This window comes from Pinus tabuliformis, chromosome 2_2, assembly GCF_031772625.1.
Source record: "Pinus tabuliformis cultivar Carrire ecotype Pingquan chromosome 2_2, CPIR1, whole genome shotgun sequence".
In the NCBI taxonomy this organism is placed as follows: Eukaryota; Viridiplantae; Streptophyta; class Pinopsida; order Pinales; family Pinaceae; genus Pinus; species Pinus tabuliformis.
In genome coordinates this window covers 210610835-210755013 of record NC_142300.1, presented here as the reverse complement: position 1 = coordinate 210755013, position 144179 = coordinate 210610835, and the positions used below count along the sequence as shown (strand labels likewise).

General features: G+C 36.2%; 1 pseudogene; it reads left to right on the top strand.

The window, feature by feature from the left end:
• The first annotated feature begins 34528 nt into the window (after positions 1 to 34528).
• LOC149192077 (chaperone protein dnaJ 6-like) lies at positions 34529 to 135801 on the top strand (annotated as a pseudogene).
• Positions 135802 to 144179: the final 8378 nt, after the last annotated feature.

The window sequence follows — 144179 nt, the reverse complement described above, 5'->3', positions numbered from 1 at the left end:
AATAAATCTCTAGTCTTCACGGAGTTACTTTGTGATCTCCCATCACCATCGAACGATTTTACATCTAAAGCATCAATCATGGATGAAACTCTATTTCTGATATCATCAAGAAACCCATGGTATGGAGATATACTAATCTATCTCCAAACCAAAACCTTTAGGCCTGACAACTCTCACTCAAAATAGCGACATATTTGATACCAAGCAAAAGACTACATGATCGTCGGTGATACACTTTACAGTCGTGGTGTCGATACAGTTCTGCGAAGGTGCCTCATGCATGAGGAGGCCAAAAAAGTCCTGAATGACTATCATTCAGGTGAACGTGGGGGACATCTATCTGGTTATGTTACTGCATAAAAGATCTTACTAACTGGTTACTTCTGGCCTACTATCTTCAAAGATTGCATAATTGCAGTAAGAAGTTGCCATGCTTGTCAGATTTTTGATCACAAAACCAAATTACCACCTGTACCACTACATCCAGTAGTTGCTATTGGGCCATTCGCTAAATGGGGCATAGATTTCATGACATGTAACCCCACCTCACCTAGGGGGCATGGGTATATCATATTCGTTGTTGAATATTTTATAAAATAGGCCGAGGCAATGCCTACATTAAACAATAGCGTTGAAATGGTTTCTCATTTCTTTTTCAATCATGTAGTCTCTAGGTTCAGTGTTCCACATGCTATAGTCACAGATCATGGATCGCATTTTCGTAATCACATCATGGTTGAATTGACTGCCAAATTAGGACTATCCCATGATAGTTCCACTCCATATTATCCGCAGGCTAATGGACAGGTTGAAGCGATAAAAAAAGTCCTTAAGCGTAAGCTGCAGAGAATGATTGGAGTCCACAAACGGAATTGGCATTTGATCTTGTACTCACCTCTGTGGGCATATAGGACTTTGGTGAGAAATGTGACTAGATTTAGACCTTTTCAGTCGGTGTATGGTCTAGAAGTTGTCTTGCCAATTTAGTGTGAAATTTCGTCTCTCAAGCTCGCAATCGATCTACTTCCTAAAAATTCAGAAGAAGAGGCTCGTTTCTTGGAACTAATCCACTTGGATGAAACTTGTCATGATGCCGCGCTAGCTAACAAAGCACATAAGAAATGTGTCAAAGAACAATTTGACAAAAATGTCAAGCCTCGTATCTTCTCGGAAGGTGACTTGGTCTTGCTCTACGATCAAGACTTTGATAAATTGGGAGGAGGTAAGTTCGAACCATTATGGATGGGCTCTACATTGTTAAGTGAGTATTAGCTAAAGGAGCCTACGAGCTGGTAGATTATGATGGATTCCACTGTCGCAACCCTGAAACGGGTTGTATCTTAAGCGTTACTATGCTTGATCAATTGTAGTAACCTCTTTATAGATATGCTTTTGTTACAATTTTGTTTCCATCAAGAGTTGTCATTTTGGTTAGGTAATCCACTTTGAATTTGTTGCAGATGTCAAACCTTTTGGAATCATTTGTTGGGTACGCTGACAGAGCTATTCGTAGTACACGAAGCCTATCTTCTGCAGCCTGGGTCATTTTTGCTCGAAGCAGCGAGTTGGTGAGGTTCAGGGGGATATGTATTGGTTGATCAACAAACAACATCTCTGAGTATAGCGCATTGATTGAGCTTCTTTCTACTGCCATTTCACATGGCATACGCTGACTTGTTGTCAAGCTAGATTTGCAGCTCATCATTCTACATCTTATGAGCATCTATTCCATTCAGAACCCAGCGATCTATCATATGTTCCTAAGGGTCAGGATTTTGGAAATTCAGTTTGATTCTATTCAATATCAACGTATTTCTAGAAACTTAGACACATTAATTGATTCATTAGCAAATTATGTGTAAGATAGATATTTATAGCATTTGTAAAGAAAAGCATTTCACATTAACATTTGCATTTGGATCACATAACTTAACCAAACTAAAATTCCGAAAATCAAAAATATATAACTGTTTATAGTTTTTTCAAAATGTTTTGTGTACAAGGCAAAATCGGTCATACGACCAAGAAACTCAAAAATGAATGCAGGGAAGCATCCTAGGCTAATGATGCTGGTGATAACATGTCACCGCCTGTGTGATCATATGCAACAGCCTAGTCCATCGACTGAGCACGCTAGTAGTATGGCGCTATCGGTCCTCACATCCTGAATACCAAGAGTGAGACCCTTTATTTGATCCTGCAGCACTGCTAGGGTCTCTGCTATGTATAGATCGTGAAGGACAACCCTCCCTACAGCCTCTCCTGCTGGAACGTCAACTACCACCCTTGGGCGTGCTGATGGTCTCACTAGCCCAATATCTGCACACATATATGGGCTCAATTAGTCTTGATGACATTTAAAAACATAGAAACATTATGAAACTAATAAACGAAGATATGGCCAAATCATTTTTTACCTATCACACCCCACTGCTTGCTAGCCGGTAATGCTAAATCCGGTTTGCCTCGAAAATCCATCCCGACATATGGATACTCCACAAAGACCATCTCCTGATGGGCAAACCACTCAAAGAAGGCATTAGAAATAAATCTGTGACTGACCAACATGTCTGGCCATGAGATCAACCCACCTCTACATCCGTGGTTCCGTCAGTGCTGGAAATCCTAGTGAAATGTACTTAGGCTGCATCAGTGGAATCCTCTCCAAGGCAAAAGCAATAAAAATGGAACCGTAGCCAAAGTTCTTGGATCTTCCCTTCTTTACCTTAGAGAGTTTCTCTTTTATCACCAGAAGTACCACCTCGCACCAGTTGAATACCTTTGGTTCCAGGCATTCCAGGGCATACTGCACATAAGATCTGTTTTCCAAATGAAGAGCCGCGCTACGAGCAAATCTAGCAAAGGTGAATAAAATGGTCCTTAGGGACTGATCAGTGACATCCCAGATATTGATCTTGCTGCCCCTACTAGGCTGAGATCCATCTCTGCAAAACTAACAGATATAATCTCTCACAGATTCACCCCCACGGGTGGATCCCGACAGTGAAAGAGGGGCACCATGCCTCGATAACCCCGTAAAAAAGTAGATATCCTCGACTGTCAGTAGAATAGATTTGCCTCTAATCTAGAATACCTCGTTGATCAAATCCCGAGCATCAAGAAAATACTACAACGAACCAATTTGTTGCCTCATGCTAGATATACGGAAGAATTTGAGAAAAGCACAGTTTCAAAATGCAGTAACAGTACCTTGATCATGTAGGGCAATCATGTCCTCTTCTTCATGTTCGCATTCACACCATGTAATTACCATATTAATCCAACAAATATCTGAGTCACAAAGAAAAGATGAATTAGGATCCAAATTTGAGCAAAAACAGGCAAAAATTTCATGAAAAATTACTGTGTAATTTTCCCTTCTGCGCCCATCGCAACCTGCCTTTGAAGTAGGTGAGATGCATATTGACTAGCTAGTGTACAGCTCAGTATGCATCACATCTTTTGATATAGGGAAGGTGCGATGATGGAATAACGAATTCTCCAAACCCAGGGGCTCAGAAGGAAGGAAAAACTTTCTCAAAATCAGAAAAATATGGAATGAAAATGAAGAGCTCAAGGTTAGCTCCTACTTGGTCCTAATGGCGCAGAGAATAATCCACCGGATCTCCCGAAATCAGCTGATGAAATTTGAGGGGGAAAACCACTCCAAAGCTCCAAAGTCCCAAATTTGAAATGAAATGGTAAAAATGAGAGGTAAAACTACTTTTTATGTTACTATTCACGTACTTCAAGTAAAATGTTAGTTTTTAATTCATTTTTCGGGAATGTATATGTATTTCTAATCAATTTTATGAAGCAATTGAGCAGGTTGAATGACTGAAGAAAGAATCTAACGTGTTAAATGGTAAATTTAACTTCTTAGACCAATATTATGAGCAATGTTTCCGCAAGGTTCAAGCTCATTAAAAAATAAACCCACCTATGAGCAATGTTTCCGCAAGGTTCAAGCTCGTTAAAAAATAAACCCGCCTCAGAGCAATGTTTCCGCAAGGTTCAAGCTCATTAAAAAATAAACTTGCCTATGAGCATAGTTCCTCCCGGCTCAAGCTCATTAAAAAATGAATCCACCTTCAGGAAATAACCTTTGTGATTTCCCTGTTATCATCCTTTTGAACCTTGGCTGTGTTCCTAACGTCACCTCCATTCTTTTGGCCGAGCATATGGTTCCACTTGATTGTTTACCCCTTTGAGGAACAGCTATGACGAGTGGTCCTGTTAGCCACCCTCTTCACACTGCCATGTTTTGAGAAGTTCCAAACTTACCTGGAACTAGTTGCTACTCGAAAACACCACTCATTCCTCAAAAACGAGTCTCTTTTAAACTTTTGTTAGACTCGTTAAATATAAAATGATTGTCGAGCTATTGGCCTTTCCAACTCATTAAGTAAAGGGAAGTGTCATCCCTCCTATACATTTTAATCGTTTTGCACTTGAGGGATTATTAAAAAAAAAGATCGAGCGATTGTCTTTTTTGGCTTGCTAAAGCGATCGAAAAGTCATCCCTTTCGTATTATTTTATGCTTTTTCAAACATAAGGGATTATGCTACGAAAGAGGACTGGTAGAGTTTCCTTTTCATCCCTTTTCAAACTCTCTAAACATGAAAAGGACTGAGTTATCTTTGTTGTTAAACTAATTAAAATAATAGTGTCAAACTTGTCATCCAGATGAGTTTCACTGTCGCTAGGCTCGCTAAAATATAGCGACAGGTTTGCCTGAAGGACAAATTATAGAACACACATATGTTATCCTCCTCAAGCTTGACAAAAATAAAGAGGTACTAGTCAACAATGACTAGGAAAAAAGGGAAGAAAACTTGAATAATTTGGGTAGTAGGTCACTCTTGAACATGACACTTTCACTCCATCACCATGATTGAGCTGGGTTGGGTTATTCCATTCATCGGTCATATCACCATTGGTCTTCCGTACCATTCATCTTTTGGGGTTAACACTACCAATCCATCTCAGTGTCACCGACATGTTCAAGAGAAGTCATTCAGAGAATTTACCATCCAGAAAACACCTCATCCGCTGTAATACGTTCACCCTTCATTTTTCATAACCGCCACTCCTGAACCTTGTATCATCATATCATTTTCACCTCCAAGAAAAATCATTTGCTTTGTTTCGTGTCAGAGATGTGGGATACATCAAGGCCCTCCTACGATGGGTCACTTCTTGTTGACATCAGCTCATTATCGAATAAGTTGACTTAGAAACAACCCTTTCAGTACTTGGAAGCTTGCATCCCTCAATGACATGTTTCTCACTTCCAGTGACAGGTTTACATCAATGGCCTTCGACCAAAAGATTTTGCATGTGTTTGACAATGGCTCATATATTCACACCACGTGAATTGTACTATATTACCTTGAGGGTCATTATCATTATTGATGACTCCTCTCACGCCTATTAACAACTTACATTATTGGCTGGTAATCAGGCGATGTCTTTCCATGTTTGACTTCAGAACATCTTTTCACATGGATCGACTTTTACATTGAGGGAAGACTGAACAAGTTTGAAGACCCCGGATCTAGTTTCATCCATTCGGGTTGTGATATATTCAGGAACATAAAGACATCAAATGTATGCAGAAGCTACACAGATAGTCATCTAAACCAAGGAAGATCACTCTTCATGTGAAGAATCACCAACCTACAATGGCGGATGATTGTCTGTCCTATGTACATCAAAATGAATTTATAAAGTTGAGCATGGGAATGCCCACCTCAGCTGGATCATGAAAATAATATGATGATGATGTATTGTATTGTATCTTATATAGGTCACCTTCCAGTTCGAATACCTCGGATCCTCATGATAAAGCATTTCACTCGACCTCAAAAGATTTACGACCTCATGCTTTAGGGGGCAACTTTTATAGACATATTTGGGCACTGCAACCCAAAACTCATATGTCCATAAGCCAAGGTATCTTTAACCCGTAAAGGTGTTGTTTGATACCCTAAAGGATCATGGTCAACTGATTACATCATTTCCCAGAAGTTTGACCTAAAAACTACTCAGAACTGACCAGAACTAGACCATAATGACTGGCCCATGGTCAAGGTGTGATGCATACTGGCTGCTACACTAGCCAGGTGCAATGCATACTGAGAAGGCCTTCTATAGGGTGTGATGATCAAGAATGGACAAATGGGAGAGACAGTTTGCTATGTGGAAACTCATGGAATCTTCGAGAAACTTCTCCCATGACACTTGCCTCTCTAAATTCACCTAGGGATGAGTAAGAGATCAATGAAATCTCCAAGTGGAACCAAGAACTATCAGTGGAATGGCACTAATTGGAAACCCAGAGCTGACTCACACCCTTGCAAGACATCTATAAATGGATCTCTCATCTGAGAGATCTAGAGGCTGGAATTTTGTATTTTGTAAGGAAGTGTTGTTGGTTTATCTGTGAGAAGAGACATTGTATTGTTGGGTGATATTGCTTTTCATGAGGTGAAGAGGGATTTGATGCTGGGAGGATGATACTGGATCGGACAGCTGGGCTGTAATCCTCTCTTCTACTATTAATAAAGTTCTTTGAGTTTTCCTCCATATAATCGTGTATTTGTGAATTTTGTTGTTTATGAATGCAATTGTATGGTCAATGTATTTCTGATTCTGCATTGTTTATTATATTATAGATCAAGATGCTTTGATGGTGTTTTGTTAGTTTGACTCTACAAGTATTCTCTGAAGCGGGACAAGTAGGAAAAGAGTGGCGAGCTCTACCAAAGGAGAGAGAAATCAAGCAAGGAATCAAGAGGAAGATCCAGGTTGGTCCTCTTTGCTTCTCTCTTATCTATCCTACATAAAGGAAATCACAAATTTCTTTGATTGTTTGTTTCTAAGATAGCTACCCATCTTAGTGGGACTAACAGATTGAATAGACACTAGTTTTCCCAGAAACAGGAACTTGAACTTGAGGTATGTGAAATGAGTTCTTATCATTTCTATATATTCTTTAGTGATATAGAAATTTGATTTATGATGTTACATTCTATTTTCCTAATTTTGTGATATGATTCGCTTGATTTCAATATTTTTTTTCCTTCTAAAAAGTGGCAATTTGTATTATACTTTTGAGTTCAATATTTGATATTAATTTCACATTTTTGAATTTTGTCATCATGGATAGTTTGCTAGCTTTGGTCCTCAGAGGACCTTCACCGGGACATGCCTGAAGGATCATTCTTGGATTTGATTGATTGTTTCTTATTTTAGGCATTGCCCCTCACTCTCTTTGGGTCACTGTGGAGGAAAAGGACTGAGTTTACTGTTTTACATTCACTCCTTACCATTCCCCTCCTCTATCATCACATATGTTCACCATGTTGATCGAACAAAAAATCTTGTCTATTAGTACTTTGCCTTGGCTCGACGTATCTACCACTCCTCATTGTAGAACGATAATTCTTATCTATTAGTGATTGACTTACATTCTTGTTTGATTCAAGCTTTAAGATACACAGTTATTGATTGATCCTATGTAATGACTTGCTTTATCTATCATCCTTTGATTAGGGAAAAGTACATTGGACAGATAACCACTAAAATGCAAAACCCCTTAAATTTCTACCTCGCATTCGAGCCACCATTCTCACAGGATTCCTTAGTTTTGGAAAGATCACAATCATAGGATCCATAGTAGGCTTCATATGCATTATAAAAAATTACATAGCATTTTAGTTCCATTTCTATTCTGCATATAGCAGTGGGGAATGAAAACTTTACCACCTACAACACAATGAGAAGGGATCAGAGAAGTAGCTGGAGTTCCTTTTCAGTACCGTTTGTGTTTTGCATGTAGAATTTTAATTAGAGAATGTAAACTTTACCATCTACAACATAGTGGGAAGGTACCAGAGAAGTTATTCATGGATTTCCACTTTTTGTTAGCTTTGGCTCTATATTTTCAACTTTTTTCTTTGGCTCTCTCGCTTTATTTTCAGCTCCATTTATTGTTCTCTTGAAGAATCACTCATATATTACCCTTCAATTTGTGCTACTTGTTCATCTTTTATACAATGTTGTTGCAAATGAAAATAATAATCACCACAAGCAATTGGTGACACAAAATATTAATAGTTTGAAACACTCAGTGGTTCATTGCTCTTGGTTATTGGCCCTTGACACTAGGTATCTACTCAGTAGGCTCCTACTCTACCTCTCAGATTTGGCTCTTGGCTTTCCACTCTGGCTTTATATTCTTAGCTCTAGCTCTTGTCATTTGACTTTGAACTCCAACCCTTGTTAATATAAGAATGATTAAGTCTTCTATCTATACATGCCTCATAAATACACCTCAATAACAACTATGTGGATAGCTAAATCCTTTCACTAGAAACATTCCTCCAAAAATTTACATGGATTAGCACGATATGGTCATTAGTCATCTCATTGAATTGTAATATTTAGAATTTCCAATAACAGTTTAGCTGAATGGGTTAGCCAACATTAAGTTAAGAAAGTTGTTCCCTTTGAGGGGAAATTGACTAACATGTAGGCAAATATAAAGGTCTATAGGCTTCACTAAAGGGAGATATAATAGGATCGATTATCATGTGTGGAAATGGCATAAACCCAAATACCATATGGGCTGACCAAAATAGAAGTACGATGTCTTATTAGTGTAAAGAAGAAAAATAAAATTAAAAAACCACCTTTTGAGGTTTGCAAGGGGGGTGATACAATTGTTTTGTGTAAGTTATGTGTTAGAGACTATTTCTATCTTAGAATGGTTACAAACAATTCTTATTTCCATATTATTTTAGTGAACTGGGATTGCCAAAGTTTCTTTTAAGGAAATGTGTTATAGATTATTTCTGTTAGTGGTATATGGAATTTTACAAAATTGGTTTTGGGATGGGGACTGAGATTGACAAGACTTTTTTAGTCTGGATAATGAATTATGTATTACAAATCATTACTGTAAATTAAAATAAGTTGTTATCTTTACGTTTATGATCATGGAGTCTAACGTCTAACAAATAGTTTATGTGAAGCTTACAATGAATAGTTGGGGAAACAAATAAAAGGAGAATGTTGAAGCAGGAGCATTAGCTTGGGAAAATACCTTGTATTTTTATGTAAACCTAGGGGTCTCATGTTTTTGAGAAATTGTTAATTTTATGTAAATATTTATGAGATTTTGTGAGGATTTGTAATGTTTCCAAATAATTGGACAACAAGAGATAAATTAGCCTTGAAATATTTCAGAATTAATTATAAGCCTAAGTTAGATTTAGTTTCAAGAGTTTTAGGGATGAGAATCTATCCTTTAGGGATGTTGAGAGATTTAGGGGTTTGTTGAGGAAGTGAAGGGATTGAGCATTTAATTAAATGAATTTTTTTAAATTGTATAAATAGGAGGAGTTTTTTGAGGAAAAATACATTAGAGAGGAGCGTGAGGAGTGAGTGTGAGAAGTTCTCCTTGGGAGCCTTCGGGCAGTTTGTAAAAGGCCATCAGTATCGAATATCTGGCCAAAGATAAGTTTGTAAGTAGTCTCCTTTTGTTTTATGTAAACAATGTTTCAGATATATATATATATATTATTGATTGAATGAGAAAGGCGTGAAATTGGTACTGACTGGATTGTTCTTGAGTTCACTGGTTTTATGTATCGATAGAGGTTTAGTTAAATCCTGAAATGAATGGTTCTTATTCAAGGCGCAACTGATGTGTGTTCATAATGGAATCTGTTTGCCTTCGTATGGTGGTATCTGTTTTGAGTTTAGACCGGCGTTCTGTTTTCATTTCGTTACAAACAGATTAAATTCCTCTGTATTGCGCAAATATAATGGTAATTCTATTTAAAGAAAAATCTATGCACTGAGTTTAGCCCTTCCGCAGTCTCCACAGGGCGCATTTGATTTTCCTTGGATATATGTTTAAATCTGTGGGCGGACAGCACTTAGATGTTAATTCTTTGATTAAATGGCGGATATCGGTTTTCTGCAACACGCAAATACTGTTAACCATTAACTGTTAACTGTTGATGCTGCCGCATGTAATTATATATGCAATGCGAATTACGTATATGCGCAGACAAAAATAGTGTGCTGAGACAGAGGTGTATATGCGCTTTACCTCTGCATATTATCATATATAAAGCTCCTCTGGATATATTGCTGTTAACAGCGGAGGATCCCGATAACCATAAGGGCGGCATCAGGGTGGAGAACTTATTAATTGAACCGAGAAGCGTAAAAACTGAGGAGGAACGCAAGCACAGTAGGACTGGCGAGTGATATGTCAAAGACCTTGTAGCGGTTAATCTGTGATAACTCCCCTTTAACGAGAGCAGTGTTTATATATATATAAACAATCCTTGTCTATAGCTGTGAGCGGTGCGATCTACACATATATGCGTCTTTGCTAAGAATGAAGAGCAGCCTGTAACCAGCGCCAGTCCCAAAGAAGAATTGCTGTCAGCGTAACAAGAAATCGAAGGATAAGTTTCTGCATGATAGTAGAGGATTGCCTATGGTTGAAAATGTCTTAAAATGGAAGAGTGGCCATATTACACTTGAATTCTGGTCGAATGAGAATAGTAGGGCGCATTCTTAAATTGCGGGCAAATCCACATATTAATATGTTTTTTGGAGAATTGCATGAAGAGTGCCGAGAGCAGAGAGGTGCGTAAGTAATTGTGCGCAAGCTCATTTTTGTTTATATGTTTGTTCTAAAAGTTTCATGACGAATGTTGTGAGTTAACAAGCATGGTTATAAAACAAGCTTTCATAAGCTTGGTTGTCAGAGATCCTGTTAATTGCGGCCTAGAAGTGGATTGGGCTTCATCATTTTTTTGGTATCAGAGCTTGGCTCTGTTGAAACTGAATAAGTTTGTTTTCTGAATGAAGTTTAGTACGAGATTGCAGCTGTGAGGAAATCCATTCAAAGCAGAGGTGACAACATCAGAAAGAGTAGCAGACTCTGTGAAAGACCGATTTCATAAATCGATTTTGATCAGTGAATCTCCATACAAGAAAAGAGGCTAATCTGCGCTGAGGAATAGAGTTCATTTCTGGTCAAAAACGCAGATATAAAGGTATGAAAACTGGATTCATTATGTGGTCCTGAACCTGGAGTAAGACGCTTATATAGATGGAAATTTTAAGTCCAAAGAATGTTGTTAAATTGCAATGAAATTGTAAACATGGAAAAATTGTAATGCGTTGGGTTAATTGAGTTCCATTATGATAATGATGAAGACTGTGGCAAATTGAAGGGCGCAATTTAGTTGGTTGACTTCCAAATTGGGATTTGAATAACTTTGTTAAGTTGTTAAGATAACTCAAGGGCGCATTTAACTGAATCCAACACATGAGAAAGAATTTGTGATGATATGTTGGTGATGAAATGAATGAGGGACTTAAGGCATAGTTCTGGTGTTATGAAGCATCTAAAATCTGATTGATAAATAATTTGATGTTTGAGAAATGATTTGTATGTGAATGGAAGGACAAGATCAGACGAGATCTTGGAGGTAAAATGATATGTTTTTGAAGAATAGAATATTGTAGTCTTTGCATTGAAATATTATTGCAACTAACAGATAAAGAAAGCTGGTGAAAGTTTCTAGGTGAAACATAGAGGTGGCAGAAACTTGAGGAAATCCAATAGAGATTGGATAAGGAGGACAATTGTGTTCTTAGAACAGGCAGATGAGTTGAAGCCTAGGAAGAGCAAAGAGAAGTGCTCAAAGGAGGTTCTGGAGATAGAGAACCAATTGATTGCCAAAAGACTGAGTGAGGAGAGCTTGGTGAGCTAAGTGGCGGCAAGATAAGACTTGCTGCTGAAGAGGCTTTAGTACAACTCATGGTAAAGTGAGTGGGGACTCATAGAAATGGAAAGTGACAGTCGTAACAAAGGTTCTGACAAAAGGAGAAGGGCGCCAAAGCAGTTGGCATACAAAGACAGCTAAGTGAAGAGGAATATGAAAGGGAGAAGGCTGAGATAGCAGTTCAGCTTGAGGTGTTAATGGAGATGTTGCAAAGAAATGAGGAAAACCAGAAGCATGGTTATGTCATAAGAAATAAGCTGAGGTGGCAGAGACTACAAGAGAAGTGGAATCATAAGGTAAATTTGCAGTTGATAAAGGAAATAAGGGAACTTGAACAGGTTATAGATGCGAGACAGAAGAGAGAGAAGCTCGAAACAGTTGAGCTACAGCAAAATGAAGATGCTGAAGAAGATGTTGAAGTTTCGATATGTTACCCAGAGAGTGGACCATTACTTTTTGAAAGTGATGAAGAGCTGGAGGAGTTGAATCATATGAATGATTCAAAGCAGCCCGAAGATTTGATGACTGAAGCATCAAACAAGACCGTAAGGTCTTGTGATTTTAAAACTAATGGTTTGTGTGTGATTGCAGGTTTGGAAGAAGTTGCAGGTGATGAGCAAAGGAATGTTGCAGAGGGAAAGGAAGATTGGGAGGCCGAAACATTCATAGTGACAGCTAGAGCAACATGTGATGCAACATTTATAGTAGCAGCAGCAGAAAAGGTGATCAAAACAAGTGAGGAGCAAGCAAGAACGAGAATTCAGCAATCAAGAGATGGAAACAATCAGCAGACAGAGGACATACTGGACAGAGAAATTGAGTTGATAAGGAGGTTGATGATAAAGACATCCGAGAGAAAGACAGCTGAAAGAAAGAAAAGGAGCGACAACAAGAAAATGACAGCTAAAGATTGCAAGAGCAGAGCAAGTGGAGCACTACAACACAAAATATGGAAACCTTAAAGACAACAACAGATGACAACAACAGTGAAGCAATCAACAAGCACGGAAGGATTACAAAATAAAATGTGGGATCCAGGTGGACAGAGATTTAAAAAGCATGATCTGGAGATCATGGTCATTTTCAACCTTGGGAGTATGATGCAGGAGCATTAGCTTGGGAAAATACCTTGTATTTTTATGTAAACCTAGGGGTCTCAGGTTTTTGAGAAATTGTTAATTTTATGTAAATATTTATGAGATTTTGTGAGGATTTGTAATGTTTCCAAATAAGTGAACAACAAGAGAGAAATTAGCCTTGAAATATTTCAGAATTAATTATAATCCTAAGTTAGATTTAGTTTCAAGAGTTTTAGGGATGAGAATCTATCCTTTAGGGATGTTGAGAGATTTAGGGGTTTGTTGAGGAAGTGAAGGGATTGAGCATTTAATTAAATGAATTTTTTTAAATTGTATAAATAGGAGGGCTTTTTTGAGGAAAAATACATTAGAGAAGAGAGTGAGGGAGTGAGTGTGAGAAGTTCTCCTTGGGAGCCTTCGGGCAGTTTGTAAAAGGCCATCAGTATCGAATATCTGGCCAAAGATAAGTGATACTATCTGGCCAAAGATAAGTTTGTAAGTAGTCTCCTTTTGTTTTTATGTAAACAATGTTTCAAAGATATATATATATATATATATATATATATATATTATTGATTGAATGAGAAAGGCGTGAAATTGGTACTGACTGGATTGTTCCTTGAGTTCACTGGTTTTATGTATGGATAGAGGTTCAGTTAAATCCTGAAATGAATGGTTCTTATTCAAGGCGCAACTGATGTGTGTTCACAATGGAATCCGCGTGCCTTCGTATGGTGGTATCTGCTTTGAGTTTAGACCGGCGTTCTGATTTCATTACAAACAGATTTAATTCCTCTGTATTACGCAAATATAATGGTAATGCTATTTAAAGAAAAATCTATGTACTGAGTTTAGCCCTTGCGCAGTCTCCACAGGGCGCATTTGATTTTCCTTGAATATATGTTTAAATCGGTGGGCGTTTAGATGTTAATTCTTTGATTAAATGGCGGATATCGGGCTTTTCCAACACGCAAATACTGTTAACCATTAACTGTTAACTGTTGATGCTGCCGCATGTAATTATATATGCAATGCTAATTACTTATATGCGCAGACAGAAATAGTGTGCTGAGACAGAGGTGTATATGCGCTTTACCTCTGCATATTATCATATATAAAGCTCCTCTGGATATATTGCTGTTAACAGCGGAGGATCCCGATAACCATAAGTGCGGCATCAGGGTGGAGAACTTATTAATTGAACCGAGAAGCGTAAAAACTGAGGAGGAACGCAAGCACAGTAGCACTGGCGAGTGATATGTCAAAGACCTTGTAGCGGTTAATCTGTGATAACTCCGCCTTTAAGCAGTGTTTATATGTATATAAACAATCCTTGTCTATAGCTGTGAGCGGTGCGATCTACACATATATGCGTCTTTGCTAAGAATGAAGAGCAGCCTGTAACCAGCGCCAGTCCCAAAGAAGAATTGCTGTCAGCGTAACAAGGATAAGTTTCTGCATGATAGTAGAGGATTGCCTATGGTTGAAAATGTCTTAAAATGGAAGAGTGGCCATATTACACTTGAATTCTGGTCGAATGAGAACAGTAGGGCGCATTCTTAAATTGCGCGCAAATCCACATATTAATATGTTCTTTGGAGAATTGCATGAAGAGTGCCGAGAGCAGAGAGGTGCGTAAGTAATTGTGCGCAAGCTCATTTTTTTTTATATGTTTGTTCTAAAAGTTTCATGACGAATGCTGTGAGTTAACAAGCATGGTTATAAAACAAGCTTTCATAAGCTTGGTTGTCAGAGATCCTGGTAATTGCGGCCTGGAAGTGGATTGGGCTTCATCAAATGTAATGAAATTTTTAGTGTTATTCTGCAACAACCGGAGCATAGCATTCAAAAACAAACATTTCTGAGTGAAAATTGTATTGTTGTTTAATGGACACCCAAGAAAAAAAATTGGTGTAAAATAAGTTGTTTGAGCTCACCACATTCTTCCATGAAAGCATAAACAAGCACACTACTATTTGAACATTTCAAATCGATCTTGCTTGAGTCATATTTGATGGTATTAATTAATTTACTATTTGATGATTAGGTTTTAGTTTGCAGGCTGTCAACCCATGCTAGTAACTATTGCCGCAACTCTTGTACTAAGAGTTCAACACCATTAGTCATGTTTAAGAAAGCTGATGAAATAGTATTAGATAAGGGTTTCAGTAAGTAAATTCTATTAAGAAATGCAACACCATTAGTCATGTTTAAGAGAGATGGTGAAATAGAATTAGGTAAGAATTCAAGTAAGGAAATTTTATTAAGAAATGTAGAACCATCCGTCATGTTTAAGAAAGCTGGTGAAATAGTATTAGGTAAGAGTTTCAATAAGTAAATTCTATTAAGAAATGTAGCACCATTAGTCATGTTTAAGAAAGCTTCTAAAATATTACTAGATAAGAGTATAAGCTAGTAAATTCTATTAAGAAATTCAACACCATTAATCATGTTTAAGGAAGTTGGTAAAATAGTATTAGATAAGAGTTTCAACAAGTAAATTCTATTAAGAAATGCAACACCATTAATCATGTTCAAGAAATCTAGTGAAATAGTATTAGATAGGAGATTCAGTAAGTAAATTTCTTATGGAATTCCATTGATTAATAAGAGAATGACACAGTTGCTGAACAAGAAGTCACACAATATTTTTGTGAAGAAAACCATACAAAACCATATTGTACAATAGATGACTGCAAACATAAACTATTCATAGTTGATTGCACCAGTTGCCCTAGTCTTCCCAGCTTAATCCTGCTACACAAAATTTAAAATTCTCTATACATTGTTTTTGGTCATAAAGCAACATAAAATTCAAATCTTCAGAGATCCAAAAATCATTACATTCACAATTACTTTTGTCATGTACACTGTCATGATCATAATCAAGCAAACTCAGCGTCTGTCTGGGTGGCATAATATTATTATTTTTGAGCCCCCTGTTGAGGTCAATTGGATGCACGTACTTGCAATTGGGGCAGGAAGGAAAAGCCTAATAAAACATGACAAAAATGTGGAACTGTGCACAGGCTACTGCAATCATCTCTGCACTATTTTCATCAAAGCGATTAGGCACGTTCCTTCTTCCTGCAACTTCTTCCTTCTGCTGCTTCTTCCATGTATGACTGTTTTCTGGAAGATTCATTTACAAGTCCAACTGAATGGACTGAGAGCTAGGAACTTCAGTTGTTTATCTTGGATCATGCGAATTGTAATAATATATTTTCCCTGTATGCAATCATTGATTAATTCAACCACAACAATAACAACAAAAAAAAATCCATCAATGACATGAGCCACAAGTTGTATTCTAGGAAAAACAAAAAAAAAACCATTGATGACATCGAATCACAATTTGTATTCAGGGAAAAACTAAAAGATGAAAACAAACCTGAAGGTATAAACATTGCTCCCATTCTAGAGGCAGGGGAGACTCAACGTGAAGCTCAATACCATTACCCGAGGGTTTCAGTTTCTATCCACTTACAAGAATCTCATCACCATGTTTAGAATTGCCTGAATTCCAACACCATTTTCTCTTCATGGTCACCTCATTTTTAAGATCCTACCTTTAACTGAATCTAGAAAAGCTACAGAGTTACAATGGATCAAGGGTTACAAAAATGATGGCCAACAATTCTAAGATAAATATTCATAGTTATAAGAAGAATTTCTGCGTAAATCACATATAGAAATACCTTTGTAGAAGGTTGAACCAACTAGTGTGGTGAAGAAACAGATCCAGCATGTTAAATTGGCTACAAAAATTAACGGCTAAAATTTTCATTTATTAATTTAATATTATTATTATTATTTATTATTTTATTTATGGAACCAAGTTAAATTAGGTAAAAATAAATAAGATAAATTAATGGTTAGCTTTTTTAAAAAATTCATTTATTTCTTTAAATTATTAATTTTATATATATATATATATATATATATATATATTAATTAACCATCATAAGTACGGTATTTATTTTTATTAATCATAATTTTCTCTTAACAACCTAATATTATTATTTTAATTAAAATATATATAAATATGTATATAAATAATTAATAATTTAAATAAATAAATGAATTATTTTTAAAAAACTAACCATTAATTTATTTTATTTATTTGTACCTAATTTAACTTAGTTCCATAAATAAAATAATAATAATAATAATAAATAATAAATAATAAATAATAAATAATAATTAATGACTAATTTAATAAACAAATAAATTAACTTTTTATACTAACCCATTATTTATTTATATAATTTTATTAATCCTAACTTTTTCTTATCAACTGTATATTATTATTTTAATATATATATAAAAGTAATAATTTAAAGAAATAGATGAATTTTTAAAAAAACTAACTATTAATTTATTTTATTTATTTTTACCTAATTTAACTTGGTTTCATAAATAAAATAATAAATAATAATAATAATATTAAATTAATAAATGAAAATTTGACCTGGGTCCTAGAGTCAAAAATTAGTTGTTAATCTTTTGTAGTCGTTACTGCTTAGACTATTTAACATGCTAGACTCGATCTGTTTCTTCAACTTGTCGCGTCATAAACCACACTAGTTGGTTCGAAATGCGTCGACAAAGGTCTTTCTATATGTGATTTACGCTGAAATTCTTCTTATAACTATGATGGATCACAGAAGCCTCAATTCTACAATAAATATTCATGGGAATTCTGAAAAATAATGCTAGATGTTGAGTTATATATTAAATCTAGAAGGAGACATCTCGACTAAACCACATCAAACATTGCATAGTCTCTCATAAATTTAGGAGTGTAAATTTAAAGTCTTGGAAGTTTCACTGCAGACGAATTTGGATATACAGTTAACTCATTATGTTGCATAGGTTCCAAGTGGAGGAGACAAAATTCAATCTCTTTGTGTACAAATGTATGGTATTTTTCTCTTGAATAATAACTCATATATTACCCTTTAATTTGTGATACTTGTTCATCTTGTATATAATGTTGTTGTGAATGAAAATAATAATCATGACAAGAAATTGATGACACAAAATATTAATAATTTGAAAGACTCAGTGATTCATTGCTTTTGATTGTTCGCCCTTCACCCTAGGTCTCTACTAGGAAGGCTCCTACTCTACCTCTCAAATCTGGCTCTTAGCTTTCCACTCTGGCTTTATATTCTTAGCTCTAGCTCTTGTCATTTGAATTTGAACTCCAACCCTTCTTAATATAAGAATTATGAAGTCTTCTAGATATACATGCCTCACAAATACACCTCAATCACAACTATGTGGATAGCTAAACCCTTTCACTAGAAGCATTCCTCCAAAGACTTGCATGGATTAGCACCATATGGTCATCAGTCATGTCATTGCATTGTAATACTTATAATTTCCAATAACAGTTTAGCTGAAGGGGTTAGAGAACATTAAGGTAAGAAGGTTGTTCCCTTTGAGGGGAAATTGACTAACATGTAGGAAAATATAAATGTCTATAGGCTTTACTAAATGGAGATATAATAGGATTGACTATCATGCGTGGAAATGACCTAAAACCAAATACCATATGGTGTGGCTGAATAGAATTATGATGTCTTATTAGTGTAAATAAGAAAAAAAAAAAAAAAAACCACCTTCTGAGATTTTGGGTGGGGGGTGTTACAAGTGTTTGGTGTGAGTTTCTGTCTTAGAATTGTTACAAAGAATTCTTATTTCCATATTATGTTAGTGAACTAGGATTGGCAAGGTTTTGTTTAAGGTAATGTGTTATAGATTATTTCTACTAGTGGTCTATGGAATTTTACTAAACTGGGTTTGGGAGAGGGACTCGGATTGACAATACTATTTTACTATGGGTAATGAATTATGTATTATAAACAATTACATAGCATTTTAGTTCCATTTTTGTTCTGCATATAGCAGTAGGGGATGAAAACTTTACCACCTACAACACAATGAGAAGGGGTCAGAGAAGTAGTTGGAGTTCCTTTTTCATTCCATTTATGTTCTATATATAACATTTCAATTAGAGAATGTAAACTTTACCATGTACAACATAGTGGGAAGGGATTGGAGATGTAGCTGGAAGTCTTATTAGGAATTGCCAAAGAAATTGCATTTCAGTATTTTCAATAGGCAAATGGTTTGATTAGTTTTTATGGGAGAGGTAGGGAAGCATTCCCCAGTTTGATGCTTGTCAATTATTCTAGGACTAAGGAAGTATACCCTTGGATTTACAACAACTCATACTAGTGAGTTGGTGACGAATATGTTTGATGTTGCATTGTTCTGGAATTAGCAACTACAATAATTAAGGTTTTTCTTATGATTGTTATATGTCTAGAATCTAGATTTTCTTTTGTACTATTGGGAGATGAACTTTTCAACTTTGTACTCCCAAATGGTGCACCCAACCTTGCTCCCACAGTGGTAAATAGATATCCACTTTAGCTTATCTCAAGGATTTCCTCAAGATCTAGACCTAGTCAAGATTTCCACTTATGAACAAATTTGCAGTTGTTCAATGACATTCATTAAAATTCTAATGCAAATTGCAAATGGAATTACAAATGCTCACATAGAATTCCCATTTAACACCTGAAAATTTCATTTATTCACCCACTTCTTAGCATGATAGATGGCTACTCAAATGTAAAACATCAAGGGAATTCTACAACAAATCCATGTGACATTTACTCATTTAACAATGGCTTTCATGCTAGATCATGCCTACATTCTAGATCATGAGGATTAATATTCTATTTTCTGCATGAAATTCAAAGAGTCACTAATTTTTCTAATAGAATTTGTCCAAAAAACTAACTGCATGGAATGGGAATGATTCAATGCCCATCCATAGATATCTAGCATGGATATTGACCCAAGCCAAACTAGTAAACCAAAAGGACTAAGACAGACTTGCAAGGATGATGTTGTTTCAACGTTATACAAATGAATTATGATATTTTATGTCTTAAAAGTTAATAGTTTCCCATTATCATTGTTAAATATTTTTTGTGAAATTCCATGTTGCGTCAAAATTCAATTTCTGGTATATGTTCTTTCAATGTTGACTCAACAATTCTTTTGCAAAGTACAATTCTATTTTCTATGAAAAAGTGAATTTATATGAAGCATATCTCAACTCTTGGAAACTGTTGATGCAGGTTTTCAGATCGATTTCAAATTTTACTTGTGGAATATTTAGTGAGATGTCAAAAGATAATCGTGAGAAGAAACCATCAAGGAAAATGGATATATTATCATACTTTCAAAAGGGCTACATCCAAAAATACACATTCTCTTCATGATTCAAGATCCTTTGAACAATCTATTACTGAGAGAGTGGTTAACTCTTGTGGAAATGCTTTTGATATCCATACGATGGATAAAATAATATGCTCCTCAAGTTATTAGGGTGAGATAAATGCAGTTTCAATAGAAATTGGTGATGAAAATGTTAAAGATTTTCCTTCAAAGGTGACACAATCCATTCGCGGAAAAGGAAAAAAGGCTAGTGGACCATAGGGAGACGATTCCAAGAAAATTTGGTTTCAAGTTTTCCATTTATTGGAGAAATACCTCCTACAAATGAGAATGAGGTTTTCCGACAAGTTAGATGTAATGTGTGTAGTTGGAAAACTCGAAAGGCAGTGAAATTTTAGATGAAGCTAGATACAATACAAAAGCATGCAGGAAAGGTGTGTGAAAAGAAAATTGTAAATGGTAAAGAGAAATCTATCATTAGATGGAAATCTTTTGAGGAATTTTGACATATTGAATATGCAGAACAATATAAAAATATTTAATAAGTAAGAGGAAACTTGAGGCAAGTAGAGGAACCATCATATATCTATTGGAAAAGACGATGGAAAGAAGTTTGTTATCCAAGACGGTACAATTGAATACTATATTTCACATTTTATCTAAAGGTCATCCTATGACAGATTATCCAAATCACATGAAATTTCTATCTTTTCTTCAAGTGTCAAACTTTCCATCTTCTCATTGGTCTGTAGCTAGTGGTTGGGAATGGGAAAGATATCTAGCTCAAGTAGAAAAGGACGATTTGAAATAGAAGATTGCAAATGCTAGGTTTTCGACATTTTCTTTGGATGAGGTTACAGCTATAGATATTACTTCATGGACTTGCATGAAAGTTTATATGGTTAATTACCATATTAGGCATTCCTATCTACTTGGGATTAAAAATATGAGAGAGACTTCTACAGCTGAAAATATTTATGAACTTGTTCTTAATGGTTTGAAGGAAAGTGGTATGGATCATTTAATGATTGCAAAAAATTTGATATGTGTTGGAGAAGATGGAGCATCGGTAATGCAAGGAAAAATGAATGGCCTTTGTGTTAGGCTACAACTATCAACTTCATCATATATGCTTAATATTCATTGTATGGCTCATAGGATGAATCTTTCATTTAAAATAGTAAGCAAGTTTCCATCAGTTTCAAAAGTTGAAGATCTTGCAGGTGAGACTCATGCATACGTTTCTCATAGTCCCAAACGATATTTAGAGTTTCAACAATTTGTAGAAGGTGTTACAGATTGAAAAAAACTAGTAAAAGATGTTGATACAAGATGGATCTCATTAAATGAACCAGCTCAAAGACTATTTAGTGAGTTCATTTCTTTGGTAGGGTTGATGTATGAAAATCGTTACAATGTAGACAAAGCTCAAGATCTTCTTTCTTGACTAACTAATATAGAGACATTATTGACATTGGCTGGAATTTTTCCTATGCTACATGAAATGAATGTCATCGTGAAAATGTCTCAGAATCGCACAATTTATATTGCAAAATACACAAATACAAGAAAGTTAGCATGTCCTGCATTGGATAATTTGTATATGATGCCAAAACTCTTTTATAGGTCCAGAGTTTAAAAGTTGGACTAAGATCGTCAATATAGAAAATAATGAAAATATTTTGACTTTTGATGAAAAAGGGATACTATGTATCGCAGTGCATGGGTATATGGTTCCCTTTCATTATATTAGTAAGCCATATTTTTTAGTCCCTTGACTCATTTCTTGCATGGATCCATAGATCTAGTTTTATTTTTATAATTATTATTGTTTTCTTTATATATTTGGTGGTTTGAGGAAATATATTTGATTTCCTTTCACTTTGTGGCATGATTTCAGCATCTTCACCTTTTAGAATATAGTAAAATATTATTCTTATTTTATATTTTCTTGGAAAAGAATTATTTATATTTGGAAAGGGAAATAAGCCCTGGGTAGCTAAGCGAAGAGAAAAATGGTCTATGTACTAGGTTCCTGTGCATTCATCGTATGAGACCTATTCGCATGAGACCGACATTCCTTTTATGCAAATACACTTTTGATGCCAAGGTGGAGCTGAGTTCGCTGACCTGTGAAGAGAAGTGACAGCTGATCATAATGCTAAGGAGATAAAGAAGGATTGTGAAAATTGTTTGAACTAGTTCTTATTTTGGTCATATTTACTACTAAATGTATATTTTGGTGATTTTTTACATTGTAATGATGTTGTGTAGAGCTGGTTTGAAGAGCTCGATGTTAAAGCAAGAAGACTCTCTACAAACCACAAGGACTACATTGAATCAGATGACCAATGCTTGGAGGGCACTTCATGTTCTAGGCGTTGTCGAGACTCTTCACTCGAAGTGTCAATGGATACAATGGTATGGCCATAACATCACTTAATTTGATCCTCTTTACTAATCTCCTAACATCATTTCAATACATCAAATTTTTTTGTTTTCATGGAATTTGGGTTACAATTTGGTGTCTATTGGTAGTGAAAAACACCTATTTCTAGTTGATTTGAGGCCCTTGGTAAGGATCCTTTGTTCATATGATGGAGTACACAACCTACCTGTATATTGATTTCTATTGGATTTAGATGGTTGAATGTAACATGGTATATATTAATGGGCTTGGACATGGCATTGATGGTGCAAGAGTAGAGGACATTTTGGATGTTGCTTCTATCACACTAAACAAGAATTTTGTACTAAGTTACATGAATTGTTTCTTTGTATATTTAGATGTAAGGGATTCATTGATTTTCCTTTCTCCATGGGATGATATAACTTACTTTCATACCTTACATTTTTAGGTGATAAAAATGTTATGTTTCCTAGTGCTATACGTATAGGGACTCCTGCATTAACCACCCATGGCCTTCTTGAGGATGACTTTATTAAGGTTGCATATTTTATCTGCAAGGGGTTGCAGATAGCCATTAAGGCTAAGGGCTCTGTGAAAAGTACAAAATTAAAATATTTTATAGAATCTATTACGTTAGACAATTTCCAACTCTGGTTGTTGGTCTCAAACAGTAGGTTGAATAATTTGCTAGCCAATTTCCATTGTCTAGTGTTGGCACTGAAAATCTTAGTTAGAGATATGACATGATCACAAGATCAGAAGTGTCCTTTATTAACTTTTAGGTTGGGCTTCAGTGACGATAACTAGGTTGGAAAGATTTGGTTCCATGTGTATATTATAGTTATGAATAATGTTTTAAAATGAATTTTGTTTGAATTTATGTGCTTTCCAAGCATTGGCATGAACAGATTCTATTAGGATGTGTTGGATGTTGAGTTTGTCGTTTCATTTATTGGAAATTATGTGCAACTCTCTTTTTATTCATCACAAGAGTTTTGGGTTGAAAAATATTGATAAATTGTATGGAAGCTATTATATCACTTATTTATGTGGTGTGACTATGGATATTTTATATAGCCTGGAAATCAATCTTCCATATTTCTAAAGGGCCTAGGTATTGGGCCAATTACATAGTTTCATAAAGTGTGTTCACAAATATGCTTCTACACATGCATAGATTCCATGTATACATGACAAATTTTCAATCAATTAGGCTTCTAATATTTTATTGTTACATTCATCATCTCACACATGCTGATTTTATTGTTACATTCATCCCTAATTTTCTGCTTTGCAAGGTTAAATTCATTTGCAATCACCCATTTTCTAGTTTTTTGGTTTGGGAGGTTCGATTTTGTGCCAATCGCCCTAATTTCTTGGTTTCCAAATGGAGGGCAAGGGTGATTTAGTGAAAGACTCCTTAATTTCTTGGTTTTCAAATCGATGGCCGCCTATATAAATTTGATATTTCTAGATTCCTCAGTTTGTGAATCCTCCATTTCTAGTTTTTGAATTGGTGACTCATTGCAAGAAGTGCTAGGGTATACATTTTGTAACCAGATGGGAACTAACCTTACCATCTATGGGCTTCGTTCACTAAAACGAGACTCCATTTACTTAGGAAATTGATAGGTTATGGCTGATAATCACCTAAGACTATTGAACTGAAGGAATTGAATAGGTTATGATAGCGAGTGGATTCATCATAGGCATGATAGGTAGAAACAAAAATAAAGGTGGAGGTAGTAGTGTAACCGTGTCAATATTAAGTTCCAAATGATATAGAGGCAAAGGATGCACCTCACCAAGTGTACCTTCCATATCGAAACCCTAAAGTGGGGAGGGTAGCATGGCTAACCACAGTAATTCTATCTTGATGGTCCTATGATAATTGAGCTAAAATTTGGCCACCTATCTGGAAAAGCATTTTCTGTGGATTTCTTGCAATCTATCAAAGTTTCAGTGAAGTAGAGCTTGAATCAGGTTCAGCAAGCTGTAGCCAAAATGAAAAACATGATGGATGGACTAAATGATGAAAGATGATGGATTGCTATTGGTAAATGCTGGCCTTCTAAAATTTATCAGTATGGGCCTCAGTTCTTGGTGCCAGAATTGGTGAAGGATTTTTTCTATAATTGTTCTACAAGTGAAAATAGGGTTGATTGTATGGGGAAGGTTGTAGATTCAGACAACATCCTGGTTGGCCTACTGACATATTTAGGATCTCGCCTGAAGAACCTGAGAAAATGGTGTGTCACTTGTAGGAAGGAACTTCCACCACTCTCTCGGTTGTGGTATTGCGATGTAGAATTATGGTATTCCCTCTCTAAGTCACATTTTTCTTTCAAATTTTCCTGCTATAGATTTCATTGTTATTTATAGATTCTAATTATTTTCAAAGAAAAAACATCTCTATTTTTCTTTTTTTAAATATGATATTCACTAATTAGGTTTTGAACATGTGATCTTCATTAAGTAGATTTTTATTTTGAGTTGACAAAACTCAAGCCTCGAACTTAACTGTATCCTTATTAGGTGCCAACATTCTCATTATGTTTTGGGAGTTCCATACTATCCACTTAATTTCTTTTATCATCATGGTCTACCCATTTAGGATGTAGCTCATAGTGGTCCGAACGAGCTTAGTCATTCTCCAAATCATTCTTTCCAAAATAATTTGATAATGTAACTCAGATGGGTATCTGAACATTAACAGACCATTAATCTGCCTCTACATGCCTGGAAGAAAGGGTTGAATCTACTCATAGCAATGTAAGTAGGCAACAAAGTATGGTAGATAAGGTGCACTAGTTGTACTATATTACAGTAATAAAACATAACTTATCTGTTCTTTTACTCCTACAAGGAAATTTAACAATTTATACATATTTGAGAAGCTCGCGAGTGATGACAAAAAATAAGCATGTGAACGACTTGGGGGAGATCATCATCGTGAGGGTTCAGACTTTGATCTAATATTTGATATAAACCTAGAAACTTGAGTGAAAACACACACAAAATTTCAGTGGAGTTTTGACATTTCTTCTGTGTTTTTTTCAATCTAACTATGTTGCAACACTTATCTACCATTAACATCGCTACAACTAACTCATTCTGGCCAAAAGAAAATTATAGGCGAGAAGCTTTGTTATATACTGCTAAATAGTGACCATAATTTCTGTTAATGTTAGATGAAAATAGAAATGGCAGCATAAGTAAATGTATCCATGCCACACAAAAAAAATTGAAATGGAGGAAATTGTTTGAGTTAAAAATAACTCCAGAGTTATATATTACATGGGAGGAGAATGAAGCAAAGTTTCAATTACAAAGGATAAGGAGGTACAAGACGTCTTGCACCCTACCGTGTCATCAATTGTTCCATCTCCTATCCTACATGTTGGCTATGATATAAGGCTTCTCTCTTTCACAGATTCCCCTATCTCTACCACTCATCTTCCCACCATCTATTCCATCCTGTCTCTTGTCTCCTTAAAAGGCCCTAGAGGTATTTAAGTTAGGGCTATCAATCTAACTCAACGTGGCCTATTCTTAACTTCTTTCTAACCCAATGCTTTAATCACTACACCTACTCACTTTGCAGGGTTTTGGCCCCCAAAAGTCAATAATTTGAGGATCATGGTTATTGTTAAGTCTTAGTCTCTGGCTATGCTAAATATGTTCCTGAGATAATTGTCTGGTGCTTAAGAAACGATGGAACACCAATCTTCTTTAAAATCTGGATGTTCATATCTTGCACTTTGCCATCAATTCGCTCGAGTCCGTACAGAGCCTAAGAATGCATGTGCCCTAGCTACGGTTATTCAGGAGCTTGGTGTTCCAACATTATTGATCTCCATTTTTTTTGTGGATATAAACTCAAAATCTCAAGCAATAACACTAATAGTTCAACTGAGTTTTGACATTTCCTTTGTGTTTTCATGATCTAACAATGTTGCAACACCTCTTTGCCATTAAAATCACTACAACTAACAAAGTATGAGCAAAGAAAAATATTTTAGGTGGAAATCTCTGCATTATAAGGGTAAATTTTGTGCATACTATCTATTAATGTCAGAGAGAAATAGTAACAATAGCATAAGTAAAGACTTACACACTACAATGACTATGCAAAGTTCGAATTGGAGAAAAAAGTTTTCCAAGTAAAAAAAAAATTGACACTTATATATTACTTGGGAGTGTAATGAAACAAAATTTAAGTTACAAAGTAGAAAGAGGTACTTAATTTCTTGCACCTATACATGGCAGCAAGTGTTCAATATCCTGATTTGTGACTTGGATGATGATGGCTTTCTTCCTTCGACTACTTCCCCCAGCTCTGTCACTTCCACACCTTTTCCTTGGATTTTGTCTACTTAAAAAGTCCGAGAGGTAGTTATGTTAGGGGTATGTGCCTTACGCAACATGGCATCTTTCGAGCTTGTTTCCGACCTGATTCATTATGGATCATTCTTACTTCTGGTTCAAGATAATTATTCTATGTTAACAGTATGATATCTTCAATGGTTTGATATTGGAAACATTAATAGTAAGCTAAAAAATTAAAGCATAGAAACATATAGATATTAAATACTCGAGTATTTCAATAGCCTAGTATTTATGTGATCATTACTAAAATAAAAATCCTTATTTGACATTGTTGTGGCAGATTAGTTTAGTACTTATTTTCTTGATTCCTAAAGCTTGGGACTAATTTTGTGCTCTTGATTATCATAATCATCCTGTATTGGTTTGAAGAGTTGGGTATTGGAGTATTAGTACTGCAAGAACTATAGAATCTAGAGTTGATTCAGTTTGAGCTAAACCCTATTGTAGATGCAACAACAAGCCACTGTGATGTTTTTGAACCATATCCAGCCTTTTTGCTAAGAATGTGGGAAATTAGGAAGTACTCTGGATTTTTCAGCGACTATACATCTAGTGGAAGCATAGGAAGTCTAGAAGAAAGAAATTCAATGGACGTTAGAACCCCACAGGGAATTGACAATGCAGGGAAGGGGCACATGGATAATAAAAATTTGCAAGTCTTTCACTCCTTAATACAATCATTTCCCTCAGTTGAAGAGATGAAAAAAGGTACCGGTGATCTTGAATTAATGTTAAATCTTGGTGTGTCCTAGCTTAATTCCAATGGGAATAAGTTCTCTGAAGAAGATTATGCTGAAAATATATGTCTTTCGTACAATGTCCTTAGATATGTGTTCTTTACAAACAGGTTGTCAATGAATATCCTTAAGGGAAAAATCAGGTTGAATATGTCGAGTTCTCTCCACCAGTTTGTAGTTTTTAAAACTTCGAGAGGGAGTAGTAATTTGATCATCAGAGGGGAATAAAAGGTCTATCCTTTCATTCCATGGAAGTCATTCATGTAACTAGTACTATATCAAAATTTAATTTACTTCTGCTATTATTTTCTATTTTTTTCATATATTCTATGAGATCTTGTTTCACAAATGAATAACTGAGGAAATAATTTTTTATGTTTTCTTTATGTGATTTTTATGGTTTTTAAACAGAAGAGAAAATTGAAATACTTAAGAAAGAAAAATGCTCCCCACACTTGAAAATATATAAATTGTATAGACAAGAGATGCCTTTACCATGATGAAAATTGGGATTAAATATCCTAAGAGATTGCTATCACCCTTTCAGGGTTATAAAACTTCAAAATAACATTTTTAACAACTTCGTTTTAAGAATGATATTTAAAACTAATTAATAGAGATGGCCTTTAATGAAGCACTCATTAAGTGACTTGACGCCTAGTAATGATATTTAAGGACAATTTAAGAGTATTTAGGACTTTTTAAATGGTATACATACTTTAAGTCCACTGAAATTCATTTTACTTTTTTGTTTTTCGAAGGAAACTTCCCTATGGATTGGCAGGGAGTTTCTATGTCTGCATGCCATTCATTTTGAGGTCAACTCATCTGGGACAATACCTATTTGTACAAGTGACATTTTCTCAATGTCCATTCAAAATACTTAGGTGGCTAAGCCCCATTTCTAGATTTCAGTTGGGTTCTAGATTTGCAAAGCATAATTGGAGATGATGTAAAAGCAGTCATTATAACTTAACAATACTCACACTAAGTTATTATCAAGCATGCCTTTATTTTTCCCCTTCCAGATAAAGTGGAACATTATGATTATGCTAATATTCCATGTAAATTGAATTTCTGAAAATCAACAACAATTGCCTCCTACCAACATTGCCTTCCAACTAGTAAGAGCATGCATCATGGAATTGTAGAAACTTGAAATTTAATTTTGAAGTACCATGGATTTTGGAAAATCAAAGAACAGGTTCAAAAAATAATCTTTTCCAACATAAGAGGCATAAGAGGGTGAAATATGCTAATTTTAACAAGTCATGGATTTGTTACCACCAAAACTATCAGTCTTGTCAAGGCCCATAGAAGATGTTACGATATCATTGTTGACTCAAAATCTATTAGGTCTTGTGAGATGCCTCACAAGGCAAAAGACATACCAAGACGCAACAATGAGGTGGATGCTACTATCACCTCAACAATTCATCTCTTGCTCTTTAGTGAAATTTCACCACATGAGAGGCTTCCTAGTTTATGTCACCTAAAGTATGTTATAGGTCTAGGGTTTAAAGATGACACTTCAATAAGCTTACCCAAGGTACTCAGGCTACGAAAAAGGCTCGATTCTATTGGATAAGGAGTAGTGTACTTATGTAGTAGCCTATAAAGATGGACTTCTAGCTTGGCGTTTTCAATGCATACTTTGAAAATTAACCCAACCATGCATACAAGAGAGAGAAAAGGTTTGATTACTGATATGATCGACAATAGGAAAGAAAAACCTTCAAAATGACCCTAAGTTGAAGCCTTAGTGCAAAAATAGTGTTTTTCAAGCCCTACAATTGCCTAGGGTTCATGATGTTAGCCCTAAGGAAGGACTTCCAATCATGAAAATTTCTAGATTTTGGTATTTTAAGGCTCTGTAAGGTATAAAAACCTCCAACTAGCTCAATTTCATGCCCTAGTTGAATTCGGCCTCAAACCCTAATCCTAGTGGTTTACCTTGAAGGGTCGAAATTTTATGAGGGAGAGAAAAAGTAGAAGTTTTGTGATTTTTGACCATAATTATGGATGCTACTCCCTTCTATCCATTGAGTAATGTAACTAGGTTCAGTCTTCATAATAACATGTGTATTTGTGATTTTATGTAATTGATGTAAAGAAGAAAAATAAAATTATTATTGTAATGCTTGTCTCATGGGTTTCATGAGAAAGGAATGTTATCTTTAGTAATGTCTTCCATTGGGAGCCCTTATGATTGGTCATAAAGTAAAATTGAGTCAATGTCATGTATGAAGGACCCTTCTTGGGCATGTTACATTTGTATATGAGTGAATGAAAGAGTCAAATAGACCCCATGACCAAGCTCAAGCATATCCTTCAAGTCGATCTTAAATGAAATATTAAATTTTCTCCAAAAGATATGTCGACTCACCCACAGTTCAAGTCATCTTATTGTGGATTCTCCAACCACTATAAATGGGGCAGCTCGACCTCATTTCATAGACTGAATTTCATTCAAGGAGAAGTCTGCAATAGGAGGTGTGAAGTTCATCAAGGAAGCTTATAAGCAAGCAAAGCAAGGAAAAATATAAGTGAGGTCATTTTTTATTTATTTTGGGTTGGTCTACTCCATACGTGTGAAGAAAGGGTGTTTTCCACTGCATAAGAAGTCGAGGTTTCATAGTCTCCTTTGAAGGACAGATTAAGGAAGAGAACAAGTTCATTATCAAGTCGAGTTTCCAAGGAAGCTACCTCCACCTAAAGCGAAGGGAATCAAGGTTCCAAACTTGATAATTTACCTCATAATAAAGAAATACTCATGGTTCTCAACTTTTGAATACGAAAACTTATATTTTGAAGTTATAAGTGATTATAGCCTGATTATTGTAACTACCTTTGTTAACTAAAAACAAATAATTACTTCAGCCTATCAGTTGTTAGGCAACAACTGCTAGTTCTATATCTGTATGATTTAGTCACTAGAGTGGTGCACTTGATGGTAACTAGTCAAGCTCGTCTAATTCACCAACAATGTTGTCAAGTTCTTTTACAATTTCTTCTTGAATACCCTCTTGGTGCCAAGATACTGCAACAACCCTTGTATTTCTTAGCGATTCACCATTTTGTACTAGTGATTCATCGTGATTTTACAGGATAATATAATATGGTGAGAGATTCACTAAAAAATTATATTTACATATTATATTATTAATAAAATCACCTTCCATTTTTCTTATGTATCATGAGGATTCACCCATTTATTATACATCTAAATTTAGGGGGGTTCTTAAAATTTTCCCTGATTGTCACTATCGATCAGTTGACATATTATTAGTCATCATCCTTAACCTCCTGTGAGTCCTTTAGCTCATCGATTTCTAGAAAGAAATCTGCCACCCCTCTCACCGGTGTTTCACTTGAAGTCTATAAAGATTCCACCTTATTTGGTGATTTCCCTGGTCCTCCCCCTCCCATCTTTGAGGCTAGCTCTTTGAGTGTTTGCATGTTACAAGCATGATGGGCTACTCAAAAGTAGCCTAATAACTTTAGTCAATAGCCATCTCCCCAGCACCCTATTATTACCATCTCAATTGATCCATCCCCCCAAGATTTCCTCCTTTTGTGGGTGGCTCTCCTTTGTTCCTACCTAAAACTATTCCTCTAGGTCTTAACCATATAGGAGTTGTTCTGTCGGGGCATTACCATGCAGGATAGATACCTTTCATGTTTCCCCTCCTGGAATCTATTCTATCCGTATCATGGCTTCGTTAAGTCTACTTAATATGACTTTGGGGATCCGAGCCTAGTACATTGATCCCCCAACAAGCACTCTACCTAGTCATCTCAGACCCTATCATGTTTTGATCTCGGTTCAACTATTCCCTACAACCCCTATCAATGCTCCAGTTCCACCGCAACCCTAACAAGAACCCATTCCTGTTGCGAAATCATCTGGATAGAGGGGTAAAGCGAAGAGGAAAGAACCTAAGGACAAGGCTCCCGAAGCTTCTCTAGCCCCAAAAGCTCCAAAGTTGACAACCCCATGTGCTTTATGTCAGGTTTTTGGGCATGCCACCAATATTTTTCATGAACTTCCTCATCTGAAACGTTCGGTTCATGAAATGTTTCCTGAGTCTAATATCCCTAAGGTCCAAGTTACCTTACCTGATTTAGCCAAAAGACTCAAAATGTTGTGCACAAATCACCCTTGTGCCCTATGTGATCATTATGGTCATTATTCCCAATGTTTCCCTTGTCTTGACAAATTTCATGATTGCCTCCGAGTGCTTCGTGACTCCGAGGCCACTCATAGTGGATCATCTACTACTATACCTATGGATTCTAGTACCACTAGTACACTAGAATAGGACGACTCTTGTCCCACCATCTTGATCCTTCCCCCTGATGTCGAGATGACAAACTCCATGGTCCATATCCTTTACCTATCGTCATCCTTGAGTTCCTTGCAGGAAAACCTTTCTGAGGTTTCTAGGTGCACTTCTATCAAACCTCCTTCCTCAGAAACCCAAGTCTCAACATCAGTAGATTTTCAATCTACTAGTTCATCGTCTACCATTCTAGATGATGTGTATGTGAACCTTCGTTCTCAGGATGATGCAGCAGGTTCCGCTGTCGCACCATTTAGTCATTCTTCCTCTAGTCTACCCATCTTCCATTTTGATGAGGACATCATGGAAGCTATGTCTACCCCTGATTACCCTTGCGATGATATGCACCATTGTGCATATGACAAATATGTTGTGGAATCAAAATTCTTCATCCATGGTGAATTCGATTGGTTTAGACATTCCATTCCTAGCCTAGATGCTTTCGAAGAATGGAAAATGGCCAACATTTCTCCTACTATCAAAATCAACTTTCCCGATAAACCAGGGATCAAAGAAAACATTACCTTGGGGGCATAGTGCACCCCAAAAGAAATTGAGGCTTACACTAAGCTCTTGAAATAATTTCGTGATGTTTTCACTTGGTCTTACTCAGAGATGCTTGGATTTGATCTTGCCATTGTTGAACAGCATATCGATAAATGACTCGATGCCACACTTGTCCGTCAGAAGTTGAGACCCATTCACCCTTCTCATCGTGATGTGATTAAAGATAAGATCGAAAAGCTCAAGCAAGTTGAATTCATCTATCCCATCGAGTATACCACATGGGTATCCAACCCAGTTCTTGTTCTCAAGAAGTAAGGCACCATTCATGTCTGCACGGGATTTCATGACCTAAACAAAGCTTGTCCAAAAGAAAACTTTCCCACACCCTTTATTGATCAAATCATCGATGAGTGTGTGGGGCACAAGATTCTATCCTTTATTGATGGATTCTCTTGGTACAACCAAATTAGTATCTGTCATACTATTCTGTTAAAAATTGTGTTCATTAGTTCATGGGAAATCTTTGCATATAGGGTCATGCCATTGGATTTAAAATATGCCAGAGCCACATTCAAGTGGGCAATTCCATACTATTTTCATGACTTACTGCACCTTATCCTTGCTTAACTTGATGATCTCACTACTCGCTTTAGGTCTCAGGTGCAACATTTTCATGATTTGTGCACCATTTTCCTCCAATGTTGCAAGTATAACATCTATCTTAATCCATTTGAATGCATCGTTTGTGTTGATGTCAGTCATCTATTAGGATTCCTTGTGTCCAAGGATGGTATCACTCTTGCCCCCCTGAAAGTTCAAGCCATTCTTGAGCTACCACAACCTCGTACCTTGCACCAGTTACAAAGCCTTCAAGGCAAAGGCCAACGCCCTTCATAGGTTCGTGCCGCAATATGCGAGCACGATGCATGGGTTTCTTAGACTCCACTCAACCATTCCATTTGTTTGGGATGATCATGATCAATAATATTTTGATGCCCTAAAAGGTGCTCTCACTTCTGCTCCCTTGATCAATACCCTTGACTTCATGAAGGATTTCATCCTGTACATCTCATCTTCCACCCATTCAGTCGCTGGGGTCCTTATTTATGAAGATGATGATCAGAATGAGCATGTTATCTAATATTTTAGTAAGAACCTCGTAGGTCCCACTATGAACTACTTTCAGGAAGAGAAGTTTGTGTTGGCTATCGTATTCTCCGTCCAAAAACTCTGTCACTATATCCTTACTCGCACCAACAAGGTCGTGACAAACTCCAACCCCATGACCTTCCTATTGAGTCGACAGATCATTAATGGGAAGTATGCACATTGGATTGCCATCCTCCATGAGTTATATCTTGAGTTTGTTACACCTACGAGTAAGAAAGGTTTGCCCCTCGCCGAACTCGTTTCTAAATGGTGCACATGATCCACCGGTTAATGACAAGATCCCTGATGAAAACTTGTTCATCATCACTTTGGATGATCCTTGGTACATGGATATTCTCACATATTTATGAACCCGGAAGTTTGGGCCCCATCTCACTCATGATGATCAACAATGAATTCGATACCAAGCCCCTCGCTACCTTCTCATTGTTGATGATCTTTATCATCGCGGATTTGATACTATCCTTCATCGAAGCAGAGCAAGTGTTAAATGCCTGTCACAGTGGCACTTATGGTGGTCACCACTCTGATATGGCCGCTCCTTAGAAAATAATGCGCATTGGTTACTTTTTTCCTTCTCTCTTCAGTGATTTCATTAAGGTAGTCAAACACTGCTCCAATTTCCAACATCTTGCCCCAAAGGCAAGAGCCCCACCAACTCCTCTCCATCTTCTCATCGCAGCTGGTCCTTTTTGCAATTGGGTCATTGATTTTATGGAGTGTCAACCACCATATATTAATTATCATAAGTATATCATAGTGGCAGTTGACTATTTTACCAAATGGGCTGAGGCCATGCCTATGTTCAACAACATGGCGGCTATTGCAGCCCTTTTCGTTTTTAACCATGTTATTGCTCCATTCAGGGTTACGAAGAAATTGGTCTCTAGCCATGGCCGACATTTTGAAGATGAGGTATGTAATGAGATTTCCTCATTGTTGGGCTTCCAACACCAATATTCATCATCTTATAACCCACAAGGTAATGGACAATTTGAGGTACTCAACAAGATTCTCAAAACGATGCTTCAATAGATGGCGAATAAACACAAGACTAACTGGCATCTTATGCTCTTCCCAACGTTGTGGGCCTATACAAATTCTATTCAAACCACCAGTGGATTTACTCCTTTCCACCTTGTTGTTAGTGAGGAGTCAGTCTTACCGATCGAGTGTGAGATCCCTTCCCTTAACCTAGCAGTCGAACTTCTCCCCAACACCCAACCATTAGAACAAAGACTTATCATGCTTGAGTGCACCTCTAAAGACCATCGTGTTTCTTTGAAAATTGTTGAAGTGGCCAAAAAGTGCACCAAATCCCCATATGACCAAAAATTCAATTGCCATGTTCTAATGTATGTCTAGGCCCATGATACCCTTGGACATGGGAAGCTCAAATTGTTATGGCTAGGACCTTACATCATTTGTAGGGACTTAGGAAAGGGGGCATATCTTCTAGAGGATTTTGAAGGCTAACTCCTTCTTAATCCTTGTAATGCACTCTACCGTAAGAAATTTTACCCATAGCATATCCCATTGATTTGCATGTATTTATTTTTGTCATGCATTTAGGTAGGTTTCATCATCTCATTTGAGGAGTTGACACTTCACCCAAAATCCATTATTCCAAGAAGGGTCACTTTGTCGCCTGTCAAAATCAAATTCCTTCATAAGAAAAACTTGTACTTTGGGGGCCACCTTCCCTTGGAACTTATCGTCTCACATGTCGATTTTCATCATGAGAAACCATTATTTGATCATGTTTTATTGGTCCCCACTAGGCCTATTATGTGTGGAAACATCATCTAGTCACCCTTGTTCAGAGCATCTACGATGACTCACCTTTACATCAATGGAGTCTGTTTCACATCCCATTGTCTCCTATCATCATATTCCATCCATCTTTGCATACCACTCATCCTGTGTTGCCGATTTTAGACTTTAGTCATACTGTCCACCATTCCCTCCAGAATCGAGTCAGTTTCTGCAAGGTCAACCATGCACATTATTCTCTGACAAGGGAAGTCATCTATTTTTTCCTCAGTCCCATTTTCTCCATTTTCTATGGTGTTAGTCTATTAGTCACATTACCATTTTCCCCCGTGCCTCAGTTGAGGATCCTCATTACCTCACCTATGGTGGGCCTTATTCTATTGACATCATCACATATATCCCAAAAGAATGAACTAGAGGGTAGTGTATCTGGGCTCCATCTTCCAATCTTGTTCAGTGCCTCGAATCAAGCAAAGGAAATCATCATTTCCTTTTGACTTGGTTGTTTCATGATCCTGATTCATACACATGATGGTCTAGTGGTGTAGCAGATTGTACCAATGATGCATGGGTGTGTGTGAGATGCTTTATACCTCATGAGGGGGTGGCCCTTTAGGTATCCCCCCACATGCCCAGATGCCTCCATATTATGCTACAACCTCATATGCAGTTCCACAGATTTGATGGGTTCGGTTCCTACCAGTTGCAACGTTCATGACATACATGTATCCTTCAAATGATCCATTCAGTTTTGCAGAGCCCTTTCATGTTCAGCAAGGCTTCTTTGGTTGTTATACCCTCCCTCCCACCCAATTTTTGAGGGAAGGGCCATTTTATCTCATGTAATCATATGTTGTTTTAGTGAGTCTTGGATCATTTTCTTCTAGGCACATTATTTATATGGGACAAATTATATTATTTTCTGACTCATTTATGTTAGAATGTCATGTACCATTCAACATGCACTTTATTTCTCAGCTTCATTTTCTTGGGCGCATTATTATTTTTATACTAAGTTATTTCGACATGCATAGATATGCCTCCCCTGTCTCATTGAGATCTAGTACCACAACATAAAAGGAGACATACATTGGTCTTGCCCCCTCCATCACTATCCTCTTTCGATTTAGCTCCATTAGTGTGTGTCTCTCTCTCTGACTCCACTTCATTGTCTAGTTATTGTGTCCTTACAACATACTTTGGTCATACATTTTTCTCCTAATGCTCGTACATTGGGGGACAATCTGTTATCACCAAAAATTGATCATCTAGCCATAATTTACTAGATGGACCGAAGTACACCATGTAGGGCCAATTTTACCATAGTAAAATTGCTTTCACTGTGATAAATTACTTAATAAACCACATCTGTTTCGTCATTTATAATTAAACCCACGAAGAATAATTAAATAAACCATTATTTATTTAATTATCTTCTAGGAATAATTAATTAAACAATTGTTTAACTAATATTCCTTGTCACATTTGACCTAGTTATGAGAAATAAATATATAAATCATTAATTATCTTATTTTTCTCTAGGAATAATTAATTAATCATTAATTAGTTATTATTCCTTGTTAAGTTTGACTAAATTCCCTAGGAATACTTAAATAAATCATTATTTGTTTATTATTCGTTAACCATATTTCTTGAGATCATAAATAAAGTATTCATTTATTTATTATTTCTAAATAAAAGTATTTAACCAATTTAAATACTTTTTCCTTCCAATCAAATGTAATAATATATTCCAAATGGTTAATTCTAGAATTTGGTTAATAATATTTTATTATTTTCTATTATTGGAAAATAACCTAATATTTTGTTATAAATAGAATGTTTTTACATTCATTCTTCACTTTTGATCATTTCATTGTTGCACTCATTGTTGTAACTCTGATTATTATCACTATCGCACACCATTTTTCTTTTCCATTTGAGTTCTCATTGAGCTCAAACATTGTGTTTGCTGGGTTTTACACATTATAGAGGAGAGAGACTCTACAAAAGCTGAAGACATTGAGGATAGCCAAGAACCCATCCCATAGAGGGGTATTGGTAACATTATTTGTTCCCTTCATAAGTGTCGTTTAATAAAACATATTCTTTATATATATGGTTTCCATTGGATTATTGGAGTTACTTGCACTTATTCCATTTTGTTGTTTAACTAGTTATGTTTCATAGATCAGGGCTTTAACAGGTTTTTTTTATATCATCTACTATAGATCCACACTATTTAACAACCATTTTTATTGTTTGGGTTGTTTTTCATCAATAGCCTAAAGTGGTTTCATTTCGTATAACTTCGAGAACAATATTTATTAACATATTAGGTTCACATAATACTAGTGTATCCCCTTTATTTTTATTAGTAGTGTCTCCCCCAATTTTTATTTTAGTACCCATGTATCCCCCATACATTTATTGTTTTTCCCATTAAAAGTCCACTATTATTATTGTTGTGTCCTTACATTATTATTGTTATGTAGGCTATGATTAAATTGTGACCCTTTAGACTCCTATATATACCAAGGAGGTATAATTCTTTGTATCATCCAAGAATTATTCATTTATGTGTTGTGAATGAGGTTTCCCCATCAAAGAGACTATTTGTCAAGTCATTGATCTATTGTTTCTTCATTTTTGTGAGTTGGTTTCATAAGAGAGGGTGTCTGTACTCCAATCCATAGGAGGAAAAGTCTCTCAAATCTCTTGAAAACAAGATTCCTTTCTTTTTCAATTTGTGAGCATGAAAATGAGGCATCTTAGCAACACTAGACTCATAGATATACCAACACCAAATAGGCTTACTCACAAAATCCTACTTAATGTACTACCTTTCTAATTCCAATAGACCAAACCTGTAACAACCCTCTAAGATGACAACATACTTTTCAAAATAAAGGAATCGGGATCTTCAAACAGATGGGAAGAAGAGATGATACATAACTAAAAAGTCCCTTTGACTCAACCAATATATTGTGTTTACAATATCTAATGACAAAAAAAATATTCTTAGGATTGGAGCACTCAAAACAAATGAAAACCCACTTGGATGCAAAGATATTACAATGTGTTACAACATTGATCAGGGAGATACCCCCTTTGTCATTGGCTATATTTGAGGCATCCAAAAGAACCAATGGAAAACCCTTTTGACCCTTTTTGACCACCATACTTAGATTACTTGTATGTCTACAATTTTTTTTGTAACAAACCACCCCCCTCTAAAGCTGAGGTGATTGTAAGATAGATCCTATTAATAATAAAAAAATGTTGGGAATGAAGTTTATATATTTGTTAGATAACTATAAGAATGCACAAAAGGTTATACATTTCTAATACATGAATGTTTGGAATCATTTAAGGTTCTACAAAACAAATTTTATTAAGCTATCACACTTAACATAGCATAAGAATGCGTCTAGTTGATAGTTCAAAGAATTAACCTTCTTGTAATCTCATTAATTATTTACATCTAATCATGTTATCCATTATAATGTGTCTTTCCACCAATATATACAATACTACCCAGATTTTTTCTTGATGGTATACATGCGTTTAGGGTTTTAATCCACATGTTCCACCATAGGGTGTCTGTGGAACCAAAGTTTCCTTTCCCATACATCATTTGAGTACATTTCATAGGAACGGATCTATTATATTGTTACAAATTTTTAAATACTATACCTCCGCCCAAACCCTAGCAAGGTTCATAGGATAGTACTAAGGAATGTAACATTCCATTCAATTTTCGTTAGATCTATATATAAGGGTTATGGTCTTTAAATTAATAAGAAAGAAGGATGAATTTATCATGGGAAATCATTCCTTTTGTTGTCAATATTGACCTTTACTAATAAAAAAATATTCCTTACTTTATAGAGAGAATTTACAGTATGGTTGCACTCAGTTAACTTCATTTCGACATTTCAAAAGTTTCTGGGGAGATTCCATCTATAAGAAGATATGGCATCTCCATAGAAACTTTTGAAATGTCGAAATGTAGTTGACCCAGTGAAACCATACTGTAAATTCTCTCTCTCTCTCTCTCTCTCTCTACACACACACACATACATATATATATATATATATATATATATGTATATATATATATATATATGTATATATATATATATATATATATATATATATATATCTATCTATATATACATATATATATATACATACATATATATATATATATACATATATATATATATATATACATATATACATATATATATATATATATATATATATATATATATATATATATATATATATATATATATATATAGACTACGTAATATTGATATCCATAATATATTTCAAGGATAAACCATCTATCATGATTGTTATAAAATCATGGAAGAAATATTAAGATTATGAGTTGGATTGCAATGATGAAAACAAAGCTTGTATGAAGACCAAGCACCTTTTTGCACTAAGATTCAGATTCACCATGGTTTTTCTTTCTTTCCTTTTTTAATGAAAACAATCAATAATATTTTGTCTACAACTAGAACATAGATACTATAGTTTATCTTGATTGAAAACTAATATAATCTAGAGGATTTTCAAATCCAAATCTCAAGATTATACCTATAGCTTTGATTGCTCTAGTTCGACACATACATTTATTTTCATTAGCCTATGGACAATTGATATTTAGGTGCTTTATCATTCCATAGGAATTGATCCATCCTAAAGGTAAGCTAAAAATTAAAATACTAAGGAAATCCCTAGATTGAATACTTGAAACATTATATATTTCACACTTGTGGAAAAAATATGATTTGATAGTAGTTTCTAACTAACAAATAAAAGGACCTATCATAGCCCACATTCAATATGAGAGTTGAACTTCAATAGTATTGATCATATGTTTAGGTATGTGGTAAGGTTGTACATCAAACATAACCTGTTTATATAGCCCACTCTAATATGAATACTTAGAGTCACTATTTCAGGACCTATCTCACAGCTAAATCTATGTTTGTCATTACAAAGCAAGTTTCATTAATCAAGCATTAACGATTACCTTTTTTGCATTTTTTTGTTAAAAATAAAACATTACATGGTCTAGTAGCTTTCTAAGTTTGATTATAAATCATTTTTCATTCATATAACTACAAATGCATATATAAAATGATCATTCTCTTGTTAGTAATCATACTCTATTTCCGAGAAATACAAAGTCAGTGTATAACAAACATATACTACAAGTAATCTCCTAAGGTCATAATTTTATACTTTGACAATTTAAAACTCCATGATACAACAAGAAATATCATAGTTCGTTATTTGTAGTTTGATAGTTTAAAACCCCTACATAACACCAATTTGATTTGAAATGGGTTTGATCCTTATTTAACATTCCAATGTGCTTGGATTTGATTTACATTAACCCATAGTAGTGTCAATTCTATTTGGAAAGAGGCTTGACATGCACATAGCATATTTCTCCACTTTGCAATTACAAGAAATATTTTCAAACAACTAAATTGAATAGAATATCTGTGAACCTCTACATGCATTGTAGAGTGAATTTTGGTCATCCATTGTTGAGCTAAGCATGCTATGTATAGGACATCATGAATATAGAAAGGTCCTTATGATGGAAAAAATGCAATTGGATTTGAAGCCTTTGAAGACAATAACCCAACACAGACACAAGTTCATGTCTTACAAGACAACTCTACCACTAGCCTCTATGTCCATCCTCTAGTTTTCATCCTCAAACCCTAGGTCTTCAACACAAGCACCCAAAAACTCCATGGAACATCAAGAGTACTATACACAAGTCTTCTTCCAAGCAAGTTATCACACCAAAATCAAGACTCCTCCACTCAAAAACTAAGGCTATGAATCTAATTCTCAATGACATATCTAAGCACCCTATGTCAATTGCATATTCTGATTTAGAAATCAAATATCCATGAGAAAAGTGAATGATTTTACTTTTCTCATGCCCATTTGATTTCTAAAAGATTCTAGAATCTGCAATTGAAATATGCTTAGGAGACATAATACTCCTAGGTAGGTACCTCTCCTAATCAAAGCCAACTACCGCATTGCATGCACCAATGGGTCAACCACACATGTAATAACAACCTCCTAGGTAAGTGCTATGTTAGCACTCCATAAAATGTCAACCATCTACTCAAATTGAGCCATCCATATGTCCATCAAATATCACTATTTATGTTCAAACTATTTTTGAGTAACCCCATCAATTACCAATCTCTAATAAACTATCAAAATAGTGGATGAAAGTGACCACGAAGTCTTACCACACATACTATCATGGGGAAAATGGAAAACTAGAAATTTTGTCTTATTTTGGGATCTATCCTTTACTTGGAGTATTTTCACAAGATAAGATATGTTTATGAAGATATAAAACTTCCTCCTAAGAAAAATATGAAAAAATAATCCAATCCATCTAAAATAGATAAATTTAAGAGTTAGGTGGGAAAAATATGGCAATGATGTAAATCTACATGATGCATCCCTTCCACGTTATTCCAATTCTAATTCATGAATTTGGCAAGAATTGCTAATTTATCTCTTAGAGGGTTTCACTTTTGTGTCCAATGGAGATATGGGATTGCACAAATGTTGGGTCTAGGTTTTGTCTTACTTTTATTCATTTCTCTAATGCTGTCAATTGACTAAATGATTATTTTATAACAGTATTTGTTACTTCTTTGTTTCAACAAGATTAAAATAGCATTAATAAGAGTTTAATTAAGGCTTGTATGTTGCAGGATTAAAACTGGTTCAGTTTTATTATACTTTGGGACATTCTTGCACCAGTGCAGTCACATGCCTACACCATTGCACTTACCTGCCTGCACCATGCATTGGGATTCCTACACTAGTTACAGTGGGCTTCCTACACTCTGAAGGATTCCTGGATTGAACTCACATCCTTTGTACATGTACTCGAACCTTCCATTCATGGAGATCAAATTGTGCTTTAACATTGCAGTAGTAATCGAGAAGGCTCAGCCAAAACCAAATACGATTAAAGATTAACAATATCAATCATAACTATGATGATAAATAGCCAGCTTCACTCGAGCAAAAGATAGAGGATTTGTTTGGAAAATTAAGCCAAGATATCCCCAAGACAGTAGTAGAATTTATAGACACACTGAATTTTTCTCTGTTGATGTCAAAAGTTAGTACGCTTATATGGGTCAAAGCATCCTAGGAATCAAACAGCTATCTGAGCTTCATGAATTATTTAGTGATTATTTGAGAAGAAAGTGTGGGCTCCAACATGTGGGTGAAGTTAGATCAGAGGTTTAATTCCACGAGAATTATGTCGAGCCTAAGAGTTATATTCAGGGAGCAACATTTGGCTCTGCTCAACTGCACCTTGTGGGTGTTATACGACATGCATGTTCATCTAAACGACATTCTGTAGTTATAGTTAACGAAGCGGGTTTCTGTTCCTAGTTTTCTTTAAGGATAAAAAGGACAAGATGAGAGTCGTGGGATTACTAGCAGTAATAAGCATATTCTTCACAGTGATGACAGGTTTGACATTTAGAGTATACTCATAAAAGACAGACCTTAGTATTGGGACAATCCGCATTGTATGCATTGCTAGATAGCAGTGATATGGAGATCCGATGCTTGATAAGTCCAGGTCAATATGAATTTGATCGAAGGAGATATGTGCCGATGACAACCTGTGAGTAGCTCACGTAAGGAAAAAATCACTCAGTCAAATCACACCTTCCAGCAATAGGTATTCTAGGAAAAGAGGAATGATCGACAAGAATAGTTCCCTCTTTTGACACTCAATTCAAACTAATTCTTAATTTGGCAGATTGTTAAAACTAATAATCTTACCTCATGTATTTTAATTGGATGTTGAAAAGCCCTTGTAAATCGATGCCTATACAAACTGCCTGGAGCGATAGTTAGAAATTAATGAATTAATTACAGTAAGGAAGGAAATCGACCCAGCGAGGGATAGTGCGCATCAGAGGAAGGCGCAGACGGGAAGAGGAGCTGTTCCAATGTACCCTCACACAACTCATCAGTTTTGGATCTCTCCTCTAGTGTTGCTAGAGTTGAGTGATGTCTACATAATGTAAACACTGTTTTCAGTAATCAATTGAAGCAATTTCCTAACATGTTCTATTTAATTATCTATTGCATCTAATGATTTCGATTTCTCTGTGAACCAGGCACTCAAAGAGGGTGTGAGTTGGCTGGGTTGGATGCCAGACCAGCTCGACACTACTCTCATATTTTAAGCTAGATAGCATTTCAATTCTTATTTGCTATATGAATTTTATTATTTATTTACAGTTTCTTTCTACCTTTAATTTCTAGTTCTAGAATTAATTCAATTTGCTGCAATCTTTTATTCTTAGTTTTTGAAGTTAATTTGATTTGTTAAAAAATGTTCCTATTTCATTTGTTGCATCAAGGGTTGTGCTTGGAGATTTCCTTTTATCAGTTTGCATCCATATCAGCTCTGCCTTTATGAGGTTTAGTGTGTAACTAGAATTCTGTAAATTAATGAAGATTTATTAATTTATATTTCAGAACACAAGATCAATTAAATGTTTATGGTTATGACGTCTTAATGTATTCATTTATGTGAAGTTACAGAACCCGTGCATCCTCAGGAAGCACCAATCACATATGTTATATAAATTTGCTATTTTTATGCTTGCAAAACTAACATTTATAAATAAGGAAACTACACTGTGTTGATATCAATAAATGTTTAATTACCATTATAGTTTCTTTTAACTTCTGGACAAATTCACAAGATTTATTTTCAGGACAAGGAAGGTGAGAAATTCATATTAATATAATTTCTTTCATGAGTTCATTTATACAATAAATTTCCTTGTTATGTTGCTGATGCTTTCAAGTTAACTTTACACAGAATTATTACAGGTAGAATTAGTGTAAGCAGAATGGTTTGAATTACTTCCAGTGTTTACAGTCTTTTTGTTATTATTCCTACACTTCTTTATTTCTAGTTCAGATTTCCCTTCTGTTCACTTGTAATTAGAATTTCCTTTCGCATTATTAATTTCCTTTTATTTTCCACATGATTTAATTATTTGGATTGGTGTTCTCTTGAATTCTCTTTTAGTGCAAGATTTCATTTATTAATGAGATTAATATGCCAAATAGACTAGCATTTGTTTTGTAGGTTTCTAGGGCTTTCTTTGGCATTTCCAGTGCTGCGTCTCGAAGTTCATGAACTTTCTGGATTGACTAATTAAATTTTGGTACATTTATAAGTCCTATATTGCACCGAACATTTTGGCGTCGTTACCAGGGAGGCATTTAGGGGATTGACCTTTGTAACCTGTTGTAGTTTGGTTTTTTCTTTACCTAGTTTTTTTGCAAATTTTATTTACTTTGAATTTATTCTTTGACTTTGTTTCTTTCCTGCATTATTTTTAAGTTTTTTTTCATTTCTTGGGTGCTATAGGAACCCCCCTTTTATCTATTCAACCACATGCTAACAATATATACCGACTAGCTTGTAAAGATAAAGAAATGGTATTTCGAGGCATTTTTTTCTTTTAATGAAGTGTTTTGAAGCTAATATGAATCATTCAATGCACCTATTTCACTGATTAGTGTCCAAGATCATTCAAAGAAGGAGTCTCAAAATAGTACATGGAGAACATTTTTTAGTTTGGTAAGAAATGGAAAACATTGTTACTTTTGAATTTCCTATCAAAGATCTAGGAGTGGCTCAAATGCATAATATTCCCCCATCTACACTACCAAAATTTCTTGGTTTGGAAAATGAAGACCCATATATTTTCTTATTTGAGTTTGAAGTACTCTGTAGAGGATATGGTTATTGTACTAATTCTGAAAGGTTTCAAGTGTTTCCTCTTACTCTTAAAGGAGCATCTCTCCGATGGTTCATGATCCTTGGTGGGAACTGCATTCAAACATGGGAAGACATGAAGCATGTATTCTTGGAGAAATATCAAGACTATTGCCAGGCCGGTGAAGATATTTTTGGCATAAAACAAAGGCAAAATGAAAGCTTGGAGGATTATGTGGAGCAATTTAGATACAACATCCAAAAATCAAAACATAAGCATTTGGTAAAAAAGACGTTGAAAACACTCCTACTGAAAGGAATCAAAGATGAATTCTTAGAACCTTTAAATCGGATAGGAGCAGGTGATGTCTCTCACTTACGATATGATGATGTTTGTAAATTATGCATTAGTTATTCAAGAGGAATCTCCAAGATCAGTAAGAATTCTAGAGAACTTTCTTCTAAATTTTTGGAATCTACTACAAAAATAGGAGCTACAAAATCTTTTCTAAATTTATAATTGGATGATTTGCAGGAATAACGGAAGCAGTGTAAGGAGGATCATTCAAGAAATTATTTCTCATCACTGTCGGGGTTTAAACAGGTATTTAAGGAATCAAGTAAGGAAATATATCGATCGCTAGGTATAACTCAAAACTGATCATCATTTAATACTTGGAGTAATATTTATTATCCCCAGTAGGTTCCTCAACACATATACAACCCCATAGTTCCATGGCAGAATTATAATCCTCCTTTGACTCAGTACGCCACCATATTCCCAAAATGGCCCTCTCCCTCAAGCCAGATACTCCCACAAACTCAAGCATGGTTTGCAACCTCCTCCCTAGGGAAATTCCCCATGCAAAATTCCATTACCTGAGCCACAAATGTTGCAATTCCCCTCCAATGTACCACCATGTTATCCCTCTCTATGGTCGCAACCATTTGTGCAACCAAACCCTAATTTCAACAATCAAGTTGCACATCAATTTAAAACACCTATTTTTCCTACTCGCTCCCCTATCAAATGTAACGTTATATCTTTTAGAGAGGGGAGAGGAGTGAATCTAGAAACTTCCCCTATTACCACTCAACATTTTCCTCGGGAAGAAACTCTAATCTATAAACCATTAGAAAAGAAATCCATGATTGGAACTTGTTCGGAAACTGTTGTTGTAACTCACAAAGAATAAAACCCTAGAGTTTCCCTTAACCATCCTTGTCAATCTAAAGAGAGAAATATTCAAGTTGTGGAAGACCTATACAAGTTGGAGAACCATGAATATGTGTATCCTAGTGAATCCTATTTCCAAACAATTGTTAGTACACCCCATTCCCTCATCATTCAAAGACTCTCAGTACCATATCAAGTAAGTAAGTTGGTTTCTCATACTTCGATATGAGTTAATGTGTGCATTTTAAACTTGAGTGTGAGTATATTTAGTATTTTTTAATGCACATGGCTTCACTGGAAGTATGCCTTCACTTAAACATGATATTTCTTTCTTTAAAAATTGGGTAGGATAATAGGAGAATAATGAAGAAAAATGCATAACAACACTCATGAGCTTGTGATTCCCTAAAAGAAAAACTTTTGTAATTTCTATTATCATGCACTCTCATGGTAAGACTTGTTAGAAGAAATTTACACTTAATACCTCATATTTTAAAATGACTTTGATTGTTGATCAACATGTAAGTCAAAGATATTGTTTTAAGTTATGTGTAATACTTTTTCCTATTCTAACACATTGTCATCCAGAAAATCTTTTCAAATTCCTCTTTGAAGGGACGAGTCAAAAACCTCCTATGGTGGACCATGCCTACAAAACTCTAATAAGCTTTCATAAAGAACCCTGACATGATCAACTCAAGGAATATTTTTGGTCATTATCTGAGATGGTATTTAAATAAGTTCTTAGTGTAGCATGACCAACCTGTAGAGAATAGTAATTAAAAACTTTTCACGCCATCGTCCACTCTTAAAGATTATACTTGCTTCCCCACCTATCAAGTAACCCATCTGAGGTTAATCATAATTAGAGTTTTTTAAAAACATAAAAGAATTAATTGAGGGATAGGAGGTCTCATTATGAGGCAACCTACTATGATCATGGGTCATAAGGAGAATGACATTACCACACTGGTCACCAAGCTAGGGTAATGCCTTTTAGTTGAAAAATTGGAAGACAAGAGGTCTCGTCGCGAGTCGTCTTTTTCATTCTTGTTAATTCTCATGAATGGCATTGTTGATAGCTAGTTACCAAGCTAGGACAACGGCCTTGAATTAACTTCTAAAAAGAGAAAAAAGAAAAATATTCTTAAATGACTCTGAATCTATATCTAATAGGTGGGACAAAAGAATTTCATAAGGTTAAAAGGTACTCCTAGCGAGGCTATAGATGCCTGTTGGTAGCAGGGCCATGCCTGTGGTATTAAAGTTGACTATACACTATAATTTACTTGGTTTTTTTCTTCCCATGAACTCACTATCAATCTCTTTGAATGGCTTTCAAATCCTTCTATTGTTATACCTTAGAGTTCTATATTTTTGGAATGATTTTTATGGGTGTGGGGACCCTTAGTGCAGGTAATTCACTGTGCCCAGGAAAGAGGAGCTCCAACTATACATGGATAATGGTAAAATGGTCACTATGGGAACATATTAGTATTTATACTTTTAAGACCATGCATTTAAATCATGTCACTCACATTTACAATGAGGATTTTAAAGTGTAAATTTTGATCAAGGATGCCTCTGAGATATTCTCTTGGAAATTTTGAAAGTTAGTTATTTTATCCAAGTAATAACAACATCTGTGCAATTTAGTTTTTATAGTAGTTTTTGTTTTAGGTTTTCCTAAAATGAGTTTAAGGAAATAAAGAGTCCAACAGACACTCCGTTTTAGAGAAAGCTTTATCTAGCACAGGAAATGTGATCATGAAAAATTGCAAGTACATCATTTGAACACCTAAAAATATGTCTAATTTTGTTTTTTTGCAAGGAAGTGACAGTACCGGATTTCCTTGCATGAGGACATGCAAGATGGTCAGCATGGGGGATGTTGGGTCTCGGTTTTGTCTTATTTTTATTCATTTCTCTAATGTTGTCAATTAACTAAATGATTATTTTATAAGAGTATTTGTTACTTCTTTGTTTTAACGGGATTAAAGTAACATTAATAAGAGTTTAATTAAGGCTTGTATGTTGCAAGATTAAAACTGGTTTTATTGTACTTTGGAACGTACCTGCACTAGTGCATTCACATGCATGCACCATTGCACCTACCTGCTTGCACCATGCATTGGGATTCCTACACTACTTACAGTGGGCTTCCTACAGTCCAAAGGATTCCTGGACTGAACTCACATTCTCTGTGCCTATACTCGAACCTTCCATTCATGGAGATCGAATTGTGCTTTAACACTGCAGCATTAATTGAGAAGGCTTGGCCAAAACCAAATATGAAGAAATATTAACAAGATCAATCATAAATATTATGATAAATACCCAACTTCACTTGAACAGAAGATAGAGGATTTGTTTGGCAAATTACCCGAAGATATCCCCAAGACAATAGTAGAATTTATAGACACACCGAATTTTTCTCTATTGATGTCAAAAGTGGGTACGCTTATATGGATCAAAGCGTCTTAGGAATCAAATAGTTATCTGAGCTTCATGAATTATTGAGTGATTATTTGAGAAGAAAGTGTGGGCTCCAGCATGTGGGTGAAGTTAGATCAGAGGCTCAATTCCATGGGAATTATGTGGAGTCTAAGAGTTATATTCACGGAGCATCATTTGGCTTTGTTCAACTATGCCTTGTGGGTGTTATATGGCATTCTTGTTCATCCAAACAACATTCTTTAGTTACAATTAATGGAGCAGGGTTTTATTCCTAGTTCTCTGTAAGGGTAAAAAAGAAAAGATAAGAGTTGTGGGATTGATGACAGTCATAAGCATATTCTTTGCAGCGACGACAAGTTTGACATTTAGAGTATACTCACAAGAGATAGACCTTAGTATTGGGACAATCCACATTGTATGCATCACCAGATAACAGTGATATGGAGATCCGGTGCTTGATAAGTTTGGGTCAATACGAATTTGATCGAAGGAGATATGCGCGGATGACAACCTGTGAGAAACTTACGTAAGGAGAAATCTCTAAGTCAAATCACACCTTCCAGCAACAACTATTCCTAGAAAAGGGGAATGATTCACTAGAATTATTCCCTCTTTCGACACTCATTTCAAACTAATTCTTAATTCGGTGACTTGTTAAAACTAATAATCATCCCTCCTGTATTTTAATTGGTTTTTGAAAAGCCCCAATTTATAAATCAATGCCTATATAAACTTCCTGGAGTGATAGTTAGAAATTAATCAATTAATTATAGTAAGGAAGGAAATAGACCCAGCCAGGGATTGTGCTTGGAGATTTCCTTTTATCAATTTGCATCCAGATCAGCTCCGCCTTTATGAGATCGAGTGTGTCACTCGAATTCTGTAAATTAATCGAAATCTATTAATTTATTTTTCAGAATACAAGATCAATTAAATGTTTATGCTTCTAAGGTCTTAATGTATTCATTTATGTGAAGTTATAGAACCCGTACATCCTCAGGAAGCACCAATCACGTATATTATCTAAATCTGGGATTTTTACACTTGCAGAACTGACATTTATAAATAAGGAAACTACACTATGTTGATATAGATAAATGTTTAATTACCATTATAGTTTCCTTTAACTTCTGGACAAATTCACAAGATTTATTTTCAGGGCAAGGAAGGCGAGAAATTCATATTAATCTAATTTCTTTCACGAGTTCATTTACACAGTAAATTTTCTTGTTATGTTGCTGGTGCTTTCAAGTTAACTTTACGCAGAATTAGTACATGCAGAATGAGTGCAAGTAGAATTAGTGCAAGCAGAATGGTTTGAAGTACTTCCAGCATTTACAATACTTTTGTTATTATGCCAACATTGCTTTATTTCTAGTTCAGATTTCCCTTCTGTTCGCTTGTAATTAGAATTTCCTTTCACCTTGCTAATTGCCTTTTATTTTCCGCATGATTTAATTATTTGGATTGGTGTTCTCTTGAATTCTCTTTAAGTGTAAGATTTCATTTATTAACGAGATTAATATGCAAGATAGACTAGCATTTGTTTTGCAAGTTACCAAGGGATTTCTCTGGCATTTCCAGTGCCGTGTCTCGAAGTTCACGAACTTTCTGGATTGACAAATTAAATGTTGGCACACTTATAAGTCCTATATTGCACCCAACAACAAATTTGGAAAATGATGCAACATCAAACAAGTGAGGATGTAGTGATTTTTTACATTCAGATACCAAAAGAAATCATAATACACAAATTGTTAAATTCTACCAGGGTATATAACTCCCCAAAAGAGTATAAAACATAAACATGAATTTTAAATGCAATAACAGAATATAAAATGAATTCCATAGAACAATCAGCTTGCAACCATGCATCTATGATATATGGTTAGCTCAATGGATTACCTAATGCAACATGGGAAAATATACATTTTATCCTTCAAATAAAAGTGAAAAACACTTGTGACATGGAATCCTTGCACACATCCACTGAGAGAAATCCAATTAAACTATAATGACATAATTTAATTAATCATAAGAAATTGATAAATACCAAACATGTTGTACATGGGATTTCTAAAATAACATACCATTAATTAGAACTTACAATTAATATTAAGAATTTTTTTTCGAAACTAATGAATAGATAATAGCATAGTAGGGAATGAAAAATACCATCTTGTGGATATTTTGAATTATTTACTTGGGGATCTTCCTGACCAATTATTTCATGTCTTCCACTAACCTAACAGGTGAACATAAAATGTATAAGTGACACCATGAAATTTATGTGACTTTAATTCATTCAAAATTTGAAACAAAAAATATATATACATGGTAATACCTAGGGTGTATGTACATCAGAGAGTTCATTAAGTAGGGATTGGTCAGCTGATTTAAATATTTCATCATTCAAATATGATGACAATTGCATAATTTTGAATAAATATATAAATGATATGTGGAGACAAAATTTATATACGGTTCAACATAATAAATTTATATGTAACATGTAACATACATTATAGTTAATATTGTAAGTGTGATTTTATAGTTTATTAATAATATCTTCCTAGAACATGCCTTGGCAAGCATTTGACTATCGTGAATCAAGGATTGCTCCACATGATCTCTACAAGATGCTACATATCTATCGAGATCATATCAATCCATCTCCCTGAGCACCTCATCCAGAACATTAAAAAATGGTATAATTTTCTCCTCACTCTCTTAATGCTTCCTCTTGTCAAAGGCAACTAACACTGCTCACAAAACATCCTCAATGACCTCCCTAATCTTCTCCCTTCCTTGAGCTCCTATGCTGAATGGAATGTCTAACTCATCCCAAAATGCAACAACTCTAGGTGGTCAAGGTGCTAAATGAGGTTCTGGAGCCCTAAATGCAACATGGTGCATAGCATCAGGTCGTTCATATGTATGACCTTTTCTAGCTCCATAGAATATGGATCTTATATATGTATAATTAGGATCCATGTGCTCTCGAAACTCAACGTACGAAATCATCACAAAAAATCTCAGCACTTCATCTTTATTTGGGAAATTTCCATATGTATATAAGAACTTTTGATAAAGAAATGGTGCAACATTAGGGTCATTAAATCTTTTAACCTTCAAATAATTTTTATCTTTAGGTTGCAACTCAAACAATGAGAAGGAAATTTCTTTAGTGAATATGTATTTCACTTCTTTAAATGTGTCTCTACCGATAACTGATTTTCTCCTCCTACGTATCATCTCATAAAAAACTTCGATCATCAGTCCAACCCCACAATATGCCACTATGAGATTCTCTAAAGTGTGTGAAAGTGTTTGGCGACAATCTATAGTAAAGCTAGAGAGGTTGTTATTTTCTAGCTCATTTTTCAATCTCATTGAACACACCTTGAAGTGATCAACAATAAGAGTGGAGATATTGTCGTCCCAATGAACCTCTTTAGAAACATATCAAGGATGGGGTAAAGAGGTTCATATTTTTATTGCGGGCATACTTTTGAGCCCTATGACCTCTTCCACCACAAAAATGTCCCATAGGAGCACGATCAACCCCTGTAGCATGATAAATGTTCACATACTATTTAAATATTAGTTAATTTCACTTAGACAATTCATATTAAAAAAATGTCTACATTTAAAATTACCTAGTCCATGAACTCTCTCTTTCTTTGAGCTATCGTTTAGAGGATGATTGTCCCTTTCTAAGGAAAAAAACTCAGAGATGTTATGCCTTGTACAAAACATCAAATTTCTAATCATGCATAAGTATGAGAGATGGTATAACTTTTAACACTAGACATATATTGACCAACATATAAGTATTCTCCTCACCTGAATGCTCCTAGACTACTTGTTACAGATCCATTTGGGCACATCAACCCAAAATTACAGATCGATATTATTAGGGCCCATCAACCCCTAGTGCAGTTGTTACATTCCCTAAAGAAGTTGGTCATCAGAATGCCTTACTTCCAAAGAATTTCCATCACTGAAAGCATCCAAAAACAACCTCTAAGAAGATCAGCATAGGTAGGCCTTCATTAGGGTGCATTGCAATGCAAACCATACACTAACAGGGTGCTATTCAGTGCACTTGGTCCCTCTTTGGCCTACGCTGGGCGAATTTGAGAAAAGTTCTGTGAGGGTTTGAAGATTCCTTATCCATTGGAAGCCTCTAGAAGTTTCTCAATGCCACCTGCTCCTTTGAGTTCGCCTTTGGATGAGAAAGGGAATTAGGAAACATCAATCCCCTATCCCTTCTTCCATGGAACTGATTTCTAAATTTAGAAAGGCATTCATTACCTCCATTGATGGCATAACCTCCTTCACTCACCTATAAATAGATCACTCATCTAAGAGATCTGGGCTGAAAAATATTGAGTTGTAAGGAGATGCTGGTGCTATGAGATTAGAATTGAGTGCAAGTATTGTCATAGTGTTGGAGTGTCTTGCTTTTCATGAGGCTGATGAAGGATTGAATTGGAAGGATGACACTGGATTGAGCTCATATGGGTTGTAATATTTCCTCTTATCAATAAAGTTTTCAAGACTTTTTCCCTTATGCTTGTGTTATATGTTAATGCTTCCATATGTATATCATGTTTTCGATTCCATGTTATTTATAAGCAATAGATCATTATGCTTTGATGGGTTTTTGTTTCTGTAGTTGTGCAGGTACTTCTCAAGTGATTTAAGTACGGGAAGGAGCAACGAAATCAGTCAAGGGAGATAAGGAACAAGCGGAAGCTACAAGTAGGTTCTCTATTCTCTTATTTTATCTATTGTTTATAGGAAAGGTTAAGATTACTTTGTCTGTTATTTCTAGACCTGCCATTAGATCTAGAGGGTTCGGCGTTTTTCCAAGAACACTAAATATTCCCGAAACAAATTGGTGACTCCACTAGGGACAGATTTTCCTTCTTAGTATCTTATCAACCTCTTAAGACATTTGTACATACTGTACTTGTGGTTGTTTATTGATTTCAGTCCTATTTCATTGAAAATTGAGTCCAAACTGTGCCAAAAATTGCCTTTAGAATTGCTCACTATTATCAACACACTGTCTCTAACTGCTGCTTGCACTGTAGTGCACTTCCCGCATAGGTACAGAGTGATTTAGTGCACTATCTCTAACTGTAGCCTGTGTTGATCCCTTGAGGATCAGTTTCCCATCTAGGAACTTAAAGTTTTTGCCAATTTTCTCTTGTTTGATTGAGTGGTTGAATGACCATGATGTGTTGTCTCTGAAATCAGTTTTCATCTCCTTAATTTGACCCTACTTAGACTAGGATTGTTGAATGTTTTTTATGTATTTGATTTATCATTTGCAGTCCATCATCGAAAGATAGTTTTTGATCGATTGTTTTGTCGGTAGAAAAGTGTCGTTAAATTGTCATTTTCCTCGAAAAACTAAAGTGTCGTAAAGTCTTCCTTCATAAATAATTGATTTATTTATTTGTTCATTTGATTTGTATTTTCATTCAAAGTGTCAAAAATCTTCATTTCTTTAGAATTGAAAGTGTTGTACAATTTTACTTTCCCTTTTAAGAGAAATTGTCATAAATTGCCATTTTTTATAAAAAAGTTCTAAATCATTTGTGCATTAGTTTTTCTTATTGGATCATTCACATTAAGAGAAACTCAAAATAAATACATGAAATTTGCATTTTAGAGCTTGAGTTTGTGTTCTAAAAGGAATGGTTTATGGAATTGCATTAGTTTGTGCTCTTTGTTGTTTTCTCAAAAAGTACTTTCTATGCTCTATCCATCATAGCTAGGATTTTCATTGTTGAAATTAAACGCAAAGAGTGCTTCTCATTCTAGTTGCATTCTTAGGAATTTCAAAATACATCTTGCGGTGAACCTTCAAAAACAAATTTCTAAGCAAGATAAACTTAAAATAAACATCAATTAATCTAACAACTCTTTGGAACTTAATGAAAAACATCTAGAGGTCTAGGCTAGAGACATGTTCCAGCATCTTTAAACCTAGTGGTTGTCGTTTCACTAAAGGTTGGGTGATTCCTTCTCTTTTATCCAATAAGTGCTAGTATGGACTTGTGCTCCCTGTACTATCAAGTATATAGTGGGAGACCCCAATAGGTTGAAATGTGTTATCCCTAGGAAGTTGAGTGTGTCGCCTTACTGATCACAATGCACCGAACATAGCATTCAGGAAGATTGGTTGTCGTACATACAGTCTTTGGTAATTTCTCTTTCATTTATCACCAAGGTGTATATTGCAGGTTTGCAATTTGTCTAGTAAACCCTCTTGTCTAGAATATCTAGAGTAGTCACTTTCATTTTTTTTCAACTCTTTAAAAGTAAAAGGATCATCTCAGCACTTGTCCTTTCAGGCCCATTAAAAATCGAAGGCGACTAGAGTCCTCTTTTGTTTTTTCTCAACTCTTTAAAACTCAAAAAGCAAAGTTGTGTTCCAGTGTCGTAAAAATTAATTTACCACGAAATAACATCCTCATTCCTTAGTTGAATTTAAGTTGATAAAGTTAATCAACAATGGTGGAGGAAAATCAACCCAAACTCCGTCGTTCACAGAGAATAGCGAGTCAACTGCCTTTGCCTCCTAAAGTGACACCTATTCGGACAAAGAAGTCTTGTTTAACTAAGTCTACTACATCAATAACTCCTAGTTATTCATCTGGGTTACCTGAAACATTTGATTCAGTAGCTACAAAGACTCTAGTTACTCCAACTATTTCTGGTACATCCATTCCTAAAGAAGAAGTTTCATAGTTACCTGAGGACATTAGCACTGATCCTAGTGTAACAGTAACCGAGGTTGTCCAACAACAAGTTGATAGTCAACTTGAAACTGTTCAACCAGAAAGCGCTTCTGAACTTGAAACAACTCAACCAGGAGTTGGTCCAGAATCTATCCAGGTTCAAATAGAAGTTACATCTGAACCAAAAGTTTTTTAGGAACCTCCCTTTGAAACTATTGTTCATTTATCTAAACATTTGGACTTCGAATTTCAACATTCAGAAGTTGTTACCCCTCTGACATCAGTCACTATTGAAACTACACTTTCCTCAACACCAGAAATCTTTTATAGACCTGACAGTGAACCTCTTCCACCAGATTTGATTGGCATATAGGAGGAAATAGTAGAGGATTCCACACCTAGAACCCCATTTCACTTTGGAACTAGGATTAATCTTTATCCTGCTACTCCTGATTAGTTTTCTTCATCTGATCCTTCTTCCTTGCAAGTTCCCGTCGAATATTTGGGACAACCTTTGGGCCAGTTAACTATGGCTGAACAACTGTTAACATCCTAGACTGTATCTTTTGATGAAGTTGCAAAAGAATCTTCTGTTGTAACTCCAATGTTTTCTACCACACCCGAGTTGCAGCCGTATGGTGAATCGTCCATCCCGGTTGGTTACCAATCATTATCTGGAACCCACTTAGGGGTTGCTTCTACATCATGGTCAACACCCATGTACTCGTCCAGAATTCTACTTGGTTTTTCTCAAATGGGAACTCAAAATTTTGATCCTGCACATCAATATCAAGCTGGGAAATATAGTCATCAAATACTTGTATATCCATTAAATACTGGATTGCCAACATATGGAGAGAAATATGATTATTCACCATATCCTCCCTATTCGAGAGGACAACCATATGGTAATTTCCCATAGTATTCAAGTCAACCGGGAATTAGAGTTTGTCAATGGCAACCAGTAATGCCAACTCAACCAAGATTTGTGTATCCAACACAACCAATGCAAACTGTGTCAAATATTCCTAATACACCTGTTATTACTACTATGCCACAGTCACAAGCTCAAACTGTTGTATCTTAACTCGTACAAACTGATCCTTCTTCCTTGTAACCACAAGTTTCAATTCAAGAGGTTCAAGTTTCTCAAGTTGTTTTACAACAGCCACTTGTTTCTAGAGCCTAACAACAACCTCAGGTTAGTATACCTTTATCTAGATTGACTCAAGTTTACACTGGTATAGTTGATTCATAGTTAGGTCAATCTTTCATTACTGGGCAACAACTGTTGTCTCAACAACCGTGGTTGCCACAATTCCAACAACCCCAATTCTAATAGTTCCAACCTCAGTTTGGACTTGGTTCACAAGCTCAACCTAGTTTTGGCCGATATCAAGCTTACCAAGGACCTGGGCAACAAGGCTTTGTAGGTTATGGACAACCACAATTCCAGTCTAGTTATCAACAACCACCTTATACTAGTTTTGTTCAACAACCATACCAAGGTTACCAAATGCAGATGCTCTACGATGGTAAGCAAAGACCTATTGCACAGGCAATTCCATCATATCCTAGGTATGCTCAACCTAACTTGAATTAACGATTACCGTTCGTAGCAAATTTAGAATTAGCAGATTTAAACTGGCTCACCAATGATCAAATCACATATGTACCCTGGTTGTCGGTAATTCCACACAAGTTAGCATCTGATATTCCAAAGTTTAACAGAAATCCTAGAGAAGACCCATCGAATCATGTTATGACATTTCATTTATGGTGTTCATCCAACACATTGAATGGTGATTCGATCAGAATCCATCTTTTCCAAAGAATGCTTACTGGTCGAGTTGCTAAATGGTACATTAAATTACCAAGAGCTTCTTTCAATAACTTCACCACATTAGCCACTACCTTTTTGACCCACTTCTAGTTACCTATCAGATATGAGACTGGAATGGAACTCTTGACCAACTTTCAATAGACTACCTCTACACATATATCATATCATATTCATGGGTGGCAGCGTCATCATCGAATGGTTAAGACATATGTTCCTGATTAGCTTTTAGCTTAGTGGTTCATAAAGTCCTTGTTGTCATCAATCACTGAGGATGTGGCAAAAGGTGGAGTTGTCACAGAAGAGAAAGTTATCGCTCGTGCACACTCTATGATAAAATCCCTCATGCACCTAGACCAGCTTACACTATTCCACCACTTCCACAATCGAGTAAGGACTCTCATGTCGATGACGGTGTGATCGGTTCTTCAAGCACACAAGCAATAAAAAGACCATCTGGTCATTTACTCTTGCTATTTCCAATAAATCTGCAAATGCATCAGAAAACACTCTTGCCTCAGAGATTAATGTCGTGTCATATGATAAAGGTAAAAATCCAAAGCAACCAGGAGGCAAAAAAAAGGGGAAGAATAACAAAAGAAACAGGAAAATTCCACTTTTGAGAAATTATTTGATTCCCCTACCGCAGCCAGGAAACCTTGTTATCCATGTCCAATATGTAATGACGAGCATTATACAAGAGATTGTCCACATCACTCTAAAGTTTCTAAACTTTTAAAGACTTCAAACACATCAACATTGTTGACAGATTTGTTTCCAACCCTGGAGACACATTTGGTTGCAACTGATAATGCTTCCACATCCCAAGTGCTCATGTTATCCATCGCAAATCTGCAAAATGATGTTTTTGTGTCAACAAGGAATAAATATAATGGAAATCCATCATCATCGAATAACCAGGCCACTAATCAACCTAGTACTTCGACCTCGACTTCATTAGAAGTTGTTCCACCAATTGTACCTGAATTGATGATAAAGGCACCAAAGGGAGTTGTGCACAAATCAACATTCAATCCTCGTGCTCGAGCAACTCAAAACTATAATATTGTGGAAGACCTAGCTCAATCACCTTCCACTATGTCGACACTCGAGGTTTTGCAAAATTGTCCCTCCCAAAAACAAGCTTTATTGTCAACAATAGGTGGAATAGATCCTATGGATTCAAATCTTGTGGTTTTTAACCATTCGGCATATTCACCACAGTTACCAGCGCAATTATCTTTCCTAATACAAGTAAAAGCTCTCAATAAGAATGTTCACCGAACTATTATTGATGAGGGGACATTTACTTGCATTATGTCCATGAGATGCTAGAAAAAACTTGGTTCACCGCCCTTGTGATGATCACCAACTACATTAAAAGCATTTGATGGAAGAACATATACTCCATATGGGATTTTGAGTAACATGTAAATCAAGCTAGGGGGCAGAATAGTAACTGTTCATATTGAGGTAGTTGATGGAGTCCTTGATTACAACATTTTACTAAGAAGGCCTTGGGTATATGCTATGGCTGTTGTCGTGTCCATGTACTTTTGTACAATTGCATTCCCTTTTAAGGGTGGAATCACAGTGATTGATCAACCAGCCTTCTTTTCCAATAGTTCACAGGCTATGGGAAGCATTCCGTTGATTCACAGAAACCCATCATCACTTCAAAATGTTAGAGTAGGTCTCCTTAAAGATCCTTCCCTGATGGGCACTTTTACCCTCCCATCACCATCTGGTTTCGCGGAAGTGGCAAGAGTGGAGACTTGCAACATGATTTCTTCTACATCATCTGATTTTAAGAAGATTTCCAACTACTTTGAAATTGATGGTCATGGCGAGGCATTGCTGCTAAGCCCCATTGAATCATCATAGAAATCATTTTTTTGGTCTTGTGCGGCAAACTCTAATCCACACTCAACAATTGTATGGGTAGATAGATCATTAGAATATGGTACCTATTCAGATCCTTTTTCACATATACATTCTACGGATGAAGGAATCTTCTAATCAATGATGATAGGAGAGATGTTGTGGGAAGATTATCATCGTCATTCCCACCTTCTATATGACAATGAAGATTATTCAAATTAACTAAATCACCCATCGAGCATTTATTTTTTGTCAAATTCTATAAATATTGTAGATTCTAAGCACAATTTGTCCAATATAGAAGAAATTATTTCTATAAACATTTCGAACAAGCCTAACATTGTAGAAAACATTCATGTCGGAAAATATTGTTCTACATTGGAACTTGATAATTACTATGCTCTTTTTCACAAATTTTGAGATGTGTTTGCATGGTCTTATGAGGAGATGTTGGGCACTGACTCAAGTATTGTTGAACATGAGATTAAAATGTACCTTGATGTCAAACCAGTACAATAGTGGCTTCGACCCGTTCATCCTAAGAAAGCCACTGCCATTAAAGTAGAGGTTGAAAAAAATTTGTGTGCTGGCTCCATTTTCCCTATACCTCTTACTGATTGGGTATCTAATATTGTTCCAATGATGAAAAAACAAGGAACAAGTCAAGTGTGCATCGATTATAGGGATGTAAACCAAGCATTTCCAAAGGAAAATTATCCTACACCTTTTATCGACCAGATTATTGACGAATGTGCGAGATGTGAAATCTTTTCATTCATGGATGGATTTTCTAGCTACAATCAAATCAATATCTGCCCACAAGACCAATCAAAAACTGCTTAATCAAATCAATATCCGCCCACAAGACCAATTAAAAACTGCTTTTATATGTCCGTAGGGCACATTCGCTTATCGAAAGCTAGATTTTTGTTTGAAGAATGCAGGGGTTACATTTCAGAGGGCTATGAATTATGTCTTCCATGACATCAAACAAATTGTTCAACCTTATCTTAATGATTTTCCTGCTCATTCACGAAAACGGACTGATCACACGCAACATTTGAGAGCAATATTTTTACAATGTCCACACTACAAGATAAGAATCAATCCAGACAAATGTGGTTTTTGTGTTGGATCTGGTCAATTGCTTGTATTTGTAGTTTCGAAACACAAAATTCGACTCGATCCCATTAAGTTTCAGACAATCCTTGACTTGCCTCCACCTTTAAACTTGTTATAGATACAGAGACTTCAAGGGAAGGTAAACTTTCTGAGGAGGTTCATTCCAAACTATGCTGAATTAGCTAAAAGTTATACATGTCTATTGAAGAAAGGGGTACCCTTCCATTGGGACCATGTTGCACAAGCTTCTTTTGATGCTCTCAATGATTCATCGATTAAAGCATCATTAATGTATGCCCCAAACTATCAAAAAGACTTTACATGTATCTCGCCGCTACAGATACAACCATTGATATGGTTTTAGTTCAAGAAGAAAGTGGAACTGAAAATCCTATTTATTATTTGAGTTGTAATCTCAATGATACAAAAAGTAAGTATTCATATTTCAAAAGTTAGCCTTGGCAGTCGTTCAAGCTGTGCAAAGATTTCGTCATTACATCCTCCTTCGCAAAACTACTATTGCATCAGATTGCAACCCTATGACATACATTTTGTCACGTCAATTGTTGGGGGGAAGGTATTCTAAATGGATATTTATCTTGCAGGAGTTTGATTTGGAATTAATCAAATCTAAATCAAAGCAATCTCTTGTCTTTTCCAAGTTACTTTGTGATCTTCCTTCGTCTACCAATGATTTAACATTAGAAGCATCAATCTTGGATAAGTCTCTATTCTGATCTCGTCAAGTGATCCATGGTATGGATATATACTAGTCTATCTCCAGACCTAAGCCTTTCATCCAAATACCTCTCGCTTTGGACAATGACGTACTCGATACCAATCCAAAGATTATCTTATCATTGGTGATACACTTTATCATCATGGTGTTGATACGATATTACGTAGGTGCCTTACTCATGAGGAGGCTAAAAAAGCTTTGAATGAATGTCATTCAGGTGCTTGTGGGGGAAATTTATCTGGCTACGTGACTGCATAGAAAATTCTACAAGTTGTTTACTTCTGGCCATCCATATTCAAGGACCGCATTCTTGTTGTCAAAAGTTACCATGCTTGCTAGATTTTTTATCGTAAAACCAGATTATCACCTGCACCACTGCATCCAGTTGTTGTTGTTGACCCATTCGTAAAATGGGGCATTGATTTTATGACATGTAACCCCACCTCGGCTGGGGTGCATGAGTATATTATAGTCGTTGTTGACTATTTCAACAAATGGGTCGAGGCGATGCCAACATTGAACAACAGTGGCGAAATGGCTGCTCTATTTATTTTTCAACCATGGGGTTGCCAGGTTTGGTGTACCACCCTCTATCGTTACAGATCATGGGTCGCATTTTCACAACCACATTATGGTTGAATTAATTTCCAAATTAGGACTGTCACATGATAGTTCTACTCCATACTACCCGCAAGATAATGGACAAGTTGAGGCTATCAACAATGTCCTTAAGCACATGTTGCAAAGAATGATTAGAGACCATAAACGGAATTGGCATTTAATCCTGTACTTGGCTTTGTGGGCATATTGAATCTTGGTGAGAAATGTGACTAGATTTACGCCTTTTCAGTTGGTGTATGGTTTGGAAGCAGTCTTGCCAATCCAATGTGAAATCTCATCTCTCAAACTCGTTATTGACCTGCTACTTGACACTTCTAAAGATGAAGTGTGTTTTTTGGAATTAATCCATCTAGATGAAACCTGTCGTGATGTGGCATTGGCTAACGAAGTGCATAAGAAACGCATCAAGGCACAATATGAAAAAAATGTTAAGCCTCATATCTTCTGAGAAGGTGACCTGGTCTTGCTTTATGATCAGGATTCTGATAAACTTGGAGCGCGAAAATTTGAACCATTATGGATGGGCCCTTATATTTTTTAATATTCGTTGATCAAAGATGCCTACTAGTTAGTGGACTATGATGGGATTCCATTGTCGCAGCCCCAAAATGGGTTGTGCCTTAAACGCTACTATGCTTAGTTAAGTGTAGTAAAACTCACTGTATATATGCTTTGATTGCATTTGTGTGTGTTTCTTTTAGAGTTTTTATTTGGTTAGGTAATCCACTTCACATTTGTTGTAGTTGTCAAACTTTTCGGAACCCTTTGTTGGGTATGCCGATGGAGCTAGTTGTAGAACGTAGAATTTATCTTCTGTAGCATGGGCCATTTTCGTTCCTAACATTGAGTTAGTGAGTTTCTGAGGGATAAGTATTGGTCGATCGACAAACAATATCGCTAAGTATAGCGCATTGATTGAACTCCTCTCTAATGCCATTTCACTTGGCATATGCCGAATCATCATTAGGCTAGAATCATAAATTGTCGTACTACAACTTACTGGCATCTATGGAGTTCATATTTTGGAAAGCTATTTTGAATTTATTCAATATCAACATATTTATGGAAATTTAAACACATTAACTAACTCTCTAGCGAATTATGTGTTTTATAGACATTTGCGACATATGTAAAGTAAACATTTTCAACATCATTTAAATATGATTGCATCACTTAACCATAATAAAACTCTAAAAGTCAAATAGATCGTTGCAGATAGTTGTATATAAGTTTTTACAAACATTTTATGTCTAAGACAAAATCTGGTCATCTGACCCAAAAAAATAAAAAATGTATGTAGAAAATATCCCAATAGACTAGTGATGCTGATGATAATAGGTCACAACCTATGCTATCATATGCAGGAGCCTCATCCAATGACTCGACATGCCAATGGTATGGCACTGCAATTGCATAGGTAACTCCTCTATCCGGACGTACAAAATACCAAGGGTTAAACCCTCTATGTGATCTTGTAGCTTGGCCAAGGTCTCTGCTAAATCCAAGTCTTTGAGAACTACCCTCCCAACAACTCTCTGCACTGGCACACCTGCCTCCCGTTGGCATACCACAGGTCAAGAAGATCCAACATCTGCATGCATATATAAAAGTTTGTTTAGTCTTGGAAATAATCAAAAACACAAAAAAAGTAGAAACTTTAGAAAGAAAAACACTATGGTAAAACAATTTACCAATAGCACAAGACTGTGCCCCAGCCGGCAACACCAGATCTAGATCACCATGGACATCCATCGCTAAATATGGATATTCCATGAAGGCCATCTCCTGATGGTCGAACAACTCAAAGAAAGCAGAGGAAAATGAGATTAGTGACTGGCCAACATACCTAGCCATAAGATCCACCCACCTCTGCATCTGCGGGTCTGTAGGTCCAAGTACTTCCAGTGAGATATGTTGTGGCTGCATGAGTGGGATTCTCTCCAAGGTAAAGGAAATCAAGATAGACCCATAACCAAATTTTTTTGTCTTTCCATTCTTTACCTTGGTCAGTTGTTCTCTCATAGATGGAAGAATTGCCTCACACCAGTTGAATACCTTTGGCTCCAAGCACTCTAAAGCATACTGCATATAAGACTTATTTGCCAAATGTAAAGTTGCACTGCCAGCCAGTTTGGTGAGGGTAAAAAGGATTGTTCTCAATGGTAAATCACTGACATCTCTGATATTGATCTTTCCATCTCTGCCAGGTTGAGCTCCTTCCTAGCAGAACTGTCGTATATAATCTCTCACCGATTCACCTCCTCTGGTGAATCCTGATAATGAGACGGGGGTACGCTGCCTCAACAGTCTAGTTAGAAAGTAAATATCCTCGATGGTAAAGGGGATCACTTTGCCCCTAATGTGAAAAACCTGATCGGTAGGATCCCAAGAACGAACAAGATACTATAACAGTTCAATTTGTTTCCGCATGCTGGATAATCGAAAATATTTGAGCAACCCACAATTCCTAAGGGCATCAAATGTTCCCTGATCATTTAGGGAAATCATGTCTTGTTCTTCATGCTCTCATTCTCTCCATATAATGACCATTTTGATCTGATGAATGTCTGAAATGCAACCATTAGACAAATTAGGATCCAATTTGTGCAAAAAACAATTGAAAATTTGGGAGAAAACAACTACCAAAATATGGTTTTTGCGCCCATCGCAGCCCTCCATTAGAGATAGTGCGCTGCAATGCATACTTCCTTCTAGGTGTATGCAATGCGGTGCACCTTTCGATATAGAAAGGGTGTGCTGATCCAGAGTGCGCAAAATGAAACACTCGGGGCCTCAAAAACCAAAACTTTTTGCTCAAAATTGAAAATGAATGGAATAAAATGGAAGAGAACATGGATAGCTCCTACCTAGTCTAGACGGCATGAGAAATGATCCACAGAGTCCTTCGCAATCAGCGAGTGAAGTTTGGGGTAAAAAATTGCTCCAGAGCTCCAAAATCAAAGGGTAAAAGTGAAATGGTAAAAATGAATTACAAAACTTGTTTTTATGTTTATTTCTTGCATATTAATCAGGTAAATGTTGATTTTTATTCATTTTATCCATGAACATGTATTTTTAATCCTCTTTGATGGAGTTTTTGAGTAGGTTTAACAACTGAAAGCAAAATTCAATGTGCTAAAGTGTAAATTGAACATATTGGACCATAAAGCAAACTTTTGTTTCTTTTTCGAGCTTTGTTAAAAACAAAAATAAACCCCCATAGAGTCCTCTTTAAACTCTTTTCAGACTCTCTAAATAAGAAAAGATTGTCAAGCGCTTGTCTATTCCAGCTCGTTAAAGGATTGGAAGCGACATCTATCTTGTATTATTTTACACCTTTTCAGACTTGAGATATTATTTTATGAAAGAGAACTTGTGGAGTTTTCTTTTGATCCCTTTTCAAACTCTCTAAACATGAAAAGGACCGAGTTGTATTTTTCGTTAAACTCATTAAAAACATCAAATTGCGACAAACTTGTCCATCTAGACATGGCCGAGTTTCACCTTCGCTAGACTTGTTAAAGCATCAAATAGTGATGGGTTCACTCGAAGGGTGAATTATAGAACAAGAATATGTTATCCTCCTCAATCTTGATAAAAAATAAAGAGGTATTGGTCAGCAATGACTAGGGAAAAAGGGAAAAAGTTGAGAAAATTTTATGGTAGCGAGTCGCTCTTGAACATGACACTTGCACTTCATCTCCGTGACTATTTGGGTTGGGTCATTTAGCTTGATGGTTATCACATCGTTGGTCTATCACACCATCCATCACTTTTGTTTTGTGTCAACGCTACCAATTCATCTCAGTCTCACTGATATGTTCAATAGAAGTCATCCAGTTAAAACTTCATCGGTTGTAATATTGTAAACCTTAATTTTCATGACTGTCATTCTTGAACCTTATGTCGTCAGTTGTTTCTCATCTCCAAAATAATTTACCTCGTTTCGTGTAGTAGATGTGGGATACATCAAGGCCCTCCTGTGACGAGTCACTTCTTGTCGACTTCAGCTCATCATCTAAGAAGTTGACTTAGAAACACCCCTTCAGTGCCTTGAAGTTTGCATACATCAATGGTAGGTTTCTCACTTCTAGCGATAGGTTGACATCAATGGCCTACGACCAAAAGATTTTGTATGGTGTTCAACATCAAATCATTTATTCACACCATGCGAAATGTATTGTAGTACCTTAAGGGTCATTTTCATTATTGGTGATTCCTCTCGCGTCTGTTAACGACTTACAACATTGGTTGGTAATCAAACGATGTCTTTCCATGTTCGACTTAAGAACATCAATTCACATGGTTAGACATGTACTTGAGCGAAATATTGGATGAGATTGAAGACTGCGGATCTAGTTTCATCCATCCGGGCTGAGATATTTTCAAGAGTACTAAATCAAAATTATAATGGCATTACACAGATGGTCATCCTAATCAGGGGTCTATATCTATAGAAACATGAGTCTATATCTGTAGATGACTATCTGATTTATGTACATGTAATGAAATTTTATAAGCTGAGCATGTGTATGCCTCCCTCAGCTAGTTCATGAGAAAAATCAAATCATCACGATATATTTATTGTAATTGATGTTGGTCACCTTCCGTTCAAAACTTCCTCTCCTCATGATAAAGCATTTCACCCGACATATATATTTACGACTTCATGCTTTAGGGGGAAACTGTTAGAGATCCATTTGGGCACATCAACCCCAAATTACAGATCGATATTATTAGTGCCCATCAACCCCTAGTGCAGTTGTTACATGCCCTAAAGAATTTAGTCATCAGAATGCCTTACTTCCAAAGATGTTCCATCACTGAAAACATCCAAAAACAACCTCTAAGAAGATCAGCGCAAGTAGGCCTTCATTAGGGTGTGCTGCAATGAAAATTGTTGAAATTGGCAACAAGAAATTGCTAAAAATAGCAGTTTGGGCATTAGTGCTGGATTGGGCAACAGGGAATGAAAAATGGAAGTGCTAAAAATAGAAATTCCATTTTTAGTAGTTCAAGTTAGATTCCTATTTTTGGAAAGTCCCTGGTGTAAAATAGGAAGTAAAATTCAAATTTGGTCTTACTAGTAGTTTGAATATTAATTAATTAATTCTCCATGAGTTAATTAGTTAGGGAAAATCAAACTTGAAGTCTTTGTGAAAACATGCAATAATTTCTCCACTGATTGGGGAATGTATCCTTGATTTGCTCCACTGATTGAGGAATTAGGGATGAGTTCTATATTGAGAGGATCAATTGACTTAGTTTAACTTAGTCAAGTTCAGTTAGATTAATTTAGCAAGTTGTTAAATTAATGAGATATAGTTTGTTGATGCTTGCATGCATGTGACAACTATTATTTTCAGATAATTGAGTATTCCCTCATGGATAACTAGTGCATGCCAGTTCAGATAGAGACCCATTTGAGATGAAAGAAGGGACAATGTACTATCAGTTGGATGAATATTTTTCCTATAAAGGAAGCTCATCCCTGATGAGGATTTATCTCTTTCAAGTTTGTGTAGTTAGATCAGAGGTTAGTGAGTGTGTGAAGAGGCCAATTCACACAGGTGGCAGCACTGGACCCCAAGGAAACTACATAAGGAAATAGGAGGCTTGGAGAGAAGAGGAGAAGGTTTGTGAGAAGCCTTTGACTATTTATGAGCAGCAGAGGGATTGTACTGAGAGCTGGATAGCTTCCAAGCTAAGGCTTTGTGTAATCCAGACTATATTTCCACTTGTATGATAATACAGAGATGGGGTTTTAGGCAGGTTCTTTCCCCGAGTAAATTCTTATATGTTATCTGTGATTGATTCCTTTTTATCAATTATATGTGTTCTTATTGATGATGTTCATGGTTGATTAAGCTTTTGCTAAATTGTTTGTAGAAGTAGATCAAGTGTTTTGCTTTAGTACATTGCATTACCAGGTGATCTACAGGTGGGAAATATCTAAATGGTATTGGAGCAAGCTGATCTGTAGAAAAAGTTCTACATGGTATCATAGCTAGCTGATTTGTAGAAAAATTGTACAAAAATTCTACATGGTATTGTAGCAAAGGTGATCAAAGGAGAGAATTGTATACTAATAGAAGATTTCAATGTTTTGAGTTTTGGGCCATGTTGTGGTAAAAACACAACCCACCCCCCCCATTATTGATATGTTCACTTCAAATAATGGAGACCCTTTTTATAAAAATTTTGGCTAAGCACCTTTTTAGGATTTTGTTTTGATTATCCTATGCTTTTGATAATTTTTCATTTTCTTTAGATTCTCGTTTTGATTGCCTTGTTAAGATCGATTTTTTATAAGCTTCTTATTGACGCTTGTTTCGTCTCATTTGGTCAACTGATTTGAAAATGGTACTCCTTTGAAGTCCCATCATCTATCTAGTCTAGGTTAAAATTTTTATTTTTTATTCTTTTTATTTATTTTCGGAGTGGTTGTAGTTTAGAAAATTTCATAACTAAACTAAATATCATTAAAATAAAACCAAAACAAAAAACTAATATTTAATATTAAATTTTAAATTAATTATTATATAAAATATAATTAATTTAATTTAATTCAAATTTAATACAAATATATATAAAATTAAAAAAAGGAATTTTATTATATCACATCGGAGATTTCCCATCGCATCGCAAGTTCTTAATGAAACAATTCTAAAGAAAAAACCCTGATCCAAGGTTTTCTTCGATCCGATAAGTCAAACATTAACTTTTGTTTTGAACTCCTTATAACTCCCGTGACCTCGTGCTAACTTCATATTCCTACATCTCAAAATTTCTTGCATTGCATTTTTTATATGAGGGCATTCCAAAGAAAATCCGATGAGTTACTTATTGCGATATGCGATGATCCCTTATGACTCCCTCTCGTTAACTCTTTTAACAAACGTTATTTTTGTTTTTCACTTAGTTGGTAAAGTTATATAATTTGATATTATAAAAAAGTAAAATAAAAAACATATATTACATTTAAATTATATTATAATTATAGTTCATATTACAATTTAATATAATTTAAATTATAATATAAATATATTTTAATTAGTTTTTAAATTTTATATAATTCTGTTAATAATTAATTTGTAAATAATTTAAATTAATATCATAATTAACAATTAAATTAGGATTAATTAGAATTCTAATTTAAGATTAGATTTTTAATAAAAAATTCTAATATTTAGCCCAACAACATAATTTCTAGATTTAGGCCAGATTTGACTCATCAACTTTGGAAGCTCATAGAATGAGTTTTACTTGACCAAATGAGGCCCATAATAGCTCACTCGAAAGATAAAATTAAGGAGAATATTTCTGAGGAGGTTTCACTAATATATTTGGTCATTAATTGGATCAAAAATCATTCAGAAGATCAAGCTCCGAATTTCTAAAAACAAAATCATTTTTCTGAGTTATTTTCTGCATTTTCATTTATCCTAAGCCTCTTCAAATTGCAGATTCGCTCATCAATAATATCCTTGGCCAATCAAACCATCCCAGACATCAATAAAGAGCTTATGTTTCATTTTCAATTATTTATTTGAATAGAATTTGATTGGATTTGTTTTAATGCCAGAAATGGTATTTTCATTTTATTGTTACATTTTAATTCATTTTGATTTCTTTTTGCAGGAAAACAGTAGAAGATATATGGAGAAAAAGATCTTAATCAATGAGAATGCTCCAGCAATTAAAGATCGAAATTTGGAGCAAATAAAATTGGATTGAACAGATTTCTCTTCAACAAACTTTCATCTCAAGAATTCCTTTGCAAAAATTATAAATAGCATATTGCAGAATGGAATAGGGGCTACTCTCCTCTGCAATTCTGGAATTCTAAAAGCACTTTTGTAAGAGGAATTTAGAGTTGTAGGTGGGAGGAGTGGAATCTCAAATTTGGATATTATGAAGTTTTTCTTTGACATCCTGAGTTATGTATAATGAACAGAGTTTTCACTATTGTAGCTTTGTTTTTGAAAGCAGAAGCCCAGGCATTGTAAAGGACTATTACAGACCGAAGCTGGAGAAATGGATTTAATAAACTGGTATTTCAAATACTATTGTTTTAAATGCTGGTTTCATTTTATGATAACAGGAATGGTGTCAATTTGCTTACATATTTGTGCACTTTTGTCGGTATGGGTAATTTTCTTCTATTTTATGTTGTTAGTTATCTCTGCTCTTATGGGCCGAACTCTGATTTCTGAGTAACTATTTACTCACAAATCTGTCTTTTAATATTGGATGAATAGATAGTGATATGTTGTGAGCTTCTTCCGCATATTATTGTTTAATTATTCAAGTTACTGATTAAATGATCAATACCAATTTTTGAACTACTTCCTGAGTGTTGTTGATTGATTATTTCAGTTAAAGGGTCTCAATAGGATGTGTTTGGTATCCATAATTTCAGTTAATTGAACTACTTCATTAACTTGATATTCATTATAAACGACACATTTCAATCCCAATATTATAAATACCTGCTCTTGGTTAAGTTAGATCTATATCTGCCTAATTAAGATGGAATTAAGATAGTCCCTTTTGCTTGCATCTTAGCATAAGTTTGCATTTAGATTAATTCCTGCATTCTTTTAAGTCCTCTTTCCAAAAAGGCAAACTTTAGTTGTGGATTGGCTGAGCCCTAAATCAGCTTAAGGATCACTTTCTTGCCTGATCAGTAAGAAGGACGATCTGATGTCTCTTTTCCATTGGTGAATGAAAGTCATATTTTAAAGCCATTGGAGATTGAGAGAAGGTAACTGGACCTAGTTGAACCATTCAGAACTACCATTCCAAACGGAAAAGGAGCTGCTTTAAGGTCCGGACCGGGTGGTCATCCCCCATGTTGTCGCAATGATTTTCGAGGCTTCAACATAATGGCACTAGAAGGAGGGCCTGAAACTTGTTGTCTGTTGGAGTCTTTTCAATTTTAACATTCTATTTAATCATGATGGCTCCTCTTAAACTTCCAATTTGGAGTTGTATCCATGGATGTGCATCTTCCAATACTCCACCCGAAGTGGTAAGACTCTTGTCTCAGGTAAAATTTAATGGTGAGAGAAATTCTTCAGCTTTTAATCATGTCCTTCAATTTATTCAAAATGTTTCAAATTATGATTTTCAAGGAAAAGGCATCTTATGCAGAATTTTTACTCTCACATTTGCGGCAAAAGCCAGGAACTAGTGTAGAACTCTTCCGGTTGCCTCAATTCATAGCTGGGATCAATTTGTTACAATTTTCGTTTGTAAATTTGACCTCTATGATTATGATCAGGTATGTGATGAAATTGAATATCTATGAAATGAAAATGAGTCTGTTAGAGATTTTAATATTCGATTTCATTTGAATTGTTTAAAATTTAATGTCGAAGATGAACCTATGAAAGATGAATCACTAGATTGGTTTGAACATAATTATTCTCTTCCTCCTATTCCCGATCCATATGAAATTAGTTCAAGCTTTGTTCCATCCCCTTCTAACATAAAGGAGAATCCCAATTTGGATGTGCAAATAAATTGTGATGAAGAGGTTTCACAAAGCTTGGAAAATATTTCTGATCAAATACAAGAAGACAACAACAACAATTTTGGAGAAAGACCTGCATTGGAATCTGAAAGTTTCTCTGCATTAAATTCAAAAAATCAGATTGGAAATCAACAAATGCAAGTAGCAGTCAAAGTAAATAATAAAATGCAAACAACTGTACAAATTTCTGAATCTTTCCATGATGAACAAATGCCCAAATCAGAGCAGCAAAGCAATCTTCTTCAAAAGAGCATAAGCACACAAAAGAATGATCTGGAATCTGAAATTTGCAATGATCAAGCCTTCATTCGTGTTCATAATCATAATTCTCTTTCTAGTTCACAAGTTGGAATTCAAAATTACTCAAATTCCATAATTTTGGTCAATCCTTGTGAAAGAGAAATTATTTCAAAATGATCCCAATTGTGCTGTAACATTAGTTGTACAAATAGTGATTTCATTTTATTTTTGTTTCCTCACTTATTTTGTATAAAATCAGATTTATTTTCAGATTTTATTTTTCAGATTTTTGATACATTACACTGGTATATTGAGCACTTGACTATCAAACATTCAATTGATACATGGTCCGATTGGAAAATCGAAGTTTCATATTATAATCATGAGCATCAAAAGCTATTTCAATTTCAATTTAAATCAATGCTAATGTTTTATAAAAAGCTGCTATCTTCTCAAAGGAAATATCAACAAGAGAATGTATTTTTAGAAATCTACCAGCAATCCAATTTAATTAATAATTTTCCATTTCATTTGAAAGATTTCCATCCATTTTTCATTAATTCATTTGAAAAATATTTGGAAACTTTTCTTTCATGGAAGATTGTTAATAGCTTAACATTTACACATAACACTAATAGTTTCTTCCAGGCCTTTGAATTTAAAAGCTCATATCCACAATCTAGCCTGTTATCTCTTCCTTTGAACATTTCCCAATCCTTAATAGAAATCCATTCAGATTTCTATGATCCAATTGGTACTCAATTGGAAAGAAAATTTCATGAGAAGGATATTTCAAATAAGCTTCTAACAATAGTTGTACATTTTGATTTCAGATTTAAATTTCTTAGTTCAATAAGATTTCTATTTTTATTACTAGCATTTAAACTGTACATATATGCAAGAATAAAAATGAGAGAATGGTTACACTGGAAATATGACTATACCTAGTCATTTTCATGTATATGGTTAGAATAGGAGTAGAATTAATTTAGTTAGTTTGTTTTATGTAGTTAATTTATTTTTAATAGTTCTGCAGATTAAAAATAAAGGAAGCAATTAGCCCTTCTCATATCATATACATGTTCAAGGAAATATTTGCCTCTCATCAGAAAATTTCTAATTCTTCCTTCCCATTTTTTAAATCAAAATCTCTTGCAGCAATACCTCTACCCATGAATACATCTCTGCCTATTTCGAATAATGTATTGACAGAATATGCACCTGGCACACATCTAAATCTGTGTTGATATTCTTCCACAATTAGTGGCTTTATCCCATTCGGTCCTTTAGTTTATTATTTGATGTTGTAAAACACATCATATTTATTTACTAAAGGCATTATTGAACAGTCACTATAACAATACAAATTTTTCTCAAGATTAATTCAGAATGAGCAGAGGGAATAAATTGTTGTTTCAATTCAAAAGGGAAGACTATTTTCGTATTTAATTATGGTAAATTTTATATTTCCTAAACATGAATAAGCAGATTTTATTTAGGCTGATTGCTCACTCCGATGTAGAATAAATGATGAGATGATTTTGAACAAAGTTAAAATTTTGATAAATCGAAGGAAAATTTTGAAGATTCATGAGGTAAAAAACTACAGAGAATTTCCTTCCAGGTACGCATTCACAAGTTCATTCTCATATATTATTAGTTTCTCTTTTCCTTAGTTTATTTTTTATTTTTGTTTTGTTTGATTTACAGGTTTTCATTTGTTTTCAAAACTCGAAGTAAGCAACAAACCCATTTCAAATTTGCAACAGGTTCAGGGAAACTTTATTTTTGATTCATTAGAATTTAAGCATTATTTTTGATTGCTTTCATTCATTAGAAAACCCAAGTGAAATTTAAAACATTATTCCAAGATTCATGTCTGAAATGTTTCAACCTGATTTTCATGTTGCTAATAAAAGATCTCTGATGTATTACCTCACTCATATGCCATATCTCATTTCGCATATCGGAGGTTTGCAAGTGAAGTACACTTCCATTATGATGAATCGCCGATCTTTGATAAATGACTTTACCGATATTGCGATGACCACATAATTTCGGATCCGATATGAAATTCAAACCAAATTCATAAAAATATTGCGTCCGCTCTTTGTCGCATATCGACGTATTGAGAATTGTTACATCGTGCGCTTAAGATTGTCGATCGCGATCGCCGATTAGCCACGTCATTCATCGCATATCGGTATCACAAGAATCATATTGTGTTATATCGGGTGCTTAAAATTGCTGATCACCGATTAGTTATGTCATCCATCGCATCGCCGATATTGCAATCGCTTCCTTGCATTTTTATTTATGGCCATATTATTATTCTGAATCTGCGATGCGTGATATGCAAAGTACAAATCACAAGATACAGTGTGCGATGTGAAATTTGTGACATAACTGTCCCCGATCCCTAATGTAATATTTCTTTAACAATGCGATCGCTTCATCCCATTGCACATGTTCTCATCGCATGTTTTCATATCAGCAATTTGCCATTGCACTGATGCGATAACTTCCAATGCATGCCTCGAAGCCATTAAGATTTAATCAATAAATGGCATAGCAACAAAGGTGAAGTCTTGTTGATTAAACTTGAAGCATGGTAAAGAAACATATGATGTGAATCATCCAATACGGTGATGTGTTAATTTAATGAAAGCTTGGGTAACCACTATGGTAAGAGAGCAGTTAATGACCAATTTGCAGCATATTTAAATCATTTTGATTTCTCATATATTTCAGTTTTAAATATATAATTCCATAATTAAATAAGAAATTCAAGACCTTTCTATCTTCATATTTAAATTTTATCGTCTTGGATTTGGTCTTGATTCTGGACAGTTTACAAAATCATGGAGTTTATATGAAACTTATAATATTTTGAGAAAAGGTAATTACTGCAAATTCTCATTCTCATTTATGATGCATTGGTTTTAATTTCAATTCCCTTGAGCACTAAGCATTCCTTTTTTGCATTTTACTGCTTGCTTTAGTTAGGATAAAATAAATAATAATTTTGGGTTATAGGATTTTAGTTAGTTTGACTTCTTCAAGTCTTTAACGTTAATTAAAATAAGAAGTCAGCTAGTTTGGAGAAACTGATACCTTTCAGGTAAGATCAAAAACAATTATCCAATGGTAAGATTCATGTACCCACTTTCATTTATTTCCATTTCGTTATATTAGTTTCAATTTTGATTTTCTGATATATAAATCTATTTTTGCAGCTCTTGATAAAAGCTTCCAATCCTTAGCCAAATCATATTTTCGAAGTCCATACTCTTCTCCTGGCTTAATTTCAAGAAGCAAAAATAATCCTCATTGAAAAAGCTACACCAGGAAGTTTCTGAACCTTTAGTTTGTTTCTTTAAGCATTCCTTTCATTAGAAAATCATTAAGTTGATGCTTTGAAACAAGAAGATTGATATCAGACAAAAAAAATTCGTTGTGGCTGAAATGATCATCACTGTTATCCAAAAAGCCTAAAAACACTTACAACCCTACAAGGTATGATTTTTCTAAAATCTCGACATAAGAAGGACTGATTACACGATTATTTTCTTTTTCTTCATATTGTTGAGACAATGGTATAACCATTCTTGTTAGAGTATGTATTTCAAAAAACTTGGATTTTCCTTTCACTTTTCAATTTCTTCATTTTTGTTTGCTGATTTCTTTTTCATTTTGGCTTAAGAATTCTTTTCCTTTGGTTTTCAGCTTTGATTTTGGTGACTTTGTCATGATTTATATGGAAGGCCTACTTGTTACCTAACAATGATTAGCATACATGGAGGAAAATTGTTAATAGTCACCTATTAGCTTTTTCTTAAATCTCTTAGTAAGGTTTGATTTTCTTATTATAAAGGTAGGCATACTTAAGGAAGAGATTACCAATCAAGAGAAGTTGGCAAAGTATCATAAAATCTGGAGAAATTTATTTTTCATCAAAATTGTAATCATTTTGAAATTTCAATATTTGATTAAGATCTTTCAAAGTTCTATTATCAGTCAAGAAAAGTTATTTTTAACCAAGTAAAGACACTTTACAGCAAAACACCTTTAACTCTGAAATTGTCATTCTTAACTCTTAAGGAGTCAATGATTCTCCCCATCCCAAAGAGTCTTATTTTTCTAGAATATAATCCAGAGATATATTTAAACTTAAAAGATAAGAGGTCTTATTATGAGCCTACTTACCATGATCATAGGGGAAAAATAGGCTGACATTACCAACACTACTAAACAAACCAGGGTAATGGCTTATGATTGCAAACAATTATAAGACAAGGGGTCTCATCACGAGCTAGCTTGTTCAGTCCAATTATAACCAGTGAATGGCATTGTCAACTATCTGACTACCATATCAGGACAATGGCTTTTAAAGATTTATAATAAAAATAAAACTAAAAAAAAGAAACATATATAAATGGATTTATCTCTAGGTTAATAATTCTTAAAGGGATGGGATTTTGAATCATTGATGATTAAAAGGTAACCCTATAGAAACTATAGACATTTGCTGGAAGCAGTGGCTCTACCTGTGACAAATGAGTATATTTTAAAAGTTAAGCTGTAAAGTGACCCCTGCTTTATCTCTACAACTAATTAAAGACTGATATAGAGTTTTGAAATATTGTAATTTATAAGGAATTTTAAGAAAAATTACAGTTAGATGATTTTTGCTTTTATTCAGACTAATGAACCTAGTCAAGCATTTCAAGCATAATTCTCCATTCTTTAATTATTTTTACTTTAATTTTAGGAAAGTCTTATTCATATCAAATAGAGATAACTGGTTCTTCTCCCGTGTGTCGCCATTGTTGTGGTAAAAACACAACCCCCCCCATTATTGATATGTTCACTTCAAATAATGGGGACCCTTTTTATAAAAATTTTGGCTAAGCACCTTTTTAGGATTTTGTTTTGATTATCCTACGCTTTTGTTAATTTTTCATTTTCTTTAGATTCTCGTTTTGATTGCCTTGTTAAGATCGATTTTTTATAAGCTTCTTATTGACGCTTGTTTCGTCTCATTTGGTCAACTGGTTTGAAAATGGTACTCCTTTGAAGTCCCATCATCTATCTAGTCTGGGTTAAAATTTTTATTTTTTATTCTTTTTATTTATTTTCGGAGTGGCTGTAGTTTAGAAAATTTCATAACTAAACTAAATATCATTAGAATAAAACCAAAACAAAAAACTAATATTTAATGTTAAATTTTAAATTAATTATTATATAAAATATAATTTATTTAATTTAATTCAAATTTAATACATATATATATAAAATAAAAAAAAGGAATTTTATTATATCACATCGGAGATTTCCCATCGCATCGCAAGTTCTTAATGAAACAATTCTAAAGAAAAACCCCGATCCAAGGTTTTCTCCGATCCGATAAGTCAAGCATTAACTTTTGTTTTGAACTCCTTATAACTCCCGTGACCTCGTGCTAACTTCACATTCCTACAGCTCAAAATTTCTCGCATTGCATTTTTGATATGAGGGCATTCCAAAGAAAATCCAATGAGTTACTTATTGCGATATGCGATGATCCCTTATGACTCCCTCTCGTTAGCTCTTTTAACAAACGTTTTTTTTGTTTTTCACTTAGTTGGTAAAGTTATATAATTTGATATTAAAAAAAAAAAAAAAAAAGAAAACATATATTATATTTAAATTATATTATAATTATAATTCATATTATAAGTTAATATAATTTAAATTATAATATAAATATATTTTAATTAGTTTTTAAATTTTATATAATTCTGTTAATAATTAATTTGTAAATAATTTAAATTAATATCATAATTAACAATTAAATTAGGATTAATTAGAATTCTAATTTAAGATTAGATTTTTAATAAAAAATTCTAATATTTAGCCCAGCAACAGAATTTCCAGATTTAGGCCAGATTTGACTCATCAAATTTGGAAGCTCATAGAATGAGTTTTTCTTGGCCAAATGAGGCCCAGAATAGCTCACTGGAAAGATAAAATCAAGGAGAATATTTCTAAGGAGGTTTCACTAATAGATTTTGTCATTAATTAGATCAATAATCATGCACAAGATCAAGCTTCGAATTTCTAAAAACAAAATCAATTTTCTGAGTTATTTTCTGCATTTTCATTTATCCTAAGCCACTTCAAATTGCAGATCCCCTTATCAATAATATCCTTGGCCAATAAAACCATCCCAGGCATCAATAAAGAGCTTATATTTCATTTTCAATTATTTATCTAAATAGAAATTGATTGGATTTGTTTTATTGCCAGAAATGGTATTTTGATTTTATTGTTACATTTTAATTCATTTTGATTTCTTTTTGCAAGAAAATAGTAGAAGATATATGGAGAAAAAGATCTCAATCAATGGGAATGCTCCAGCAATTAAAGATGGAAATTTGGAGCAAATAAAATTGGATTGAACAAATTTCTCTTCAACAAACTTTCATCTCAAGAATTCCTTTGCAAAAATTATAAATAGAAGATTGCAGAATGGAATAGGGGCTACTCTTCTCTGCAATTCTGGAATTCTAAAAGAACTTTTGTAATAGGGATTTATAGTTGTAGGTGGGAAGAGTGGAATCTTAGATCTGGAGATTATTGAGGTTTTTCTTTTACATCCTGAGTTATGTATAATGAATAGATTTTGCACTATTGTAGCTTTGCTTTTGAAAGCAGAAGCCCAGGCATTGTAAAGGACTATTAGAGACCGGAGTTGGAGAAATGGATTTAATAAACTGGTATTTCGAATACTATTGTTTTAAATGTTGGTTTCATTTTATGATAACAGGAATGGTGTCAATTTGCTTACATATTTGTGCACTTTTGTCGGTATGGGTAATTTGCTTCTATTTTATGTTGTTATTTATATATGCTCTTATGGGCCGAACTCTGATTTCTGAGTAACTATTTACTCACAAATCTGTCTTTTAATATTAGATGAATAGATAGTGATATGTTGTGAACTTCTTCCCCATATTATTGTTTAATTGTTCAAGTTACTGATTAAATGATCAATACCATTTTGTGAACTACTTCCTGAGTGTTCTTGATTGATTATTTCAGTTAAACGGTCTCAATAGGATGTGTTTGGTATCCATAAAGTCAATTAATTGAACTACTTCATTAACTTGATATTCATTATAAACGACACATTTCATTCCCAATATTATAAATACCTACTCTTGGTTAAGTTAGATCTATATCTCCGTAATTAACATAGAATTAAGATAGTTCCTTTTTCTTGCATCTTAGCATAAGTTTCCATTTAGATTAATTCCTGCATTCTTTTAAGTCCTCTTTCCAAAGAGGCAAACTTTAGTTGTGGATTGGATGAGCCCTAAATCAGCTTAAGGATCACTTTCTTGCCTGATGAGTAAGAAGGACGATCTGATGTCTCTTTTCCATTGGTGAATGAAATTCATATTTTCAATCCATTGGAGATTGAGAGAAGGTAACTGGACCTAGTTGAACCAGTCAGAACCACCATTCCAAACGGAAAAGGAGTTGCTTTAAGGTCTGGACTGGGTGGTCATCCCCCATGTTGTCGCAATGATTTTTGAGGCTTCAACAGGCTGAGAGTTTGCAGAGAAGATCTGAAAATTTTTGTACAAAATTTTCAGAAATAAATAGCAGATTTGGATTCCTTGTAGAAAAATACCCAAAATAAAAAAAAAAATCAACTAAATCGGAGTTTGGATGAAGGAGATATCACTGATTTAAAATCAGCTCTTTTTCTAGAAAATTTCGTGATAGCAGGAAAGTGGAAATAGATTGGTGTGCTAGCAAAGAACCTGTATGCACTTGAGGTACAAGATGCATGCAAAGCCTTAAGGAGCAAGGAAAAGGTAAGATACTTGGTGGTTGAGAGGGAGAGTAAATTACCTCTTAACATGCAGAGCCAGAAGAAGTTTCAGACAATTATGGAGGAGCCACGATAGGTGCAGCAGCTTCAGGAGGTTGTGGAGCAGCCACAACTAGAGAAGCTGAGAGGAGATCAAGTAGAGACATCTACTCATGTAGAGACCTCCAGTAGGGGAAAACTTTGAGCCAGGTTGGTAGAGGGATCACATGCAGCTGTACCTCCAGGTAGGAGGTGGGGCAATGTAGAGTGATCATCCCAAGGAAGAGGGACATGATCCTTGAGGTACCCAACCTCTTGGATGATACCTTGCTATGGGAGCCCCGAAGTGGAGTAGTAGGAACTGACTGATTGGGTAGAGACAGATCCGGATGGAGTAGCAGAGAAAGCTACAGCGCAGGGAATCCCACGACATCGCAGAGCATGCATGCTGCAGCAATGTGAGAGGCACAAGTGTGTTGCACAGTGCAGGGTAGCACAGAGAAGGGTGCAACTGTACAAGATGCATGGAGATGTTACAGTAGTGTAGAGGTCAGAGAGGGAGAACTTTTCAGCAGCAGGTAGAACTTCAACATCAGAGTATGTTTCTAGCCCAACAGAGAGGTCAGTTGGGATTTTTTTTTTTGTTCCAAGAATTGTTGGAGCAACCACACTTGGTATATGTGTTGCATGCAGAACATTCCAGATGTACAGAATCGGGTTGGAGAGGAAGCATTTCTTGCTGAGAGGGAGTGTTGAAAATTGGTAACAAGAAATTGCTAAAAATAGAAGTGATAAAAATAGCACTACTAAAAATAGTAGTTTGGGCATTAATGCTGGATTAGGCAACAGGGAATGAAAAATTGAAGTGCTAAAAATAGAAGTTCTATTTTTAGTAGTTCAAGTTGGATTCCTATTTTTAGACAGTCCCTAGTATAATATAGGAAGTAAAATTCAAATTTGATCTTACCAGCAGTTTGAATATTAATTAATTAATTCTCCATGAGTTAATTAGTTAATGAAAATCAAACTTGAAGTCTTTGTGAGAACATGCAATAATTTCTCCACTGATTGGGGAATGTGTCCTTGATCTTCTCCACTGATTGAGGAATTAGGGATGAGTTCTATATTGAGAGGATCAGTTGACTTAGTTTAACTTAGTCAAGTACAGTTAGATTAATTTAACAAGTTGTTAAATTAATGAGATATAGTTTGTTGATGCTTGCATGCATGTGACAACTATTATTTTCAGATAATTGAGTATTCTCTCATGGATAACTGATGCATGTTAGTTCAGACAGAAACCCAGTTGAGATCAGAGAAGGGAAAATGTACTATCAGTTGTATGAATATTTTTCCTATAAAGGAAGCTCATCCATGATGAGGATTTATCTCCTTCAAGTTTGTGCAGTTAGATCAGAGGTTAGTGAGTTTCTGAAGAGGCCAATTCACACAGGTGGCAGCATTGGACCCCAAGGAAACTGTGCAAGAAAATAGGAGGCTTGGACGGTAGAGGAGAAGGTTTATGAGAAGCCTTTGACTGTCTATGAGCAACAGAGGGATTGTATTGAGAGCTGGGTAGCTTTCGAGTTAAGGCTTTGTGTAATCCGGACTATATTTCCACTTGTATGATAATACAAAGATGGGGTTTTAGGTAGGTGCTTTCCGCAGGTAAATTCTTCTGTGTTATGTGTGATTGATTCCTTCTTATCAGTTATATGTGTTCTTATTGATGATGCTCATGGTTGATTAAGCTTCCACCAAATTGTTTGTAGAAGTAGATCAAGTGTTTTTCTTTAGTACATTGCATTACTAGGTGATCTATGGGTGGAAAATTTCTACATGGTATCCGAGCTAGCTGATCTTTAGAAAAAGTTATACATGGTATCATAGCTAGCTGATTTGTACAAAAATTGTACAAAAATTCTCACAGATGGTCATCCTAATCAGGGGTCTATATCTGTAGAAACATAAGTCTATATCTGTAGATGACTATCTGATTTATGTACATGTAATGAAAGTTTGTAAGTTGAGCATGGGAATGCCTCCCTCAACTACTTCATGAGAAAAACCAAATCATCATGATATATTTATTGTAATTGATGCAGGTCACCTTCCGTTTGAAACTTCCTCTCCTCGTGATAAAGCATTTCACCCAACATATATATTTACGACTTCATGCTTTAGGGGTCAACTGTTAGAGATCCATTTGGGCAACTCAACCCAAAATTACAGATTGATATTATTAGGGCCCATCAACCCCAAGTGAGGTTGTTACATGCCCTAAAGAAGTTAGTCATCAGAATCCCTTACTTGCAAAGAAGTTCCATCACTGAAAACATCCAAAAACAACCTCTAAGAAGATCAGCGCGGGAAGGCCTTCATTAGCGTGTGCTGCAATGCAAACCATAAACTGACAGGGTACTATGCAACGCACTTGGTCCCTCTTTGGACTGCACTGAGTGAATTTGAGCAAATTTCTGTGAGGGTTTGCAGATTCCTCATCCATGGGAAGCCTCTAGAAGTTTCTCAATGCCACCTACTCCTTTGAGTTTTCCTTTGGATGAGAAAGGGAATTAGGAAACATCAATCCCCTATCCCTTCTTCCATGGAACTGATTTCTAAATTTAGAAAGGCATTCATTACCTCCATTGATGGCATAACCTCCTTCACTCACCTATAAATAGATCACTCATCTAAGAGATCTAGGCTGAAAAATATTGAGTTGTAAGGAGATGTTGGTGCTATGAGATTAGAATTGAGTGCGAGTATTGTCATAGCATTGGAGTGTCTTGCTTTTCATGAGGCTGATGAAGGATTGAATTTGAAGGATGACATTCGATGGAACTCATATGGGTTGTAATCTTTCCTCTTATCAATAAATTTTTCAAGACATTTTTCCTTATGCTTGTGTTATATGTTAATGATTCCATATGTATATCATGTTTTCAGTTCCATGTTATTTATAAGCAATAGATCATTATGCTTTGATGGGTTTTTGTTTCTATATTTGTGCAAGTACTTCTCAAGCGATTTAAGTATGAGAAGGAGTAACGGAATCAGTCAAGGGAGATAAGGAACAAGCGGAAGCTACAAGTAGGTTCTCTATTCTCTTATTTTATCTGTTGTTTATAGGAAAGGTTAAGATTACTTTTTCTATTGTTTCTAGACCTGTTACTAGATCTAGAGGGTTAGGCATTTGTCCAAGAACACTAAATATTACAGAAAAAATACTCACTGAGAACTAACAAGGACATCTTCACGTTGAGAGAATTCAACTATGGATGATGATATTTTTTCACATTAAATGTGTGTGAAAAAAGAAAGTATTCACATGTTAAACATTAAATTGATATGCTATCTATACTTTAACATGTTAACTAACACTCAAACATGTACCTCTACCAGGCAAGGTAGACCCATTAGAATCGTGTCTACTCATTCCTAAAGACTTGTCAATAGACCTATATGCAAGGACTATACAGTTTACATAAAAATGTCAATCACAAGTATGAAACACATGCAATAATTTTTTTTGCATTAATCATCTCACTTCAAGATTTATATTCATGTTTTATCTTAACCAACTCTATCGAAAAGTTGGTTGCTTCTCAAAGGAAAAGTAATAAAATCATCACTGCCAACCTTAACCAAGGCCCGTGCACCTATCAACAAGGATATTTTTTCACATTAAACATGTGTAAAAAAAGATTATTCACATGTTAATCATTTAATTTATAGTGTAGTGTTGAACATGTTTAGTAGCAATCAAATTTGTACATATAGTACACCCAAAAGACCCCTCTAAATGTCATCTAATATTTCTATTGGAATCTAACACAACTGCTCCTGAAAAGGGGTCATTGAAGGGGTTTCTCAATGCCATTATTCCTATATACAAGATGACTAGTTATTAATATTAATACTGAAGATTGTCATTCAACAAGAATTAAAGATAAAGGGATTTAAATATTTTTGTTATTTAATATTAAAGAATAACAATGCTAGAAATGGGTTGGTATCAAAGAAAAAAATTATCATGACATGACCTAGCTTGGAGTTGGGAATGTTGTGTTATGTATCAAAGCCTTGGTTTTAGTAAAAGACCTATATGGGTAGACATAAATGTGGATTTGTTTGAGTTTAATGTTATGGTGCATCTCACAAATCACTGATGGTGTTCAATGATCAATGTCTTCATCATTTATAAGATTGGGTTTGTTATCACTGAGAACTGCAGTCACATGTATATAAGTTGAGTCCAAAATTTCATTGTTAAAAATGGATGTCAAATGGTTGTTATCCTATATTAACTACTTAGGGGGTCATGTTTTTCAATGATGTCAATGAGAATCATTTTCAAAACTGTTAATCATCCTCCATTATGATTGATTAAGATGTGTCTTATCTCGTATATGTCGTTTGTCCTTTTCGCAGTTTCGTAGCGCAGTTTGATTGGCTGGTTTTGAAGCACAATAATGTTTTAGCCTTTTCGTAGCACCAGCCATTTCGCAGCACATGTCGCTAAGTTATAACTGTCTGGGCTACGAAATCACGGATTCGGGGATTTTGCAGCGCAGATCTTCGAAATGTCATGTCCGGGGATGAGTCATTGTGTCCGGTTGGTTGTTGTCAGTTAGTGTACCTTCCAAGCACTTACGAGATATCATTCCACCAATAGGTTCATAGTCATGCACATTAAGTTCATTCAAATGTTTTTGTCATACATGGTTGTGTCATGATGTTCTGTTATTATTACATGAAGTGGCCAGCTTATATGTTAAGATATTTGAATTGAAACAAGCCCGAGTTTCTTCTTCAAGAGAGCTGCATTGCAAGCGAGCCTGTGTTCTAAGGTTTGAATTTGCTTTTCGAGTTGAAGCTGCCGGTGTTTCTCTGTGCAAAAGTTTTCAAGGTGTAATGGAGAAGAAGGAGCATCGGTCCGGAAGGTGTCAAAGGGCAGAGCCCGAAATATTGGACTTGACATTAAGGGAGGAAGGTGTTAAAAAGGCCTTCAAAGACGCTGGTTGCTGGAGTTTTTGTGAAAAGCTGAAGGGAGGACACACTCAGGTAACAAAAGAATTTGCCTTGAATTTTACAGGCTTAAGTTCCAAGGTATCTATGTTAGAATTCCCAGTATCTCCAGAGGCTATTGCTAGGGTAACTGAGATTCCTAGAGGAGGGCAGGAGTGGTTCAAAAATTTCAAATTTGATATGAGCCCCTGTAAAGTATTCTTGAAGGAAGCCTATGTGAATGAAGATTTAACCAAGGCTGTACCTAGAAGTTATGTTAAGGAGAGTTATGCTATGCTTCTTACTTGTATTCAAAAATATTTAACTTGTGAGGGCAGATATAACAAAGTTTATTCATATCATTTCAAGTTGTTGCTGCATTTCGCGGGTAAAGCATCTATAGATCTCCCATTTTACTTGTTTCGAAGCCTCAGTAAGATGTGTGATAAAATTCAATTGAGGAAGGATGATTGTGAGTCATCACTATTTCATCATGGCCTAGTTAAACTGTTAGTGATGGATGGTTTGCAGAAGATTGGTAGGGATTGGGATTCTTTCATCTATGTGGCCGGTTTCCAGAGTAAGACAGGCCTCACCCCACAGCCACTTAGAGGAAGAGAAGAATTAATGGAGGAACCTACTATTGCTGAGCTTAGAAAGGAAGCTAGGGAGAAAAAGAAGGTTAAATCTCAGTTGAACAAACCAGTCAAAGCCTTGGTTATTAAAGAGCCACCTCAGCCACCACAGTCATCATCAAAGGAAAAAGTCAAGCAAAAGAAGGATGTTCATGGATCAGCTGAATCTGAAAAAGCATCAAGAGTTAAAACTAGGGGTCAACTAAGCAAGGAGAAAGGTAAATCAGTAGCTGTGGAAGAAAGTCCAATTTCAAAGGCCAGCCTAAGTGACCTACTTGAGGCTATTGAATTTGAGCAGGAAGAACCAGTGCATCTTGAACCCATGCATATTGATTTGACCCAATCTTCTCCTGAGAGCACTAAGAAATCAAAAGCTTCGAAAAGATTAAGGTTTGATGAGCCTAGTGAGGAGTTTATGTTCAAGCCAAGAAGGCCAGTTACAAGGAAACAAATTAAAGAGGCTGAGAAAGTGCATAAAGGAGAAGAAGCTGTAAAGGAGAAAGTGCATAAAGCAAAGAAAGCTGTAAAGTCACCCAGAACAGAGGTAATTGAAGTATTGACAAAAACAGTGGAGGCAGTCAAACATAAAGACAAGAATAAGAAGGTCATCATCACCCAAGCAGGAAATGTGATTGCCATAAAGAGTCAAGTGGAAACAGCCATAAAAGATCAGGTGGGAGCAACCAAAGAAGAAATTGTCAAAGCCAAAAATGTGATTAAGGAGCGTGCAGTTAGGTATGACAAATATAAAAGAGCTGAGTTAAAGGGCAGCAAAAACCTAGTGGGTCAGACAGATTCCGTGGCTGATGTATATACCTGGACGGTCCGAGCCCTCAAGCAAGCTAAACTCCTCAGAAAAATGAACTTGACCCTGAGAGCTAAAAACAAAGCTTTAAAGAAGGAGATTTCAAATTTGAAGATACGGCTAGGTCAGCTAGCTCATTGATTTGAGGAAAAGGTGATATTTTCAGTTTTGGTCAATTTTGTTTGAGTTCCACTATTTTGAAGTCATCTAAGTCTTTGACACCTGTAGAGGAAGTTTGAAAAGTCAAAAGTTCAAGCAAAGGAAGCTTTAGTGCAAATGCATTCTGTTTTAGTAAAAACAGCAGTTTCGTAGCGCGCTACGAAACTGCTGTAGGTGCTGTTTTATAAGAAAAACAAGGAGTTTAATGATGAGGTCAGCAAATTTTTGAAGGAAAAGCCTCAAGGACATAAGGGAAACCTTAAAAGACTCTCCTAGCTATTCAGAGAATGACAGATGTGCATTTTGGAAAAGGTGAAATATTTTGTTTCTAGCTCAAGTCTCGTTAAAGGTACTTTATGACCGAATTGTTAGGGTTCCTGTTAAGGTTATCGGAGATTTTTGTTTGTACACTTGTTCAGCTCACAAGGCTTCCAGCTCATTGGAGAGTATGGTGATATGCGTTGTTTATGAAGAATTAGAGAGCAGGGGACATGTTCTTTAAGCGATGAAGAATGATGGGAGACAGGGACCGTAAAAACAGAGCACTTCTCTTGGTTAATTAATGAGCCATCTGCGCAACTAGAATCCAAAGCCAGCTCGTTCAGTGTATTCTCCTCCAAGATACCTCAACCAAAACAGATAGAGGACATGTGTCAAGAGTCAGAAAAGCATCATGCTACGAGGAGGACAGATTTTGAGTTTTGAGTAAATTAAGACCATTTGTAATTACAGTTCAGCAATCATGTAATTAATGAATTAGTTATACAGTAGATAAGGATAGTTAATAGCAACCTTCGATGCTCCCCTCATGCTGGAGGAGGAAGCTCGAGGTGGTTAAGCATGTATTCCTATATATGGATCAAACTTGGATGTAATAGGGGTTGGATACTTTGATAGAGAACAAGTCTATTTTGGTTTATGTAAATCATGTTTCAGGAATACAAATGACTGTTGTTTTTGCCTCAGGATTCTCAATAGATCTCATTGTTCAAATGTATGGTGGCTTGTTATTTTAGTGTTCTTTTACAGTTCTGTTATTGCATAATCACTCAGAACTCATGCCCACATGCTCTGACTTCCTGTATGTTATGGCAGACTGTGTTTTATGTTAGTTATGTTTAAGCATAGATGTAAAGAGCCCTCGCTTCCATGAAAAATAGTATTTTGGTTTGCTAAGATGTGTGAGACTCCATAAGCCCAATGGGAATCAATCTGATATCTATCCAGCCAGCTTATTTTCATGTGTTTGTTAAAGAGTTAGCCATCTTTCCTTGTTAGTGATCAACATTCATAATCTGTGAGAGAGCCCTCTCAGACTAAGGAGGCTAAGCCTTAGTCCAAAGCTAGGTTTGAAATAGTTACACATTATCTTACTGATAGGCAGCCTTCAGTGTGTGATTTTGTGATAACAGGGTTGATGTATTCAATGGCCTAATATTTCTAGCACTTCACATGGTTGTTTCTATAATACACAAACAATCATATAGTAATATGTCCATGGTGTAGACTAGCCACATTGTAGGGTATTAGGGATGACATGGTACTATTGATTGTAATAAGGGTAAGATAGTGGCAGTGCGTTAGCACTTCTTAGAAAGGTTATTGTCATTTTCAGAAAGGAGTAATTGGAACACTTTAATAAATCCTATAAATTCCATCTTCATTAAATAGAAAGTTAGAAAGGTGAAATTTATCTTCATAAAAAAAAATTGGTTATTACTTTTAGGAAAGAGTCATTTGATATTGGGGAAATTGCACAGACCTCTGAGGGGAGACAAATTATTTGATTGGGAAGGAAATTTTATTATTTTTATTGATGAATAATTTCAGTTAAGTCATTAATGGTGAGTTTTGGAAACGTCATCAAGTAATCATCGATATATTTTTTTCTTAGTTCAACATTTTAGGCACTCAACAATAATTTTTTTTTTTCCGTAGTGAAGTTTCTCCAAAAATGCTCAGTTTGAGAGATAGCTAGTGCCACTATAAATTCTAAGTCTAGATAAAATGTAAAAATAACGAATTTGGAATTCGAGATTGTGATAGAATTTATGTAGAGCATCAGTTTGAAATTTGAAAGCTATTGCGTACTCACAGTCTATAATAATTTCTTTCGTTTAGATGAGTTTTTTTCTATTTCCTGACATATTTTATTTTGCAAGTGGTATAAGATAGTATCCAACAATAATTGAATATAAAAAAGGAGCACAATTAAAGAGAAATGTTAAACTTCTAAAGGATGTAAACTTCAGCTTACATATTTGAATGAGGCATGAGTGTAATCATTGGAAAGGTGATACATAAGGGAATATCCAAAACATGAAAACCTAGTCTAGTGAAACCATACTTGTAATGAATTGGGGTTAAGAATGCCTTATGGCCTAAATAATGAAACTTTTATAATATGAGAAACTTCTAACAAGAACGATTTATTTCCCATTTTTTAGAATTAGGGTGTAATGGAAAATGATAAGCTTAGGAATTATAGATTGCAAAAACATAGAAATTGCAAAAAAATATGACAATGATGAAAGAGAAGTTGAAGGAACAAACATTACTTTAAGTAATGAGGAACTAAATTCTAATGGGCATAAAGGTATGGTGGAGCTAGCTGAGTTAATAGAGACTATGAGGAGCCTTAAGATAAAAGTGCTCTATTACAAAGATGATAATGAAATAATAATAAGATTGCAAGAGTAGAAAAGTAAAATAAATACTTAGTCGTTGCAATGTTGCAATGACAAATGAGAAATGGATCATGTTCAAGACTTGAGGAAGAAGGAAGACCTTATGGATTGAGGGAAAAATACATATGATAAAAATGTTGAAGAAGTCCTAATATAGCTCAAAGACGTCACTACTCACCTTCACATTTAGCCAAGTAATATGCATCTGAAGAGTCAAGCCTAGTATCCCAGAAGTACTCTTTGTTAGACATCAAAGAATAAGAATACATGAGTTGGATAAGTTTTCAAATGAGTTTAGGAATATCAAGCCACCATAAATTGTTGGTGAAAACAAGAGAGGAGTTTATGTTGAAATTTGGTTGGTTGGAATTAGAAAATATTTTTAGTTGCATAGTTACTCATCTAATATAGAGGTTGCGGTTTTTGTTTGTCATCTAAAAGGAAAGCTTCTACAGGGTGGGACTAGTTCAAGCAAGTAATTCATATTAAAGACAAAATAATTTATTAGAATCACTTTCAAAGTTGATCCTTATTTATGAAATGGAAAAATTAAATACATATTTAAACAAAAATGCAATGCTACATCAAAAACTGAACTTCAATTAATTAATAACAACTACTAAAAATTGTTTACATACATAATGGAAATAAGGTAGCTTGGGCGATGTTAGCTTATATCTAAGGAGAGTTGTGATAACTACATGCCTCTCAAATATGTTACAATGAGGCTGAGAGGTCTTTTTGTGATTGAGAAATAATGGAAAACCCTATACATCCAAAAACGTAACCCTAAGAGATTAAGCACCGAAAATTTGTGGACCCTATTAGTGTTAGTTGGTACATCAACTTCTCGAGGTTGTGACTTTGGCATACGATCTCTATTTCATGCATATGATATGCCGTTAAAAATATCTATTCAAGTAAAACAACTTTCGACTGCAAAATCCTTTTGTATGCTATGGGTCTGTCTGTTTTCCAAAAAGGCATCGTTTAGGACCTCAAAATAGCTCTAGAAGTTCAAGACCCGAAAAAACACCAAAAAAGTAAACCTCGCTAGAAATTAGTAGAATGAAAGGAAATAGTGTTGGGGGTCCAAGTGGAATAGGTGAGTATCCATTGATATCCCTGTTGAATAGCCCACCCCTCCATGAAGCAATGGTGCCCATTGCATTGAGTGCCTCCATCGGTGGGGAAACTTTGGTTGAACTTGGTCCCTAATTAGCCACTTTCCTTGCTGTAGGAGCTAGCTAGCTTTGACAACCCGATACAGTTGGATCCTATGTTGGCAAGTGTTCTTAATATGTGTATCCATGATCTGACCAATTGTGGCTTATTCAATGCATTCTAGGTTGAGCTATGTTGGTGTCAGTTGTTCAACAATGTTTGATGTGCCCAACAATGATGGAACGTATCGGAAAAGGTGGTCCACATTGAACATTGGGTACATGACAAGGAATGTTGGAATGCTGAGATTGAAATCATTGTCACCCACAACCTTGGATGTGTAAGGCCCATATTGGAGTGGTCAAAGCTTTTGATGGGCTCCAGTTAGGTGTTATTTTTGCAAATGTAAGCAAAATTTGTTTCCCACTTCAAACTTATGTGGCACCCGATGTCTATCACAGTGTTGATTGTACCTGGCTTTCACCTTATCTAAGATGTCATGAACTTGTTGGCCAATGTCATGGATGAATTTAATAAACATGGTGGCTTTATCATCTTAATATTGAGAATATGTATATTTTGTTTGTTTAGCCACAAGAGGCATTGAAACATCAATGGGACATAGTGGTGGAAATCCCATGCCCACTTGAAAGGGGTTGTGTCTTGTTTAGCTATGGAGAACTTTTATATAGGAAAATGACTTCCTCATTAGCTTAGTGGAGGAAGGAAATTTGACTAAAGGTTTGACCAAGTTCACAATCCTAATTGCTAAGGTAATTCTCGCTAGGAACTAGTATGATGCGTTATAATGCTCCCCATGCATGAGCCAGTGGTGTTAGTCGCTAGGGTAATTATCTATGTTGCCTTAGGGGTAGCGTTAGTCAACTTTTGTGAGCTTCGAGAGGTCAAAGGAGCAGGTTGAATGAATAATATCCCATTTTTTACTCATATCTAATCCAAAAAAGCAGGAAACATCCGTCTTCCACCTGTTTGACCGTATTTCTATTTCTAACAGAGTCTAATAGAAAGGGAAAGAGCAATAAAGCAAGGAAACATCCTAGATTTCTCCAGAGAGAACTCATGAGAGTGTTGGAAAGGATTATCCTCTCATTCTATATATTGGAGGCTTCAACCATTGTGAAAGAGGTCGAAATGTTGAAGGATTTCCAACTTACTGTCAAAACATTGTATGAGACATAGTGGTTTACCAAGAGGTTAAGAAGATACATAGAGAGAAAGGAGCTGGAGGGTTAAGGGAAGCCAGCTTTACCTTTCTTGTTGTAATCATCATTTCCTATTATTAATATAGACCTATAGTTGTGTTGTCTACTCTATGGTGTTTGTGTGCATTAATCAGTTACATGTTGATGTAATGCCATAGTTTATGAGTAGCTTAGATGCATGTTATTTGATATCCTTATATATTGTTATTTTGATTATCAAAGTTTATATGTTGTAGTCTTACTTCTTGTCTTGTTTATATGTAGGTGTTGATCTAGGAGATAGTAGAGAGGTCTTATGCTCTGTTACATTCGGTTCTACAAAAAAATTGCATCAATATTTGAGGTAATATCTTCCCTCCTGCTTTGAATATCATTCATTAATATGGATATGTATAAGCTTCTTTGTTCCAGTTGCAGTTAATCAGATTTTTTTGCCAAGGATCTCAGGAAGGTCCTTGAGGGTATTCTATCCTGAAACACATGTACATTAATCCCTATAGCAAGAACTCGGTTATAACTATGTTACACATAGGGAACACTCTCATTCCATGTTCATGGATGCTTGGAGTTGTACATGCATAGTATGTGCACTATCTTCATGTTTACAACCTGTGTCTAGCCATCAGTCTAAGGGTGGAATGCAATCAACTATTTGAGCTTAGTGTCCAACAACGACCAAAGGCTCGACTAGAATGTGCTCAAGAACTTACTATCTCGATATAAAAATGTACCCACACTTGTTCAAAGAAGAGATTGACAACGTCTTCTATTGTGATGCTCTTCTTGCAAGGAATCAATATAGCCATCATGAAAATCTATCATTGACCACAAATACATAGTCATCACCCTGGCTAGTAAAAGGAAGGATAGACATATAGTCCATGGAGATGGATTGCTAAGGCTAGATAGCAATAGGAAAATGAGTGTATAGGCCTCGATTCTTAATATTTGGTTTGGAAATGGAACATGAAGTGCATGATCTAATATATTTTCCAACATCATCTCAGAGATTTGGCCAATAAAAATACTTTTGCAAATCTGTCAATGTCTTTTCTACATCAAAGTGTCTTGTGACCCCAATGTAGTGTGCCTTTGAAATCATCTTGATATGCTTATTGAACACAAAGGTGTCCTAGGTGGCATTAAAATGCATATTGGAGGTGGAAGTCTGGAGCTTTTTTTCCCTCCATAAACATCTAGTATGTGGTGGAAAATTATGAATCCTTTTTTTATAGCTATGACCATCCACATGTCTCATGCAAAAAAGAGTCAAGGACAATGGTGAGTGCCACAACTGGTGTTTGACTGAGGAAATATGCAAAATTATTCATGATTTCCTTCTTAGGCTTCATGTTTAAATGAAATAGTTGCAACTTCCATTATGTATGTATAAACTGAAGAGGCCGGTGATCTGTGTGGATGATCATATCCTTCCCGAGAGTGTAATATTTCCATTGTCGGAAATCTTGCATGGTAAAATCCATCTCTTAAAATAGGTAGAGTATTTCTCAATTTTATCGGAGAGTGTCTCACTGTGATAGGCCACTAGATGCCCTTGCTTAGTCAAATAACACCAATGGCATAATCAGAGGCATATGTCTCAATTTCAAATGGTTGTTGAAGGTTTGCTAATGTGAGTACTGGTGTAGAGAAAATGCAATGCGTCAACTCAATGACTACCCTTTTCTGTGACTTGGACCAAAAAAAATTCTTTTGCTCTACCCATAGTAACTTGACTCAAAGGCCAACTGATATGAGAGAATCCCAACATGAACCTTCTATAGGAATTAGTAGGCCCAAAAAGTTTTGAAGCTCTATTAGAGTGGTCATGTTTGTTCAATCATGAAGAAATTGGATCTTAGTGCTATTGGACTAATGGACGGGTGTTTGGTGATGTAGAAACCCTCAAGGATCTTCCTAGGATCCTTGGCAGATAGTCAAATTAGCTATAGTTGTCACGAATATGCATTCATATATATGTTAAACAAATGAGAATCAAAGTAGGGAGAATGAATTATTACCTCAAGTCTTGGTGTGGTGTTGATGGACAATGCAATGTACCTAGGTGGAAGACCCTTGAGCTAGCTCCAGATCAAAACCTGCATATAGATAAGACAAGCGTAATATCACATCATATAACTTTGAAAAACAATGAATTAACATATAAATATATCTAGTTGCATACATCTAAACTACTCATAATAACAACATTGCATGAACATATAAACAAATTATACTACCAACATCGCGAAATGGACAACACGATTGCAGTTCTATATTGATGTAGAAAAGAGTGATTACAACCATCAGTTGTATCAGCCTTTCCTTACCCCTCCAGCTCCTCTCTCTCTCCCTTCTTAACCTCTTCTAATGCCTTAGTCAGAGACTATGCTTGATAACCAAATAGGCAATACTTTCAAATAGTTCGACCTCTTCCAAAGTGGCCCAAGCCTTATATATATAACATGTGAGGTTAAGGTTGTCAAGTCATTCATGAGTTCCATTAGGTAAAATAAGTGATGTTTCCATGCTTTTGTACTCTTTCCCATTTGTAGACTCCATTAGGAATTAGTAATTCCTCCTAACAGGTCGAGTTATGATATTTCCCTGCTTTTGTGAGCTAACATAGGAGAGAATCTTAGGATATTTCTTGGTCAACTTGTTCCCTTGACCCATAGAAACTCATTTAGGTTCACTAATTCTCTTCCTAAGGTAGTAGACAGAGTTACCCTAGGCACTAATGTACCCTTAACCTTGCTAGAAATATTTATAAAGTAGGTTTCTAGTTCGTAGACAGTGTTAGCTTGACAACTAGGTCTGTGAACTTAGTCAGTCCTTCAGTCATCATGTCTTTCTCCTCTAAGTTGGTGAGGAGGTCATTTTCCTATATAATAGATTCCCCCTAAAGTGTGAGATCAGAGGCTATGATGGTGGCCGAAATACTTTATATATAACTATCCTTTTATTTTAAACAATGAGAGAGAGGATCAGAGCTTCAGGTGGTACGAGAAACCTCATACAACACACACACACACACACACACACACACACACACACATACATATATATATAACAAATAAAATCATGTCCTGAGTCAGGAATTCCCATGCTCAGTAGCTATGTCAGAGTGATTTTATCATTAAAGATATATGATGATGTTGGCCACTGATAAGCACAATGTGGAACCTATTTCATAATAGGATCATTCTGATGAGCTGTCTCCAAAAAAAATAAACGCAACTTGGGAGAGGAAATAAGGTTGTGTGATGTAAGCCTCTACCCAAGGTCTTGATTTTCACTTCACCACAATAGCATAGATCGATACATGTGAATAAAGGTGTTGAGGTTGAACATGAACAAAATCATCTGATTACTAGTTAATAATGGAGACTGTTAACAGACATGAGCATGGTCACTGATAATGGTGATGATCTCCAAGATGCACAGTACAATCTAGCGAGTGTGAATAATTTTTTTGTCATTGAAAACTCATAGAATCGTTTAACCAGGAGCCAATAATGAAAACCCTTGACCAAACACATGGTGACCTACCACTAATGTCTACAAGTACCAAGGCACTGAAGTGTTTCTAGGTCTTCTTCCTAGATAGAGTGTTGAAGTCGATAGGAAGAGAGCTGTCGAAAGGAAGGCAATAAGGTGTCCTACATTGGTTGACATGAAATGGAACAAGAATGATTGTGGCTTTAGGAATATTTTGAGCATTGGGTCAAAGTGACTGAGAGAACGATAAAAGGATATGCTTGATGGTTTGATGGAAGAAACAAAACATGAAGGTTTTCCCTTGAACAATAGAAGGTATGAGACTATGGTTCTAACCATGCAACACTAGACTCATGAACACCAAAGAGTGTTAGGATACAAGGATGCAATAACATCGGGGTATATAGGCTAAACTCATAGGATGGTAAAGTTCATATTGAGAGGCTATCACAATGATGATTTATCTGAGGGAGTTCCATGTTCAAGGGAGCGACTACTGCCAAAAAAATCTTTTCAAAATACTGAACACAACGTAATTGTATTGTCCACTTCCCCATCTGATTAGTTTTGTGAGTTGAGATGGGTAAACTCATTGGTCATTTCATGTTTTAAGAGTTTGAAAAGATCATAAAAGAGTGACTCTATGCCCTATCTGATTAGTTTAATGAGTCCAGACAGGAAAACGCAATGGTCTTTTCATGTTTCAAGAGTCTGAAAAGATCGTAAACAGTGACCCCATTCCTCATCTGTTTAATTTAATGAGTCTAGATGGGACAACTCGGTGGTATTTTCATATTTCGAGAGTCTAAAAAGATCTTAAAGAATGACTCCGAGGTGGTCCCTTTGTCATAGTTGTTAACCGGGTGCAACAAGGTTTTAGTAGTATACTCGAAAAGGTTCATTTTCCGTAAGTTAATCTATTGAGTCCCAATAAAGAGATAAACCTATGCTCAAAAGATGTTTGCCTCATTTTTTTACGAGTACGAGGAGAGGGACTAAACTCAATATTCGTCGTGAACTTTTAATGAGTCACGCAACGACAAACTCAATAGATCTTCATCAAATTTTAATGAGTCAAATGAAGAAAACTCGAGGTATCTTTTTTACTTTAATGAGTGAGGAAAAAGAGGTAAAATAACTGCTCATTCCTTCTTCATAGATTTAACGAGCCCAAAGGACGGAAAAAACTCAAGGATTTTTCAATTTAAGAGCAAGAAAGAGTCCCAAAAACGAAAGCGCTCATATCGTCGTCGTAGGTTTTTAACAAGCTCGATGACAAAAACTCAAGATTTTTTCAATTTAACAAGCGAGAAAAGTTCCTAAAATAAATTCTTGGAGCTTTAGCATAAATTTTTAACAATCTTGAAGAAGGAACTCGGGGTTTTTTCAGTTTTATGAGTGAGAAAAAGTCCCTAAAAAGAATGCTCAATCAATATTTTTTAGTTTAGTGAGCTAGAAAAAGACAGAAAAAGAGTTGCTCAGACAGCCATTGTAGGTGTTTAATGAGACCAATGAGAAAAAAATTTGGGATCTTTCAATTCAAGAGTGAGAAAACATCCCATAAAAGAAAGCGCTCATTGAGAATTGAACACGATCATTTCTATCGTTCAACCTTGAAAGTCCTTTGATAAAAACATGAGTAATTTCTACCAATATGGGGTCATGGTGCCTGATAAATATCATAGGAAATGGACTACTTCTACTTTAATGACTTCAATTAAGATAATTCATGTCTCCGAAGTGACTATAAGGGATTTCTTGAGCCTCCAATTTAACAATTTGCATCATTTGAGAGTTGTGAGAATGTTTTGGAGCTAAAGAGGACCAGATTTTCTACGGATGATTGCGGGTGATCCGGGTGACCATTTGACTTGCCGTCCATCCCAGGTAAATGTAAAAAACATTATCTTGCATTATTTAGCCTTTTTTGCATTTGGGGTGGATTTTTAGATATCTGGGGAGCCCTAGTTAATTTAATGCGCCTAACACCCCCTTTTAGGCCTGTAGGGAGCATTAAATGCCCTTTACGACCTAGAGGAGGGCGTTAATCCTCCCTATTTTCCACAAGGGGGGCTGTTAGTGAATGGGGGCACACTCTAAAACCCAAACAAGTGTTTTCTTGAGCTTTATTGCCCCATTTGCACTAATTTTTGGGTTTATTTGTGTAGGTTTTGAGCCATTATGAGTAGTATATGGAGAGAATAGGCCCATCATCAATAGGAATTGCTTATGCAAAATGATCCCTTTTGTATACTTGCATTGTAACGATGTGGTTTGATGAATTATGCATAGATGGACTTGATGAAAGGTTAGGAGGACCTTTTGAGTTGGATTATTCAGTGTTGGGATGAACATGAAGGAGTGTTCAAGATCGGGGACCATGAGCTTGTAGTTGACTGAGATGACATCTATTTCTTGACAGGTTTGTTGTGTAGAGGAGCACAGGAAAACTTGACCAGTGGTAGGCCCGATCCCCGATCCACTTTAGAGCTAGTCCAATCTTATTGTATACCTGAGAGTGGACTTATGAGTAACAGAGTCCCTATAGAGCGAATTAGATCTAAGTATATGAGGGCCATTTTATGGATGATTGTGCGTTTGACGGGGTCTAAAAGTCCCCATGTCATGACAAAGGCCCAAATATTGCTTTCAGTTGACTGTGTCTAGCTGCAGATCTTCAACTAGTGTGAGGCGGTGCTTCATCAGTTGAAGGCAGAGTTGACTGCATGTAAGACCCAAACCCAACAGAGTTTTGGGTACGGTACTCTCATTTTATCCTTCATACTTGAGAGGGTTCCAGTTATGCAACCACAGATGAGCTTAGGTTCACTCGATCTGAGGGAGCCTAGGCAGAGGCGATGGGTATCGCTCGATCCTCGCATAGGAGGACGACCCATCCAACATTTTTCTGAAGAGGATTTCTTCGAATGGCTCAGTGGTCAGATTCTGATGATAGATGACTATGCCTATGAGGGCATGGACTTCAGAGGTGATCCTAACTTGTTTTTATCTCCTGGTACAAATCGGGGGCCTCAAGGTAAGAAGGTTTATTTGAGAGTACTTAAATTATTTTCAAGCTTTTGAATGTTTATGTTATGTTTTTGTTGATTTTATGGGTGAAGAAGTACTAACATGAAGCTTTTTGCTTCACATAGATGTGGCACCAGTGTGACCTATAGATCCTCCCCAAGTGAGGATAGGTGGCCAACTACGCAAAGGTGGGGGTGATATCGAGAGTCTTCGTGAGGTTCTGAGGAACTTGGAAGTCTTGAGCATGGGTGTGCCCCTCCTTCCTGTGAGGGGGATTCCCGCTCACATGCACCGACACACAATTGGTGTACCTGAGTGGTTTCTGGTTCCTCTTCGAAGGATAGCTAGAGATGTATTGTCTTTTCATGAGCAGTAGGCTCTATTAGAAGGCACATGGTATAGCCAACAAGTGTTTATAGCTAGGCTTAGTAGCCATTTTGTACTTAAAATAAATTTTCTGATGTAAAAGACCGGATTCGATATATACATCTATATCTATATCTATATATATATATACATATAACTATATCATATATATATATATATATATATATATATATATATATGTGTGTGTGTGTGTGTGTGTGTGTGTGTGTATGTGTATATATATATATCTACAGATATTTTGGTATTTTATGATGTAAATGTTTTTTAAGTGTTTTTGTAAATTTTTAACTATGTAAATATGTACTTTCATACATGTATCTATAATGAACGAGATAGATGCCAATCTAACACATAGTTTGCCAATGAATCAGCAACTGTATTAAATTCTCAAGGAATTTTTTCATATGTAATAACCTCAAATTGATGTTCCAAGATTTGTACCCTTAGATAATGATGTAACAAGATTGGATTACGAATGTGATAATGATTTGCCAATTGCATAATGGCAAGTTGAGAGTCTAACCTAACCACCAGATTGGAGATGTCCCTCGATGATGCTTCAATGAGAAGTGAAATTACAGATATGTACTCAACAATATTGTTGGTGGCATTGCCAAGAAAGACTTCCCCAGAACAAAGTAGTTTTGACTCAGTTGTGTAAATGACCCAAGCAGCTGATGGAATGTGCCGTGTGTGTATGCTAAGGGTACTGAATACATCTGCACAATGAGAAATATGTATGACACAAATACTTCAAAAAATACCAAAAAATGTCCAGTCACATTAAAAAGGAGAAAAACTTATAAATACATAAAATTACAAAGTGCATGCCTAGTGCAGTACTAGGAATAATACATTTTTAGATAGAGCCTGTTTTGTGGCTCAGCGATCAGGATGCCTTCCCAGTCCTGAAGTTCATATGACCCTTTTGAGAGGGCCCTTATGACAATATATCGACCAAGCCATAAGGGTTGAAGTGTTCCTACCCCCAAGAGTCATGTTTTTGATCATAGAATAAAACAAGATCTCCCTCTTGGTAAGAATGAGGATTGACCTTTTTGTCGTACTGGGCTTTGACCTGGCGCTTGTGAGATTCGAGTGCCAATTCGGCATCTCGATGCATTTCATCCAGTTGATTGAGGTATAGCAGGTGCTCTTCTTCGGCAGTGGTGTTGGGAAAGAGTTCAACAATGATTTGTAAGGAAGGAATTTGACACTCGATTGGTAAAACTACTTCCAGGCCATAAGCTAGTTTAAAAGGTGTAAAGCCTGTAGCACATTTTATTGAAGTTCAGTATGCCCACAACGTAGGATATAACATTCAATGCTAGTGGGTTTTATGATTCCCTACTAACCTGTGGATCATGGCCTTTAAGACGCCATTGAGGGCTTCTACTTGGCCATTAGCTTGGGGATAGTAGGAGGATGATTGATCCTAGCGACAATCGAGTAACGATGTTAAGTCAGACATCATGTGATTCTAAAAATGAGACCCATGGTCTGTAATGATCGTGCAGGGTACACCGAAGTGACAGATAACATGATTATACATGAATAATGTTGTAGTTTCTCCATCGGCCCAAAAAGTGAGAAGGGCTCCGGCCCATTTCATGAAATAGTCCATAGCTACAATAATGTAGTTTTGTCTAGTAGAGAAAGTGGGGTTGTAGGTGATGAAGCGTATCCCCCATTTATGTAGCCACGGTGGCCGATAAATGTTATCAATAAATTTTATAGTGATATTTCTTAAAGTCTTGGTGATAAAAATTTGGCAGTTAGAAGATAAAAAATACACTAAGGAAATCAAGCAACAAGTAGAGGGAAATGACCTTGCCTGATAACCATAGATCACTGGAGATGAAACCTAGTATCACAATAGATAACAACGAGAGTTGGCCAAATGTATAGTTAAGATTACTCTTGAGCTTCACCTGAACCTCAGATTAAGTGGCCAAGTACTCTCGTGAATATGAGTACCCTCCAAAAAATCAAAGACAGAGTAGGTTCGTCTGTGTTAGGTACCAGGATAGCCTGCCCTAGTCACCTTGTGTTCATCCCTAAAAGTATGGCCACTAAGGATACCTCAAATGATAGACACTATCGAGGGTGGGAAATAGTCGCAAAGAGTACGCTGTGTGGGCAGGATACTTGAGTCCGGGACTTAGCTCCGATATCCCCGAGGGGATCCCTGATACAAAGAATACCCAAAGGAGATGTAAGCAGAGCGAGGCTACCTTTGTTTACAGTCTGATGTTGTCTTGTATTTAGCTTCACTTTTACTAGAGTGATCCCAGATAGTATGAGTGTAGAAGGATTTCTCTCGTTAATGACATTAGTTTTAGTTTATGATCTTGGGAAGTTAACTCACAACTGCCTAACCCAAGATCCTAGCCTAAACTAATGTGTGTTTACTCTAAAATGAGTTGTTGATTGATTTTATTAGGAAGGTTTTAAATGTACTTCATTAGAGTCTTCAGTAGGGGTGTTGACGTGTGAAGTTATATGGGACTCTGACTCAAATCATGCAAAAACAATGCTTGTAAATTTCACTTTCGATGAAGAAGTTGCTTCTACAAAGGGAGAGTCATTCATACATCAATATATACACCATGCATCTTGTTTAGTAAAACAGTAGCATAACCGACAAAACTAACAATGCTTGCTAACAACTTTTGAAACCAAATAATGCAGATCTAACTAACTAAGGAGAAAGAGTAAAAAATTTGTGTTTTTTCTTTTATGTTAACAAAAACTTTAAGAAGTAAAGATATTTTCTTAAAAATAAAATTGTTCATGAGACAAATCAATCAAACAAGAAGATTTGCAAATCCCTAATCAGTCTACAAGCAGATTTCCCAACCCATGAGGTAACAGAGCAGTCTGTTTATCAAGAAGTGGTTAACTAACACTCTGTAATATAGGGTACAAAGAGTTACTTGCAGCACTAACACATTGTGTGTGAGGCCACAATGCTTTATAAAAAACTATTTACACTAGCAGACAATGTTATTGAGGAAAAAGGCTCGAAAAAGAGGTTGTGGGGATCAAATCTAGGGATGAGCACTGAGAGAGGGGTGTTGTATAGTCCCAAGTGGTCAGAAAGGGAATAAAGAAGTACATGAAGGCCTGGAAGAAAGAGAGATCTAGGAACTTTCTGGGAAAAAACTGGGAACTAAGAGTAGTCCCCAGTGGAGTCGTCAATTATCCTATAGGGATTAATGCATGGGTATTTGGTGATGTAGAAACCCTGAAGGATCTTCCCTAGATCCTTGGCAAACAGTCAAATTAGCTGCAACTATCACAAAGATGCATGCATATCTATGTTAAACAAATGAAAATCAAATCAGGGAGAATGACTTATTACCTCAAGTCTTGGTGTGGTGTTGCTAGAGAGCACAATGTAGCTAGGTGGAAGACCCGTGAGCTAGCTCCAAATCAAAACCTGCACATAGACAAGACAAGCATAATATCACAGCATATAACCTTGAAAAACAATGCATTAACATATAAATATATCTAGTTGCATATATCTAAGCGACTCATAATAATGACATTGCATGAACATATAAACAAATTATACCACCAATATCAAGGAGTGGACAAAACAATTGCATTTCTATATTGGTGTAGAAAAGAGTGATTACAAAAGAATGATGTAGAAAAGAGTGATTGCTCCTCTCTCTCTCCCCCCCTTATTAACCTCTTCTAATGCCTTAGTTAGAGACTATGCCTGACAGTCAAATAGGGAATCCTTTCAAATGGTTCAACCTCTTACACAATGGCCCTAGCCTTGCATATATAGCATGTGAGGATAAGGCTTCCAATTCCTTCATGAGTTCCATTAGGTAAAAGCAGTGATGTTGCCATGATTTTCTGCTCCTTCCTGATTGTAGACTCCATTAGGAATTAGTAATTCCTCCAAACAGGTCGAATTTTGATGTTTCCCTGCTTTTGTGAGCTGACATAGGAGAGAATCTCGAGATATTTCTTGGTCAACTTATTCCCTTGACCCATAGAAATTCATTGAGGTTCACTAACTCTCTTCCCAAGGTAATAGACAAAGTTACCCTAGGCACTAACAAACCCTTAGCCTTACTAGGAAGCTTTATAAAGCAGGTTGCTAGTTCCTAGACAATGTTAGCTTGACAATTGGGCCTGTGAACATGGTCAGTCCTTCAGTCATCATGCCTTTCTCCTATGATCTGGTGAGGAGGTCATTTTCCTATATAACACTTATCCAGATCCAAATGCATGCCTTATTCATCAATGATGTAACCCATATATTCGACCTGGTTCATGCCAAAGGTGCATTTCTCCAAGTTGGAACATAGTTTGTGTTGACCCAAGGTTTGAGGGCCCATCGAATGTGTTGCAACTACTCTTCCTAAATGTTGCTAAAGATGAGGATCTCCTCAAAATATATAACCACAGATGAGTTGGTGAAGGGTTGCAAGATGTCATCCATCAACCTCATGAAATTTGCAAGGGCATTTTTCAACTCGAAAGGCATGACCTACCACTCAAAAAGGCCCTCCTCGGATTAGAGGGTAGTCTTCCATATATTTGTGGGTTCTATTGGGACCTATTCATAGCCAAAATTCAAATCAAGATTATTGAAGTACATGGCCCCCTTAAGCTGGTAAATAAGGTCATCAATCCGTGAAATTGGATACCTTTTCCTAATAGTTATTTTATTTAGTGTCTGATAACAAATACATAGTCTCTAAGTCCTATCCTTCTTCTGCTGGAGTACAGTTGGGCTCCCATATTGTGAGGAACTTGGTTGAATGGTCCCTTTTTCTAGCAATTCATGGATCTACTCCTTGATTTCTTCATTTTATAGACGAGGGCGATTAGGCCATTAGGTAGTTGTTCTTATCGGTGGACATGATTGTCATACCTCTTTGCTGAGAAATCACTCTTACATAGCTATTGAGCATGGGAATGGCTGATTCAGGACATGATTTTATATTTTAACATATATGGTTGTATCAGGTTTTTCGTAGTCCCAAAGATCCGATCCTCTCTCTCTCTTTTCCAACAAGGCAATTCTAAAGTATTTCTGCCATCGTCTTCATCTCAGATTCCACACTTTAGGGGGAATATGTTATACAGGAAAATGACCTCCTCATCAGCTCAGAGGAGGAAGACAGTTCGATTGTAGGTTTGACCGAGTTCACAATCCTAATTTCTAAGTGAACACTCCCTAGGAACTCGCAGGATGAGTTATAACACTCCCCATATATGAGCCATCGGCATTAGTCCCTGGGGTAACACTTTGTATTTCCTTAGAGGTTGCATTAGTCAACTTTTGTGAGGTTATGGAGCTCAAAGGAGCACGTTGACTGAATAATATCCCACCTTTTACTCACGTGTCAGCCCAAAAAGCAGGAAACATCCATCTTCGACCTATTTGAGGATATTTCTATTTCTAATGGAGTCTAATAGAAAGGGAAAGAGCAATAAAGCAAGGAAACAACTTAGCTTTTTCCAAAGTGAACTCATGCGAGAGTTGGCAAGGATCAGCCTCTCATTCTATATATTGGAGGCTTGGGCAATTGTGAAAGAGTTCAAAGGGTTGAAGGATTTCCAACTTATTGTCGAAACTTTGAATGAGACATAGTAGTTTACCAAGAGGTTAAGAAGAGAGAGAGAGAGAGAAAGGAGCTGGAGGATTAAGGGAAGCTTGATTCACTAGATGGTTGTAATCATCCTTTCATTTTATTATTATAGACTTGTATCTATTTTGTCTACTCTATGGTGTTTATGTGCATTAATCAATTACATGTTGATGCATTTCCATAGTTTATGAGTAGCTTAGATGCATGTTATTTGATATCCTTATATATTGTTGTTTTGATTATCAAATTTTATATGTTGTATTATTACTTCTTGTATTGTCAATATGTAGTGTTGATCTAGGAGCTAGCAAATAGGTCTTCTGCTAGGCTACATTGGGCTCTCCAACAAAATGGCATCAAGATATGAGATCATATGTTCCATCCCGCTTTGAATATCATTCATTAATATGGATATGTATAAGCTTATTTGTGCTAGCTACAGTTAATTTGATTTATATGCCAAGGATCCCGAGAAGATCCTTGGGGGTATTCTAGCCACAACCACCTATGCATTAACTTCTATATCAAGAACTCATTTTTAACTGTGTTACACATAGGGAAGACTCATTCCATGTTCATGGATGCATCTTGGAGTTGTACATGCATAGTATGTGCATTATCATCGTGTTCACAACCTGTGTCTGGCCATCAGTTTGAGGATGGAATGCAATCAACATTCTGAGCTTAGTGTCCAAAAATGACCAAAGGCTCGACTAGAATTTGCTCAAGAACTTACTATCTCGATCTAAAAGTGTACCCACAATCATTCAAGGAAGAGATTGACAACATATTCTATTGTGATTCTCTTCTTGCAAGGCATTAATATAGCCATCATGAAAATCTTTCAACGACCACAAATACATAGTCATCACCCTGGTTGGTAGAAGGAAGGCTAGACATATAGTCCATGGAGATGGATTGCTAAGGATAGCTAGGAATAGGCAGATGAGTGTAGAGGCCTTGATTCTTAATATTTGGTTTGGAGATGGGACATGAAGTGCACGATCTAATATATTTTCCAACATCATGTGAGAGATTTCGCCAATAAAAATACTTTTGCAAATATGTCAATGTCTTTTCTACATCAAGGTGTCATGTGACCCAAATATAGTGTGCCTCCCAAATCATCTTGATATGCTCACTTGAAGGAACACATAGGTGTCCCAGGTGGTATAAAAATGCATCTTGGAGGTGGAAGTTTAGAAATTTCTTTCCCTCCATCAACATCTAGTATGTGGTGGAAAATTATGAATCATTTTTGTATAGCTACAACCATCCAGAAGTCCCATGTGAACAAGAGTCAAGGACAATGGTGAGTGCCATAGCTAGTGTTCGACTGAGGAAATATGCAACATTATTCATTCTTCCTTCTTATACTTAATGTTTAGATGAACTTGTTGTAGCTATGTGGACCATTTCTGATGGCGTTCATTTTGTAACTTCCATTATGTCCGTATAAACTAAAGAGGTCAGTGATCTGTGTGGATGACCATATCATTCCTGAGAGTGTAATGTTTCGACTGTTGGAAATATTTCACGATGGAATACATATCTTAAAATAGGTGGGGTATTTCTAAATTTTATCGGAGAGTGTCTCATTGTGATAGGCCACTAGATTCCCTCACTGATTGAGAACTACACCAATAGCGTAATCAAAGGCATATGTCTCAATTTAAAATGGTCATTAAAGGTTTGGTAATATGAGTACTGGTGTAGAGGAAAGGTAGTAATTCAACTCAATGACTACCTTCCCTTGGGACTTTGACCATTTTTTTTTAAATTTTGCTATGTCCTTAGTAACTTGACTCAAAGGCTAAGTGATATGAGAGAATCCCTGCATGAACCTTTGATAGAAATTGACAAGCCCAAACAATTGTGAAGCTCTATTAGAATAGTCAGGGTTGTTCAATCCCAAATAATTGTATCTTATCCAGATCCCCATGCACACCTTACTCATCAATGATGTAACCTAGATATTGGACCTGGTTCATGCCAAAGGGGCATTTCTCCAAGTTGGCACATAATTTGTGTTGACCCAAGGTTTGAGGGCCCATCAAATTTGTTGCAACTACTCTTCCTAACTGTTGCTAAAGATGAGGATGTCCTCAAAATATGCAACCATAGATGAGTTGGTGAAGGGTTGCAAGATGTCATCCATCAACCTCATGAAATTTGAAGGGGAAATTTTCAACTTGAAAGGCATGAACTGCCACTCAAAAAGGCCCTCCTTAGATTAGAAGGCAGTCTTAAGCACATATGTGGGTTCTATTGGGAACTAGTCATAGCCAAAATTCAAATCAATATTGTTGAAGTACTTGGACCCCTTAAACTGGTAAATAAGGTCATTAATCCATGGAATTAGATACCTATTCCTAATAGTTATTTTATTTAGTGTCTGATAATAAATGCATAGTCTCCAAGTCCTATCCTTCTTCTACACGAGTAAAGTTGGGCTCCCATAAGGAGAGGAACTTGGTTGAATGTTCCATTTTTATAGCAATTCATGGATCTCCTACTTGATTTCTTCATTCTCCAGATGCGAGTGATCGGGCCATTGGGTAGGGACACTCTAGGAGTTAGATCGATCAAATTCTTGACCTAACAATGCAAATATATTGCTATGGGTGAGGAGAAGATGTCTATATATTCTTCCATGGCATTATCCACCTGCTTATGCTACGTTGAGGTACCCTTCCCAGGGGCCATGGATGTGTCCATGATCTTTCCATTACTTTGAGAGTGAATAAGAAAGAAAAAAAATCTTGGTCTGGGAGATGCTCTTACTACATTTCTTATCAGAGATCAAAGAAATGGTAGTAGGTGGGCTACATCTGATATCATGTAGAGTTTACTTCCCAAAGTAATAATAACAGCATGAGGCCTAGAATCATACACAACATGACACTTCCATAGGTATGATTGGCCAAATAATACATCGCAAACTTCAAGGGGGAAAAATATCACACAGTACAACATATGTTAATGGCTTGATGTTGTAGGGTAGATGACACTGTTGGTAGATGTGGAGATCTCACCCTTGGTGGAGCCATCCAATGGTGTATGTCTGTGGGTGTGGTTTTATCAGCAGACCAAAGTACTTCATGACCTCTACTGAGATGAGGCTATTTTGGCTCCTTCTTTCTACAATGAACTTCGATGGAGAACCATTCACCCCTATATGTGAGTGGAAGAAAGACTACACATCCTCTGGATATTCAAGCTTAGTCTTATGGACATTGGTGGTGTAAACAGTGACACTAGGTTCTACATCGATAATATACATCCCCTTATTGGTCCCCTTGTTGGGTTTCGACTCAAAGTCGAAACATGCATTTGACGTTGAAGCTTTTAGCTTAGCAACCAGTGACTACTTAGTGTGGCACTCATTTGTGTTCTAAGTGAGGCTATTATGGAACTCACTGTCATTTTCATGTGCCCTTCTTCATCTTCGTGGTGCTATTTTTTTTTGTGTCTTTGATGGGTTGTCCTGGGTCACACACCATGGCTATATCCTTTGTTGAGATTCATTTTCCCTGCTTCATATTTGTAGATTCAAAATATCATTTCTTTTGTTTAAATTTTTGCTCGATCTTGATAGCATATTGGTATGCAGTGCTAAGCGAGGGGATGTCCAGGAACTCTATCTCTACCTGGATTTGTTTGTGTAGGCACCCATGTTACTTGCGTACAAAATAACTTTTACAATCCTTGATACCAAACTTTGTTCGATGGGTATGAAAAATATTTGTGAACTTTGGCATGCCTTGGTTCCTTCCCTATTGCAGTGTGGGCCATTTTATGTACTTATCTTCATAGGTCCTGATAGGGTAGTATTGTTCCTTGATGCTATCTTGGAAAGAATTACAAGTGTGTGCAACTAAAAATAGTGAGGGTTCCTTCTTATCCTTCTGCTCATAGTAGGTTTCCCACTAGTCCATGATATGGGGGGTACCTTTGAGAAGTGCAAAAGTAATATTTTGCCTATTGGAAAAATTATGGACCGAAAACATCTTTCCAATAGATTTAACCATCTACCTATGGAGTTTGAATCTAATTTTCCTTCAAATATAGGAATGTAAAAGTTAACATGTGCCTTAAAGGGGGTGACACCTCTGAAGTGACTATCGCATGAAGATGCTTCGCCCACTAATACCCTCTGAAGCATATAGTAAAAGTTATCCATCATCTTGTTCCTTTGTCACCCAAGGAACTCTTAAAACAACATTTTGAAAGGATATCATTCTCCATCATATTTCCTTTCTTCTACCATGGGAGGTCGTTGGGGTCTGTAAGGCTGGTCTGCCAAGGGTTCAAACAATTCAAATCCTAACTCTTTATACGCTGACCACGTTAGGGACTTGCATAAAGAAAAAGAGAAAGAGAAGACCACTCTGGTACCACTGATCCATATTTATGTAGGAATGAAATGAAATATAGATTTAAATAAAAATGTAGTGCTACATTGAAAACTTAACTTCAATTATTAATAACAATTATTGAAAATTGCTTACATGTAGAATGTAAATAAACTAGCTAAGTTGATGGTAATTGATCTATGAGAAGAGATATGATGGCTACATGCCTCTGAAATATGATATAATAAGACTTTAATACCTTTTTATTATTGAAAAATAATGGAAAACTATAAACACCAAAAAACCTAACCCTAGTAGATGAAGCACCAAACATTTGTGGGCCTTGTTAGGGTTAGTTGGGACATCAACTTCCCAGGGTCGTAACTTTGGCACATAATATCTATTTGATGCATACAATACCTTGATAGAAATATATATCTAAGGACAACAAATTTTACTTCAAATAGCTATAATAGGTTTATGGGTTTGTCTGTTTTCCAAAAAACCATCGTTTAGGGCCTAAAAAATGGTTCCGGAAGTTCAAGACCCAAAAAACTACCAAAAATAGTAAATTGTCTTATAGATTAGGAAAATTATATAAAATAGTGTTGGGGGTCCATGTGGAATAGGCAGGTGGCCACCAATATATTCCTAGATCAAAAGTATATTTAGCAACAATATCCTTTAGAATGATATTGTTATCACCCTATAAATTTGGGTGATTTATGGGTGATTTTGTAATGCTTATGTAGAAATGAGCCATTTTGTAGCAATGGAGGTTTGGGCCTTTATGTAGAATGAAAAAGCCAATGTTGGTACCAATTTCTAATTTAAGGTGAATGACGAAAAGCTAGAATTTGGACAAAAGGTTATATGTTTGGACAAATAAATAAATAAAAATCGGTTTGCTTCTAAAATTCAATTTGGCTCTCAGTTTTATTACAAGGGTGTATAATTTTTTGTAAAAATTTATGGGACTCGAAGGCCCATTTTTCTTCATTTCCACATAGCGCCAAGTACCAAACCTAGAAGCCAACACATAAGGGTCAAGCACACAACACTTGTCACAACACAAGCCAAGGGTCGAGTCCACAAGGGGCATTTCACTACATGTCAAGGGTGATTGAGAGCATTGGAAAATATAAAAAGAAATAAAATAATTTACACAATCGATGTGGGATATATCCCACAATAAAAATGTGTGTGTGCTATAAGAATTGGTCATGTTCAAGTCATCACGCCAAGTGTAAAGCGATTTAAATGCCTAGGGTTTTGTATCAGATTTCATAGTAAGAGTTGCAAGGTTCGTCTTAATATATGGACAACCCAATGCACAAAAAGGAAGCAGTCATTACCACGGAAGGATACTTATACCAAACACAGGTCAACGTTGGGTTGAAATAATTGTTGTGAATTAATTATGTATCATCCATTCTGATCATTTCCTTCGAGGATGATCAGAATAGATGTTTGAAGAATGTAAAGAGTACAATGTTAGAAAGTTTTGTTTCCACTTCTAATTTTTGTTTTTTTTCCACTAGATTTTGTGGATATTGTCACTACCTATAGTAATTGTGAACTAATTAGTACACAAGCAAATAAAGGAAACTCTAAATTTTCATAGTTTCCAAGCCTATCAATAGAGGTTGTTACAACAATTTTCATAGTTAGCGCACTAGTTTTGGTTTGCCACACAACTAAATTGGGTCTCCTTGTTATGTTATTTCAATATATGTTAATATCTAAAGGCTCAAGTGTAAGAAGTGGAAAACAAGGAAGGATATATTTGTTACCGAAACAAGTTCCACCCACTGTAAATACACAGTCTTGGGTCATACTGAGTAAAACATGTGTTGCAGATGCTAGTCTTGGGAAGTCTTGTATCCCTCTCTTTGTACAAGAGCTAGAAATTATTGATTCTCTAGTTGTACATAATAATATTATGGTGGAAACATCCATGGCCAGTAGTATGACCTTTTGACCATTTTTTTAGATTAATGGTTTTCCTTTGGAGGATAATCTTTATCCTTTTAATGACGTATTTTTTGACCAAGGAACATTTTTCATTCATAGTCATATTTTTGTTATTGGCATCCAAATGTATGTTCCCAACTAGACTTTATGTTTCCAGATGAAATCATGAATGTAGGAGTATGAACAATATTTATGGTTTTCAAGGTGAAGTCAAGTCCAAGTATAATGAAAGCATGGTTGAATTTTTGCTGAATTTTTTTTCTTCAAGCCTTTGGATCGTGTTCTAAATGACAAGACTTTGTTATTCATGGTGGTGTTTTTAGTGTTCATCGAACAAAACTTGATGACATTAGAGAAATTGATTGATTTTGAGAACCACCTTACGAGGGTATAATGTGTGATCTGGCTCAACAAACGAGGTGTCAATCTATTATTTTGAATAAGAGATGTGATGGCTCATTTTTAATTTCTCACACAAAGAATAAATGAAAAAAACACACATGCAATAACTTTGATTTCTCAAGTCAATAGGTTGAATTATAGAAAAATTCCTAAAAGTGTAGTTGTCAATGAAATAAATAAAGGGTTTCAGAAGTGGCAAGGACTGCTTCTCAATAGTAAATAAGAAAGGTGTATCACATATTGGTTTTTCGTCTTCATCCAAACAAAAATCCCAATCATGGGAATTCCAATGAAAAGTTCCATAAATTATAAAAAGTCATATCCATTCTTGGAGATCCAAAAAAAAAAGAAAAATTTCTGGTTACACTGGTTAGACTGGTTGCTCTAATGATGAAGACATTTCTAAGGATGCAGTTCAGAATCTATTTGATTCTCGATGGTGATATTGAAACACATTACTTAGGAATACATTATAGAGTTTGAAACAAACAATAGAGGATTAGAGTAGGAGAGGAAATATCTTCTAGAATAATTTACAAATTGGAAAGGAAAATTAGCAAGTTCTATTCATGAGTATTTTATTCTAATCCAAAGTTAGATAATGATCACTTGAAGGATATAATTGATAGTACAATATCTACAGGAGACGTAGAGGAAGGAAAATCTTATCACCATTGGGGGGCTAAAGTAATGAAAACACAAGCTGGAAAACTAATCATTTGACAACCTAATTATCAAATAAAGATTTCTTGCTACATTTTAGTTGACATGGGGCAAAAAGGAACACCTGGAAGAAAATAAAGGAGCACCTTCCAGTTTTTGTGGTAAAAGTATTATGAATTTGGTAAACATATATCCATATTCTAGTCACAAAATGGCAAGAAATTTCAAGATTGGCATCGAATCACAATGAGTATCCTGGCACATCCAATCAATAGGTTAATCAATGTCCAAATAAATAGAAAGAGGTGAGATTTTTTAAGTTCAAAATCAGCTACAAAATTCAGTGGTGGATATTTGAACTTTCTAGCATCCAAAGGACCATAGTTTGCAATCTAATGAACACTTGGAAATCAAGAGGTTTTGTAGATGATTCTAACAACTCCAGCAATACCAAAAAATCAAGACACTTTGCAACTTATCTATTTTTAGATAATCTTTATGATTGTATTAGATTTAATTTGATAGAAAACTAGGAAGAGTTTAAATATATTTTTTTCTGTTATTTAAGCAAGAGTCTTTTAATTTGAAGGGATTAAGACTTGAGCACTCCTTGGGGGCATTTTTATCAATTTTTTTTTTTTCTTCTGAAAATTAATAAAAAATTCTTGGATTAAAAGTACCAGGATTTTGGCCTCAAAGATTCATGTGACGATGATTTTCCAGTATTTGTTCTTTCAAGTGATTGTTTTCCATTCATAGGAAATTTCATATTATGTTTTTATTCAGTATCTAACTAAGGGTATATATTTCAGAATTCGTCCAAGTTAGATGCTCTGAAATATAGTAATCAATACTTTCAAGATTTTCTTTCTAAGGATACTTTAGAATTCACCCTTGCTAGGTGCTCTACTATAGTGTACTATTATCTCCATTCAACCTTCTGCTTGATATGATTTTATGTCTAAGAAATAATTTTCCACGTTTTCTTTGATTAGCATTTGTTCTATTAACCAAATATCCAACAAAATTTTGTTGAAATTTTAGCCTTTCACTCAGCCTAATGGACTGTCTCTCTTTCCCAACTAAAACCCTTTTCAAACCCCTCACTCTATAGATGATCTAGCCGTCGAGATCATCAAATAGACAGTTAGTTTTGGCTGAGCTATACAAGACATATCCATCTCTGACTTGGAAGGGATAACTTCCAAGTCTAAAGTGCTTTGAGGTTACCTCAGATATCTCCTTTCATAGCCAAGACGTTTTCAAGTGATAACATTTTGGTGTTCTTGCTGAGGAGGTGAATGTTGATGTCAAATAATCCCTAGGTGGAATGAAAAAGAATCAAATCTAATTGTTGATGGTGAACAATAGTTCGACATAAACTAGTTGTGCATCATTAACCCGACGACTCCAATGTCATATAATAAAAAAGTTAAAACATTCATTGTGATTCCACTATCAAAGTATTCAGAGCTTAAATGGGCGATCCAGTTGCTTAAGAAACTAATATGATAGGGTATCTCTCAGATATAATTTCTATTGAGGGTTTTAAGGAATATTGGGACAATTTTGATCATGATCAAATTGATGCATCTTTTCAAGGTTTTTACCTATGTATTTACATTCATGCAAATTTTCTTTTGAGGATAAAATTGATTTCTTAGAAGCATTTGCTGACAGAATTGAGAAAGAACTCAAAAGTTTAGAGGCTCAAATTCAGTCCCACAATTGTCATTGTCAAAATATTCCTTTTGAAAACCTTTTCCTACCGAAACAAGAAGATATAGTGTTTTCCTATGATTTCCTAATTGAGTAATGTTATGGTTTTGAGGATGATTTTTCCAATTAACAACTTAATAAATTGTGTGATAAAGAGAGCACATATGAACAATCTAAAGATGATATTATAGTCACAAAGCACATTGAGCATTTCAAACATAATATGAATTTTATGATCTCGTAGCTATTTGTATGGAGAGTTATTTCAAATTTAATTTCCAACCATGTTTCCATTGTGAGAAGTGGATACATAATCAATCACCTTTTCCATTATGCTGGCCATTTTTACTAGGTTCAAGCACAATCAATAAGTCATACATTTTGATAAGCTACTAACTAGTTGCATTGGCGTTTTAGTGTCACTTGATTAAAAAAAATTCCAACAACTTAGGATAGGTTGGTGTGCCGACAATCTCAACATTATTAGCATGTTTTGTAGCATATTTTATTTTGCAACATTTCTTAGCAATATGTAGTAGTTTCAGTTTGGTTCAGTTGTAAATCACATTGCAATCTTTAAGGTTGGGAGTGGCCCAATGGGTTAGGAACTTGGTCTACGGTTTCTTTGTTGCCTCCCAGGGAGGACATCATGCCCAAAAGGAGATGATGCTATCACCATATAAATGTTGGTTGATTTATGGGAGATTTTGTAACACATATGTAGAAATGAGCCATTTCGCAGGGATAGAGGTTTGGCTCTTCCCGTAGTGCCAAAATGCCAATGTTGGTACCAGTTGGTAATTTCTGGCGAATGACAAAAAGCTAGAATTTTGACAAAAGGTTATAGGATGGGACAGATAAATAAATAAATAAAAATGGGTTCACTTTTAAAAGTCGATTTGGCTCCCATATTTATTAAAATGGTGTATATAATTTTTTCTAACAAATTATGGGGCTCGAAGGCCTAATTATTCTTGAAATAAACTAAGCACCGAGTGCCAAACTTGCAAGCCAACGCATAGGAGTCAAGCACACATCAATAGTCACAACACAAGACAAGCATCAAAGCCAAGGGTTGAGCCCACAAGGGGAATTGTACTATGTGCCAAGGGTGATTGAGAGCATTCAAAAATATAAAAAGAAATAAAATTGTTTACATAATTGATGTGGTGTATATCCCATGGAAGCACTGTGTTTGTGCTATAATAACTGGTCATTTTCAAGTCATCATGCCAAGTGTAATTCCATTCAAACCCGAATGTTTTGTATCCAAATTTCATAGTAAGAGTTGCAAGGTTTATTGATTTAAGGGGACATGACCTAGGTTCAGAATGTGCTCTACACCAACAAAACCCTCAACCACAGTCCCTTTTAGAAATAATTGTAAGCATATCACAGTCTCACCTGAAGTGGTTATGGGAGGTGGTAGAACCAAGTTTCCATAACTAGAGTGATATGCGCGTTGTTGCATATGTGTATTTACTTATTTTTTATACCTTCCTACAACTTCGTGTACATAAATAACTTTGTGTTGTTGATTATCTTTATAGAATTACCCTTATCACATCAAATAATGGAAAGCAGTATAACATGTATTCTTTCACACAATTTTGTAAAAAGAAAACAGAACGATAATAACAACAATAGAGAAGGAACAGAGAAAGATACACAATATTTCACCAAAACTTCTTCTTTATTAATAATTATCTTCAATACATGTTCTTTCCTAACATGTGCACCTAGCTATAGGTGGTCTCCACACTCAGTTGCAAAATCTTCAAGGCCTTTGTGCACTCATATGCAAAGCCTTCCCAAAATACAAACTCAAGAAGAAGAATATAATTCATTTATGGTCTTCTATCATGACATGATTCTATTACAAAATATTACATCTCATTATATACATTGAATGATTACAAAAACCAACATCCATATACCATGGATTGAACAAAACCATGACCAATACTTGAAATCCATTACAAAACAAGGGGATTTTGGCCCACCTCAAAGGGCCTAAACATTGCACGATGAATAAAACTTCACCAAATTTGTGCACTCCGCTCCTTAAAATGTATAGTCTTTGACCCAAAACTTTGACCAAGTTGGGCTATGCCAATTAGGCCCCCAACATGCACCCGTGACTCATACCAAGTCACTCAGCTTTAGTTCCCTTTATCTTCATTGCAATTCCATTGTATGCTGCATTATACTCTTGGATTGTCTCTACCATTTGTTTCTCCTATTTGCGCGTCTCCTCCAGTAATGCCTCTATGGTTGGGCCAACAACTTTCTGCAGTATCTTTGCCTCTCTTTTCTTCAATTCCTTGAGCCTGTCATCCACTACCTGAGACATTTTGTGCACCTCATCCTGCCATGGCTAAGTCCTTTCTTATAATATCTACTCCTTCCTTTGAAGTTCGTCTATATGATTTTGAGGTTCGTCCCTTCAGTAATGTTGGTGAGTATTTGCAAGACTGGTAAGGTCTTTACAGTAGTCAGGATTTCGCCACATTGCTTCTGCTTCACCTCTAATTCTTCCTTGATTTTCTGGATGTTTGGATCCTCCTAGAGTGAGGTTCAAATTTACATTGTGTGATCCAATAACTTCCAATGGTCTGCCATTGTGTCAAAGATTCCTTTCAGCATTGCCTTTAACTCCTTCTCTCTCTACTCCCATATTTCTGGTGCCATGGTTGGTTACAGCCTTATTTCTTGTTCTGATATCTACACTTCATAGTCAAATTTGATCTTCACTAATGTGTTCTTTGACTCCTTTTTCATGAGGGTGAGCTTCGCAAACCTTTTTTATGGCAGTTCCTCTTCACTAATCTTCACATCCAAGACTGTGTTGCAACTCTCTTGGATGGATTTTTTGAATTGATATTGTCATTGATTTTCATCATATCTATGCTTAGCCACCTCCTCCAGCTACATCTTTAGTGCATATTTATCCTTCACCCTCTACGTTGTCATCACCGAGGTTTGTTGCTCCCACTCCTTTAGCTCAGTTATCAAACTTTGATGGAATTCATGCAACATTTGGATGGGAAGCACAGAAATATTTATATTGACATTCTTCCATACTTTAGATCACTATTTGTATTCAAGTGAGTACCAGTGAAGTGCTCCAGCTGACACCTCCACAATTCTAATTCCAAATTTTATTTCTATCCTTTTCTCTCCTTAGAGTGACTGAGTTGTTTGTTCTGGTTGTTTTTCTACTTGCAGCAACGCCTTCAGCTCCCTGATGCCTTTCTATACTTCATTCAAGATCGTTCTATATCGATCATCAATTCTATCCCAGGTCTTCACCATGATCTCTTGCACCTTCTCTCTGATATCGTCGATGTCCCCATTAGTGGGGACAAGCACTTCTATGCCCTTGGGCTTAACTGCCTTCTACTTTTTTCTTTTTCCTACCACAATTTTGTCTCTCCTTTTGTCAATGAAAGACAATTCCTATGATATTCTTGCATCACTGAGCGGTTCCTCATGCTCTTGCTCTGTGTCCTCTGTTTCCACCTCTGCAACCTTTCCACTTGTAGTTGCATCCTATGGGGTACCCTTCTCTATTCCAACCGCTCCACCAAGTGGGGTCATCCATTCTTCTGGACATTGTTGTACCACAATGAGAAAATTGTCTTCAGTTACTAAAAATGGCAATGGGTGCCATGTTTCAGTTTAGTCCTTCGTTAACTTGATATAAGCTATGTTGAAGTCTTCTTTGACATCTGCAATGTGACAATACTTATTATACAAACTAGGTGACAACCTTGGATTCATATTCACCACCATGTGTAGATCCATTGCCATCACCACAAAGAAAATCCTATTTTCAATTGTTCACATCATCTCCTTAGAAATCAGAGGGAGGCATACCCCACTGCCTCACAAAAAACCACCTCGACAGATGGAAACTTCAAGTATCTGTTTCTTTCCACATGATCAGTGCGATGATTATTAACAACAAAGCATAGTGGAATGGCTTCCCTTCTTCATGTGCTTCCCTCTAGTCTATTAAAAATTCCTTGCACATATAGGCAACACAATTAAACTGGAGTCATGCACTGCATTGCACAGCCAAAGATACTACTCCTATAGGCACCTCATTGGCCCTGCACTTCCTCATTATCTTTCCTGCCAAGATGTGTGTGGAAAAACACAGTCGTTGGTCATCAATGGAGTTGATGTCATATCCCCGCAACTTCTTCACTAAGATGAACTTTTCCTTCATCATTTTTTTCATCTCCTTATTCTTATTCTTTCCCACAAATTATTCTATGGGGTCATTTCCCTGATGAGGCAATGTTGTGATTTTTCTAATTAACATCTCATCAATCAGGATCCTCATCCCTAGCCAAGTGCATTTGTCATGTACCAGTGCGAGGAGCTTCCACACACAGGTTGTACTAGTTGTTCTTAGACTGAAGTGTGTCACATTCTACATGTTCATGAGGCTTTCTCTCTATAATCTTGCGACTCACTAGAATGGCTCTAGCCTCATGAATTCATTGTCTAGGTATTGAACCTATTTTAGATACCTGCTTGGTTCAAATTGAAGGTATTTTCTTCTATCATTGAAGTCCCAGTCTTCCAAATTTAGCTGGGGAATCATCCCGAACACTTCACCCTCAAACGACACTTCCTTTGGCAGCAATAGAGTGAACATGCCCAACTTTCCATCCTTGGGCTTCTTAATCAGCTTGGCATTCAATTTTCTTGGTAGCATGTAAGGTGGGAGCACACTGGGAATCTCTTCATCCTCTATTTGCATGGGTTGAAACTTAGCCTCCTATTTTCTATCATTGATCTACTGAGGCACCTTCTGATGTATCAACTTATTTCCTTTCTGCATTGACTTCTTAACCTTAACTTATTTTTTCTTCGTGCAAACTTTTGTCTGTGTTTTCTTCCTCGGGGATGTTATGAGTTCTCCCCTAAAGACCTCAACTAGTCTCTTCTCTTGCTTCTCCTATGGCAGTGGTTCTGTGGGCACCTTCTTTCTCAGTGATCTCTCATGTCTTGGGAACATGGGTACCTTTGGTCGTTGTGCCTCCATAATACCTGCTAATCCTTTCTTTGCAAATATTCCGACAAGTTCTTGAAAACTCCTCTTAGGCATATAGTAGCTCTCTTCTATGAAATTTCTCAATTTCTTTAGAAAGAAAACTGTCAAATGTGGTGCAGGATGTGACTTCTATAGAAAATTTGAATTCCATCCTCGTGGCACAATCACCTTTTATTTGTCGTAGTTCCTTCGGACTTCGTCATATTCCTAAATATCATGTAGTAATCTTCCTTCGATGAAGTCCATTTCTACAAAGTAGTATATAGTCTCGTGCTGAATTTCAACTCTGGGTGGCACTGAGACTTCCTTCCTTTCAATTTCCAGTGTAAAATTCCATGGATAGCGTTGTGCCTGTATATCTTCAATTTACTACCATTCACTCGTCCCAGAATCATCTAACCATTCAACTTTGCGAGATGAACTACACCACCATCAGAGATGTGCTTAATGACATATGGTCCTAACCAATGTGTTTTAAATTTTTTGGGAACTTCACAAATTTTTGTCATATAACAATACAAGATCTCCTTCTTTGATTGCCTTCTTCTTGATATTCCTATTATGGCAGCATTTCTCCCTTGCTTTATGTATTTGCTTATGGAATCTTGCTATGAACTTGTCTTCTTCTGGAGCTAGTATCTGTGACATTATTTCCTTCTTAATGTCAAAATATTCCATATCTGTGACAACTACAATTCCCAAACTTTACACAATGTTTTCCATAATAATAAATGCCTCTTGTCCATATACCAACCTAAATGCTATCTTCCCTATCAATTTCTTGCATGTTGTTCTATATGCCCACAACAAGATTGGAATTCTCAAATGCCAATCATCTTTGTTCACATTTCATACCTTAGTCAATGCATTCACTAGAATCTTATTGAAAACTTCCATTCTTCCATTTTCCTAAGGATGATAGGTAGTGCTTTTCTTGTGCTAAATCTAGAATTCCTCAGTTAGTGCCTCAATAGCCTTTTTTAAGAAATGTGTGCCTTGATCACTCATAAAAATCTTCAAATAGCCAAACCTAGATAGTATATATTTAAATATGAACTTCGCAACAATTTATGCACTGCAATCCTTCACTAGTTTTTCCTCAACCCATCTTGTCAAATAATTAATTGCAATGATTATATACCTTGCACGAGTCTCATTTCCTAGGAAAGTAATAGGTCTAATAGAATCAATCACTTATTTTTCAAAAGGCTACAAAGTTACCTGTGGCAATAGTGGCATTTCATCTCTTCTAGATGGATTTCATGTTCTTTGACGTACATCACATGCTTGGCAGAATTCTTTTGCATCCTTATGTATTGTGGGCCACCATAACCTGACTCTCAAGGTTTTCTGCACAGTGGCTTTTCCCACATAGTACCCTCCTACAACTCCTCCATGAGATTTATCAGAATACTCTATTGTTCATGTTCAGGGACGTATATGTGGAGTACTTCATTCTGTCCCATTTTTTACAAGTTTCCAACAATCAATGAGAAATCAGTTGCTCGAATGACCAATTCCTTGTTTTTTTCATAGTGTACTCCATGGGCACCATTCATGTGGTAAAAAATGGAATAATATCCAAGAAGTGATCATTTGCAACTCTAATTGTGAATAATTGTGCATTAGGTAGGTTATCTTTGATATTTTTGGGTTCTTCTATTGTCTCTATTTTTGATAGATGATCATGTCCAAAATTCAATTTCCCTAGATTTACTATAACTTTGAATTCATGTTCCTGGAATAATAACAACCAACAATGAATCTTTCCTCCTAAAACATGTGTATTCACTAAGTATTTCAACGCAGAATGATCAGTGAACATTTTGAAATGTGCTCCCAACAAGTAGTGCTTGAACTTTTTTAATGCATCCACAATAGCTAATCCCTCTCTTTCTATCGTGCTATAGTTATTTTCCATGTTTGACAGTTTCATGCTTGCAAATTCTATAGGATGATAAATTTCCCCTGCTCTTGGCTACACTAGCACTACACCCAATGCTATGCAATATGCATCAACATGTACATGGAACTCCTTCCAATCCGAGAAAACAAGAGTATGCGCAATTACCATCTTCTCTTTCAGTACATCCAAGCTCTTCTGGCACTCTTCGCTCCATTGAAAATTCATGTCATTCTTCAAAAAATTCTTCATCAGTGCAATTATCTATGCTTTCCCCTTTATAAACTTCCTACAATAGCCAGTGTGTCCCAATGTCGTGCGCAATTGTCTTACTGTTTTTGGTACTTGGAGGTTCACAATAACTATGATCTTCGTGGGATCCACCATTAATCCTTGTTTACAAACCAAATGGTGCACAAAATATGCACTTCTTCAATTTCAATGAGATCTAGTGCTACCTACATGTATCCAGCAACAACCTTAAGCTTGCCACATGCTTCTTTAAGAGACCAAATACTGTCCAATCATCGAAGTATACTTCCAAAAATCATGTATATATTCTTTGAAGGCCGCAATTACAACTATGGAAAATATAGAAAGTGCATTATTCAATCCAAATGGAATCATTATGTACCGATAAGAGCCCCATTCTATCACAAAAATCATTTCATGTCTATCCTCTAGTGCAATTCTGAACTGATGGTATCCTTAAAAGCCATCTGTGAAAGAATAGGCTTCCTATCCTCCTACATTTTCCAATACTTCATCTGTAAATGGCATAGGGAAGGGTTCATGGAGGCATGCATCATTCAATTGCCTTAAGTCAACACAAATTTTTATTTCTCCTTTTACCTTCCTTTCCTGAACCACCATGGGATTACCCATTCAGACTCTTCAACAGGATCAATTATCCTAGCTATTAACATTTTGTCTAATTCTTCTTTCACCCTCTCCTTATATTTTGGATTCAGTCTATAATGTCTCTGCATAATAGGCTTCACATTAGGCTTCATAGGAATCCTCATGACTCCCAAATCTCCTAAAGGCTAATATGCTCTCCATATGTAAAAATGTAGTAGGGAATGACTCTTGATATTCCTGCAAGAGATCTATTATCTTGGTGACTGTGCCCTTATCCCAGTAATATCCTATTGTTTCTTAATTTGGTTCAACCTTTGATCCTATATTCAACTTCGTCATCTTCAATGGCTTCGTTATATAAGGCATATCTATCTCAGGTCCATTTACTTTGTGATGAACTATTGACTCTTTAATGGCAATGTTGCAAGGATCTTCATCCTCTTTGGTAGTGAGATTATAGCATTCCATTACATTGCGTATCTACGTAGGCAATCCAATTACCAAATATCTGGAAATTTGTTTTCAAAAATATTCTTCTTAACTATATTTAGGGCTGCATTTATATGTTGATAGTCATATTCATATTTGAATGTCATTATGAATCCATGAACCATCTCTGCCCAGCTAGCAGTACCATGTTGAAGCTCGGTTTCGAGATACCAATTTTGAGGAATTGTCTCTAATGTATGGATGAATCTATGCACCCGTTCTTCTCATGTAATTTCTCCCCAACCTTGCATATAGAGTTGTATGTGGTATCTAGGATCATCCTAGTCATCATACTTGTCTACAACCTCTGTTTCTACTTGAACAAATCTTACCCACATCAATATTCTACATTTTTTGCAGTCTCCTATATTTTTCATATGAGTACCCCACCATCTAGAAGGAGTAGCGCTCAGTCCTTGTTCCAGAGCTAACAGTCACTCACATTTTTGTACCTATCTTTCATAATATCTAAAGAAATTATTTAAATCATACCAACCATAATATAAAGGTAATTCACGTACCTTAGCTGTCACAGAGCACACTTCTTTAATGATCCTTGCACACCTCCTTATACACACTTCATGTAACCCATTCTGCTAGTTTTCCAATTCCTCTTCTGAATCTGAAGTGTAGGAGCTATCTTGCTCCCAAGAAATTTTTTCATCTGTAGCAGGGTTCATCCTTTCTTCTTCTTTTGTTGTTATCTAGTAAATGTTGTCGATGTCATCCATGTTGTATTCTTCTCTTACAGGTTCAGTATATCTCGCTCCCTCTGATGGATCTAATGTCATAATAGCTCTCATATTATTGATTTCAAATATGATTTTCATTTTCTTCAAGTTAATTATAACCATGTCATCAAATTCCCAATCCAAGTAACGTAGGGTAGAGATTATTGTCATCCACAATCTCAATCACTTCAAAATCAGTGGAAGTGTGCACTCCATCAATGTCTATTGTGATTCTTGACAATCTTCCTAGAGGGAAAATCTTCAATTGATTCACCATCTTCAACTGGACAGTTTACCATTGCAACTTCTGTCTACCCATCAATTCCCAAATTTGCTTCGGCAAGACATGGAATTAGATCCTAGATCCAATATAACCTGATCCAGGTCGTATTCCCCAATCTGAGTTGTAAGCCTCATTTCCTTTCCAATTTTCTTCTTGTGTCTATGTAGATTATTCACTACGCACATCTCACTCTATGGTACCCCTTTAGGAGAACAAGAATCTATCAATTCCTACAATCCCTCTACAACCTTTTGATTTCTTGATAACTTCATGAAAGTCTATAGAAAAGAATTCAAAATAGTCAGATCCACATCTTGTGTCACAACCAGTAATATCTTATCATTATCCTTCTGAGTTGCTTGTGTGGTAGATGTTAAGGCTCCCTAATCCATAAAGCTTCACCTCGCGTCCACGAATACTTGCTTTTCCTTTAGGATATGAAATGCTAGAGCTTTTTTGGTAGTTTTTCTTACCCATGGCGATACAATATTATTTCCAATTGCAACTCCACTTATCGTTACAATGTCGATGTGTGGTTAATATTCTCTTGGCTCAGCTATCATCATTTGGATATTTGATGTAGTCTATTGGTTTCTTTTCTCTTGCATCTTTGCAATAAGGACAGGGCATTCTTCTATGACATGATCAAAAGATTTACAGTAATTGCACATTGTCTTAGGGTTCTGAGAGTCTATTACAAAGTTTCTGACTTGTCCACAATTGTAACAAATAATTTGGCCACGTCCCCATCCAGCTCCTCCTCCTCCTCCTACTCCCCATCCTTGAAATCCTCCTCGACCAACATGTTGGCCTTGCTCCTTGTATGCAAGTCCTTCAACTTGCACTCTATAACTATCATTAGTGCGCTCCATCATTAAGTCATAACTTTGGCAATTTTTCTCATCATTGCCTACTAATCTATAGAAGTTACAAAAAAACTACTTTTGGGTTTTTACATACTTCTGTAAAAAGTAGAAATATGCAGAGTAATGTTTTCCTCTCGTTCTATAAATATTGCACCACAAACCTAGGTTTACTGGATTAGGCGCTCCACTTGCAATATAATCTCTGAACACGGGGAATTGATCCTTATAATGACCCTCTTCTTTTCATTTTGTTCATCATACTTCTGATCTGGTCTCTTTACCTTTCTTCAGGTCCTGCAATTCCAGGTTCATATTCGCTAGGTGACTTTATATCTGTTGTACTCCTTCATGAGTATCCCCAATCCACGAAGCTTCCAAATTCATCGCAATCTCTAATTCTTTAGCTTGAGTTGAGATCTTCTATTGTGTCAAAGGTAACCTAATATGTGGAAATATCACAACTATGAACCATTATTTATGTCGTTGTGGGGGTATATCAAAGCTTACTTGACCCATCAACACCTTGAATCGCTGATCCAACTCCCACACAGATTCATTCATTGTATGTTTTATTTCTTTTGGCTTTGTAATGCACTATGATTCTGATTTCGACTTCTTCAATTATGATATCAATTCTTTCTTAATTTCATCCAATGAAGTGGTCAGGTTAGTCACAAAGTATTTCATATACCAGGTCAGCACTCTTTCTCGCAGCGACGTGATGAGTTGCACCTTATCTACATCATCATTAGTGATCTATATTGATGTTCATACTGCATCAGCTACAAAACAAAAAGGGTCAAGATCCTCTGATCCCAGTCATTTAAAAATAGGTACCTTAATGTCATTGTCCATTCTCATTCTCAGGGGGCTAGGTGGAGAGGAAGGGGGTGGGGGTGTAGGGGAATTATGGGGAGGGTGATGGGGTGTAAGGGGGGTGGATGGATGGGGAATCCCAAAGATTCCCTAATTCTTCTCATCTCTTGACATCAACACACCTTCACAATGGGTAGGGGAATATCGTGGGGTTGTCAGGTTGCTTCTTTCTTCTTCAATCTCAGATCCTCCTAACAAGGGGCTATAGTCAATTTCAATAAAATTCTTTGAATCTATTCCATATTGTTTTCCACTTCGCGTAGATCATGGTTTAGGCTTGTTTCCCCTTCACCTAAACATTATTTGGACTGCATTTGCAAAATCCTATTTTCACACAATAACATATTAATCTATAGATTAAAATATCTTAAGAACTTACCTCATGCTCCTTTGATCCAGGTGGATTTTACAGGTCAAAGTATAGGTGACTTCAGTACAAAGGCTCAAAAATCAAAGTGCTCGAAAGTCTCTCAAACTACGCTCATGTTGAAGATCTTGTCATCATGATCGCGGTGGTGTAAACAGTTCGTTAAATCAAGTTCATATGTGAAAGTTAGGAGAAGTCAAAGTTCAGCGCTGACTTTGGTGATAGGGCAAGCTTAAGGAGGAAGCAATTTGGACAAAATCTGGGCACTGAATTTCGTCCAATCGAGGCCAGATTTCAGGCGAATTTGTGGCCTACTTAAATTGACACATTTGGCCAATTTTCTGAATTTTCAGAATGTCTAATTATTTTTATATATCAAAATAAACAAAAAGAATATATATTTGGGTGGCGGGCCATGACCCCCACCAGCTCCATCGGAACTTGGCCTATTTATATATATAAAAACAAATTTTTAATTTTAAAAATGGTCGATGGGCCATGACCCCCATCAACCCCTCCCCAACCAACCACTTTAATGTTAAATATGGCTCGGTAACCACTCACACAAAACATTAAATATAATGGGAGCACGGGTTGTCAACCCTGCCTCCCTCCACCTCACATTCAAACCACCAAATTTTTGGAGGAATGGGCCACTGGGAGTGGCGGACCCATCTCCATCCATAACCCTCTTCACGCCTTAAATCCATAATAGCCGATGGGAAATGGTGGAGTGTGCCACCAGCATGGCGGACCCATAACCCAAAAAATTTAAACAATGCCTTTATGTTGTGTTAAATTGGGAGGGGTGGGATTTGATCCCCCGACCCCTCCTCAACTACTTGACATGTTTAGCTAATGCACCCAATGACATTCCTTGGTTTATCCGCTGAAACTTGTTTATATAAACCTTTTCTCATAGTGTGTCGGGAGGAGGATGAGGCGAGGAGAGGGTACACATTTCTATGCAGGTGGAACGATGAGTAGTGCAAAGAGGGGGTCGGAACAATGATCTGAGAAATTTCTCCAGGGGGCCAAATTTTCACTTTGTCAGTTTTCAATAAATTTTATATGATTTCATCATTTCTCAATGCCACGAACTCAATAGTGCTGTTCGTTTCTCCATCAGAGATCTGCAATTATCGGGCTCCTTCAATTTTGGATGTATAAGGTCGTCATTTTGACTTTTGATGTACTTTAATTTTTTTTTATCTAATTAAAACAGGGCCTCCCCACTAATTCAAGAAGGGCCTGCAGACGTAATCCCTCCTGGATGAACTCCGACATTAATCCTGTGTCTTCTTTGTGGGACTTTCTATTCTTCTCTTCCTCTTCTTTTGTGCACTTGTAATTTCATGGTTAAATTGATCCAGATTTAAACAAGAATGCAACAAAATATAGAGATAACCATATAACAAAGATGAAGTGGAAATAATACTTCATTTCATTAATGTAAAACACTGAAATATGCTTACCAAAAGAAATGGAAATAAACTAGCTAGGGCGATGGTAGCTTATCTCTGAGAAGAGATGTGGCGGTTACATGCCTCTAAACTGTGTTACAATGAGGCTCGAAGGCCTATTTATTGTTGAGAAATAATGGAAAACCCTTAACATCCCAAAACTAACCCTAGAAGATGAAATACCAAATTTTGGGCCTCGTTTTGGGTAAGTTGGTACATCAACTTCCTGGGGTCGTAACTTTGGCACCCAATCTTCGTTTGACGTGTACAATAGCTCGTTAGAAATATCTATCCAAGCACTAAAACTTTGGGAAGAGAAACATCGGTCCATGGATGGACCCATGCTACTCCCAGATTTCCTAAAAAATATCGTTTAGGGCCTCAAAATGGCTCCAAAAGTTCAGGACCTGAAAAACTGCTAAAAATAGTAAATTGTGCTACAATTACGGAAACTGAAAAAATGAAAGAGATAGTTGTGGTGGTCCAAGTGGGATAGGTGGGTGGCTACCAACATCCACTTGGATCATTATTGCACCCTTAGGAAGCAATGGTCCCCATTGCGTTGAGTTCCTCCATGAGATGAGGAAGCTGCTACTGAACTTGGTCCCTGGTGAGCTGTTTTGCAATTTCTGACATGTCCAGTAATGGTGGGAAGCATGGTCGAGGGTGGTCCACATTGAAAACTTGGTGCAAGCGAAGGAATGGGAGAATATTGTGTGTAAACATGTGTGGCACCCGATGTTGATCATGTCACTTCTTGTACTTGTCACTTTTCAAAATGGAGCGGTCATATGTTGCCCCATTGTGTAGAGGTGCTCTGGGAGTCAAATCAAATGAATGCTTAACCTGACAGTGTAATGGTACACCTGTGGGTGAGGAGAAGATGTTCTCGTGTTCTTTCATCACCGTATCCTTCTATTGTTGCTGCTGTGTGGAGGAACCCTTTGTAGGGGTCATGGATGTGGCTACAATCTTCACCTTACTTTGGGAGTGAACTAGACAAAAAATGAATTTTCTCGTCTAGGAGCTGAGCTTGCTACCTTTCTTAGTAGAGATCAAAGAGGTGGCGATAGGTGGGGCTACCTCCGGTATCCTGTATAATGAATTATCCAAAGAAGTAATGATAGTGCGAGGCCTTGACTCATACACAGCATGTCACCTCCACAAGTATGGCTGGCCTAATAATACATCACAAACATCTAGAGGTGTAACATCACACAATACCTCATTTTTGAAGGGCTTGATTTTGTAGGGAAGGTGGAAGTGCTGGCGAACTTTGAGATCTCATCCTTCATGAAGCCACCTGATACTGTACGGCTACAGGTGCAGTGTAGTCAGTAGGCCCAACTGCTTCATGACCTCTACTGAAATGAGTTTCTTTTGGCTGCCACTGTCAACAACGGATTGCAGCGGCAAACCCTTCATCCACATCTGTGAGTGGAAAAGACGCTCCCACTCCTCTGGGTCTTCAGGTTCATTTTTCTGGATCTTAACAGTGGCAACAGTGATGCTGGGCTCCGCATCAATGATCTACTTCCCTTCAGCATTCCTCTTATCGGGTTCTGACTCAGGGTCGGAACATGCATCTGATTCTAAAGCCTTCAACTCAGCCACCAGTGACTGCTTGGTCTAATACTCACTTGTGTTATGAGTGGGACTCTTGTGGAACTCACACCAATTTCATGTGTCCTTCTTTGACTTTGTGGTATTGTTCTTTTCTTGCGGCTTCGGCAGGTTGTCTTGGTCACCCCACCTTGGCTTTGTCCTTTGGTCTTTGGATTTGCAGATCTGAAGTCTTGCTTCTTTTGTTTGAACTGTTGCTCGATTTTGACAGCGTATCGGTACGTCGTGCTAAGCGAGGAGATGTTCAAGAACTCCATCTCTTCCTAGATGTATCTGTGTAGGCAGCCACAATATTTGAGTACCAAATGTAGCTCAGAGTCATTGATACCCAACTATGTGCGAAGGGTATGAAAAATTTTTGTGAACTCTAGCACATCTTGGCCCCTTCCCTACCGCAGTGTGGTCCATTTGATGTATTTTTCCTCATATCTTTTGATAGGATAGTACTGCTCCTTGGCGGCATCCCGAAATGAATCCAAGTGGGTGCGGCTAAAAATAGTGAGCCTGTACTTTCATTCTTATACTTGCAGTAGGTTTCCCACCAGTCCTTCACATGGGGGGTTGCTTTGAGAAGAGCGAAAACAATATTTTCCTGACTAGAAAATTCATGAACAAAAAAATACCCATCTAGCAGATTTAACCATTTATCTACGGCTTCTATGTCTATTTGACCCTCGAAGATGGGATTTCAAAATTAACTTGTACCTAAAATAGTGTGGCATTTGCAGAGTAGCTGTTGGAAGCTGATGTGTTGACTCTGGGTAGCCACTAAAGGATCTACGCAAAGTTGTCCATGATCATGTTCCTCTGTCACTTGAGAGCTTCTTCGAGCAAGATTTTGATAGGATATCCTACCCCCTCGTCTTTCTTCTCATCCGCTATGGGAGGTTGTCGAGACTTGCGAGGCTGGTCTTGCAAAGGTTTGACCAATTCAAGCCCTAACTTCTTATATCCCGACCTCGTTGGTGCCGTGCAAAGAAAAACAGAGAAAAATCATACCACTCTGATACCACTGATTTGGATTTAAATGGGAATGCAACAAAATATAGAGATAACCATATACACAAAGATGTAGTGGAAATAATACTTCATTTCATTAATGTAAAATACTGAAATATTCTTACAAACAGAAATGGAAATAAAAAAGCTAGGGCGATGGTAGCTTATCTTTGAGAAGAGATGTGGTGGCTACATGCCTTTGAATTGTGTTACAATGAGGCTCGAAGGCCTATTTATTGTTGAGAAACAATGGAAAACCCTTAACATCCCAAAACCTAACCCTAGAAGATGAAATGCCAAATTGTGGGCCCCGTTTTGGGTAAGTTGGTACATCAACTTCCCGAGGTCGTAACTTTGGCACCCGATCTTTGTTTGACGTGTACAATAGCTCGTTAGATATATCTATCCGAGAACTACAACTTTGGGAAGAGAAAAATTGGTCCATGGACCCATGTTTCTCCCAGATTTCCCAAAGAAACGTCATTTAGGGCCTCAAAACGACTCCAGATGTTAAGGACCTGAAAAACTACTAAAAATAGTAAATTGTGCTACAACTACGGAAATTGAAAAAATAAAAGAGACGGTTGTGGGGGTCCAAGTGGGATAGGTGGGTGGCCACCAAAATCCACATGGATCATAAATAAAAGCTTAATTTGTAATTCTTTAATACATAACAAGGAAAAGATTTTTTGGGATCAAGTGGTATCAGAATTGGTGTTTGTACATGTGAATTGCATGTTTGTATGCTAACAAGAAACAAACTCCGAAGAGGTGAAGGAAAACTAAAGTTTTTTGATCCCGAAGCGGGGTGTGCACATCGAAGAAGAAGTATGGTAGATGAAGAGGCTCGTTATGAAGAGGAGCTCAATTTCTGCAAAACCTTCTATACAATGGAAGAAAATGTCAGTGAGTTTCTTTCAAGGATGGAGAAAGCATAAGGGAGAAAGGGAGAAGAACAAGATTCAATGCATGGAAATGGTGGAGAAGAACCCCCTCCTTCTCCTTCCACAAGTGAAAGTTCTTCTTCCTCTCATCACCATCACCATAAAAATTCAAGGGATGCATCTAAGAAACCTTTCTTTAGATTAGATGTCAAATTTGATCTTCCCATGTATAATGGTGAAAGTAATGTAGAAAATCTTAGTAATTGGATTAGGCAAATTGAGATCGACTGTAGGACTCAACAGACTGAAGAGGACAAGGCAAAGATCGAGTTGGCCTTTCTTTGGCTGAGTGGCACCGCTCTCGTCTAGTGGGAGAGAAAATTGCAAAGTAGTAAGAGTGTGGGTAATCTTCTTTCCTCATGGCCTAGTTTCCTTTCTGCATTAAAAGAACAATTTTATCCCTTGGGTTATAAGAAAAAAGCCTTAATGGATTGGAAATACTTAAGGCAAGGCAAATTTCAGGATGTTTAGAGCATTAGCGAGGAGTTTAGAAAACAGGCACTTAATTTGGGCATTGCACTTGATTCATCTGAAGCAATAACTAAGTATATTGGATCATTACATAGTTACATTAGACATTCATTATTATTGTTTGAACCTACTACCATTGACTTGGCCAGTGTAAATGCCATTCATCTGGAAAATAGGGGAACACATGGACGCAATGACCACCCAAAGAGAACTGCAACAACCAAGAGAAGGGGAGAAAAACCCTCTTGTACACATTGTGAGAAAGAGGGGCATGATGAAGAAAATTGCTGGAAGCTGCACCATGAGATGAGACCTAAAAGGAATGACAGAAAAGGGAAGCAGAAGGCCATCACCATCATTCGAAAAAACCAAGATTACGAGTCAGAGGAAGATGAGAAGGTCATAGCTATGGGATTTGCACAAGGTAGGCCCATTGACTTGGGGTCCAATTCCAACGACGAAATGTTGTTTGCAGCCCTTGGGATCGCAGCAGGAGGACCCATAGATTTGGGGTATGATTCTAGCAATGAATCAAGGATTTCAATAGGCATAACGAAAACGGCACTCCCCGCAGTAGGACTCCAAGAACTTGGGGAGATCAACCACCACATATAAGCAAAGAATGCTGAGCTAAGGAGGCTTCTACAGGAGGTAAGGGAAGAAAAACAAAGATTACTATGCCAGTTGCAAGCCAAGGATGAGGCTTTGGAAAAGCAATAGCATAGCTATCTAGAGGTAAAAAGTGATTCTCTGATTTCATATGATTTTCATGACGATGAATTCACCGTTTTTGAAAACATGCTACAAGGATTGGATCCAAACTATTGAAGAAGATGGGGTATCAGGGAAAGGGCCTCGGCACCAAAGGCCAAGTCATTGTAAACCTCATCGAAGTTGAGGAATTTCCATGTCATGCAAGACTTAGATAAGCCAGAAATGGAATGGGAGAAAGCTCCAATACAGCTAGTAACCAGCCAACGATAAACGATGAAACTCCTTTCTCACAGTCCAGCGATAGTGAGGGCTCCATCAACACTTATCGAAGGAACACCAAGGGAGAGCACCCCAAGGCAACCCCAAAGTTTTGGAGGAAAAAGAATCGTTGTAGTCATTGCAAGAAAGAGGGACACCAACAAACCACATTTCGAATGCTCCATGCTCTGGAAACATCACTAGAGGAGCCAGAAGGTGAACATGTTCAATAAATGAATCCACCCCATTCACGGTGGTCTAATTTATTAAGTTGGTTTTTTTAGAGGTAGTAGCTTCTTATGGTCACCATTGTAAATCATACGTTTCAAGTAAATGTAAAAGTGATGGTGTGTTTCCCATCACTTCAAAATGCAACGATGATATTTTTCCCTTTCCTTATTAGTAGTTGAGGTATTGATTACTTTTTATGTAATCCTTGGCCAAGGAGTGTGTGTTATAAACTATTGGCAAGGAAGGGTTGTTGAGTCATGTGTGGTGTGCATGATTGCAAAAGATGTACCAGTTTCGTGTCCAAGTGATTGAAAGTGTGGATTGAAAAGGACACAAATAGTGTGCTAAGTGTAAATTCTTTTCAGGGCCAAAAGCTCTTTAGTGGGGAGGAATGATCCAAGTGGATCATACAGGTCAAAGTATAGGTGACCTCAATACAAAGGCTCAAAAATCAAAGTGCTCGAAAGTTTCTTGACCTAGGTTCATGTTGAAGATTTCGTCGTTGTGATCGCAGTGGTGTGAACGGTTCATCAAACCAAGTTCGTATGCGAAAGTTAGGAGCAGTCAAAGTTCAGGGTTGACTTGGGTGACTGGGCAGGCTTAAGGAGGCAACAATTTGAAAAAAAATTGGCCACTGGATTCGGCCAACCGGGGCTAGATTCTGGGCGAATTTGTGGCCTACTTAAATTGACTCCTTTAGTCAATTTTTTGAATTTTCAAAATGTCTAATTATTTTTATATATCAAAATAATAAAAAAAAAATAATAATTAGGTGGCGGGCCATGATCCCCACCACCTCCATCGAACCTCAGCCTGTTTATATATATAAAAACAACTTTTTAATTTTAAAAATGGTCGATGGGCTAATACCCCCACCAACCCCTCCCCAGCCAACCGCATTAATGTTAAATATGGGGGCAAGCGGCCATGACCCCGCCGCCCCCAGTAACCACCCAAACAAAACATTAAATATGGCGGGGGCATGGGCTGTCAACCCTATCGCCCTCCACCTCACATTCAAACCGCCAATGTTTTGGAGGAATGGGCCATCGAGAGTGGTAGACCCACCTCCATCCATAACACTCCTCGCACCTTAAATCCATAACGACTGGCGGGAAATGGTGGAGTGGGCTACTAGCATCCTGGATCCACCACCCAAAAAATTTAAACAATGCCTTCATGTTGTGTTAAATTGGGAGGGGCAGAATTTGATCCCCCGACCCCTTGTCAACTACTTGACGTGTTTAGCCAATGCACCCAACGACATTCCTTGGTTTATCCGCTGACACTTGTTTATATAAACCTTTTATCACAGTGCGTCAGGGGAAGGTGGAGGCCAGGAGTTGGAACACATTCCTATGTAGGTGGAACCATGAGCAGTGTAGAGAGGTGGTTGGAACCATGATTTGAGCAATTTCTCCACGGGGCCATATTTTCACTTTGTCAGTTTTCGACAAATTTTATATGGTTTTAGCGTTTCTCGATGCCACGAAGTCAATAGTGCTATTCGTTTCTCCATCATAGATTTGCAATTTTCGAGCTCCTTCAATTTTGGAGGTATAAGGTCATCATTTTGAATTTTTATGTCCTTTCATTATTTTTCCATCTAGTGAAAACTTGGCCTCCTTACTAATTCGTGCAGGGCACAGAGACGTAGTCCCTCCTGGACAAACTTCGACATCAATCTTGTGTATTCTACGTGTGACTTTCTATTCTTCTCTTCCTCTTCTTTTATGCACTTGTAATTTCATGGTTAAATGCAAGCTTAATATGTAATTATTTAATGCATCACAAGGAAAATATTTTTTGGGATCATTCTTTGAAAAATATTCATTCAACTTCACTATAGGAAATGATCACGTTTATCTCAAACTCAGTGATAAATCCTCCCAAAATGTTATCGATCCAGAAATTGACAACCCTAGAGATACTATTATTGACATTCTTAAGTCGTCGTATCAATTCAGGATTCCACTCCTTAGGTTCATTGTTCTTGCAGCAAGTATTATGCTCGATCAACATAGATACCCACTCATACAATTCAATGTGGAAGGAACCAAATAATATTTCGTATAATTCTTAGAAGATATACTTATACAACCAGTCTTCAATTGGTAATCGAGTTTTTGTTATATTTTTCCACAAATTCTCTTTCTTTCTGTTCAACCCACTCTTGGATTTCTTTCCTCGATAGACACCAAAACATATCCCTTAAGCAGATCCCAGTCTTGGAAACAGAACCATTTGTTGGTTTAATGGGGCTTGAACTAGGTTCAGAGTTTGCTGCGCACCAACAAAACCCTCAACCACTGGCCCTTTGGGTAGTGACCTGCAAGTATATCACAGTCTCACCCGAAGTGGTTATGGGAGGCTGTACAACTAGGTTTGTGCAACCAAAGGGATATGCGCATTGTTGCGTCCATGTATTTACTTATGTTTTCTATCTTCCTACAACTTTACGTACATAAATAACTTTTCATCGATAATTATTTATAAATAACATGTATTCTTTCACGTAACTCGATGAAACCCATCTATAACAATGATAACAACAACAACGAATGAAAAAAGAAAGATACCCAATATTTCGCCATTTTTTTTCTTTATTAATAATTATCTTCGATACATGTTCTTTCCTAACCCTCTTACCCAGCTGTAGGTGGTCTATGCACTCAGCTACAGACCCTTCAAGGCCTTCACAAACTCATCTGTGGAGCCTTCCCAAAATACAGACTCAAGACAAAGAATATAATTCACTTATGATATTGCATCATGACATGATTCTATTACAAAGTATTACATCTCCCTGTATACATTACATAATTACAAAAATCATGGTCCATATACCACGGATTCAACAAAACCATGATTAATACCTAAAACCTATTACAAAATAAGGGGCTTTTGGCCCACCCCAAAGCCCCTCAACGCTGCGCGATGAATAAAACTTCGCGAAATTGGACCCAAAACCTTGGACCAAGTTGGGTTGTAGATTCTTTGAACCAAAACTTGGACCAAGCTGGGTTGCACCCAACAAGGTTTATGTTAATATATGTACAACTAAATGTGTAGAAGGAAGCGGTCATTTCTAAGGAAGGATATGTATACTAAACATAGGTCAACGTCAGATTGAATTATTTTTTGTGTGAAAATGACATTGCCTTCAAGGATGATCAGAATGGATATTTCAAGAATGTGAAGAGTGCAATGTTAGACATTTTTGTCACTACCTATAGTAATGGTGAACCAATTGGTACACAAGAAAGTAAAGGCATCTCCAAAATTTCAGAATTTCCGAGCCTGTCAGTACAGGTTGTTACAAAAATTTTCACAGTTAGTGCAATAATTTTTGTTTTTCAAAGAGCTAAACTGGGTCGCCTTGTTATGTTATTGCAATCCTTGTTCATATCTAAAGGCTCAAGTGTAAGAAGTGGAAAACGTAGAAGGATATCTTTGTTACGAAAACAAGTCACACCTATCGTAAATACAAAGTCTTCGATCATATTGAGTAAAATATACCTTTCATATGATAATCTTGCGAAGTCTTGTATCCCTCTCTTTGCACGGGAGTTAGATATTACCTATTCTCCATTTATTTGTAATAATATTATGGTAGCAACATCCATGGTCAATACTATGACCTTTTGAACATTTTTTAGAATAATGGGTTTCCTTGATAGGAAAATCCTTATCTTCGAAATGATGACTTTGTCAACCAAGGATACTTTTTCAGTCATAGTCATATTTTTGTTACTGGAATCCAAATGTATGTGTGAAAATGGACTTTATCTTTCCATAGGAAATCATGAATGTAGGAGTATGAACAATATTTATGGTTTTAAGGGTGAAGACAAGTCCAAGTTAAATAAAAGCATGGTTGAATTTTTACTGAAGCATTTTTCTTCATGCCTTTGGCTGATGTCCTAAATAACAGGAATTTTGTTGTTCATGGTGGTAAATTTAGTGTTGTTGGTATAAAACTTTCTGATATCAGAGAAATTGATCGATTTCGAGAGCCACCTGAAGAGGGTATAATGTGTGATGTGGCTCCTTAAACGAGGTGTCATTCTATTATTTTGAATAAGTGTTGTGATAGATTATTTTTAATTGATCACACAAAGAATACACAACCAAAGAACACATGGAATACCTTTGATTTCACATGTCAACAAGTCTATTTCTAGAAATTATTCCTAAAAACATAGTTCTTAATGAAATAAATAAAGGGTTCTTGAAGTGGCAAGGACTGCTTCTCAACAAGTAATAAGAAAGATGTATCACATATTGGTTTTGTAGCTTCACCATGGAAAAAATCCCAATGATGAGAATGCCAACGAAAAGATCCAAAAATTACAAAGAATTATATCAATTCTTGGATATCCATAAAAAATAGCACTTTATGATCATACTGGTCGCATTGATGATGAGGAAATTTCTATGGACTAACTTCATAATCTATCTAGACCTTTGAGGTCATTATTCAAATAATTTAACAAGGAAGACATTATAGAGTTTCAAGCAAACTATAGAGGATTAGAGCATGACAAAAAATATCTTTTGGAATACTATACAAAGTGGAAAGGAAAATTGAACAGGGTTTATGAATGGGTGTTGTATTCTAATCCAAAGTTGGATAATCCTCATTTCCAGGATATAATCGATAGTGAAATATTTGTAGAAGAGTTAAAGAAAGAAATTTTTTTATCCCTAGTGGGGGGTTGAAGTAATGAAAACAAAAGTTGGAAAACCAATCATTTGATAGACTAATTGTCAAATCTAGATTTCTTGGCACATTTTAGTTGACATGAGGCATAAAGAAATACCTGGAAGCAAACGAAGAAGTACCTTCTAGTTTTTGTGGGAAATTATTATGAATTTGGTAAACATATATCCATATTCTAGTAAAAAAATAACAAACAATTTCAATATTGCCATTCAAATCATAATAAGTATCCTGAGGCATCGAACCAACAGGTCAAATAGTGAACAAATAAATAAGTAGAGGTTGATATTTTATAAGATCAAAATCAACTACAAAATTTGGTGGCATATCTTCTATATTTTTTAGCATCCAAAGGACCATAGCTGGTAGTCTAATGAATACCTAGCAGCGAAGAGATTCTGAAGATGATTCTAACAACTCCAACAATGACTACAGCTCACGACACTTTGTAACTTGTCTATTTTTAGCTAATATTTCTTGTTGTATTATATTTCATTTGATAGGAAACTAGGGAGAGTTTAAATTTTATTTTGGTTATTTAAGCAAGAGTCTTGTAATTTTAAGGGTTTAGATTTGAGGACTCCTTTGGAGCCAATTATATGAGTTTTTTTTCTCCTGAAAATTAATCAAAATGTCCTAGATCAGAAGTACTAGGATTTTGGTATCAAATATTCATGTGAGATGATTTTCTAGTCTTTGTTATTTTATGCAATTGTTTTCCATTCAAATTCAATTTTATATTATGTTTTTCTTTTGTATCTGATTAAAGGTAAATATTTCATAATTTTTCCAAGTTAGATGCTCTAAAATATAGTAACCAATACTTCCAATATTTTACTTCTAAAGCTACTTTAAAATTCAACCTTGTTAGGTTCTCTACTGTAGTGGATTGTTATCTCCATTCAACTTACATCTTAATATGATTTTGTGTCTAAGAAATTTCTTTCCACCTTTCCTTTGATTAGCCTTTCTTCTATTAACCAAGTATCCAAGCAACATTTAGTGAAATTTCAGCCTTTCACTCCATCACCCAATGGACTATCTCTCTTACCCAACCAAAACCTTGTTCAAACCCCTCACTCTATAGATGATCTAGTCATCAAGATCATTAAATAGGAATTTTATTTTGGCTAAGTTATACAAGAGATATCCCTCTCTAACTTGGAATCACTAGCTTCCAAGTCTAAAGTGGTTTGAGGTTACCTCAAAAATCTCCTTTCACAACCAAGACATTTTTGAGTGATAACATATACTATGAAAAGAAGATGAAGGAGTTATTAAAAATCAAGGAGGAAAATATGACCATAAAAGAGTATGAAAGGAAGTTATTGGAGTTGTCTTTAGAAAACTTGAGCACTAGGAGGGGGCTGGTGGGGGTGAATCAATAGTGTGTCTTATTACCAATTTTTACCAATTCAAAATTCCCTACTGAATCATGCATAAATTAACCAACAACACATTAGTAAATCATCAAATAATCATAAACCATGCAAGCAACTAAACCAAAACAATCATGGGAGCAAAAATAAACAACACATCAAAGCACAATCACATCATTGCACATGAGATGTAAGATATCTGGTGGAAAACCTCTTTCGGACAAAAAGACAGCCTTGTTGTTGGTGTTGTTGTTATCACCAAAAAATTGATCATCTAGACTGACTTACTAGATGGATCAATGTATACCATGTAAAAACAATTTTACCCTAGTAAAATTGCTTTCACTATGAGAAATTACCTAATAAACCACATTTATTAAGTAATTTATAGTTAAACCTATGAAAAATAATTAAATAAATCATTATTTATTTGATTTTCTTCTAGGAATAATTAATTTAACCACTATTTTATTATTATTCCTTGTCAAATTTGACCCAGTGATGAAAAATAAAAAGATAAATCATTATTTTTATTATTTTTATCTAAGAATAATTACTTAATCACTAATTAATTATTATTCTTCGGCAAATTTGATTAAATCCTTTAGGAATAATTAAATAAATCCTTATTTGTTTATTTTTCCTTAACTAATTCATTGAGATGATAAATAAATCATTTATTTATTTATTATTTCTAAATAAAAGTTTAAATACTTTTTCCCTCCTAAGCAAACGTAATAACATATTCCAAGTGGTTATTCCAAGAATGGGATCAATAATATTTTATTATTGCTCATTATTCGAGGATAACTCAATATTTTGTTAGAAATACGAGGGTTTTCCATTCATTATTCACTTTTGATTATTTTCATTTTTGCACTCACTATTGTAACTCTAATTATTTTCATTGTCGCACACCATAGTTTTGTTGGGTTTATGCATTATACAGGAGAGAAACTCTACAGAAGATGAAAGCATTTGAGGATAGCCAAGAACCCATCCCATAGAGGGGGACTGGTAACATATATTTGTTCCCTTCATAGGTGTTATAATAAAATCATTATTTACATATCTCGTTTCCATTGGATGTTTTGTCGTTATTCCTCTTTATTTCAATGTTTAACTATGATTGTAACATAGATCAGAAGTTTGGTAGGTTTTGTTTCTATCAAGAGCTGCATATCTACAATGTTTAGCAGTCATCCATGATCTTAAGTGGGTTCTATTCGTACATCATTGAGAAGAAAACACTACAACAAATTGGCGACTCCTCTAGGGAATAATTTCGATTCAGAAACCTAGGCCTAAAATACAAAATTGGTGACTCCACTAGGTTTTATACTTTAGATCTAGAAACCTATGTGACCTTTGGTTTTTAGCTTAGGTTTCTTCTTTTTTCAATTCTCTTAATGTTTCCTAGGTTTTTAACCTAGATTTGTTAAATTGCCGACTTTCGCAAGCTTTTTGGTCATTTCTGCAGGTCATAGGAACCAACCACGATAAAGGTGACACTTTTTTCCGAGATTTTCCGATCAGGATCCATAGAGCATAAATCAAACTTTTTGGCCCAAAAAGTGAAATTTCGAATCCAGAAGGCACAAAACATCCCAAAAAGTGTGATCCCTATAGAGAAACAGGTCAGTAACTGTGATTTATGGGTTTTAGGATTTTTCTCATATATGTTTCTAGGTTTTGTAGAGAGTTGTCTGCTGGGTTGTTTGACCTCTGTCTCATCCCTCTTAGGCCTTAATCCACTCTGATTTACTTGTTCAAGCCAAATTTAGCCCCGCAAGGGCTTCTAGTACACTTCCACCTTTCTAGTAGGAGTTTAGATGAGTGAGTAGTCCGAGTTTCTGCAACACTTTCAGCCACATTTTCCAGATCTGTACCCTTATGTTTCAAATCCGTTAAGATAGGTTGTTACCATCCATAGTTTCACATTTAAACTTGTTTGGCCATTTCCCTTAGGGTCCCATTGATTCCCTAGGTGTTCCACCCATCTCCATATCGTTTTGCACCGATCTTCCCCTCTCTTTTTTTGTTGTTGTTGCACCACTTTCCAGTAGCCTAGTGTCACTTGATCCTAGTCACACCGACGTTCATATCTCTTGAATGTTTCAGTGTATTTTCCATCGGTTTAGCCACCAACTAGTGCAGTGTTTGCAAACCCAAATTGGGTGGGGTTTAGTTAATCGTTTTGACGTTCATTTTCTATTATTAATTTCAGTTTATTTTCAGCAAGTTTTTTTCTTTTCTACAAACATGATCTGGGCTTAATCAATTAATACACTTTCACACAAATGAACACCTTAAGCAAAGGGTGCTTGGTTTACACCGCCAAGCCAAGACTTAACATAATAAATTTATCTCCCCTCATCGAGACGAAGATATATTGTTGATCTCCCTTCACCATTTCCATGTCACGTGTGTCCTACCACCATTGTGCCACCAAGACATTTGTCACGGTGACTATTAGGCCTTCACCCCCAGTTTCTGCTTGTGCATATTAACCCTCCCTATTGGGTTTGAGTTCATATGCCTCCAAGTGCCCACACTGACTCTTCTCATGGTTCATCTGATTCTGAGCCTCCTTCACTGCATATCATCACCATGTATGGACCCACAACTATTATAGGAACCCAACCTCGTGTTGGCTCCAGTTCTACCTCATTGGTCACATCAAGGGGAAAATCCTAGGAACCATTCCATTAGTCCCCATGCTCCTCTTTATGTCTGGGTTAAGTCTACCAGATTTTAACCAGTTGATAAACGACCCCATACACCATGATGCTGGTTGGCCATCTATGCCAACTAAGCTTCCTTCTGACATCCCGAAGTTTGAGGGTAATGCTGGATAGAATCCTACCAAGCATGTTCAATCCTTCCACATGTGGTGTTCATCCAACTCCATAACCGATGAATCCATTCGTCTTTGGCTATTCCAATATACGCTCACTGGAGATGCTGAAAAATGGTATGTAGACCATCCATCCACATATCATTCTGTTTTCGCAACGCTTGCTAAAGTGTTCCTTTCATATTTCTAGTTACCTCTCCAGTACAAAACTAGTACAGAGCTATTGACCACATTCCATTAGTCCTCCACCACTCGCCTTTCCGACCATGTTCAAGAGTGGCATCGAAGGAGGAGCACATGTCGTGCCCCACCTTTTGAAGACCATGTATAACTAGATTATGTCTATACTGTCATTCTAGACCTCCCTCATCTTGGAAGTGCCCATCCATCGAGGGCATCTCACACCACTGAAGGTATCATTGGATCCCTTTCACACTCTTCATCATATACTCCGTAGATTTATGGATACTCATAGGGGGGTACCAGTTCCTCCAACACTTATGCCCCTCCTACTAACAAGATTTTTCTAGGACCCCAACCCATTGACCAAACTGTTACTCCTCCTTATGCACAACTTAGCACTCTAGCCCATCAAGCATTAGCGCTGCAACCTCCTATCCATCCTCAGCCCCAGCAGCCACTTCCCCCTCAGGGTCAAGTTTTTCCATAGCAGAGTGCTACCAATCCCAAAAATTTGAAGAAAAAGAATAAGGGGAAGGGTAACAAGGGTAATTGAGGTAATCAAGGTAAGCAACCTAGTGAACCCTAGGTGAAATAGCCTAACACCACCAACCAGCAATAAGGTGGCTAGCCCAAGCAGAACAAGGATATTCGTATGAACAAGCCTTGTGCATTTTGTGGTGTACATGGCCATTATATACATGAGTGTCCCCTCTTACCCTAGATGTGCCAAATGTGGGAAGCTCAAGCAGCTTCTAGAGGTCAACAATCACCTCAGAATCCTGCACTAACCCAACTGGAATTGCTCACAAATCCTTTCCCTCAGCAAGGATTTATTGTTGCTCAACCTCATCCAGGTCAAGCAACCCATCTCCCCCAACCTTGTAGTCTCGGTCACTACTATATCCTCATGATGGATTTTGACGAGGCCAATACCTCTAATCAACAACCAACACCTCATCAGTCTATTGTTACCATCTCAGCCAAGTCATCCAGATCCACCCACCCAAGAACTCCTCCATTTGTGGGTGCCTCTCCTATGTTCCCACCAGGGACTATTCCTCTAGGTCTTAACCATCTAGGAGCTTTTCTACAGGGACATTACCCTGCAAGCCAGATACCTTTCTTATTTTCCCCTCTAGGAGTATTTTCTTTCCCTGTGATGGCTTTGGTGGTCCTTCCTAATGTGACCTTTTGGATCCAAATATGGTACATTGATCCCCCAGCAAGCACTCTACCTGGTCAGCTATGACCATATCATGCTTTCACCCCAGTTAAACTGGTCCCTACCACCCCTATCGTTGCTTTAGTTGCATCACAACCTCAATAGGAACTAACTCCTGTTGTGAAAGCATCCTGACAGGGGGGCAAAGCTAATAGGAAAGAAACTAAGGACAAGGTTCCCCAAGCTTCTCTAGCCCCCAATGCCCAAAATCCATCACATACATTCGCTTTGTGTGAAGTTGTTGGCCATGCCACCAATAATTGTCCTAAACTTCCTCATCTCAAACCTTTCGTTCATGAAGCATTCCCTGAGTCAAATATCCTTGAAGTCCATGTTAACTTACCAGAACTACCTACGAAACTCAAAATGTTACGCATAAACCACCCTTATGCCCTGTGTGATCATCATGGTCACTATTCCCATTGTTGCCCTCATCTCAATGAATTTCACGATTTCCTTGGGGCGATTCATGAATACGATGCCACTCGTAGTGCATCATCTACTCCCCTACCCATGGATTCTAGTACCACTAGTCAATTAGAATAGGGGGACTCTGGTCCCACCATTGTGACCCCTCCCCTCAATGTCACGATTGCGGACACCACAGGCCACATCCTTTACCTCTCGTCATCCTTGAGTTCCTCACAGAAAAACCTTCCTCAGGTTTCCACACACACTTCTATCAAATCTCTTTCGACAGAATCCTAGGTCTCAACATCCATAGATCCTCCATATACCAGCCTCTCATTTACTATTCAGGATGATGCGTATGTGAACCTTATTTCTCAAGTTGATTCACCAAGTAATGCCACCGCATCATGTAGTCAGTCTTCCTCCCATCCACCCATCTCCCAACCTGATGCGGACACCATGGAAGCTATGTCTATCCCTGATCACCCCTGCACTTAAGAAAGGGGGCATTTCTTCAAAGGATTTTGAAGGCCATTTCCTTCCTAATTCTCCCAATGTTCTCTACCTCAAAAAATTTTGCTCATTACACATCCCTTTTATTTGCGTGTCTTTTTTTCTGCCATGAATTTAGGTAGATTGCATCATCTCATCTATTTTCTTTTGCACCTTTCAAATGGATCCATCATCCACATCGTATATCGGTCATGCCGATGGTGTGAATCGTTTCTCCCTGTGATCTAACCTTAAGAGCTTGGGCCATTTTTACCCCCTTGCATATGTTAGTCCTTTCGAACAGCATGTGCATTAGATCTACCACCAATAATCAAGCCGAATATGATGCAATGATAGGTTTATTCGTTGATGCCCTTGCTCATTGCATCCTTCATCTTCATGTTCATTTATATTCCTTGCTACTTGTCATGCATTTGAATGGTGTGTATAATGTACATAACCAAGTCCTATTTATAAAATATCTACGAGTTAAGTTGTTGGTACTTGAATTTGAAACTATTACCTTCAATCGTCTTCCTAGAGCCCAAAATAACTATGTAGATGCCATTGCAAACAAAATTCTAGATTGTTGTTTATCACATGTATACCACAGAAGATGACCATAAACAAAACAAATGGAGAACCATCAACGTCATATGTATAATAATATTATGCATCATATAAGTTTTTGGAGACCATAACTCTAAATACATACAATACATCCATAGCATACTGGGGGGCACATAGGCCCCTACATCTCCTTATCATCCTTTGGAGGATCTCATGCCAAGTTGGGCCGAGATGATTGAATCTCTTTTTTTGAGCACTCAAAATACAATGGAACTCCACAAACTCCTCCTATTAGGGGGCATCATTGCCACCATTGCATACCAGATTAGTATCCCATGCTTGGGGTCATGATGGTCTTACCCTAGCCATTGATTAACATAAGTCTCGACCTAGATCCCGCTAGATATAGGAATGGTCGATTATTCTCCCATTTATTGGATAGTTCGTCCTACTGGGCTCTTCAACGAGCCATATGCACATCGCATATCATATATGTTTGATACCATATCTTCAAATATTCTACTCTATGTCCACATAGTCCCAATTTTTTATTTCATGATCGAGGATGATTCTAGACTGCCTCTAGTAGTTCATTCTTGTTTTCCCCTTCCCTTAATTCTTCACCAGGAACCATCGTTCCAAGAAGAATTAAAGCCATATTTAGACAAGTAAGGCCACTTTCCTAAAAGTCATACATTCTGATTCCGATGGTTGATTTTTCCCCTATGATCTCCACAAGATTTAGGTCATTTTCCTCCACTCCACATTCACCACAACTCACTTAGAAAATAAATCCAAATTGGAGGGAAAACGTCCTTTCATAGAAAACTCCCCAATTTTCCTATATCCCATTGTGAATATACCTTAGGTTAGTTTGACGAACCATCAACACCATTGGAAATCTCTCATCGAGCACTATAATGGGTCTCTCTTAGATTTGGATGAATTGACACTTCACCAAGAAACCATTTTTCCAGAAAAGTCACTTCATCGTCTCTCAAAATTGAATTTCGTCATAAAGAGACACTTGTACTTTGAGGTCCACCTCCTCTTAATACTTTTTGTAACATATGTCGAATTTTTTCATGAGTAACCATCATTTACTCATGTTTTGATGGCCCCACTAGGCCTAGTTTGTGTGGTAGCGTCATCGAGTCACCCTTGTTCAGATCATCTGCGATGAGTCACCCTTGCATTCCTGGAGTATATTTCATGTCCCATTCTATCATGTCACAATATTCCATCCATATTTGCATACCGTTAATCTTGTGTTGCCCATTATGGCCTCCATTCATATTGT